General features: G+C 39.7%; 2 protein-coding genes across 2 annotated transcripts; one reads left to right on the top strand and one right to left on the bottom strand.

Annotated features, from left to right (window-relative positions):
• Positions 1 to 17,944: 17,944 nt before the first annotated feature.
• BRD7 (bromodomain containing 7) lies at positions 17,945 to 31,431 on the top strand. Its single transcript, XM_042876930.1, has 17 exons — positions 17,945 to 18,049; positions 18,313 to 18,521; positions 19,585 to 19,714; positions 20,087 to 20,144; positions 21,358 to 21,502; positions 22,283 to 22,393; positions 22,737 to 22,918; positions 23,792 to 23,915; positions 24,512 to 24,587; positions 25,389 to 25,496; positions 26,025 to 26,157; positions 26,909 to 27,020; positions 28,151 to 28,201; positions 29,152 to 29,263; positions 29,425 to 29,568; positions 30,227 to 30,370; positions 31,218 to 31,431. The coding sequence occupies exons 1-17, from the start codon at positions 18,001 to 18,003 to the stop codon at positions 31,280 to 31,282; spliced, it is 1,953 nt and encodes a 650-aa protein (XP_042732864.1). The 5' UTR covers positions 17,945 to 18,000; the 3' UTR covers positions 31,283 to 31,431.
• A 1,431-nt stretch (positions 31,432 to 32,862) lies between these two features.
• Positions 32,863 to 82,462, bottom strand: ADCY7 (adenylate cyclase 7). The gene is made up of 28 exons (XM_042876929.1): positions 82,342 to 82,462; positions 72,707 to 72,858; positions 62,101 to 62,636; positions 61,127 to 61,327; positions 59,014 to 59,175; positions 58,104 to 58,253; positions 55,674 to 55,822; positions 55,260 to 55,371; positions 53,617 to 53,744; positions 53,214 to 53,372; positions 49,621 to 49,753; positions 48,253 to 48,438; positions 47,358 to 47,401; positions 46,887 to 46,967; positions 45,782 to 45,854; positions 44,875 to 44,972; positions 44,073 to 44,157; positions 42,766 to 42,903; positions 41,665 to 41,751; positions 41,074 to 41,112; positions 40,252 to 40,415; positions 39,350 to 39,431; positions 38,661 to 38,816; positions 37,841 to 37,987; positions 37,366 to 37,473; positions 36,512 to 36,626; positions 35,798 to 35,922; positions 32,863 to 35,673 (listed from the first exon to the last, which is right to left on the bottom strand). Exons 3-28 carry the CDS (start codon positions 62,269 to 62,271, stop codon positions 35,527 to 35,529), a joined length of 3,240 nt encoding a protein of 1,079 aa, XP_042732863.1. The 5' UTR covers positions 62,272 to 62,636; positions 72,707 to 72,858; positions 82,342 to 82,462; the 3' UTR covers positions 32,863 to 35,526.
• Positions 82,463 to 102,692: the final 20,230 nt, after the last annotated feature.

Genomic DNA, 102,692 nt, shown 5'->3' with positions numbered 1-102,692 from the left:
CCTCTGTTTTGACAGGGTAGAGCATATCACAAAGTATCTTGATCCCCACTTACTAGATTTACAGAGCAATGTCTTGGGTAAGCAATCACGATACACAGACATCTGTTATCTTTCTTATTCACCCAACTTCAGAGGGAAATATTATTATATGGTGAGATTTTCAAAGGTAAAAAGAGTGAAGTATTCAGCTGACACGGATTTTCAGTCAGCTGTCTAGCTGCCCTTTGCAGCTTCAGAAATTCTCCATTAACTATGATATTTTGCAAGCAATGAAACAGCCTCATCAGAGATGTGTGCCCATTTTGGCCAGCGTCAAAAAAAGATAACATTTATGAGAGGTTCAACAGTGAAATGTTAGGGTCAAGGACAAAGGTAAGAAAAGAAATAAAGGGATGACTGGTGATTTATCTTCAAAAGGAAATAAATATAGGCTAGTACGACAAAATTTTACAGCACTGTAGAATGTAACCCAGACACTGCTTTTTACCCTTTTCTTTAAACAAAACCATTGGCTCACCCAGTGAGATAAAAGCCAACACATCCACACCTGTCCATAGCTTTTCTAGGTAATTTTTCCACAATGCTGAATTGATCAACGTTAACTCTGGCAGTGAATAAATAAAACATGAAAACAAAGACAAAAATATTATTTCATGGAAACAGATATGCTATTATTTGTCCACAGTACTACCGAAAAAGAAAAAAAAAAAAAATTAGAATTTCAGCACTTCAATCTTCTGTGTGTATTGAAACCTTTCCACAAATCCTTACACCCTACAGATACATATTAAATGTGATCTGTGCAAACAGACTCAATGTTGCTTTAAAATGACTATTATGAAGATGTACAATCTACCAACACAAAGCAGAGTACAAACAAACCATGACAATATTTAGCTGACACGCTTGCAGGTGCTCAAGCTCCCCCTAAGCCCTGTGTTGTAATTAATGGCCCAGGCCAGCCCACTTGGGCATACCCACACCACGCTGCAGCAAAGTTCGTCTGTACCAACCATTACAAGAATAAATGACAATTGCATAACAGTGTGTTGTGCATTATCATATTTCTATAGCTACTACATGAGAGCTTTTAGCAGAATTCTAACAACTTAGAGATGCAAGTCTCTAGGTGCTTGTAGGGCAAACACATCTCCTAACTGTATGGCAGCCTGGGAAAAGGCATAAAGATCTCATCAGATTCATTTCATCTCATTCTTTTATGAAATGACGAGTTTGATCGATGAAGTTGGGAAGTATAGACATAATTAACTGCACTGCTGTAAGATCTTTGATGAATACCCACTCTACATTTAATTAAAATTTAGTGTGAAAAAAAAAAAAGCCAGGCAAACATTAATGAATTACAAAATGAATCATTAATAAGAAAAGAGGTCAATGGTGTTTCACTCTTTCAATGTTGACAAAGAAGAAAAATACATAAATATTGATCAAGTCTGCAGATACCATTTGGTGGAGAACTAAGCCATAGCACTAATAGGTTATCCATATCCAGCTGAAAAAGACGTTAAAAAAAGTCAAACGTGAGCTCCTCTGCAAACACATCTGGCTGGTCACACTTCCAGAGTGAAGTATCCTGGAAAACAGTCACTCTGTGAAGTGCTTTAGAGTTGTAGCAGGTAGCAGACAACTCAGATTCAGGGGCAGAAGGCCACAAGAACAACTGAAACACGTCTTCTGTTGCATAAGCAAGGAAGAATACTATCCCATTTGCTTTTCAGATCACTACTAGGGTACAGATCACGAGGATCTACTTTTCAAAAGGATTAAATACTGACAAACTTTTTTTTTTTTTTCCCCACCTCCACAGGACAGTTAAGTGTCCTTCATTAGAAACAAGTGAAAGAAAACTGCAAAAAAAGAGCAGTTACATGCTTAAAATCCTTGTGGAATGCTGCCTTTTTGTCCATTTCTTAAAAACAAAGAAACAAACATGCTTTTATAAGTAAGATTAATAAAATATTATTTAGGAATCATAACACTTCCTTTAATAAGAGGAAAACAAATGAATTGACTTATATTTCCCACTGCACAATGCAGAACAAAAGATGTTTGCTTGGAGGCCGCAGAACACCTGATATACACATCTATACTGAATAGTGGTTGGCAGGGTGATTACAACTAAATACAGATTTAGAGGGTTCCCTGTTGTCAGGCAGATTGTAGTTGAGAATTTTAGGATGCTTACAGTAGTTAATTAAAGAGAAGCACTGGGAGCATCCCAAGGCTATAAATTCCTCCCTCATACCTTGTGGGGTTCAGTGCTGGAACTTTCCATATGTCCGTTTTTAACTGGCATAAACTTGTTTTGACCTTAATCAGCATTTTAGACTACTGTTACATGGGGAGGAGAGGGAGAGAAAAGCAAGGGAGAGATCATTAATCAAAGAGGCTTGCTGCAAGATGCACGCAATGAGAAGGTTGGCACTCCTGATCTATCCACTGGTATGTCAAAAATGTCAAAACAAAGACAACACAACATTTTATAATCTAACTGTTCTACAAGAACATAAATTAACGTACATTTTACAATCAAACCAGCAAGAAATTGAAGAACAGGTTCATTGTATCTGCAGGTGTCAAGTATCATAAAACATATAAATTAACAAGTCTGTAGATTATTAAATGACAGTTGAGATGCCAGCTTTCCTTTTTTTATCATGGAAGATATTCCCAGGATCTGTGACATCTGTGGTGGCTAATCCCCCATAGAGAAACTGACATTAAAAGGAATTCACACTGTGGTAAAGCCATACACCATTACAATGTCAGCTATGGCTTCCCAAAGCTTTCCTGGATTCTAGGCTGTGGTGTGGATTATGAGTGAAAAATGACAAGGCTGGTTTCCTATGTGCATTGCAAACAGCAGCTCGTATGAATGTGTCTTTGAACGAATTTGCTGTGGTAAAGATTTCCAACCTATCTTTCACAAGAAAAAAATACATCCTACGCACCACTGTTCTCATCTGCTTTCCTGAATGCCCTGTTATTCTCAAGAAACTCTTTTTCCAACTACTACTTGCATCATTTTCAGCATATGAAGTAAGCACGAATTTGATAAACATGTAAAGATACCACTGTGCAGTATCCCTGCAAGCTCCCCAAACACTGCACAGTTGGCAAATGTGCAGGTTATTTCTCGGGGAAAGGCTCAGAATAAGGAATACACAAGCCTTCCCCCACACCATCTCGACCAAGGTAGTTAATAAGTACAGTCTTGTTCCTGTTCTAAGTCCTCTATGCACACCTTCCATCCCTGACCTCAGAAAGGTTCCTGAATTCATGTTCCAAACTTGATCCCTCTGACCAGGAACGTAGGAACTTCTGGCTTCCTCTGACAAAACCCTCCAAATTAACAGATGATTTTTCATTCAGCTTCTGATCAGGACAGTATCATTATCTTTTTCCTTCTGCTTTTGGGTTGCAAACTTTACATTTCAGCAGGACATCATCACTCTGACGTTACCAGGTCCTTGCTGCACTGTAAGCCTTCCAACACAAACTAGCTCAAAGACTGAAGGCTCATGTCATCGAAGAACTCCATCATTCTCCCAGAAATACAACCTATACAATCAATGTAGATCAAATGATTTTCCACTACTTACATGGCCAAAGAGAACAAATAAAAAAAAACAACTAACAGATGACTTTAAAAAAGACCTTTGTTTCAAAGTGCAGCTTCTTCACTGTAAGCAGCTGCCTACTTATAAGTGGCTGGGCCAGTGGTGGCAAAAAAGCAGCTGTAAGGAACAGTGGAAGAGGAGGCAAATACTCTGTACCAAACTGCATCTGGAAAGAACAGAAATGCTACAGAACCCAGCTGAATTTGTAGTCAGCATTTGACAGGAAAAAAAAAAAACAACAAAAAAAAAACCAAACATTTCAAAAAGAAAAGTATTTCTGCACCATTACTTTTAGAAGCAAAACTCAGAGACAGAACCTTCAAACGTCTTGGACAAGGAATCATCATGCTCAGGATTATTTACAACCCAAGACTAACTCTTCATGGCAGTAACTCTATACACACACAAAAACATCCCAAATACATCATTTCTAAAGTGTTAATCAAACTTTCCATGAGCCTTGAAACACAGCATTCTTTCATCCAAAATAGCATCCTCAAAGTAACACTACATATTTTTGCTTTGCTGCTATGACGAGAATGGCAATTACTGACTACACGCAGTTCCCACTTATTTAGGCAAAATTACTCTTTTTTTAAAAAAAGAGTATTTTATGCTAGCTTATATGATAGTGAAGATATAAATGGGAACCACTGCTGCACCATATTTACCTTCCATTGTAAATTAAATCACTTACTATGTCTATGGTGTACACCTTGATTGCAACACCGTGCTATAATTATATATATATTCACATCTCACTAGACTTCCATCCTTTAGCCCTATATGCCAAATAATCTCTATGAGTGCTTCCCCATGGACCATACAACATCTAGGAAAAAAAAGCATAATTAATTAGCACTGGAGAGAGAGAAGAAACTTCAACAAGAAGCCTTAAATAATTAAATAATTAAAATTAAGATTCAAGTTAAATCAGAAGAATCACATTAAAGAGAGATTGACATATGTCATTATAAAAATAATATAAACAATGTAAATAAAGTGCTGATACATTTTTCTCCCTGGAGTCATCTAAGAAAGGAAACAGCTACCTGGTGCTAAACGCTCTAACACCACCACAACTAGGGCCTGCACCTAGCACCCTTTTTGTAGTATTATTTCTGTGAGAGCCACAGGAAAAGGCTGCTATGGCAGCAGCCTATCCTCTAGCACCACCACGTCAACTGCATTCTGTCCCACAACCCTGGTTGCTGTGAGATACAATGAAAGTACTCCAGGCTTCTCGTGATTACCAGATCTGCTGAGAACAGCAACAGTCACAGTGAGCTGGTGGTCACTGAAAGTACCTGCCCTACTGCACACCAATGCTGCAGCAGCTCTGCACAGTGCAACGGCTTCTATCAGAGCTCTGCTGGATTTCACAGGTTCAAATCCTTAAAAAGTAAAGGAATTTTCTTATACACAATATGTCAGCTCTTAGTGTTCTATTTAGTTTTAATCCAGTCACATCATAAATCACATAAGCATGAATTACGAGCAAATAAAACTGTGAGACGGAAAGTTTTCCTAAATTTTAAAAGCTTTAATTTCTTAACGGGATTTGATGTACATTACATTTTGAGTCACTGAAAATATGATTAGGTAAAAATATAGAAAAATATTCTGGGCCATAACTTCACCAAATATAAAAAGCTGTAGCTGCATTATGGTTTTTATTTAGATAGCAAGCTATTTTGGGTAAGGACGAATGAAACCCTGACCTCTACAGCAGCACAGTCAGAGTACACGTCAGACAATGTTGTAATTTGCTATATTCTAATGCTAATCAAAACCAAAAATAAGGTTAACAAAATGCATCTTAAAAGCAGCATCAATTGTCACACAAATGCAAAATCCACCAGCCTGTCAATATCAGTCTCAAAATCACTAAGCATGAGAAACTCTTCCTTCAAAACAGTGGTGGGTTTTCTCTGCATGATTAATAACGGCCATAGATCCATAGATTCTCCCTACTGTTAAGCAAATGCATGTCTGATTATGGAACTAAGATGCTGAAATATGGAACTTCAGTTCCACATAGAAGCCGCAGTTCCTATAATCAGTATCTGAAGTCATATCAGATATCCTTTCAATAGTGTAAAAACCTCAGTTCTATGCAATATTATTGGAAAAATCAGTGCTGACCTAAATGCTGAATAATGTGCTCAAAGAAAATGAGTGAAGAGGTGGCACAGCAGTAACATTCCAAGTGGCAGGTGCTGCACACAAAAGTACTAATGCTGCCTTCTCATAGTAAGGTGCGTGCAAGAAGCATGCATTCAAGCTCTTCAAAGGCTTAAAGGCTAAAATGTCACGCTGACAACAGGGTAGCTCCCCGGGAACGGGAGTCTGATCTACAGGTAATCTTATAAACTGCTCCAGGCCAGGAGGTAGAGCAGCCACGTGCCATTAAGAGAACAGCTTAAATTCCATTTTGTCATGGTAAAAGCTGGACGAGGAAGCCACCATTTTCAACACAGTCCTGCAAGCCTGGTTTGATGTTCTAGAGGCTGGGACAGGTGGACTGAGGTTTTCCCTCACGTCTGAATGCTAAAATCAGCCTAGAGATTTTTGGTGGAGTCACATGCAACTTAAAAGTGAACACTAAAAACAGCTTGAGGCAGCCAGAGGCAAAAAATAAAATAAAATTAGGCAGCAGGAAAGTCAAGGACACAGGAAGAAAGGCACGGTAATACAGCCCTGAGAGAAAACTGGGAGAGAAAGCAAGAGCAACTACACCTTCCAAAACAAAAGATTAGGAACTATAAGCCAGGAAATTTTTTTGCTGCCATTTAATTCCAACCATTGCTAAGACTACACATATTCTCTGCAAATATGGAGCTGCTCTTACGTCTCCTTACATAAAAAAATCTACCCTTAACAGAAACAACCTGTAAAACGCTGAGTAGCAAGAAATAAAGCTCTTATGCTGTTAATATCCTGCATGTATGAAATACCAGTTGTCATCAAGAATACTGAGTGTAGTAGCCACTCCCAGAGAAACAGACCCATCTAAAACATTCAGCAAGTGGTTTGGTGATTAGAAACATCTATCTATATTTGGCTAAAAATAAACAGGGAAGAAAGAACATGACCAGATTTGCTATAGATGCCAGAACTTCAAACATCTCTGTTTTGGAGGACATTCTTCATAAGCACCCACACAGGCAGCCAACAACCTACATGATTTAATACACTGAGGTGATTTATCATAAAAGAGCAGTGGGATTTATCATTGCACCTGTAGTAGAGGTGGCACACAACTCATACCAAGAGGTCACTTCAGTGTTTTCCTTCAAGATTATTTTATTCTGAAGGTATAAAACGCTCACTCTAGTAACTCAGAAATTTTAGGGACAACACACTACCACAAACATCCCTTCTGTGGTCTTACATCACACAGAGCCCTAAGCAATGGCTGCGTAAGAAGAATCCCAGTTTAGTGGACAGTTTTACAGCCTCTGTATTGTACAATGGTTGAGGTATACGGAACTGCTTTTGTAATCCACAGCATTACCTTGCAGCACCATCTTGTATTTAGTTACACTGTGCATGTCTTCCATATTACTAAGGAACCAGACTGCCTTGATCAAACAGTCAAGATTCCCTACTTCCAGTTATTCTGAGCAGTAGAGTAGCTCCTATATAACAAGCACGCTTCCGCCAAAAAGATAATCAGTGGGACTAACCTGAGAAGTAAGGCTGACATTATTCAAAAGTATTAACTAGAATATATGCATAAATTAAAAAGAAACCCAACAACCCAGAGGTCCAGTGCAGTTGCTAACATTTTTCCCTTTCACGTGTTCTCTAGAGGGGGAATCAAAACTGAACTGCAACCAGGAAACCAACATAATAGCATGAACTGAAGTTTCTTTCATCTAAAATGACCCAAAACGCCCTCCTGAAAAGAAAAAAAAAACTTGTCTTCCCACACTGCTGCTAAATCTCTGTGTTAGAAATCCTTGCAAATCTAATGCGCTGAAGAAATGTGATGAAAATGAAATTAATGTACTTTTGTACATTTGAGGATTTGGAAGAATCCCCTTTCTTTTGAACATATAAAATGAAAAGATCCACAACACCCAGAAGGCTGTGAATAATTATTTTTACTAACAGGACTGCCAGAAATTTTTAAACACTTACTAAGCACAAGATTTCAAGATAAAAAAAATTAACTTTTAAGTTTTTTTTCCCCAGATTCCTTTCCTCAACAGACTTCACATAAAGAACTTATTTCAATTTTCCCCTCTATTAAAAATAAATGACATTAATAAAGCCAAAGAGGAGGCATTTCTATTCATCTAAACTCTGTGAGGAAGCATATTTATGCAGATAGATGTGGTAGCAAACACTACGAATCACTCAGAAGTGAGGCTGCAGCTCTTCAGTTTTGGCCTTCTTGTGAAGTAAACAATATGCTTGATTCTGCTCTGACTTACTGATTGCAGAGGTGTCATTCAACAGCATCTTTTCACAGCTGCTTCAAGATACACATTCCTCTTATTGCTTGTGTATTTTCAGTAGCTGAAGTTCTGCGCTAGTCACTGTAAAATGAAGGCTATAGAACAAAATTCAGAATTATTTAAAATGAAAGTCAAATTCTTATCTTGTTTTTACTGAAGTAATCCTACAGTAACTCGATTTCAAGAGTAAAACTGAGCTTTGAATAAATCTGAGCTAAAATATTCCTAAGCTGTGCTAACAAACTGTAATGTTTGTTTGTTTTGTGGGTTAAACTAACTAAACTCTAATCTCCTAAACTCTTAGGAGGAGATAGCATTAACTGTTTGTGAAATACAGGGCTCTTGTTAAGAAACAGTAGTCCTGCCTATTTTACTCTACTCTCTGGTTAGCAAATATTATTATCAATACTTGCACTATAGAACATATCAATGTTGGCTGCGAAATCCCCATCTGCCAAGCTTGACATAGGAATACAAGTACTTTTAACCTCTGTAAATCCAGATCTTGGTTCAGTAGCCAAGGCAGTCAGTCATGTTACAAAAGCAGGAGAACATCCTGGCTGCAAAGTGCCCTGAACACTGCATTCACAAAATAAGCTTTTTCAGCATGAGGAAAAAGATGTAATCCCTATGGTCAATGTGTATTGCAATCTCCTTCTAATAAAAAGAGGCTTGAAATCTATCAACAGGGACTACGAGAAGTTTGACTTTATTTAAAGACTCACACATTTAACTGAAAAGGTTATTACTTAATTAACTGCCTGCTGGCTAAGTGAAGTCATCACACTTACACCCTTACTCCCCAGTTCAGCTGACACGAGCACACAGTAGCCCAGTTAAGCCATATGCTTCTTTCTTTGATAATAAATTCAAAGGCACCAGATATCTAGCTGGCTTATGGAGGAAAATGCACTGAACTCTGACAGCATTATTACTGCCAAAGTGTTAAAGCAAAAAGAGTTGACTGTGGCCAAGAAAAAGCTATGGAACTCCTTTGCAATAATGTGAATTATACCTGAAGGCCATTCAAGTCAATTAATCACCTGTGTAAACTTGTAATCTCCAAAAATATTAGCACTATCATCTAGTTTACATTGGATAAACAAATGCTCTGCTTTTTCTTTTTTAACTCAGATTGTGAAATAATGGTAGAGTTACATAGCTATAATGAAGGTTTGAAATAGCTGGGGGAGACTGCTAAGTAAGCCATTGTATGAGAGCAATCTGTATTCCTGTGAAATGCTGTAACGCTACAGTGATACTAACAGGAGCATGAGAGGAAAACAGCTTCCCTTCAGAGAAAGCTTTTTGCTTTGTGTTATCTTCAGCCTTAATAATTATGCAGACTCACTTTATGCATTAGACCTTTTCTCACAAAATAATGCTTATTTTAATCACTGCAGTAGAATACGCCGTGCCACTTGCAGGCAGGTAGGGAGGTGTTCAGGCACTGTTGAGTCAGACATCAGCAAGCAGCTGTACAACATCATGTTACTTTTAAAGATAAGAACCGTGCAGAATCTTTAGATACCCAAAGAACAGGAGAAATATGATTTATGTATCTAGCATTTTTTCCTGTAGCTCTTCTGAACACAGTATTTTCCTAACTGGGAAATGTTAGTAAAAGTAGAAAATAATTTTAAAAAATACTTGCAGAAGAAAGATATTCTCCTTTACATCCTTCAGCTTTCAGTGAGTATTATCATTACCCAGAAGTTGTTTCTTCATGGTTATTGTTAGAAACGCGCACAAGTTTTTCAAGATCATGTGTCGAGCAGCAATCAAAAATAAATTATACTCAGCAAGGGATGACAGAAAACAACTGCTTTCTGTTCCTTTTTGGTCCTCAGTCCAGCTTAGCAATACATCTCCAGAGAATTTAATTTCAGTTTTTGCCATATTGCTTATTGCTGTACTAGCATTATTCCCATCCCAGGTCTTACAACATGAATTATGTCAGAGTAATAATGAATCAAATCAAAACACAGAGTGACAGTGTTTACCTTATGTGAACATGCTATGGGACTGAAATTAGACTTGCTAAAATGCACATGCATAAAACTCACTTCATTTAGATACATAACGGCCTACCATTTGTAGTCTTAAAAATATGTATGCATGCATTACCAATGAATTATAGCTCAGCACAAAGTGAAACAATGTTGGACCTGTTAAAAGTTCTCCATCCAAAAAGACTTTTTTTCACATGCTGTGGGAATACATTTTATATCATTATTTAAGCCTTAATGTTGTTTTTTAGTCTTATCACTTCTCATCAAACTTGGCTTTCTGATCTTTGCACAACTGTAACAGAACTTGACAATTCCCAGTTACCTGCAGTTCTTCCCCCTGCTTGCTGTATGCTCACTGATGTGCTTAGCAATGCCCATTCTTCCTAAGCAATTTCTACTTAAATACTTCCTATTTTTCCTCTTTCCTCACTGCATAAAGTTTGCGAAACCAAATCATTTATAAGCATATTATCTGTCAAATTTCAGTGCTTGTTCTGCAAAGATGTATTCACATCATTATGGTTGCTCAGGTGAGCTTTAAATTGAGCCACATAGAACTGAGATCCCAGCACTTCTTAACAACCACAGCGAGGCTGCTAAGAATTGGATCATCATGCAGGCTGCTGATGAAACCACTCATGTTATTGTCTCTTTTTTTTTTTTTTTTTTCCTTCCTCCTATTAAAAAAGGCCTATGAATGGCCCTGAAATAATAAAAATTATATTGCACTTCAGTTAAAAATCCCCCAAGTAATTATTTCAATCTCAGTGTTTTTGATGTTAAAATCTTTAATTATTTTTCACACCCAGAATAGATTCCAAGTGTTGTCTAATGCAGGTACAGACCAAAAAAGAAAAGTATTTCAGTAAGAATTACAATAAAATATTTATTTTAATTTAATCAAAAAATAAGCAACCTGATTGGTAATTAAAATATTAAGCCTAAGAAAAACTCTGTAGGACTTATTTTATCCCATAATTGCTCTAGGTAATTTTTGTTTGTGTCAGTAAGAACAACAATCCCCATGTGTTAAGTAAGAAATCTGTAGGCTGATCAAATAAACTACTGTATCTTTAAAAGGCCATCAGACTTGTAGAGAAAACACTCATCAGTAGTTTGAAAAGCATGTTATGCTACATTTGCATTTGATAAGGTAACAATTTACATTTATGCAGCACCTATTATTCCAAAGCAATTTACCACTCATAGTCTGAGATTATCACTTCATCTCCAGAGAAATTTGGCAGCTACAAAGTGTTACTCTATAATATAAAGCAAGAATTCTGGCAGGTAGCAATAAATATAAGGTTTCAGTCGAATAAGCATGACTTATATTTATCCCTACAATGAAATCAAGTAGAATTTCAAATTATTTTTCTGAAGCTGCATTGTCTTTTTGTATGTAGCATCCACTGGCAAAACCAGGAATAGTTTCTACAGAAAGCAGAAGAATATTTGCAACATACTCTCCAATAAACCTTCCCAACAAGAACTCTGAAGTGCCATCTACTGTGTGCTTAAAACTTCTTCCTGTGCTGCTTCCTGTGCGTACGTTTGGCTTAAGAATACTCAGGAATTGTTCCAGTTTGGGAGCTACATTTAGAAATATCTCCAGCTTTCACACAACTGAATAAAGATATTTCAATAAGGACAAGATTTAAGAGAAAAAAAAATAGAAACATCAATCATTCAAAATGCCACAATTTCCACAAGAGAAACTGTATGATCTTAAAACAAATGTAAGTTGTACGCTTTCATTTTCTGTTAATTTTATCTCTGGAATACATATTTCCAAGCTTTACTTTGCATCAAGAAAGATGAGAGAGTGCTAAAACCAAAGCAAAACAAAACCCTGAAGGCTAGAAGTTACGTGACTCAATGTACTATGGGTTTGGGGGCCATCTTGCTGTAAGGTTCAGCACAATTTTCCAAGACAGAGAAGCTTGGCATGAAGGTAGCTCTAAATGAAATTCATGTACTCTATATGGGAAAAAAAAAAAAAAAAAAGGTCATATTAGCCACATGAGGACAGAAAAAATCCGTTTTGGATTGAGGCAGATGGAGCCACCTGTCATAAGACAACAGAATAAAAACAACACAAAAAAACATGAGTTTAAAATTTAAATTACAGTGGATCATTCCATTCTCAGTACGGAAGACAACGTCCTTCAGAGAAATCAGGGTATAACATCAGGAAACAACCACACCACCACGCATCCTCCCAGTTGCCTAATGCAGGTCTATGTAAAGTTCTGTAACTCTGGCAGGCAGTTTTTGGAATTAGCAGTCTCCTTTGGAGGCATGGAAAGAACAGAAGAGAAAGAAGGGCTTACGGAAAGGTACACAAAAAGTCCATTCCAGTTCCAAGATCACAATCTGGTATTTCTCCCAGGCCTACATGCTGTAATTCAGTTAACTTTCTACCAGAGTGGGGAAGAAGGAACTGGCTGCAGTGAGGGGCTGATCTCTAAAGCTCATTGCAGCAGTCGGCTCAATCGCTGGGGTGACTGATTTCGTTTAATAGGAGATACAATAATCCTATGAGAAGCACCCTTATTGTTGTTTTCATGGTTTAAATTAACAGAAAGAATAAACACAACATTGATTGTGATCAGATGACAAAATTAGGAGAAGTACTTCAAGCAGCAACACGAATACCCTGTGGGAATAAATCATAAACATGTACATCCACCTGTATCTCCGAGCGAATCCTTCATGCGGGCTGACAAGGCCGTTTTGAATTGATCACATCCAGTTCTTGTCAGACAATCATGCACAAACACTTGGCATAACAACCTTAATAAGCAATGACAAGGAATTTGTGTCTATCCAAACAGAGCACATCTGAGCAGTTACATGATAAAACCCTTTAACTCCTTCCCCCGCTCTCTGGACCAAATTCTTTATTTAGTTTTTTAAAGGCGATTTTTACAAAAACGGATCATTTACTGGTCATTCACTGCAGTCCTTTTGGCAAACTCTCTCCATAAAAGAGCAGCGTAATAAGAAGCATAAAAAGGGAGTAGTGGAATCACGTTCCTCTCAGCAACTGCATCCATATTCCTTCCCATATCACATCACACTAATTATTGTTAAAGAATTTGGAATAACTAAAATTTGTACAGCGATCCAGTGCATCAGCCTAGTCAGAAAACATCTCTCCTGGTTTTCATTTCATTTCAGCCATTCTCAACTTCCAATCCCAGCCTAACTTCTTAAAAGGATCTGCAGCCTACTGCATGGAACAGATTGAGATATGTGTGTACATATATGTGTATATTATTATTTTAAGGAATTTAAACACAGCAAAAGTTAGGGAGCATTAATAGCGATGACTACTTCACATTCCCACTTCACTGCCTATACCAAAAATTTTAAGTAAAAACTTAGGAAAATAATGAAGCCTTAAATATTTATGAAGTTGTAAAACCAAGGGAAACAGAAGCATTTAATGAAAGAAACATCCATGTCTTGTTACAGAACATCATAACAGCCTAGTGAAAATGCAAAAAGAGCCATCAGCTGTTCCAAGAGCCATATTCAGAGAACAGAGAAACGCCTTGAAAGAAGTGGCTCATTTCTGCTCAAGGTTGCAGAGCACTGCACCTCTCTGTACCAGTGTGCCTGTGTTTCAGTGCTGTCGCTGCTGCAGGTGGGTGTGCTTGCAGTCACACTGTGCACACTGTTGGCACCCCTTAGCCCTGCTCTCACCACAGCTTGCCGTTTGAGGTATCTCCCCAAGCAGTCCCATGGCACAGCTTCTCCCCAGCTTCTGTCACACACAAAACACAGAGCTGAAGAGAAGCTGCTGCACCTGTGAGAGATGCCCAGCCCGCAGCAGATGAAAACCAAGGCTTTTACTGGGAGACATACACCATGGGGGCTGCAGATGTGGTCATCTCCATTTTTCAATTTTAGCTTTTCCACTGTGAACCTTTTCAGGATTCCTGAACTAGGAAGCAGAACACCAGTAAGTTGAATGCAGGCACCTTCAGAGGAAGCTGAGCTAAAACCACAACTGACCCTAGCAAATGTACTTACTAGGCTTGCAATTAAAGGTCTTAAAAAGTGACTGCTCATAGTAATACCACGTACTGGGTTTAATCAGATAACCACTACTGCTTTAATAAGCAAATAAACGTGTCTATGTGTACATTCCACTAACTTTGACATGACTGGTTCATTTTCCTTTGCATATTACACCACCATGTGGCCTAATGCTCTTCATATTTTCTTCTATTTACCATGTTTCCTCTAGAGATACCAGTACAGAAAACAAAATAAAATTAAAAAGCTGAATCGCTACGTAACATAAATGAACTAACCAGAGCATTACCTGAGAGATCCTGCTAGATACTTGTAGCAATTTTTCTCCTATTATGGCTTATAAGTTCAAATTTAATACAAGTGTAAATTTGATTATCATTTTTCCCCCTCAGCATCAACTTAAAACTTATTAGAAAGAGGATCATCTTCACCTTTGTCTGGGTAACACATGTGCCTCTGCCAGTGACACCTCTGCTCCCTAAGTAAACTACCTGCTGCAACTGCTGAGGCAGCCTCCAGTTACACCTAGTTTGCTATTCAGGCTTCTCTGTATTTTTGCTCCAAATCCTTTGAAATCCATATGACCAGGGAGCAGTGGAGATGAGGGATACACGTTCCACTCACCCCCATTCATGAAGGAAGCCAGGTTGATCTAGTTGAATCCTGTTTAATTTTCCCAACCAATGCAGCAATGCCAGCCAACAACTAAGGTCATAAATGTTTAAATTTCATGCAATCTCATGCACATCTAGCAAACATTTTGCTATTTAGGTTCCAAGTTATGCAACAAGGTATTCTTCCAGGTGCATAAAATCACTTAAAAAGAAATGTATTAAAAGAAGTCCCCAGAGGAGTTGGGCAAGATCACAGGGAGAATACTTAGAAAACAGACTTTTGCAAATACTTTTGCAGAAGTCCAACAGCATGATCAGTACACAGCTCTGTGGAAAATAGGTAACCTTCCCTAATTACAAATGAATAAGAACCTCGTTGTAATGATTATTACAGCCTTAAGAATCCTGGCTAGAAAGATATTTGCTTGTTACTGTGAGTAAATGACTTGGGATTACTTTTCATAGAAACGAGTGTTCTTTCTTTGCTATTCAGCCATAACAATTTGAAACAGCAGAGCAGCACATTCAGGAAGCATTACAAACACCAGACATTCAGAATGTACACTGCATGCCAAACTAGGTCCAAATCGTAATGCCTAGAATATATGTACTAGAACTATGTCACAGAACTATGAAATAGAATCCAATAGATGAATTCTTCAGTTAGAGAATTGGATTTCCAAACAAATCATCAGACTTTAAATTTAGACTATTTGAATATTTGACTTCTAAGATTCTAGGGAATCCTCCAAGTCTTTGTCCAGAATAATAGTATATAATAAGTTTTGTTTTAATTGAAGTTTAAAGTTACAGGTAAGTACACAACTCCAGAAGATGTGAATTTGGCAAAACGTTAAACAGTGTTAGACTTGCAGTAAGTCTGAAAGAATATTTCATCTTCTGAAGTTTGTAGCTCTGTTCACATTGACTGCTCTTCTGTGAAGGCACCAGACACTCATTGTACCAGCAAGGCATTAGCTATCTTGAGTCAACTTTGGAAACTACCAGTTTGTTTGTTTGTTCTTTTTTGCTGAGTGAAGGTGTACTTTGGAAACAATGTGATTCGTTGTTGAGAAGTACCATCTCATTTGAAAACCTATTGCTAGAAAATAGGAGGCCACATTATATCTTTCTCCTTTATGGCAACATAACAAACTACTACTGAAATACTTAAATGTTCCAAGTCGCATCCAGCCTCTGTGCTGATTTAAAGGACATTCAGTACTTCTATCTTTGTCCTTTGCACCACTGTGTCCCCCTGAAATTGCAAGGGCTTCCCCTGATCAGGGCTGGGAAGACATCATGTATTGGAAGAGGATGCAGGGATTTTTAGCCTTCCTCTGGTCCTACAGGTAAGAGCAGAGCCAGCTGAGTAGGCAGAAATACGTATACACTCAGTTCTTAAGGAAGTGACAAAGCCCAACAGCAATACTTGAACAATGCACAGAAAAGCAGAATCTTTTCTTTACAAGCTTCTGACAGTTGAGCTGTACTTTGAAGGGCTACATTCGTATTTTTGAAGGGAAAGAAACACATATCTTTCAAACAGAAAGACAAGCTAGAGCAAAGGAGAGCATGGTGTAAATGGTGTATATTCTAGGAACAAGTGCCTCTACTACCAGTTAAAACAATGTATCTTTCTCTGATCCAGGAGATGCTACTGAATGAGACACCTGGAAAAGGCAGCTGTCAGTGCTGGCACTATCTCACCTTACTCCTGAGCATATAGCTCTTTCAAATATGGTTAGATTCAGAGTAAGATTAGTCAGTAAATTTCAGAAAAGAAATTGAACAAATAGTTTTGCCATACACACTTAAAAGAAAAAAGCTTAGAAAGTCTGCCAGTCTTCTTGTGGGAACAGAGGATATAGCAACTTTTTTTCATTATATAAAACATGTCCTTTAAACATTTACATTGTAGTTTCTACATGTGGCCACGTCCCAGGCAAAAGCCCTCTGCATCTCACCAAAGCACGCTTAAGAGCATTCGCTGCACGTGTGATGAGAGTACTAGAGGACCCAGATGTAAATTAGAAAAACAACTGTGTGTGTTACAGCTGAATTTCAAACTACTGGAATGAGATTAAGCAGGAGAGCTGCGGTTTGTTCCAGAGCACCCCAAGCCCTGGGAGCACCGCACCAAACGGCAGCAGAGCTCACCAGGAGAGCACACAGCATCACATCTCATCGCGTTCCCAGCCACGGACCATGGACACGTTCCTCAAATCTTAAAAATCAGCTTTATGAAGATATATAGATATGTGTTCCTAATTAACATCTAATTGTTACTTTCTTTGGCTATAGAATATCACAAGCGTTTCAACAAATCCAGGGAGTACTCACAGCATCATTGGGTGGGATTAAAACTACAGCTCGTCCTGAGATGGATGCAATCCCTTCCTGCACTCAGCTCCACATGGCGGCGTTTCACGAGGCCTCACAGAGCCGGGCCGGGCAGAAACAGCAGCTGGGGCAGCGCTGCCGAAACAGTAACGACCGCTAACTTTAAGAGAGCTCCCAGGAGGCCTTCATTTATACCTAAAGCGCAGTTATTTGTAAGTTGCGACGGACAACACAGATGCATTCCCCGTGAACGTGCAACTGAGGAGCAAAGCGCTGCCCCGCCGCTGTGAGGCGCTGCAGGGAACCCCGTCCCGCTGCTGGCTCCGCAGGGGGGATTTGCAGGAGCAGCAGAGCTGAATCCCGCCGTCTGCCTGGAGTGGTGCGGTATCCCAGAGACAGGAGGGACGGCACCGGGCGGACACGGCCAGCGGAGCGGGCGGTGGCTCCGGGCAGGATTTGCAGCCCGCGTTTGAGCGCGGCGGGATGTGGAGAGGCGCTGTGAGGAGAGGCGCGCGCGCGAGGCGTGCTGTGAGGAAAGGCGCTGTGAAGAGAAGCGCGCCCACGCGACCGTGAACAGAAGGGAGGGCAATGGAGGCTGAGACGGCTCTGCAGAAGCAGCACCGCCGCGGCACGAGGCCGGGCAGGCAGAGCGGCCCGTAACAAACACCGCCCGACCACGCGGCACGGCCCTGCCGCTCGGCTGCCACCACCCGCTTCTACGCCTGCGCCAGCGCCAGGATTTGCAGGAGCACCGCCGAGCCGCCGGGGGGCGCTGCAGGGCCGCGGCTCCCCGCGCCGCCGCTCGTGCCGGGTGCGCGCGGCGCCGCTGCTCGGCGGGGCCGGTATCCGCCCCGGCAGCGCGGTCTGTCGGGCCGCCATGGGGAAGAAACACAAGAAGCACAAGTCGGACAAGCACCCCTACGAGGGTGGGTGGGGAAGGGGGTCGCGAAGCGGGCGCCGAGCCTCGGGCCTGCCGGCCGGGCCCAGCTCAAAGGCAGAGGGAAGCCGGGGCCGGGCGGAGAGCCGCGGCCGGGCCTGGGCACCCGCGGCCGGGCGGGGAGGGGAGAAACGGCGTGGGAAGGGCCGGGGTTACGGGTCTGCGGGGCGGGGGCGGCGGAGGGACGGCCGGGGTGCGGGGGGAACGCGTTGTCCGCGCCGCTCGACGCCTCGTTTCTCTGCTGCGTTAAAGAGTACGTAGAGAAGCCGCTGAAGCTGGTGCTGAAAGTTGGAGGGAACGAAGTTGCCGAACTGTCCACTGGAAGCGCGGGGCTTGATTCCAGTCTGTATGAGGACAAATCCGAGCATGAAAAGCACAAGGACAGAAAAAGGAAAAAGAGAAAGAAGGGAGAAAAACAAGTTCCTGGAGAAGAGAAGGAGAAAAGAAAGAGAAAAGTTAAGGTATGCATTCGTGCTTTTGTATATTAGCAAAAAAAAAAAAAAACAACACCGCCACAGAAAAATACCTTCAACTTTGCCTGCCCATATTACCAGACAGAGAGCAGGTATGCCTGCCTGTAACTTGTGTCCTTAATCAGAGAATGGTTTTGGTTGGAAGGGACCTTAAAGATCATTTAGTTCCAACCCCTCACCGCCCTCTGAGTGAATACTCTTTTCCTAACATCTCTCCTAAATCTTCCCTCTCTTAGTTTAAAACCATTCCCTCCCCTTATCTTGTCACTATCAGACCGTGTAAAAAGTCGGTTCCCCTCCTGCTTGTTAGCTCCTTTCAAGTACTGGAAGGCTACAATGCGATCTTCCTGGAGCCTTATCTAAGCTAAACAAGGGCAGCTCCCTCAGCCTTTCTTCACAGGAGATGTGCTCCAGCCCTCTGATTGCCTTCTAACCCTGCAGTGTGTTCAGACTCTGTGTGTTGGTTTTGCCAATTCCTTTGTTTCAGATTTTCTAGAAAAAGGTGTGAAAACTCATCTCGAATACTGGCTAGTGTAAACATACAGAAAGTTAAAAGCAGAAATAAATGCTGTGTCTAAATAAATCGATTTATATCAAATAGAATTAAGACATCACTGGTTCTTAATTAAGAAGAAAATGTAATTCCCTTCTTTATCTGATCTGTATTTATAACACATTTCTGTGAAGGAAATGGTTACAATCTCATTTTAAACTTTCTACCTCTCTCTTACTAATTTTTGTATAAACTTCAAAATCATCCCAGAGGTATCACTGGAGGCAATTCTCTGTGTGGAGGCATTCCTGTCATGCTCTAAAGCTGTCTGTCATGTTTAAAAAATAAACACTCAATGATAGATTGCATTGTATGCTGAATTTTTGCATTGACCAGTAGATGGAGACAGTACATAAAAAATGCAGGGTGGTGTGCTTTTTTTGTGGTTTGTTTTGTTTTCATTGTGCAAGGTTGTTTTGAAAAATCTGGAGTGTTACGTGCAGTCATAACGCTGGTTTTACAGGTCCTGAGGTTTTATAGCAATTTTTCTCCTTCTAGGAGGATAAAAGGAAACGCGATCGAGAACACCCAGACAGTGAGGGAGAGCAGGAACTGAAATGTCAGACCCCTGTCAGATTGGAATTATCACCAGAGAAACCATTAACGAGTACTTTATCAAAACAGGAAGGTAGAAAAAAAAATCTTTAGTGAATTCTTATTTTCTTCTACTGGCTTCCTTTTTATTTTTGTTTGTTAACAAATATCTTGATATTTTTTGTCATCCCCATGTTCTTCTCCAGTTCCTAAAAGTATTGAAACTGTTGCCATATATTTGTTTTGAAAAAGTAGTATCTACTGCCCCTGTCAGTATGTGCAGAATGTTGAGGCCAATGAGAAAAGTATATCTACGTATCCTGTTTTTTACCACTGTATTTGTTTACGCTGAATTCTCAAGTAAGATCAGTTTTGTGTGGTTGATGACTAATATCTTGGAAGTTCAGTATCACTTGCAGTCAGTTCCATTTCATATCCTTCCTATCCACAATTCTTTTTGGTCTAGAGGTGGAGCAGACACCGCTTCAGGAAGCTCTGAATCAACTCATGAGACAGCTACAAAGGTAAGTGTCCATGCTACAGGCTTTCAGAGCTGCAAAATGAATTTAATGTACATTAAGGGAAAAGGCCTATAGAAAGTTTAGTTCAAATACTACTGGATAAAACATATCGTATTACTGGAAAGTTAGGTATATTTTCTATATAAGAACTTTTTTTCCCTGTGAGATTGGAATAAAGTTACCAAAACTGTAATTTCGTTTCTTTACCTTGAGTTCTCCAATTTTTACTATAAAAAGGAAGTATGTGCTTCATAAATGTAGATCATGTCTTATTAACCAAATATATTTTGACTAAAATAATCAGATTTGCAGAAGCAGTTCCTTCAAGCAAGCTCTGGTTCAAGGTATTCCTTCTTAAAGTCAAGAATTAGTGTACGTCTTACAGAGGTTGAAAGACCTTTGTCTTACTTTACCAGATCAAGCTCAAAATGTTGTTTGGGAGGCATCTGCTTGATAGCAGATTGGGAAACTGACAGCATACTATCAAAATGTTTGTCTACACACACTTTGCAGCTAGGAGTGGAAATCCATACTAAGCCACAGGAAAAGGCCTGAAACAGCAGTGGTTTCACCAGCATGTAGTAACAGTGAGGAATTCAGCCACATTGGCGTGGGAGGCCAGTCTGAAACTACAGGAGAAAGGGAAAAAGAAAATAAAAATCAACAGTTCTGGAAGAGAAATTCACACCAAGTTATCAATCTAGCTTTATCCCAAGGAGAGAATATCAGGGAATGTTTAATTTTAAATAAGCTGTTAAAGTTGTGTAAACTGAAAATGAACATAACTCTGAATACATGTTCTATTGTAGCTTTTATTCCCTTCCATTAATTTCAGAGTAAGCAAGCTAGTTAATGAATGACAAGTATGCATTCTTATCACATTAATTCCCTTTGTTTTATGTTGACCTAACTTTAACTTAAAAAAATGTGAAGAGAAAAACCTCAAAAGCATGTTATTTGTATTTTTCTTTTTAATCTTCTTGGGGATAGTTACCAAAATGTAGAACTAACTTCTATGATATTTTTGTAGCACTTTTCTGGTATCAGGGTTTGCTTTTCAGCCTTCAGAAGTGAAAGACTGCTGACAAAAGCCATTTCTGGCTTCATGTTTTTGATTCTTTTTCAACTTAGTCTGTTCCTTTCTATTTAACTCTGAGCTCAATATGTTTTTTGTTATAAAGTTGAAACATAAAAATGTCCTTTCATATCTTAACAGAAAGGATCCAAGTTCTTTCTTTTCATTTCCTGTGACTGATTTTATTGCCCCTGGCTACTCCATGATCATTAAAAATCCAATGGATTTTAGTACTATGAAAGAGAAGATCAAGAACAATGGGTACCAGTCCATAGAAGAATTAAAGGTAATTCTATGAATTTCTCTGTGACTACAGAGATGGATTGTGTGCAGTGTACTTGAGCTCTACAATTTTAGGATAATATGAAGTTGCCAAAAAGAACCAGTACTTGTGCCTGAGGAAATGTTTCTTACTGACTTATTTGTGAGCAGCTAAGCTGTGGAAGAGAAGAGGAAGCATACCTCTGGTTTGTAAATATGTATTTCAAGATGACACAGATGTCTTCATTTCTTATGCAGGATGTATATCTGCTTGTCCGTCAGTGTGTCAGTTCAGATCTTTACTTGAATGAAAACGTTAGCATTTGTAGCAGACCTCCCCGAAAAACAAGGAGTTGGGTTAATTTGCCTGTCAGTTACTTCATCATTGGCATCCTGTCACCTCAGTGCTAGCTGCTCAGCTTATCTAGGGATGTAGAACCACAAGTAGCAAAGGCCAGACTAGCTCAGTCCTGTTCACAGCAGGCACTTAACCCTGTGCTGTAGTGTCTGGTGGATCAAAGGCCCTGAAAGTACTGTGTGTGCAGTGGTTGGGGGGGGGAATTGGGGTCATGCTTTCAACTACTACTTTGTAAAACAGTGACTGAAGATGCTTATATGTTCTTGTGCATTTTTATGCAGTAAAGGGATATAGGCAAGGAAACTGGCCTATTATTAGACATCATAAGGTCACTGGTTTTTCTTTGAAGTTCTTTTTCGCTAAAGCTCTAGATGCACCATTTGCAACAAGGATTATAATACAGCATACTGTAAAACTTTAACTTTCATTCCAAAATCGTTTGTACAGGATAACTTCAAATTGATGTGTACTAATGCAATGACATACAACAAACCAGACACCATTTACTACAAAGCTGCAAAAAAACTGCTGCACTCAGGGATGAAGATACTTAGCCAGGTAATAAATGATTACAAAACAAAATATTGAAGAAAAAAGAAAAAAGCTGCTTTGACAGAGTTGTATCACAGAATTGTAGGGTTTGGAAGGGATCACTGAGTCCAACCCCCCTAAAGCAGGCTCCCTGCAGCATGCTGCACAGGTAGGCATCAAGATGGGTCTTGAATATCTCCAGAGGAGGAGATATTACCAGATAATGTATTTGCATTTAATATTTGATTTTTCTAAATTGCCTTTATACTTGCAAGCGTAAGAAAGAACTAAAGTTAAATTGTTCTTTGTGGTTAAGTTACGAAAAGATTAATGTAAGCAGGAAACAGAAGGATTCTATTGTGTTTTTTAGGAGAGGATTCAGAGCCTGAAACAAAGTATAGAATTCATGGCTGATCTGCAGAAGACGAGGAAACAGAAGGACAAGGTAGAACTGCAGCTAAGTGGAGATGAAAGTGGTTCTGGAAAAGACAAAGGAGAACCTGTGGATGGCGATACCAAAGCTTTCAAAACACCCAACAAGGAACACAAAAAGTGAAGTATTGTCTCATTCATGTTTAGAAGATGCACCCCTTTAATGCCACTGAAATAAGCTGACTTACTGGGGACTTGGAGGTGTGGTTTTCTTTGGTACTGGGTACACTCTAACAGTCCTTCATCTCAAGGGAATAACATTTATGTAAAGTCAAAATACCAAAAAAAGTATGTTTGGAAGTCTTTTATATGATATCATCATGTTTCATGGGGATAATCTTTTACTGCTCAACAACTATTTCAGTTATTTTCTGTTATTATTACCAGTTATTGTTAGTTTTAGTGTCTGTTTCATGTAAATAGTACTGTTTTGAAGAAAACTTGCAAACATGATCTTTTAAGTATCTCCTCACAAATAACTCTTCAGCCAATTTCAAGTTCCAATTACTATTTTTTTGCATAATACTTACAAATGTGTAGCTACGGAATATTTACTTTCTAATTAAATTTTAATGCCTAGAAACATTCCTTTCTAATGTTCAGAAAAACTAGGGACTTCGTTTTCCTAGTTTTGAAAGTATAAGTACTAAAATACAGAGTATGAAACATTTAATTTTTACCAAAAACATCCTTGTTTGTTTTGTCAGAGCAATGATATAAATTTTGACATGCCAAATTGTATGGTTGAACTAAGCTAAACAGATACTTTTACAATAACTATCATAAAAAAAATGCATTCATGGGTTTAAGACTCTGTCCCATTTTTTCCTTCTTTATTAAATAGTCCTATTAAATGCATCTTTTTTTTTAATTGGGGGGAAGCTGTCTACAAAAGCAGTTTGCAAAAAGAAATTATCCACTGCCCTGTTCTTGATACTTAGCCATTTGTGTCTGTTACAGCTATTAACTAAGATATATTGGTTTTATTCATAGGAAGGACAAAGATCTACTTGAAGACAAATTAAGAATCAATAGCTTGGAAAGGGAACAAGAGCAGATTGATCGTATTGTTAGAGAATCTGGAGGAAAGTTAACAAGACGACTTGCAAACAGCCAGGTAAATCACTTTTTCCTGAACTGGGCTTAGGTAGCATCACTGAATCTCAAGGCATGCTCTTACTGCAGTTTATATCATTTTACACACGACTGGTAGTGTCAGTGTAAAGGCAGGAGGCAGGAAGAGTGTCAGTCGAATGCATGCTGAATGTCATCAGCAGAGCAAGTTCATCTTACATTTTCAGAATTCTTAGATAAAGTAATAGAGGAGGATGAATGCTAGGGATTTCAAGAAAAAAAGTCCTGTGTTTGAAGCAGCCACATATCTGAGCAAAGGAGAAGGAATCCAGTTTGGTAACACTGGGCCCGTTTCTACCAAGTATGAGTTACATATCTTATTAATTATCTTCTATAGAAATGTTATTATTTATTGTAACTTCTTTATCCCTTGTGCCTGGATCAGTAACTGTTATCCAGTGAAAGGCTTTTTTACCAAAAAAAAAAAAAAAGAAGAAAAAGCAGTATTCACTTCTAAGTCTGACTGATCTTTCCAAATCCATTTTAATTTCTATGGATAAGACAACTTTCATTAGCTGTTTCTATGAATTTAAGGACTGTGAATTTTGTCAGGTGACATAAATTGTAATTTTATTTCAGTGTGCGTTTGAAAGAAGAAAGCCAGATGGCACAACAACTCTGGGTCTTCTTAACCCAGTTGATCTTACTGCAGGAGGTAGGTTTGCACAGTTCAGGTAACCAAAGAGTTCTGCAGCTTTTTTTCCTGCTGGTGTAGATGGGCAAATGCCTGTAGTTCTTAATAGTCTGATAATCTGAATTTAAAAAGCTGCAGCTGGTGGAGGCAATTGGGGCTGCATTGAGGAGCAGCAAGAGGGAACCATCAGTGGCCAATCCTCTTCCATTTTGCATGAGTTGTTTGTGGGAGATGCAACAGAGCTTTTGCCATGAGAGAAGGAACTACCAGCCATGTTAGGGTACACTTAATTCCTGGACTCTCTATAAGTCAGGATCAAGTACAGAGTGCAGTCTGTTGACCCAGAGGATCACAGACTCCCAGAACTGGGAATTGTCCGAGTTCCAAATGATTTTGTCTCATCACTGCCATCTTTGTGGTGTCACTAGCTAGAATGCAGGTGCTCAATCATTTAACTGTCACCTTACTGCAGAATTGAGCTGACTGTCTACATGAGACAGAAACTATTCTGAAAACCTCTCAATTCCTCTTATTTATACAGTAGGAAACCTCAGCAAGACAGTGCAGCTTTTGTTAGGGGAGGCAGGAAGGAAGAAAACATAAACAGTGTTATGTTACTTAACCAGTGCATTATCGTGGGTTTGAATTCATATTTAAAACTACATGTAGTCTTTAATATGAAGCAATTGAAGAACAATGCTCTGAGTTATAGCCAGAAATTTCAGACTAAACAGGATGCAAATATTAAATAAGCTTGGACGTCTTCTTGTGTCACTTAACAGTGCCTTATTAGTCTTGTATTTTGATTGTATGCTATTGCAGAACCAGGTTACTGCCCTGTAAAGCTGGGTATGACAGCAGGAAGACTTCAGTCAGGAGTTAATACATTACAAGGGTTCAAAGAAGATAAAAGAAACAAGGTTACTCCAGGCAAGTGCTGATTGATTGATTTATTTTTGAAACACTATAAATCCTCCTTGTTATATAAACAAAATATGTTGATCTCATTACTAGTATTCAGTTTGCATGTGTTTATGACACATCTGAAGAGCACATCACAAAATCTAGCTTAATTTACACATACAAAAGGGGAAGCATATTCAATAGAAGATTGATCTAGAATGAGAAGAGAAACAATACCAGAGAGATGCAGGGGTTTCTGCTGGCTTCGAAGGAGCATAGTGGGAAACCTGAGAACTGGTTATGCCCAGACTGAATTTTCATATTGGGTTAAGGCATACAATACTGTTAATAGAACATTATAAATAAATATGCACTTAAAATATGCATTATTAAAAATTTTTGCAGGGTGGAAAGATGGTATTCTATGAATATTTGTTTTCTTTTTAAGAAATAACATTCTTAGTTTCTTCTGGGGGATTATTTGACAACCTCATCTCACGTTTACCTAATATGTGCATACCAGAGGTAATAATTAGTACTGTTGTTATTCATTAGTGACATACTTGAACTACGGACCCTACAGTTCGTATGCTCCGACATATGATTCTACATTTGCCAACATCAGCAAAGAAGATTCTGACTTAATCTATTCAACCTATGGGGAGGACTCTAATCAGGGATCATTCAGGTAATCAGACAGCTAGAGCATGCATTACAGTGGTCATGTATGGAAACAACATGCAACTTGCTGCAGTATGGACTGTGCCTGTGCTGCTGAATGATGTCACTGTGTCCCATGTCTTACAGCTACTGCTTTTTTGTTAAGAAACGTCTAATCCCTAATGTTAAGTGTCTGCGTGTAATGCAATGGAAAGCACAGCAGTGACAGCAGGGTAGCAAAGTCCTAGGCTGTACTAAGTGAGGACTTGCTCAAATACAGCAGCTGTGGGCACAGAAACAAAGAAAAGAATCTGCTTACCTTCAGAAGGCCTCAGGTATACAGAGAGATGCCCTCACCTCCACTGCCAACACTTAAATGAGGTCTAGGAAGGGGTGGATCCTGGCTTCACCCCTTCCAGTCACACAGGAACATTGCATGCACCTGAGCTCCTGGGTTGGCCCTGCTTCCCAACAGGTGCTCAATCACTGCTTCAGGTAGTGACTTAGAACTTCTGCTATACTGTAGAAGTTTGCTTTCAGTTTAATGCAGTTGCCTGAAGATGCAGATTTTTGTTTTTCACTTCTTGAATCTGAATGTTTTCCTAGGCTACAACAGCTCTAGGCAATACAAAAAAAAGGCAAGCCAGTTAAATTAAATTCTTTGCTACTTTTTGTGTTTCCCATGCTGTAGGCATTGGTTACCCTTTACCTAACAAAACTTTTTTCTCTTGAATACAGAATACAGAAGTAGTTGTCTTAACTATCTTTTGATCTTCTAGTATTCATGAATTTTTGATGAAGTCGCAAGATTATCCTTTCTTAATGGCTGATAGCTTGCTTGATGTTCTAACTAAAGGAGGACATTCAAGATCTCTCAGAGAACTAGAAACGGTAAGGGGGAACTTGTGAGTTTTCTAGTTGTTACTCCTGGTGCACAAGCTACACAGCTAGAAAATGATGACACTGATCCTAGCGAGGGGCTCCCTTTTTAATGGTGAAATTTGAAAGTGAAGACACCTGTCTCCAGCAAATAGGTTTTCTAGAAAGATATTATGATAGTTTGTTAATTAGAGAAATGTGAAAATCAAATATTGTACATGGAGTCAGAGTCTCATAGCCTTTGTCCAGCTGTTCTATTTGTGCCTATTACAGTTAGTAAGAAAACAGCAGTGCTCAGCTTAGAGACAAGGTGATCACCGTTCTTTGTTTGTTTGTTTCCATGAGAAGTTTGCTAGCACCACTGCTTATTTTAAGAGAATATTAACTAATTTTTCCCATTAGTTAGTGCAGTGCTTTTAAACTCAAATATGTGCTATGGAAGAATAGTAAAAAACTTGTGAGACTTCAGTATCCACGTGTGCCAAACGAGACTGGAATCAAAGGGACTGATTTGATGAGCAAGATATGGGACCGAATTCGTATATCATTGATCAGTTGTGTCTCTCCAGAAAGTAGTTACCCCTAACTACTGCTTTAGCTTACTCTGACTTGAGTGGACATTCCGGTAATAAACAAATAATAGGTTTTTAGTAATGATTTGTACGTAAGTGAAACTAATTCTGGGAACAGCTCACAGAGCAAAGATCAGAGCCCCAGCCCCCAGTTCAGACCTTTGCTTTACATTACAAGTTTATCACTTCTGTTGTACTCAGTTGTGCCATTGGCTTACAGGGTTCGACCACTGTTGTTGCAAATATTAAGAGAAATGCAGTTATGTGTTGAAACAATATATTTCAGCCTGATTGTCATGCTGCTTTTTTTTCCCTTTTTCCCCCTTGAGGTGATATCACTGGGGAAAGACATGTAGATATTTGCAAAGAGTAGTAAAATGTGTACTTTAATGTATTTTGGTAAATATTGATATCTGAAAAAAGCTGTTTAAAAACAGCTGCTTTGTAACTTGGTTTTACAGAGCTTGCATCATTTACCTCAGATTAAAACCACCACATTGTAAGGTTCACTTTGACCTTAAGGAAAAGATTAGTTTTAATGCCTGCTTTAAAAATCCTTTCTGTATTCAGCCCCTAGAGGAAGATGAAGGGCCCCATGAAAGAAGTGATGCATTAAAAGAGGTAAGGGTAAAATTTTTGTATCTGTAAGCTGCTCCAAGAAACGTGTGTCTAACACCTCACTTATCCCAACAGCCAGAACCCCTGCAGCTTGCAAAGCAGTGCTGAAACTTCGCATGTAAATGTGCTCTGTGTCACTTCTGACAAATGCATGGAGTCATAGAATTGCTCAGGCTGGAAACGACCTTAAAGATCATTGAGTCTAACCACAACCTAGCCATACTATCCTAACTAATGAACCTCTGCTGAATCAGGGGGCATCTGGAGCACAAGAATATTCCAAAAGTCAGTCTTACGTAAATTTGACTTTGTCAAGAAAACTAGAAAAAAAGGCATATATATTTGTGATTGCTTGACCACACACTTGATCTGGGTGGAAGCTGTAGTTTTACCATTCCCTCTAAAAACCTGATTTAACATAAGGTTGTAATAAGTGTGAAAGACAGTGATACACAGCTCCCTTTGGGATAGTTTCTTAAGGAGCTTGTGTCCCTGTAGGCATGCAGTGTAGCATTACAATCATTTCACCCAACAAATTTTGTTCAGAGAGAAAGTGCAGTAGTACAGGGAAAGAGCTGAAGCCTTCATCTCCTGTCAGTTCCCCATTGGTTTTAACTTTTATTGTCAGATTGTTCATCAACTCAGTCTTAGGTGAGCTCATGTTTATAGTCCAATTGTTTTTGCTGCTGTTAGTTTACCACAACGTTTGTGCAGCCCCACTGTATTTGGCAGGTGCCAATTCCTTCCTGTCTATGAAACATAATAATGGGCTGAGTAGCTAGAGAGCAATGAATGTTTCATATGTTTCATAGGGTATCAGGACTGCTTTTTTTTTTTTTTTTTGGAGCAGACTAATTTTAATTAACTTAGCATTCTGATTTACCCAAAACAACTTTGCTGTTTTGAGGTTGATTTAAATATTATCTATCTGAATTATTACTTGCTCTTTTTAGATTATGGAAATTGATATCGCTGCAAGATTGGATTCTGCTAATAATGACAGACTAACAGCCCTAAAAGCTGTTACAAACTTTGGCATGCCTATGGAAGAGTTTGATTCTGAGGGTAAGTTAGCACAGTACTTGCAATTTTGATACGTGTCTTTAACTTCTGATGAAAGGTAGTTGATGTTCTCAATCTCTCTGCACAGTCAGCCTTAGTACATTTTATATCATAAAGTAAAGGTACCCTCTTTACTTAGTCAGGGACTCTTCTTCTATAAACAGAGGCTGAAATCTTCCAGAGGAAACTTGATGAAACAACAAAGCTTCTGAGAGAACTTCAGGATGCTCAAAATGAACGACTAAGTACAAAACCACCCCCTAATATGATTTGTCTTCTGGGTCCGTCTTACAGAGAGATGCACTTGGGTAAGATAATGCTTCTTCTGCTCAATCTTGCATAATTGATGAAGTCCTGACTTATATTAAAGCAGAGGTGTAACAGAGTGGAATCTGTGTCCAGTTTGATGTAGTATGTGAATTTATATTTCATTTTTTGTATGGAAAGCCAAATGAAGGTTTTAAACAATAAGTACAAGGTAACTGAGCTATCTTAAAGTTTATTTCAGTGCCATGGGGCAGATGATAGCCAAGCACCTCTAACTTCACGATTTTTCCAGTGTCTCTGAACAGATGTTTTGTACATTTTACCAAGTTTTTATTGTAAGGATAGTTTTATTCCAGGTTTGGTCTATTTTTATTATGGCAATTCACAGCAATCATTAATTTAATTATCTGAGCAAAGCTCCCTGCCTCATTGGTTTGTTATACAGGTAACGGAAGCCTTCCATGTTAGGACTATGCAGAGAGGGTGTCAGTTCTGCAAGTAAAACTAAATTGTGCAGTGTCAACTGCAGTGTACATGATCTGAAGGAGCCAGCTCACTGAGAAAAGATAAAATGCTTCAGTGTTGGTCCAATTGCATTTGTGTATTTAAACACTGGTTATAAGATGAAAGACTCGTGTCAGCAGTTTTGTGTGTGTTTGTATATGCAGCTTACAAGTACATCCACTTCTCCTTTTTTAGCGGAGAGAGTAACCAATAATCTGAAGGAACTGGCACAACAAGTGACTCCAGGTGACATTGTTAGTACGTATGGAATCCGGAAAGCAATGGGAATTTCAATTCCTTTACCTGATACAGAAGATAGTGGGGTAGATTTGACAGATGGTGAGTATCCAAAACTGTTGGGTAGCATCTAAAACAAAACCACAATCTGCAAATCATTAGAATGGCTTGTGGTACAACTTAGTTATTCTCCACTTTTAAAAATCTCAGTTCAAAATTAATCTTTTGGATATGTGGAACTTTGGTTCAACTACTCAGAATAGTTATTTTATATATTTGCCAAATTTTAAAGCTTGGCACTCCATTAAATTCTAGTTTTTGCATTTAGAGTGAAGTTACAAGAGAAGAGTTAAAATTACTCACTTGCTGAAATGAGGACATCTTGCTCCCTTTTTGCTTACTTTGGCCAGCTGTAGTGCTTTTCTAGTTGACAGCATCAGCTTCGTTTATCTAGCAAGAACCACTGATTGTGCTGGATTAGGAGTCTGGGCAGTGGAAAATGAGTGCCAGAATCAGATCTCCCCCTTGTGGCAGTGGCTTAATAGGTCATGTAAACTATGAAAACACACCTAGAATTTGTTTGCACTCAGTTTATAAGGCAGGTAAGAATTCTGTTTCAAGAAAGATAACTCACACAATGAATTTACCCAAGGTGTGGCTTATAAAAGGTTTTAGTTAAGTTATTTAGTAAGAACCAGATTGCTTCAATGAAACTGAGAAATCTTTACAATTACTGAGCAATGTAGTTTTCATAGCAGTGTACTGCAAGAGAGGCCACATAACAAACACAACTGAAAAAAGACTCGTGGACAAACAGAACACACACTGTTAACTCAGGACTGTCTACACAAATAGCGAGTGTCTGAGAAGTACTGTGCTGTCTGTGCTCTTCTGTCACTGAAAAGTGGTAAATGTGCTAACTGACCTGGTGTCTGTTGTGAACTTTCAGAGTTTCAAGAACCCAAAAAGACTGTCACCATCACTGAAAACGAATGTGGTCCAGTTACAGTCTGAAGTGTCAGTTAAGTTTACAGGTGTTTGTTTGATTCTATTTAAGAACCAGATAAACGTCCACTGGTGCATTCACTGGGCATGTGTATATTGTGTGTTAAAGAAACTACTTTTGTTTATTAAATTTTGGAACTGATGATTTTTGAAATTGAGTTGTTTGTATTAGAATTTCTTCTGCTTCAAAAATGCACTTACTATTCATTTGCCATTCTTTATTATTTATAGGACTTCTGCTGCATTTAAATTCTCTTTCCATTATTGTGTGTCTGGAAAAGTCAGAGCGTATGTGAAAACGAGCCTGTATAGCGTGCAAAGACTCAGCCACAAATTTCCAAATGTGATACATACACTGTGTAGCTGAATCTGACTGAGACAATAATTAGTGTCTGAATGTGAAAGACTCCCTTTTCAAAATAATTCTGCAACAGGCAATGTTGGGTATTTTTGATTGTTGTTACCCTACAACATTTACTCACGTTAAGATTCCGTGTTACTTTAGACTTTACAGCAGTGATACGCAGTAGTTCATCTCCATCTGATGAACAGTTTATAACATGTGAAGTGGCATGAAGCTGAAATGAAGAGCTAACTTAAAGGTAAAGCAGAATAACAAATTCCACTTAATCTCCAGCCTTATGTCCAACATAATCTTCATAATTCCTTTCCTCTTCTTCCTCCACTATAAAAAGGAGCTGCAGAGGTGCTTGTCTGCTTTCTTGTTTGTTTGTTTTTTTTTAAAGTTACACAATTCTTAAAATTCATTCCTAAAAAGGTTGAACTGTCACCCTGAATACTTCCCCAGTAATTTCAGGTGTCGCAGACTGTTTTTAGTTTACTAATAAAATAATCACTGGGGTTTTCTTCCACAGCAGTGGCTAATTGTAGCTGATTACCATGATGTTCTCAAGGGAGTGAGTTTTCCATTAATATTTATATTTAAACTTATTTTCGTGCTACAAGAGAAGACAAGATGTAAAGCAACAGTTCCAGCCAAATCATTGTTGGCTCAGTTTTTAGGATCTAATTTCCCATCACCTACCTCACATACCTATCAGATAATGCAGTAGGAGGCCACAGGTGGCAGAAAACAGCACTGAAATTATACTTCAGCTGTTGAATGCAAGTCTCTCAGTATGTATGTGTGAGAATTCACTTGTGTGAATTCTCTTAAATATATGTATGAAATTCACTTTGCAACTAAAAAAAGTTTACTAATTCTATAGGGGGTATAAGAAATACAGCTCCTGTTCATGGGTATCACAGAATTGCAGGGGTTGGGAGCAACCTCAAGGGAGCATAGAGTCCAACCCCCTGCTAAAGCAGGCTCCCTACAGCAGGTCGCACAAGGAGGCAAGCAGCCAGGTCCTGAGTATCTCCAGAGAAGGAGACTCCACCACCTCTCTGGGCAGCCTGTTCCAGTGCTCCACTACCCTTACCGTAAAGAAGTTCTTCCACATCTCTTTATGGGACTTCCTATCTTCAAGTTCTAGGCCACTGCTCCTTGTCCTATCACTACACAGAACTGAGAAGAGCCTGGGCTCATCCATTTGCTTCCCTTCATAATAACTGCAAAAACAAACAAGTTTCAGGAAGTTGTTTATTTAATAATAAAAACAAAAGTTTGTTCTTTAAAATAGATTGTTAATTCAAAACATTATGAGCTCTTCAGATTAGATACAGTGTCATTTTCATAGTTCAAAAAACAATAACGCTGTGAAGATTTTCTAATAAGATCACTTTCTCAGTTTTAAGTTCACAGTTCTCTTAAGATCAATGAACAGTTGTCTCTTAAATTGAACTTTTTTGTAGTTGAGTAGTTTTCCTAGTATAGTATACAATTTCTTGTTAGGAATGGATTTGCATACTATAGAAGTTAGTCATCTTCAGCTATGAACCCCTGTTTCTTTACATAAATCTGTTACCCAAACTAAAATTCAGTGAGCAGGACACAATGTCCTTTTAAACAAAAGAAAAAAAACTTACTAGTTCCAGTTCAAAAGCAACAGGTTTCTATAGGTTAAGGTATGCCCAAGCAAGTCACTAGCCTGACAGGCAATACAGTGTAAACAAAAGCATTTCAAAATGCTGTTAGTGACAGCCAGTATTTTTCCATAGATGACTTACATCTAAATTCTACTAGTGCTGTGAACTTTAGAGCCAGCTCTAGCTATAGGCATGATGCATTTTTCAAAATATATTAACAAGGCAAATAGCCACTTCACCTAACTACCATACGACATGAAAGACTGCTGAGTCTTTCACACATGCATGGTCCTCATAACACAATAAATAAATATCTCAAAACAAATGCCTTGTAGAGCATCTGGTATTACAAACACACATCGTACAAGAGTAGCAAAAGCTCTTTGAGAGTTTATTCTATTACAACACTGACCTGATACTGAGAAGACACCGAGTATGAAGTTTCCATCCTCAGCAGAGTCCATACATGAGCCTGACAACCTCAAACTAAGGTTTTCTAGCCTGCTGTTTCCTGTTGGAGAATTACTACAAACATAGTTTTGACCTACCAATGTGACAGACTGTAAGTACAGTTTTTAAAATCCACAGTATTTAGATTTGTTTCTGCCTTGAAACAGTCACTCCATTTCCTAAAGAAATTACACAGTAATTAGAAAGTGGCAGTAATGTATGACTGCTTGTTAAAATCTTTTCCAGTATAATTTGGTATGAACCCCTCAAATTAGTAGATGCTGCTTTGTTTGTAAAAGAGTAAGGCTTAACAAAGCAGATGTTGCATTTATTAATCACTGTGCTGTTTAGTCAAACTCCATGGGGTTCTAAGGGATAAGGGGAGAACGCATCCTTAGTTAATACATATATTTAGCCAGAAGACCTCATCATTAGAAAAAAAGGTCATCTCCACCAGCAGAAAATAGATTGACTGTAAGCAGGTAAAGGCTAATTTAGATTTTTGCTTGAACTATTAACACCTTAAAAACTTTACAAACCAACTTACAGCAAGCCAGTTTCTGTGATCACCTTACCAATGCACTAGGCCTACTTTTCAGCATTGAGGCTCTGCTCAAGCATTTCCATTATGAACATGTTTTTCCACATATCCTGCTGTAATCTTCAAAACCAAATTGTTTCATAAACTGCACTGCCTTTAAAAGGAATGTAAATCAGCAAGAAGCCAATCAAGTTGAAGAAACAAAATAGAAAAAAATTAAAAAAGGCAAACTCATCTCAGCTGCAGCTCTGTTTATAGAGTATCTGCTACTGTTTCTAATACTATTTCATTAGATCTGTTTTTCAGTTTCCAAATAATTCAAAACAGATTATTTTCTTCTACAAAAACATTCAAGAATGCAGTCAGTATGCAGAATTCCAGCTGGACGTCAGTGCTAGAAGCTGGTAACAGAGTCTGTCTAACCAAGCATTCAGCAGAAACTGCACTAGGTATATTTTTTTGAAATTTCAAGCCAGATTTTTAAAGACCATTCTCCTGTATGACTGTAAAATACATGCATGCAGGTGTTAAATACAGAGGCGCATAAACACAAGGGGCAACATATATAATGTAAACACCCCGAACTAGATGAAAGATTTCTGGACAGCTGCTGGTTAGGAAAACACTTGCATAATACATGATACTGCAGTGGAGGAGGAGAAGATAATGAAGAAGTCATCCAAATCTGTGCAATTACTTTTTTTTTTCCACCTCAAAGGCGCTCAGCTCGGAGCTTACTTGTATTTCTCTTTCCATTATTCTGCTGTCTTCTGCCATGAAGTTTGTTGAGCATTAATAGCAGGATGTGCGGCGCCTGGAGAATCATTTCAATACGTCTGTGACAAATGCAATACTGTGTGCTATGTGACAAAAAATGAAGCAGTGGAATATTTTAACAGGAAAGGAGCTCAGCAGTGCATCCACATAGTTTGTTACTGGAGCTATTAGACTCTCACAGTGCAAGTAAAGAAAGGAACCAACAGAGAATGCTTCACGGCAATTCCAGGTAAATCCTGAAATCCTTTCAGGAAAAGGCAGTCTTTCTCAGACTGGTGGTTTGCTAGGAACTTTTCAGAGCTTCTTTCGAAGATTAAAAAAAACTGAAAAAAATAAACACCAAAAACACACACATTCTCCTATCTTTCGATGCAGAAGAACTATGAATACTATCTGTGTATTTTTAGAATAGTCTCCTTCACATAAGGAGGGAAGTTCTAAGTCTTCACAGAAGGGAGGCAGTTCAAAGCCTACTTGCATTAACTTTGTCTTAGCCTCAGTTCAGTCCAATACCTTGGAATTTGGCTGTCTCGGTGCAAACAAAGTAAGTCCTCAGTTCTCCCTTTCCTTTGACGTTAATGAGTCCCCTACATTCACACGAATATCCCAGGTCCTGTAGTATTCTACTCGTTTCTTCTGTGACCTTTTATGTGAAAAGAATTAGAAAACTCTTTGAAATAGTACAGATTATTCAAAGAAGAAAAAAAAAATCCATAACCAATTAGAAATAATTTCTTAGAATTTCCAAAGCTTGTACATTTATTTACCTGGATTTTTCCAAGCTCCCCTGTACTCTCCATCCTGCTGGCAACATTAACGGTGTTACCCCAGATATCATACTGAGGCTTCCGGGCACCAATTACACCAGCAATCACAGGACCATGATTTATCCCTTTATAAATAAAAGCAGATATCTTTACTGAAGCAGAAAATTACTTGATATCTACCTTCATTATTAGATATAAATTGTCAGTCTAAAGGAAAGACAATAACAGAAAACTGCACCACACTGACTGTCTAGCAGTATTACCACTGACGTAGCACTGAGTGGTACTTGGGCTTGGGAGATGTGAAATTACTTACTGTATAATGGAAAGTCCAAGGGCTAGGGTAGAGCTCACGCCAAAGCAAAACTTCTCGTTTTAATATATAGAAAAAAACACTTGCATAATGCTAACACTGACTTTATTTAATTACAGGCTATCTCCCTCTTCACCTGCATCTGTAGTTTTCTCCAAACCGATCCAAGCTGAAGTCCTCCTGTTGCTCCTTCCAGTGATTAGAAAAAGGCACTCCTTCATTAGCTTGGCATATTAAAAAAGCTAGACTAGACAACACTACTTGCAACTGTGCAGCATTTTATAAGCACCTAAATACTGCACTCAGAGTTAAGTATGTAGTGTTATGGAACGCTCCATTTGCCTAAATACTTCATTTTTAATTTTTATGAAGATGAAAAGTTGGTGCTCTTGACAACTTACCAATACGTAATCGGAAGTTGTTGAAGGAATGTCGGTTGATGCCATCCAGTTTACTCATCAAGGCAATTCCATATTCCACCATAATCCCAATGTGTGCATGTTGTCTCTCCTTATCCTACACAGTTTGTGACATGTGTTAATGATCAAATAACAACACAGAAGGTTGGATTTAGGCTACTATTCCAAAACAGTACCATTAGTGTATAAAGTGCGTAAGGATAGGGCCACGGAATAAAAGGGCATAGTTCAACAGGTATTCAAAATTGATTCAATTCAACTGGCATGGCTAGTTATAATCAATTTACCTATCTCCTTTTGAATTCCACATTTAATGTACATGCTTTATATGCACATAACAGCTACCTGCATCCTAATGTCCTGTGTAATCCCACTATGGTGAAAGTGAGCCTGCATACAGAAAAAACTGCTCTTAATTCTTGTTGTAGAATGTTTCAGATTCAGATCTAACGCAGCACTAGAAGAGTCTCGTTTTGTACAGGTTCTCAGGTATCATAAAAAGCTTCCTGTGACATTCTGAGATGGCTATTTCTCTGGCAGCAATTCTTTTACTTCCTTATCATTAGAGCTACTGTTATGCCTCTAGAAATGTTAAACTACAGTAATCAGAGAGAAAATATGTAAGAAATATAGTGGGGTTACATTCTTAATGCTCGCTTCGAAAATCGTAAATGTGAGACAATATGCTTTCGTGACCTTTTCCCACGTTTCAGAAGGTCACTCTTGATAATTTCCTTTTTCCGTGACATTTTCTTCTGTTGCTTTGAAATGCACATGCAGGCATGGTAGCCTCATAAAACACAGAACACTGCAGGTTGATTTCAGAGAAAACTCACCTGGTTGTTCTCTTGGCCCGGTGTGACACTGAGGCCAGCTGCTGCCATGTAAGTGCTTCCAATTGTTTTTATTTTTTCAACACCACTGAATTTAGGTTTTAACAAGAGCTGTTAAGGTAAAGAAAATAGAGACTTTAATAGCCTATTTCAGTCTGCAATGAACATCTCCAGGAACACTATCACCACACGAGCATTAGATGTAAGAAAGCACTGAGTATTCAATTCGCTGTCTTGCTCTAAGAGTTCATATAATAAAAGTAGTGAAATTCACAACTTTCAAGCCATATTATTAATGAATTAGGTGATCCCATGATCCCATCAGATGGAATAAATTTTATTTCCAAGATTGCAAGGCTGAACTCAAAGTATTAGTTCAGACTAAAGGTGTTATTTCTCCCTCTGCTGCTCACAAATCCAGCGAAGCTTTTTACAGTAAGTATGTAATCCAGCCCCCTTTAGCCAAAACCTTAATTACCTCATCAAAATCAGCAATGATTTCATTCAACAGTCGCAAGCATTCCAGACCTTCTTTATTGACATCACACTCAGTATAAAACACCTTAAAATCTGGCACTGATGCAAACATGACACAGACACAGTCATAAGATTGATGGTACCAGTCCTACAGGAGAAGAATATAATCACAGACTGTCAGCAGTTGATCTCCACCACAGGTATTCACAACCACGGTTATTGTTTGCAGTGGGTAAATCAAATTACAGTTTTCCTATAAGCTGCAGTACTTTACAATGGGTGTGTCCAATTTCAAGAGAAAAGTTAACAAAGTTGATTTGCCTACAATCTACTTATCTCCAATTCTAATCTGTTCTAGACCATGCCTGTTTTCTCCCACTCAGCATGGCTATAAAATCAGCAATATTTATTCTGATAACATGCTGGCAAAATCAGAAGGATGTCTTTGAAAAATCATTAATGATCAACTTTTCTCACAGGGTTTGTTAGCACAGAGATACTAGTTGTTGCTGGACTAACTTGGTTAGAAAGAAATCCTGTTTTCTCCAGTAAAATATGGTCTTTAGAAAGCAGTAAATCAGCGTTATTTGGCAAACTCAAACTGTGTCCCAAAGCTAGGTGACCAATTCTGAAAACAGATTTCAGGGACTGACACTAAAATTTGCATTTTTTGAGCTCTCCTGGATAGCAGATTAAATTACAAAGGGACACAAGCAAGATGGAAAATAATGCAGAACCTTGTAGTTTTCTGTGTGCTTGTTAGCCTGATGTTCTGTGCCAAAGACATCCAATTTACTGTCATTTGTAGAGAGAAAACCTACCTCATTTCGCTTTTCACCAATGAAATAGGCAGCGACGTGTGCTGGAAGTACATTTTCCAGTAACAGCCTGTTGACATTCTCCATTGTTTCAAACTGCTCATGTTCTTTTTTAAACTTATTCTTCCACAGACAATCCAGTCGACAGTAATAGTCAATCTGCACAAGAATACAACATGATAAATTAAATAAATACATATAACAACTTGCTGAAACATACATGAGTCCAATTATTCCGACAGTGTGGAGGCAATAACATTTCTTTAAAACCTTCTGAACCTAAACAGTTACAAACAGTGTGCTTCAAAAATGAAGGTAGAAAAATAAGAGGCAGTCACTATGAATAAATGCCATTCAGGTAGCATCAGGTGTATTAAAAAAAGATATTTTTTTAATTGTGTGATTGTTTTTACCTTTAATTGCTACCTTGATTTAGGATAATTACATATAAATATAGACGGATCCAAAGTGAAGGAAGTTCAGAAAGTTATGACTAATATAAATGCTATTGAAAAGAGTAAAAATGTTCCTGCCTTTTAACAGTAATTTTTTTTTTTTTTGCATTATCTACAGTTAACTACAAGAGAAGAATTTATATATATCTATATATACCCACATATACATTTACATTTTATTTAAATTAACTGGCTGCAAGTAAAGGACAAATAACCTATTGCTTTTTCAGTACATACCTGCTTTGCAAGTAACATTAGGGTTATGTAGAACAGAACCAGATATATATTAATCATTACTCTTGGCTCTTCAATGAAAAGCCTGTAAACAGGAAAGCAATACAAAACCCTCTGTATTAATCCCATACGATTAAGAGTTGCTCTGGGGGTAGGGAGGGCAACAGAAGGCATACACACATATAGATCAGCAATGTCATTTTTGCCAATAGCTGTCTGGTTGTGTCATTATCTGATAGTGAAGAAAGATTCCCACTCACAGCGGTACATGAACTCTTCACACAACAACAAAACAGTACTGAAACTTCATTAATTGTTGCAATGAGGTATTGCCCATACTGTCCTACAGAAAACACAGCCAACAAGGCCTTCACATTCAACAACAAAACCTTCTTATTTGTAGAAAGGAAGCTGATAACAAATAAGAACCAGAATTACTAAAAAGTCAGCCATTAAATTACTCTGTGGAAATCCGAGAGGCATTTATATTTTTTAGTAAAATCAGTTCCTCGTTACACTTTGAATTTTCAACAATGTATCAAACTAAATTCTCATGATATGATTAGTCTGGGATTCAAGGCTAAATTAAGAGCTCATTTAGGCTTTTTTAAACTGTACAGAGAGCCCACAGTTGGTCTCTGCAAAATCAATTTATTCTAATCATCAAGTATGGGAATATGCTGAAAATTTGAGAAAGAGACCTGCAAATGAACAGTAAAAGTTCTCCACGTGTTTTTTATAGTTTCTTCAATTAGATCAGGGTATTTCTGTGTCACTGGGGTTAAACTTAACAAAAAGCTTTATAATGTCTGACTGATGCAATTTTGCTATCTTAATGTTATAGCTATTATATCAACATCTCCTTTAATAGAACATTATTGTTAATAAGAAATTTTCTACCACACCTGGTAACGTTGACAGAGACACTCGTGTTTCTATATGGAAGGGTATTAAAAATGATGAGGTATACAGTTACAGCAATGGACAGGAGGAGAACTTTGAGTTCGAAGCTCATTTGAAGGAATACTGAGCAAGCAATGAACCCCAAAATGCAGCAATAAGCATAATACTGGAAAAGAAGAATTTAAATGCAGTTGCATTATTCAGACTTTATGCTGCATAAGGCTTTCAAACATAGCAAATGCTCTAAGCTCATGACCATCTAAATTTAAATAAAAGAAACTATAATCACCAAATACAATTAAACCTTTATTCTTAATTGAACTACAGTGCAGAATGTAACACTTCTCCTAGCTACTACTTTTTTAATTTGTCGGAGACAAACCTTTAAACAAAAAGCATCATATGCCAATATGTGCAGCATCAGATTAAAACTGAAGAGTATTGAAAATGCATCTTCTGAAGACTATGAATTACTTATTATGAGTTCAGGAATAACTTAAAGCAGCTTTAAAGTCAACAAACTGGCTCCAAGGCAGAAACTCCAGACTTCTCGTCCTATTTTCACAGTGCTCCCTTTGTAACCTTAAGCTGATCCTACATTCTCATATCTCTCTTTTTCAAATGCCCCCCACCCAAAAAAATTGCAAAGCCACACTTCCTTCATTACAGCAGCAGCAACTGAAACACCTGGTTTCATGAAGAACTTTGTTGCTGCTAAGCACCTAGAAAAGCTGTTTTTTAGAGCAACAAAGCCTGACAGTCCTCAAAAATAAATACAGTATTCAAAGACCTGGGCTTTAAAATAAAAAGTATTTACTACTTACAGTTTCTTCAACGAAGTATTCAGTTGTGTTTTCAAATGACTGATTTACAAACATGCAAGAACAGAAAATTACAAAATTAGATGAGTATAATCTGCATTAAATGTGTGTAACTTATCTGTCCTTAAGGCATCAATCAAAGGGTCCTCACACTGGCTCAAAAACACATTCTTCATGTAAAGGAGGGGCCAGGTGACAAAGGAGCATCCCACAGACTTGAATGATCTCTAAATAGAGTGTTCTGAAGTTAAAGAACTAAAAATATTAAATCCCTAGAAATGATACTTTAGTTACCGAGTGCTGCATTTAACTGTCCCTGACACAAATGCTAGGGAACAGCTTCCGAAAGTGCAGAGTAACCAAAGCAAGCTAAGCCTTTGGGTTAATGCACTACTGATGGAGCCTTCAGAAAATCCCTAGAAGATGCAGAGTTGAGTCACAGTTAATTACAGAAAACACTTCAAGAATTGCCTTGCGGAAGTAATAATCTTTGAGTTCAGTGACTTAATTCTATTTTTATAAAAACATGAAAGTGTATAAAAATACTGCATCCATTTATACTATACACACCATCCAAGCCTTATTTCTTTTTACCTGAGAAATGAAGACATAGGTCGCATTGGCAGTGCCATTCAAGCCATTTGATCCAGTAAAGTTTGCAGCACTGTTCCTTTCAGTAGTCTCATTTATTAGCAAAAAAAAAAAAAAAAAAAAAAAAGACAAAACCATAGAAATCAGTTGGCAGGTAGTAATTTATTTTAAATGTCTTCTCTCCACATACAGTGAATCCTTATCTGCTTGCCCTTTCAGCGCTACTGCAATGTAAGTGTTAAAGTTTCATGATGCCCCTTAAATGCAAGAATGTTAAAATGGCCAAGTGTTTACCTTTTGTTCATTTATTTGGAGGTGAAGCTTCACATTACAGCTAAGCTAATCCAGCAGCTAACTGGCACAGTAAGACTGGTGAGTGGGACACAGCTGCTGTTCCTGTTCTCTTCTGGGCTGTCTGGCGGTGTTCACATGACACTGCTGTGAGTCAGTTCAAGGACCTGAGCCAGCAGAAACACAGCCCTACAAAAGCTGCAGAACAGCTTTCAGTACAAACTCCCCACAGAATCAGGAGACTGATAAACTGAGAACGTGGAATAGGAAATATGTCACTTTTAGTAGTTAGCTACCAGAGAGGTTTAACTGTTAACTTGATGTACATAATGCTTGTTAACAACAACAACAAAAAATGGCATGGTCTTGAGCATAAGGTAACACCAGAGAGTGGTTTTTCAGATGTGTGTAGCCCAGGTGGAATACAATACACAACTAAGGTTAAACATGGATTCTGTTTGCATCTAGTCTAGCATTAATGACTGACAATGTCTGTGTTCTACCCAATACAGGCACTTAAACTTACATTAAAAACCAGAAGACATCTTGGTGATGATAGTCATAATCTATGGTAATTATAAATGCCATCTTGGAAACAAGAAAAGGTGATGTAAAAGAGATCTCAGAATTTTAGTTTTAGTGGGATTTTTTTCCTTTGAATTGTTTTATTTCGCATGGCACATTATCCACGTGCAAGTCAACTCAGGTGGGAATTGGACACCGGGAGAAAAGCAAGAGCTAAACCCTTCATGAAAAGAACACAGAACGCTGCTCAAAGTATGGTCACAGAATAAAGACAATGCAATTACTTACCAAGTTAAAAATGGCTATAATCAACAAGGCACCTATGGTGATGAATGCTAAAGGAAGCCTAAGTAAAGGCATTGTTTCCACTTTTTCTGAGATAATGCAAAGACGGCGTAGGAAAGGCCACCTTTCTGAGCAGCACTTCTGGTTAAAAAAAAAAAGTTTCAATAAGATGGATAACATAAGGGAAGAAATATCTGTAAATCTGAAAATGCTTTGTGTGTGCAAGAGAGAGAAAAGACCCTTTTGTTGAAATCCTAATTTACAACTCTGAATCCAGAAATTCAGATTCAATGCCTACTACTTTGGATTCCATGCTTGAAAAGCGAGAAAATGCTTTCTCATTCCAAAGAATCACAGAATCACAAGGTTGGAAACGACCTGCAAGATCATCTAGTCCAAAGATACTGGGTGATTACATTTTTTTGACTTTCTGCTATAAAGATACAAAGTTGGGATCTGATTGAAGGGGCTTGAGAAGTTTTAGAAAAATATAATGACATCCTGCACTGCATTTTTTATTCAGTTACAGAGTTTTTCTTGGAACTACATTTGCAGGTGTCTAAACCAAAACCAGTCGGTTCCTTTGCCATCCTAATACCCTCCACGTGCTGTTGCAGAGAAAAACCATGTAATAGAGCTTATGATTTTAAGAGACTGCAAACATTGTTCAAGGGTGCTGCTACCAAACATTCCCAGTGTAAAACTCAAGCCTGATTGTAATATTAGAACTCTTCTTTTTCTTTTCTCTTTCTTTTCTTTTTTTTTACATATGTAGAAACTACCTGCATACCTATACACACATACCTCTCTACATAGACATATACACCATATACACACATAAAATCCACCTACCTGTATAAAAACTGTATGTATGTAAAAGCCATGCATGCTATCTAACTGTATCTAACAAGATATTCATATGTTTATAATTTTCTTAGGGCTTTACAAATTATTATGAAAACTAATTCAAACTTTGTTTTGCTTTTAATATTGTTTCCACTATAGAAACCTCAGGATTTACAGCCAAAATTACTATTAATGACACAGAAATGAACATAAATAAGAAAACAGCCCTGTCACACAAGTGTTAGTAACTTCCTCCTCCCTCCTAGCCATCTATTTTGGTACTCAAATTATTCTGAATTACAGTAATAATTTTCAAACACGACAATCCATTTCAGGCAGTAAAATCTTCTGGCAACCTGAGGTCCTACACTCCTGCAGCTCCTATGGAAACTAGCAGCTTACCCCATCATCCTGAAAGACAGACTGAACTGCCAAATCACATCTGTCCACATTTTCATACGTACCATACATTTCTCAGCAAAGCACACAAACAAAATAAGTACAATGATGATTCCAACGATGCCAAAGGAAATTCCTAGTTTTGCAGTTCTAAAGAGAAGAGAAAGCATTTAAACAAACCAGCGCTAAATGAAAATGTCATTCAGACTGCACTTCAGACTAATGTTTCCTAACACTGTTTCTTAAATTTTGAATAGGCTTTTTTTTCCCCTGCTGTTGGCCCTGGATAACCATCAAATTGCTCAAGTTACTGTTGCTGTGTTGTACAAATACAACTAAATTATCCTATTCCCTCACCGAGGGCCTGAGCTATTACCCTTATGCATAAATCACATGGAAATTGCACTCCAACAGCCGTGAAGAAAACAACTGTGCTATAAACTTCAGAAACATCAAACATCTGCTTTCTTGGAAGTATGCGAAGAAACTGGAAGCTCTTTTCTTGCAGCTCTACAGAAAAAAGGAGCACTGAGCACCTTTTTACCAGCCATTCTTCTATTCCGCACTCAGTCAACGTTTTTACAGCCAGCTGTTACAAAACAGTAATCCTCAATCCCCAGATCATCTCCCTGTGTACACTAAAGAGTCATACAGGTTATTTAAGAAATATCTATGTTTTATTTTCATAGTGATATCTGGGCTCATTTCCCAACAACACAAACGCACCCTTTTATGGAGGGTTAAATTACACCCAAGAGGGGCACCCCTCAGGAACCCCAAAGGACTTCAAAAAGTTTCATGCATGTGAGTTTCAACTTGAGCTATTGGCTAATTTGAATTTGAAGTTATTAAAATACTGGCACTTACTTGGGCATTACAAACACTTGTATCAGAAAAATACAGAGGAACACAAAACTTGCACACGCAAAGTAACTCTTCAGTTTCAGAATGGTAATGGTGCGATACTGAAACACAGATTTTAATAAATCAGATTATTATAAAGAACATTACCTTGTTTAAAATGCTATACCGTTTTTGTGATTACATATATATAGAAGTTTACACTGCACTATTCAAAACATACGTAGAACTAAAAAACAACAAAGGAAAGTCACCTGAACATTTGCAACATACACCAGCCCAGAGCAAAGGATAATTTTTAGCCTAGAGGAAAATCCAGCGCCAATTATGTAAATTAGAACTTCACAGATTTGTGTGATCAAAATCCTTACAAAAAAAGGACATACATGGAAGTAGATCCAGTGTATAGACACGTGTGTGTAGACATACATACATGTGTGTGTTTTTACAAATACCCACACACTACATATTGGTTCATTATATATATGTGCTCCAGCAACTATGCACACGCATCACAGCACAGCAAATTTAGGAACCTAACAATAATGGTATTATAGTTGCAATGCAACAACCATGGAAAGTAATTTTATTATGGATGCAGTATTTATATTTTTTAAATTCTCATTACTTTTGAAAGTTGTTCATATGGTAAAACCATCCTAACTCCTACTGACTCCTTATGGCAAGAATTTAACCACAGATTAGAAACACTTTCCAGAACACGGATTGTCAAGGAAGAGTGGCCAACTTAAACGAATCATGAGACCCACTTTCCATTAGGTACCAAAAACCTCTCTGGGTTTGCACTCATCTCCAGAATCCAGTTCAAGAACGAAAACACGGTTTTAAGTATACTGTTATGCTGCTCTGAACCAGAAATCAGACCAAAAACTATTATTTTGCTCTTACCAACCTCTTTTTCAAGACCAGGTTCTGCAAATATCAGTGAAAATCCACAGAAGTCATCAGATTTGCCACACCATGGGCTGCATGCACAGAGATACACATGTTACAGAATGTACAGAACAGCCCAGGAAGGATGCAAAAGCACTGTACTTATACAGGGTGATGGTGCTGCAGATGTATACACATTTGACTGCTCTGAAAAGTCTTTATAATTCATAGGGTGACCCATGAACTGCTAAGTTTTTAGGTTGTTGACAGGCAGATCCAGAACTTGCACTAACGGCAGACTTTGCCATTTATGTGCAAAACATAACCCCAGACCTTTTTTGCAGTTTAAAAATAGTCACATAGGACAGCAAGTGTTAGAGATGGCTGACAGCCTCCAAACTCTGCCCTTAAGTATTACCAACAGCATCACCTACTAGGAATAGTAGGAAGAACAGTGTTAATGTCCTTGCCGTAATTTAGATGAAAGATTTTCTTCTTGAATTCACTGGTTCACATTTGATAGGAAATCTAACTCTGTATTTTAAAACAAAACAAAAAAAAAAAAAAAAACCCAAGGAAAAGACAACGTTGCCCACTCTTGTCTGTTTTTAAATGCAACAATAGAATATGGACCTACAAAAATCATCAAATCCAAATGCCTACTAATGCCAAACGCACCATCTGCTACTGACTGACCATTTACAGTGAACTAATCTGACATTAAATCAACTTTATTAATACCCCAAAACCACATTTTGGCTTTATACATAGGCTTTGGTCAGGACTGCACCCCATATCTTCATATTTCTTATTTTAATAAACAGAATACAAGTATTAACTTCCTGTCCCTGCACTGCAACTCAACTCATTGCTTTGGACAGTCCTAAAGCGATAACTCTGTTATTTCACAGTGCCATACCACATAGAACAGCTAGACTAGCCGTTGGCTTGCTCAAAGAATGAAAATAACAAGATTATTACTGAAAACTAAAGCAAAAAGGAAATTCAATTTAAACAAAAAATTGCAAGACAAATACCTGGTAGCACTTTTGAGAAGTAAGTTTTGCATCTGGAGTTAAAATCGAGAAAAAAAAAAGATGACAGAAAATAAAAGCTTTGCATACTTAGTTGAACTGAGTCCTTCAATGGTTGACATCATTTCATCATAAATATCTTCCTCTATTCTTCCCTTCTGAGAGGAATTTCTGTGAACAATATGAAGTCCATGTCACAAATGCTATTCAGAAACCAGTAATCTCTTAATCCTCTCTATCCAAACTACACAGTGGAATTATCACACACATTGTTTATCTTAACTAAAAAGCTTTTTGACAAGTACAGGTATCCTAAATCACATTAAAATAACATCTGGCTACTTTCAAAACTGAAGGAAGATGGGTTGGGGAGAAAGCCTTTGGAGAGTGCCAACTATAACAAACATGAATTTAGATGCCTTTTAAAAGTCCAGAGGCCTAGCTGAACATTTTTATTGTGGAAACAGCATACACGCTGATTAATCAGCCGAAAGATCACATACCTATAGTAGGCAGAACAGAGAATCACATATCAAGAAAAAAAAACCAAACTCAACAAACCTGTCAGAAGTCCTCTGGCGCCCAGTGGAACACAGAGGTATTTCCTAAATCACGTAAGGAATAAAGAACAAGTTACACACTCAACAATGTGAACAACTATTGAGAATGAACTATTGAGAGGAAGTAAAAAAACAGTTTTATTGACAAACATTCAAAAAACATTCTCAAACATAAAGGCCTATCAAAACCAACATTTCCCAGCAACATTTTCTGCTTTAACAAGTGGGTGTTTTCTGTCCTTTCTGTAAAAATTATTAGAAAATAATTTAACAAGTAATTTCTCTGATTTTTCTCCATACACTGAAATAACTAAGATGAGCAGAGACAAGTAAACAGGAAACTACTTGCACAAACCTGAATGGAATGATACTTCATTTTTAAAATTGCCACTGCCATCTCTAGGCCTCTGTTGGGCCTTGGAAGCACACCTGAGAGGTGTGCATCTCCTCCTTTCAGCTTCCAGTAATGGCAGATCATAGGAAAAATGAGTTTTCTTAAATTATTTACTGACAAAAGCCTACTATAGATGGAGGGACGATTTATTTTCCATAACATTTCAAGTAAATCATGAATGCATCTAGAAGCTAGAAAAGAAATAATTTGTCCTAAAACCACACATATTGAGTACAACCCAGAATGGAGAAATGCCAGAAGAAAAGATAGTTTCAATGTTTTTCTTTGAAGGTTTACTACAAGTATGATATGCTAGACTTAAGGGGAGTGTGAATATTGTTCTGACTGAAGTAGTTGTTGCACAGATACCTGCTCAGATCTGTACACATATTTAAAGTAACGGCAGGAATCCACCCACAAAAAATACATCAGATTTCAAGTTTCAAACCACAGACACAAGTAGTTCATAATTTTAAGATGACATAAACACTTCAAACTTCACCTTTCTTTGCCTTCCTTGTGAAGTCGAAGAGTCACTGCTCACACTTTCTCTGTGGTTTAGGTGGGCAAAGGGCCTGGCTGCTCCCCAGGACTCTAAATAACGTGTCATCCGAACAGATGCCCGCATCTTCAGCCCATCATTCACTCTTGTTTTAGGAAGATGATTATTTGATATGCGCTGTTTGGACTAACAGAAAAACACAGTAACTTAGAAAACAGGTAATGATACAAATTACAAGCAAACAAAGCTCAGTGTAGTTGAGTAACAGGAAACTAACCTAGCCACTTATTAGGACTTGACATTCATCAGCAAAGTCGGCCAACCTCGATTCCTTTCTCTCATTTAATTAATTTCAGTTGTAGTAAATCATGACATAATGAATTTGCTTGAGCTGCCTTTACAAGCCTTCACTTGTAAAACAACTTCCAAGCTTCCTGGTTTGAGAGTGATGATACCAGAGATCCTGGGACTATAGGTACAATTGCCATGCAATCAGCACAACAGCAGGAATATAAGATTCCCAATTTCTGAGCTAGAGCATATCAAAACAATAGTCAGCAAAAAGATGACAGACTCCCTCTTAGATTATATCCTTATACAACAGGTAAACAGGCAGTGCTCATGCAGCAGTTCCTCTGTGGGTCTAAAAGGAAGATTAAACTACAGAATAAATGGATGCATCACTGACTGGCTACTTGCTACCATCTCATGGGTATCTCCATGTGAGCAGAGACCACTTCAATGGAACTAGATCTTCAATCTGTGGACTGGGCATGCAGTGGGGAAGGTTGTTTCAGTGTTGTGTACAGAAAACATACAAGGAAGATGAGTTTGAGCTCTTGATAATTAAAAGTGGCTCTACACTGTCTCTCCCTGTAAAGATCCTGAAGGAAAGGAGTTCACCGTTTCTGTTTTTCCTTTTGAAGTGCTTTACTTGCCAGCCGCAAGCCAATCCAAACTAGTAATGCTTGAGGCGTTACTCATCCCGAAATGGGTAACAGTTTCTAACCTCATAGCTTGAAAGGAAGGTGAGTCTTGCATATAAAACAGCATGGAGAAGCTACTGGAAGCTGCTGGAAGCTACTTCACAGAGAACATTGTATCTGGAAGTGGCTACACAGCATGGGTGTTCTCTCATGACTTCATATCACCTTTTGATTTGAATTTGTAAGCCACATGCTTCAAGCAAACACATGGTCGAATATAAATGCTGACTGTATGAACCACGTATGAGGTTTTAGACACAGAACTGAAGGATGTGCTTTCAGATCTGCAGTCCCAACTCTAAATTATTCAGATGACTCACCCCACAGACACCTCTAATTAAAATGTATGAATTTAGATATGTGTTTAAAAACATGCACATACCCTTGGATCAACCACCAAGTAGGTTTTGATATTCATGGATTCAAGGTAAGGATCTCTAAGGTGTCCATTTCCTTCTTCTACTTCATAAGCCTTGCCCAAGTGATTTAGCGTTGCTTCAGTGATGTGTACACGACTGAGAATGGAAGAAAGAAAAAGACAACCAAGCATTTAGAGAAAGGTCATACTAAGCATTTCATTTACATTTCAATGGCTACTGCTACATTTCTGCTTTTCAGCCACCACGTGCTTTGGCAGCGAACTCCAAAATCCTGCCAGTACTTAAAACTGCATTTGCAATCCATCACCGCAGTCCTTTGTCGTACATCTTTCATACAAAGTATCCCAAAAAACACTTCCCAGAATGAGATAGCATCAGTACAAGATTAAAAAGAAATAAGCGCAGCAAGAGAAAGAGGGAGATAGGAGAAAAAACATCATTACCGAAGATCTGATGACTGAGAAAACAGACACACAGGCAGGTTGCTGCGGATAGTAAGAGCTGCACGGAAAGCTCACATAAAACGCACAAAGGAGGACAGTCTTGGGCTGGAAATGCACGAGGAGTGACAAAGAAAATATGGAAAAAAATTGGAAAAGGTTTTTGTCAACAAGGAGGGTAAGTCTTGAAGTCTGCCTTTTCTGACAGAAACAGCTAGATTATAACACAGCAACATGTCTAATGGGAGCAGCTGGCACTTGTGTCCACTCATGCTTTCCCCTTGGATGTTACTTAGTTCAGCGTCCTGAATCACATATTTCCATGGAAATGATGAGTTACACTCTTCCACACAACACCTCTCAATGAGAGACCTCGTATCTTGAGATATGAGAGGCCTCATCTATATACATAAGTGTGTATATATACACATAATTTTGTTATATTTTTTCTAGTTGCCATCATCCCACAACTTTCTCATTTTTCCTTGGCACAGAGGGGTTAACCACTGCACCATCATCCTTACAAGCTATCAGCACAGAGCTGGTAACAGCACACGTCTAGAATGGAAACTGACAGCACCTGTCTAACTGCAGAAAAAAGGGGGTGATGGTCCAGTCCAGCTCAACTTTCTTAACCTGAATAGGATATGTGAAGATAAAGCAGCCAAGAGCTGAAGACCCACGGGCTGTGGCTTCCCACAGAAGAGCAAAAAATCCCACAATTCTTTTGGAACTAGAAGGTAAGAGGTTTTTGCTTATGGGCAATTTTCTAAAAAGACTATGTTTGGGGATTTTTTTTTCCAATGGATTAAGTGGTTTTGAAATACAGGCAAGTATTTGGATCTGAAATCTTACAGCCAGCTTCTGATTGCCACTTCTCCCCCCTCACAGGAGCTGAGGCATACTGAGTGATGTCTGTATTAACTCAGCATTTAAAACACACACTTTCCTGTCTTTTTCTACTTACCTCATCTGTTCAGTATCCACTTTTGTTATGGATCCTCTCTCCTCTTTCCAAATCACACACTGTCATAACACATTTCAGATCTTACTGTAAACTTCTTTCTATTTGACATATTATGCTGACAACTTCCAACAGTTACTAATGCTTTACTGGATTCCATGATCAACACATAACAAAAGCTGCTAAAGCTGCCTCTCAAGGCAAGCTTTGACATGCACTAAGGCACCTCTATCAAAGCAGAATACCTAAAACACCACATTCTCACTTCCCTATGCTAATATGCCTGAGCATGTATTTCAGTGTTTCAGGCACATCTATGTTAGAGAAATGGTCATAAATGTGGTTTTAATCTAGGTGCTGTGCTTGTTGTTTTACCAATATATTATTATGTTATTACAAATGTAAATAAATTTTAGACTATGAAAGAAGAACAAGGATACTCAGTCAAAAGGAATAAATTACTCATAAAATGAGCAGTTTCTCTGCATCTTTTCAAAAGTCTTCAGAATTTCTTCACTCAAAGGCCCAACACACTTATACTTCCTATTTTAAATAAAAGCCTCACACTGCTCCCAGTGACAAAACTTCTGCTGACTTCCAAAGGAGAACTAGCTAGGATTGGAAACTATGGAGAACCCCAGACAGATTATTTTTCCACAGTAGAAACTACACAACAAGTAGAAATCCCACCTCCCTGGGAGGCTCAGTCTTCCAGGAACAGAAGAACTCCTGTGGCCAGTTTTAACACATGGAAAGTGAGTGCTACAGAAAGTATTGTGTGTTACATTTTGGAATCAGCAAGCAAACCTAAAATAACTTTTATTTCTATCAGAGAATCAAACATTTGCATGACAAACGCGTTGGAATAATCAGTTTTTAAGGTTCGGCAATAGTCCTAAATGTGATATTTGTATGGTGTTCATGTCATATTCAGAATTGTGTTGTTTGCTTTGCCAAGAAAAGAAACTTCGCAACTCTGTATTTTTGTTTAACCATGCAGAATTGCTTTGAAACACTCAGCCTGGATGATATTGCAACCATTAAGTTCCAATTAGTCTGCTTTCTGTTACCAAAGAAAGAAAAGAATGTGATATTCATATCCTCCTACTTTGCAGGACTTACCTAAAATACAAATAAGAAGACACTCTACAATGACAGTGATATTGAGCAGAAAAAAAATAAGAGTAATCAGAATCTCAATGCTTCATAGTTTTCAATGGAAAATATAGACCTCTCAGAATGCCATTCCATTAATAAGTATTAATTTGCAAATACCAAGAACTTGCAAAATTACAGCATTGTTTGGGAAAGGAAAAAACAAAACTTTCAATATGGTCAATTCTGTGTAAACCACTGAAAGACAGGAAAAAAAAAAAAACCTGCCAAATTTTAATCCCCAAGGTTCAACTTAAAAAACAACTGTATTATCCTCATTTAGGAAAGTAAGCAGTGCTAGCATTTAAAAAAAAAAACAACCATTTATAATTGTCCTTTTCAGTGAGTACCTTCAAAAGCACAGAAAAAATCTGAGGCTCAAGCCAAACACCCTGCTCTGCTGAGTGACACAAAGCAAGTCATGCTACATTTTGCCCCAGCTCATCCATCCAGGCCTACTCATTCTCCTTCCCATTCTGCCCGTGCCAAATACAGCTCAGAGAGAGTACACAACAGCCAACAGCTCTAAATTCTTCTTCCTTGGACGCTCCTACACTCCTCTCCAGGGTTTATTTTAATTTCTGAGAGTTCAGGGTCGTGAAGTGTTTGAACATAGATCTAATATAAATCAAGTGACAAAGGAACCAACTGATATATCAGCAGAAACACTGGCCGCTGTAAATATGCAGCTTTTCTTTGTCAACCTAAATTCTGTTTCTATTCTTACAAATTACTATTATCCTTGTACCCAACACAGGTCAAGCCGACACAATAATGCAGCACTAAAGCCACACAACTTTCTCAAATGAAGGAGAGGTCAAGAAGTAGTCACTGTTCTAATAATATAGTTTTATAGCTCATCAAAAAATAACAACCAGAAAACATTAGCTTTTTACTGCTCAGGTAAGTACACATTTGTCCCATTTTATTCACACCATTGTATTGATTTGTGTCACGGAACAGTTACAAATTCCACAAGCCACGACTATGAGAAAGGTGATGACAGTGAGCCAGCAGTGAGAGTGGAGGACCTCACCCAGGTACGCCTGCAGACTCCATACGGTTGGCTAAGGAAACATCGTGAGACCAGACGTCGTACTGCCACTTGCGGAGGCCGATCACACCACACAGCACGTTCCCAGAATGAATGCCAACTCTCATGTTGATATCCACACCTGTAGCTTCTCTCACCTGCCTGTAGAAGAGAGGAGTTAGAGCATAATTTAGATTTCTGTCCTTCTCTCTTCCTTCTGGAGATCTATTAAGGTTTAGTCTCATTATATGCTCAGTGCAAAGGCAAGAGACAAACTTACGACCTGATGTGTAACTATCAAACTAGAGGCAATAAATCACATTTGACAATGACAACACTAACAATAACTTGATTCAATACCTTTATAGGGTCTATACAATTAAAAAGTCTTTTGTGTTATGCTTACTTTATTGCTTCACACATGTCCAGTCCCATTTTAACACAGTTTCTGGCATGGACCGGCAAGGACACAGGTAGTCCTGAGACACAGTAGTAACAATCTCCCAGGATTTTTATTCTCATGCATTCGTTCTCCTGAAAAATAATGATTAACATATTTAATGGGAAAAAACAAACAAACAAAGAAAAGAAAAACCTGCAAGGAGACTAATGACACCAAAACTAGGACTTCTCTACGTCATTGTGACAAAGTAAGGTTGTATTCAATCCTGTTTGAAGCAAAACCTACTTCTCATTCTCTGCATTCAAATGACTTAAGGGTAACAGAAATTACTACTTCAAGTGTTTCTGAAATCCAATCTTAATAATTTCTGAATTAATTCTTGGAACTGTTTGCAACTGAAAAAAACTATCAATGGAATTACAGCAGTGAAAAAAACTTTCAAAGAATTTATCATTCGGAGGATGAAACTTAACTATCTTTTATTCATCTTTTTTATTCAGGTGATAATAAATTAATCACTTTGTTCACCTTTTCATCAGATTTTTAGGGCAGTGTCATAAAACCTTCACAGAATCTAGGGAGAAGTTAGGAATTAGGATTCCTAACCTGGTATATCTGCATACAAAAATTTTATTTTTAAATTTAATGGAAGAGGAAGTTGGTACACAGCAGAGTTTGCTGTCACTTAACATCAAAGCAGTTTGGCAGCAGAAAACTCCCAAACTGTGCAACAGAAGACGATTGCCTGTTGTTGGCTGAAGAGAGAAAAGAAGACCTCATCATATTGTCTTTTGTTAAGATAGTACTGACAAATTTTAGCTACAAAGTTTACAAGCAGGCCAGGCTGTGAAGGTTTTGACTGACAAGGGGAGATGTCATAATCAGGGACAGCTGCCACTCCAGCTGCAAAACCATCCCTGCTGGGGAACAGCCAAGCAGTATTTCCACCAACTAAAAAATACTATCATTTGCAACAAATCAGTGTCAAGTGATCAAACTAAGCTGTTCTTGTCACTTCAAGCCTCAAAAGGATGTCTGTTATTCTCCAACATTTGAAGCCACCCAGTAGATTCTGAGTAAACCAGCTCACACAGCCCTGAGCTTCTCCATTTTGGAGATCAGTGGGTAACCTTATGTTAGAGCTGGTAGACTTCAGTATCCAGCTCAGTTTCCAGGTTAGCTTTTATTAGGCAGTTTGGAGCCTACAACATCCTTACATAATAGAAAAGATGACAGAACAAAAACAGAGAATAAAAAAAATAAAGAAATACAAAACACCACAAGAATCTCTTCTTATAGCCCAACAAGAGAGCTGGAAGACCTTGTCTCACAAAATGCAAGTGCTTTTTAAACCAGGCCATTTGCAGAAAGTAGTGAAAAATTCAGATGTATCACTCAAAATCCCAACTCTTTTATATTCTTATACCCAAGGAGCAGTTGCAAACAGTGACCAAGTATCTCTCACCCCAGCTCCTACTGTAGCAAAAAAGCAGCTAGGATGGCATGACTTACTTTTGTGCATTCTTAATTCCTGCTTTGATACCATACAGTAAGTAGGGCCCTCTTATTTTCCAGTACTTTGAAGTTCTAACAACTGAATTTTAACTAAATTAAATCCCTGCTGCACAACAAACTGCAACACGTACCTTTGCAATCTGATCAAACTTTCCAAAAAGTTCATTCAGCATCACTACTAGTTCCTTAGGAGAGCAGTCACTGGCAAGGCGAGTAAATCCTACAATGTCTGCATAGAGAATACTAGACAAGAACAAAAGGAAAACAAAAAAAACAGATGAAATACAAAGATGTGTCTATTCCACAGTCAGTTACACATTAAAATACACTTAATAGAAAGCACCTCAGCCTTAGGAAAACAACTCCTGAAAACAGGGCGAAGTATCTTGACTCATTACGAGTCTGGGTGACGTTATCTTTCATGGACAGGAAAGGAGCTCACTTCACCCTGAAAGTCTGTCTCTGATTTTCAGTACCACTGAACAACATGTGCTAAGAAATTAGCAGCTTATATTAATACAAATACCTCTAGTATTTCAACTTACCTAACATTTTCATGCCTTTTAACGTATAGAATGTGGAAGTTGTTGTCATGCATTTGCCTATTATCATTAGTTTCCTTTAGTCGCTCTATGATTGCCAGCTTCATTTCCATAGATATATGAGCTGGCAGTATGGATAAAAGCAAATTTTCCTAAAAGGGGGGGAAAAAAATGAAGGATGTAAAACTCTTCATATACTAATTTTGAAGCCGCAGGATTTAGTGACCACAAAAAGCAATTTAGGAGATAAAACCTCTTTATTCAATCACCCTTTGAGGAATGAATGTCACATTGTCCAGAAAAAAACTGTTCCATTTCAGTTCTCAAAAACACTGATTTTACAACTGAGTAAGGGTTGCATTTTATTTTCTTCCTTGTGACCCAGATGCCACATAACTCTAACTATGAAACAGAGTAAAGAAAATCAATATTACTACAATTTCTAGATAAAATAAAACCGCCCGCGGCCCCCCCCAAAGCCAATCTCAGGATTACATGAGCATTTTCTGATAAACTTTAGATAAAAGCTTAGTTTCTGTAACTAGTAATCTATGCAGTATTAAAAACTCACAAACAGAGCAAACCAGCAACTGATGCCACCGAAATAAAACTTTTCTGAGCTGTGTGAGAATGAATCTTTTCATAAACCACTTACATTACTTGCATATTCAGTGCATTATCTGTTACGCTGGCTTTGTCTTAAAAGCCTGTTCTTCAAAAGAAGACAGCATGAATCTGCCAGGCAGAAGAGGAATACAAAGGAAGAGTACTTTTAATCCAGGAAGGGCTCTGCTGCTCCATAGCAGGGTCACCACAGAAAGGGAAACACCGCATGGAGCAGCTACGAGCAGGAACTTCTGATGACACTGCCAGCAAAGCCAGACGATTGTGTAACTGAGTAAAACTCTGTCCCTTCTGCCTAAAGTTTGTCTCCCTTTCCCAAGAAACCATGCAGCAGTCCACAGACGGGAAGAAGCTGCCAGGATTGCTTAACCAGCACTTGCCACCAAAATAAATTCCTTGGGATCACAGTGGGAAGAAGGAACTCATCAAGCACTTGGCTAAATGAGCCCCAGACAGCAGTCTGGCTTGAGACTGCCTCCCAGAAATAGAACAGCTTCCTTTCTCTCCTCCAGCAATTTACTAATAGGAGAGCAAACTTTGGGGAATAACTCAAATGAAAACAGAGCCCCACTGCATGTCATGGGGCCATGTGATGCTTGCTGACATGTTACACAGCTTTCAAGGAAGTGATGATGAACCCCAACCTGCAGTTCTTGTATTATCTTCATAGGGAAAAAATGGGTGGCAAAAAGATAATTGTCTGGCAAATTGCAAACACAGCTGAAAAGTAAACTGTCCATAGACTTCAGCTCATCTTCACTTCAAACAAACAACCATAAAACATATGTGCAAGTTACCACATCACCCAAGGATGTTTTAGAAGCACAGTGCTTCTGTAAGCTGCTTAAATACTTTGCTGGCTGTTGCACAGGGAACAGCTTTCTGCCAGGGTTTTCATGCAGGTTTGTCATCTCACAAGATTAGCATCAGAGGCATTCTTTTCAATTCTGTCATGTCAGTCACTCCTCAGCCCCTTCCTTTTATCTGGGAACTTGTGGGCAGAGAACTCAGCTCACATCAGCCTTCAAGAGCTGCTGTTCCTAACCCTGCTCACACCAGGATAAAAGGAAGGCATGCTACTTTCAGCTTTGATACTTCCTTACAGTCCTTCCTCAGTAGGAGATTAAAGTTCCTTGCTTACTCCTTAAATATCCCTGGAGTTCAGAGATGTAAATGTTATCATACTCCGAACTGTAATGTATTATATGATTTTTTCATAGAATTACAGAATGGCCTGGGTTGAAAAGGACCATAATGATAATCTAATTTCAATCCCCCTGCTATGTGCAGGGTCACCAGCCACTAGACCAGTCTGCCCAGAGCCACATCCAGCCTGGATTTTTTTTTCCACTTAAGTTTCAATTTTCTCCTAGCAAAACAGTTTCTGAGACAAGAAAATAAAAGAACAAACAATACTGCAGAATTTCAAAGAAAATTCATAACAAAGGGAAGCACAAAACTGCTGAAATTACCCCAAAGTATTTGTCAGGACATTAAGGACATGTTCTTTTGGGTTAGGCCAGCCCCATCAACCTTTTGTGCTAGGAAATACAAGTTAGCTGAAATAACTGGCAGTAACATCCTTGCAACAAATACTGTGATTTTCATACAGACAAACTGCATGGAACAGCTTCCTCCTTTCAACTTCCCTCTTTTGTTACTAACGGCACAACTTTTATTTTTCATGCGAGGTGGGTATTATGAAGATCTGCCCAAGCCCTTCTACGAACATTAATCACAAACCTTATAAAATTGCACCAATTTTAGAAATGCAAACAAGCAATTCATAGCAAGAACCACTTCACTCACTTGTTGCCTCTTTTCAATCTTCAGTTTCATTCGGACCTGAATGCACTTTAACGTGTATCTATACAAATCCCACGAAGCAACCTGCATCTGGCGTTTGTGAAATGCACCCATCAAATTACCACAAAGGAAAACGACAGCATTGGCAAGTACCTGCACAAGAAAAATATTCACCTACTGCAGAACAGTCATCGATACTTCACCAGTATGCTTACTAGCTCCTTAAAAGTAATTGATCCCAGGCATCATTCCCCTTTCCCTTACCCTGTTACACACCAAGTGACAACATGTCCATTGGCCAGGATGTACCTGGACAACAGAAGCTAACTCACACAGTAAGGGCACTCAGGTGGGAACATACAGCAGTACAACGAAACAACTCTGCTGTACCACTTAGCACTTTTATTTGCAGACACCAGTGATTGACTCTCAAAACCATGCATCAGCATGCTGTGTGAAGTCTGACAAATATCTGCATTGAAAGAGCAAGGTGCTGCTGTGAACACACCCTGTAAGTAAGGGATAGGAACACCAAAAGGTTCTGTAGCACTCCCAGGCCCTCCTGACTCCCTGGGGCAGCAGTGGCCCTTTTGATCCACCCAGCAGGCAGTGTCAGATGAAGATAGAACCCATCTGAACATCACAGATTGGGAAGAAAGATTGTGACAAACTTTGTCTTACACTGAGTAACAGTTAAGAAATTCTGCTTCTTCCCTTACATTAGAAAATCAAAATGTATTATAAATGAAAGTAAATAATTTTTTATTGAAGGCATGCAAAACAGACATGGGCTCGTGATCCAAATTCTTGAACTTTGTGGAAGTTTGGAACCTAATCTAACCAGGATAGTTATGCCAATATCAAATGGTAATATGACTAGGTTATTTAATGACTTAAAGTAGCTTTTCCTTACCTGAAACAGAATGGATCTTTTATCTGCATAAGAATCCTTGGATAACACACTTAGAACGATAATATGGGAGAGAGCAGAAAGAACACTAATTATGATTGCATCTCTCATCCCAAAGGGTAGCATGGTATACACTGTGAAGATTATGAACAGAAAAAATGGCACCTAGTTAAAGGGGAAAAAAAAACCAAAACAGTTAATCACACACACATTATTGTGTGCTTAACAAAACTCACTAAAGAAGGAAAGCAGCAGCATTCTTCTCATTTTGAAGTTGAACAATGAAATACTGACATTTCTAAAGCAGAGTTAAAAACATAAGGAAAGAAGTAGCCCCAAAAGCTTCCAGGGAATTAATAGATAAAGATTCAAAGACAAAATGATTAACACAATGCATCACTTAATTTTTCCAGTTGTCCTTGCCCTTCACTCTTAGCTCATCCATTACAGCTGAAGATGCACTTTATCTATCAAGAACAGTGCACTGCAAGGGTAGCAAAGTTGAACAGAATGGGATTTCTCACCCTCTCCAAGTTAGTATTTTAATCTTAAAAGTACCACATTACTTGTTTATTTACTCCATATCTGATAAAATCAAAAGCCCAAATAATAGTTCTCAATCTGACACAAGAGAATAATCACTATTGCCACTGACTATGTATTTAACAGAAGAGATTTTACAAAATGCACTATGTTCTGCTACACAGCTATGGATAAAAAGGAACGTCTACAGAAGTTACATCCATATTTATAGATCTGTTATAGCCAATAGTTTCCACATACGTGCAAAGTAACAATGTCAATCAGAATATATGGCAGTGTCTCTCGCTCAGCTCTTTCTCCCCACTGCAACTCAACTCATGCTGTTCCAGACAGCAGCTTCCTCCAAGGAAGTTTCAAGGCCCAGACTACAGTGAAATGCTTATCAGCACAGATCTCTTTGCTTGAGACAGAACGTAACAAGCGAGCAAACAAATAAAAGGTTTCATCCAACAGGAGTAACCTTTTAAACGTTCATCTTTACTATTTCATTTGCACCAAAACTTCCTCCTCCTTACAACCCTCATCAGACCGTTCTGAATGCTGTGCAATATTTTTATAAGCCCAGACAAGCAGAGGTTACACTTCATTTAAACAGTAGCCTTAATCTGTGATAAATTAAGAACTTGCAGTAAAACTTTTGAATTCTCCTATTTGCTTCTGCTTTCTAATCTATAGTTGCCTTCTATTTTTGGCTTTAGATCACCTTTATTACCAAGTGACAATGACACAAGACACTGTGTTGCAGCACTGAAAGCAACAGAACCAAATCTTGCTTAATTACATGTTTGTATCTATAATTAAGAACTCGATTTTGGTTTTGTTTTGATTTTTTTTTCTTATGGTGATATCTCCTTTCTTAAATAAAAAATACTGAATACTGTAAATACTGGTGCTGGATCCAGGCTATAATACAATCAGATATGGGTTGTTTAACTCATAATTTATATCTTTCTTTATCTGAAATAAAGAGGGGAAAGGGAAGAGTCAGTAAAACAAGATAAAAACTCATTTTTATTTTATTGAAAACCCTTCTGTTTATACTATGAGAATTTAGGAGGAGTTTCCTACAGATTATGGTATTCTTGGCATCACAAAATCTCCCGTCTTCTGATCAGATACCAAGTAATGAACTTGAACCGCACCCAGCTATGCCAGGACGTGTCATTAATTCTTATTGTTCACCTCTGCCATGATGTGAAAACATGCTTTCTAAGGCACACCCAGTTCCAGGGTCCTTTACACATTTCTTGAACACCACTTCGTCACACAGAAATCGATCAAAGCTAATTTTTTAATGCAAAATTCTCTTAGAAGTGAACTTGTAAAGATTTTTAACCTGTTTACACAGAAGTAAAATTACAACTGAAAAGACGCAGTTCCTAAATAGAAGTGTGCAATTATCCAACCTTCTTAGCTGAACAAAAACTGACCAGAATGAATTAATCCAGGAAAGCACACTAAATCTCAGTTTTAGGCTGCTATAATGTTCAGAAAAAATAAAGTGCACAAGCAGATTCACACACAGCGACCACAGGTTTTATGGTAAATACTTGAATAATTGGGAAATACATACCTGTTCCCATGCTGAAAAATAATCTCCTCGTTCAAGAAGAGGAATGTAACCTATCGTTAAGAAGCAAATCCAAATTGTAACTCCAAATAAGGTTAGCCATCTCCGAAATAAGGATTCGATACATAAAAGTAAGTACATGACTGAAAATATGACAAGAACAGCACATACTGCAATAATGAAGGCAAGATGAATACGTGCTTCCTGAAAAAGCAAAAGAAAGCATTATGTTTGCTCCAACTTTCTCCTTTAGAAAAAAAAAACTGGAAAATTCATTTGTACTCTCCTGGAAACAGATCAGAACTCGGGTTAGCGTACTTTAAAAGCTAAGCAGTCTGGCTGCAGCAGCACTAACACTTTCCGGCATTGATACATTCAGAGATAATACACAGTACTGAAGATATCCAGTCCACCCAGCTTCAGCTTCACCATTTTCATTTCCCAAACTAATCTTTTTGTTGTTGTCTTTTAAGATAAGTTATAATCCTGATAAATGCATTTACGGAGTTCAAGCTTTGCTAAAGGTGGTGTAGCAGCTCTTTTCCAAGTTTTACAAAGGATGACTTGCAACACATATGAATATTGTTGCTACTCTCCTTTTTTAAAGGAATAAAAGCTGAACAGTTTACAAGTACAATTGGTATGATTAAATCTCTTTAGCAATTAACCTAAAGCAATTAACTCTTTCCACATGCAGCACTGCATTTGCAAAGCAGTGTTAGAAGGCAATAAAAGACTGTAACAGCTTCCTCATCACTCTTACAACATTATCTTCAGATCAGCTACTCTTTTTTTAACTGCTGTCAACTGAGAACACTTGAAGAACATGAGAATTTTTATTTTAGTTTCTTTTTCTTTTTTTTTTGTTTTAAACAGAATTATAATATGCTACACAACCACAACTTTCTTTAAGCTGCATCTTTCCTCTGCATACAGTATCCCTGCACTTTGCTGAATGAATACTGATCAATACTCACATCTTTGACAAAAAAGATAATAATTAGTGTGGTCCAGAAGATGATTGCAATGAAGAGCAGCAGTAGCAGGAGTGGAAGCTGCTGGCTCGTGTAACGGTACTTCTCATAGAGAGGGTCTGTGATCCTGCAGTCATCGCTTTCACTGAAGAAGTATTTACCCCTCGCTGGCATTTTATCCCAGCCTGGCTGCTATTTCTCTCAGCCGGCAGTGCACACACAAGGACACAGCTGAAACTCCTTCTTCACAGAGAATGCTTGACTTGTTACTGTCGCCTCTGCAATCCGCAGCCACACTGAGTAACACGGGCTCTTGAATTTGACTTCTCATGAGCATGAACTTCAGATTTCCAGTGCTTCCAAAAGCAAGACAGTTAGTCTTCCCAAAACCAGGAGTCTCACGCATGAATCTCTAAATCAATGCATATTGGTGCTGCTAGGATCTTTTTTATGGCTTTTTTTTCCCCCTGCTTTTTTTCCAATTATTATTTTGCAGGACTTCTTGCAGCAAGCGTGAATTTTGCTTCCTGGGATGAACTCTGCAGAGAGAAGATACAATTAAAGTAATTGACTTCAGTTGAGCGGACACGGCGTTCTCCAAGAAAAGTGAAAAGCACCTCCTTTCACACTGTTTTGATTAAAAGGAAGGAAAATGAGAAAATGATACAATTCTGTTCAAGCCAAAACTCACTCTACTATATTAAAAAAAAGATACTTAGCTTCAAGCTGCACATATTGCATTTATCTCCAGTTAATAGTGTTTCTGCGGCTATCGGTGTGCTCTATTAGCAATGAACATTAAGGAACAAACTGTATTGTTAATTGCTAATGACCAATGCTTTCCAAATAGATTCACGAATATAACTTGTTCCGTGCCAAATGACTTGCAGCAAAGCAAAAGAATGGGGGGATGGGACGGAGGGAAGCATGAAAAACAGGCTTTCAGGAGAAGTTTTATTAGAACTTGATAACAGGACGGCGGCTTCTTTGTCACTTGACTACCGTCACCATGGTGCCTATTTATGTGGGGAGAAAGAACCAGCTAAAAGGAAAGCCAAATTCTAGCCAGCAACTGTCAAAAGACAAAATGTTTAGCCATATGTGTTCACACTGCATTCACACTGCAGTCAGGAGTGGCATAAAGGAAAAAAGTTTCAGAAAGCATACTGAATGATTTAGCCTAAGTAAACACAGCCAAACACTAATATACCATCCTTTAACTAACAACCAAGAAGGAACAAATAGACATACCATACTGACACTGGACAAAGAAAAAAAACAGTGAACTTCTGCAGGAAAATGAAAAATTAACCTCTTGCTTACAGTATATCATAAATTTGCACTAATTATAAAAAGATAAAGAGTGTATTGCACTACTTTCACTGATCACAGAACCATGGAATTGTTTGGGCTGGAAAGGACCCTTAAGGGCCATCCAGTCCAACACCCCTGCAATGCACAGGGACACCCACAGCTCCAGGGGGTGAACTGAAGTTAGTAAGTTACGTTAGTTATGTAAGCTAAGTTAGTAAGTGACTTAATGCAGGTATTCAAAGCTGAAATAAAATGGAAGACATTCTTCAACACATCTTTCCCTTCTGCTTAATGGTACAACTGATATCTCACCTGAACTTGTTACTATTGAGCTCTCCTTCGTAATAAAATGGTCTCCCACAGCTCAACCGAAAAAATAATTCAGGCACATACATTATTGGCATATGCATCGTAATGCTCTTTTGCTGTGTGTGTGAATGCATCATAAAGATCATTGACAGCCAAAGGAAAGGAGATGCCAAGACAAAATTTAAGTGTTCACGTCATGCTCTAATATCACGTCATCCACATCACACAGGTGACTGCTAAAGTGCTTCACTCTAGCATCGGCCGGTTCCTTCTTCAGAAAAATGCATCAGAAGCTGCAATTTTCATCTGAATCAGCCTTTCAGTGGGAACAGTGATACACTGCTGACCGTGGGAAGGTTTCAGCCGTAACTCACTCCAAAGACAGAAAACTCACTACTCAGAAGACAAATTTCTTTAGTATAATTTCAGAAATCTGATTTTCATGATAGTAAATATTTTGAGATGCTTTTTTTCCCCCTCCAACTTGCAAAACCAAATCTGCTTTCTAAAATTAAGTATTAATTGCTATGCAGTCATACATTCACAATTACGAGGCACATACAATCCTGCCTTGGGCTGCTGACTCTGAAATCCAGGAAAAGCGAATTCACAGTTTTCATTCTGCAATTTATTCTTCTGACCACGTCTCTGAAAACACACCACCAGGGACAATCTATTCTACAGCTCAGTTGTCCAATTAGTTCTAACATCAGTTCAAAAGATGAAAAAGATGTTAAATATTAACTTGGAGCTCTCTCTGAATATTATTAAAGAGTTTTACAACATTCAAAGTCAGAGACAAGCCTTGTCAATGACTTAATTGCTTTTAATAATACAGAGAGTGCTAGCTTATCAATTCATTTATTCCTTCTCTGATACTCACTGCCATGTACGTAATTATGAACGAGGCCTGGGTCATAGCATTTTCTTCTCAAAAACTCTATTAAGTAAAAAAATCCCAGAGCAATACTTCACTGGTTTAACAGAAATCTGTAATGCACTACAAAAACTTGGAGATAATTCTAGACTTGATTCAATTTGCACGTCTCCACTGCCACTACCAGAACCCTGCTGAAAAAGAACCACACAGCAACTTCTGCTCCTCCACCACAAGTTAAGTACTTTGGAATGTCAAATTTCACAATACAAGACATCAGCTACTTGCAGCGGCAAAACTGTCAGCACTGTGTGGCTTGATCTAAAACACATAAATCATTACTGATATCAAGTTAAATTACTGGAAAGAATTAATTAAAAAACAAATCTTCTGTTCAAGAAACTAACAGACGTAGCTGGAAGTCCCCACTTTAGGTGCCTTTCCTCTGAATTCTTTCCAAAAGTCATCTTAAAGCACAGAAAAAAGACGAGAGAAAACCAAATTCTAAGAATTCTCTGTCTCACAGGTGACGACAGCACAACATCACCAATGGAAGGCACTCCTGTGTAAGTGTACATGAGCACTGCTCCTCACAGTATCACTTTTACTTTTTTAGGTCAGTTTCTTGGAGATTTGATGTTCTGACACCACAAGAGTGGCGTAACCCAGAAATGGCAACAGACCACAGAACCCAACAGCACTCCCAGAAGTACCAGCATCAAACACAGCACACCTAGCAGGGACCAGACCCAGAGCTCTGGCCATTGCCTTAACAAGAAAAAGCATCCTTACTTTGGAAGTCCTCTCCTGTATTCTGGAGAATTAGAAAGGAGTAGGAACAATCTGTCAACACAATTATTTTGTTACGTGTGTATAAGAAATAACCCAAATAGTATGGATTGGAAACTGCACTGAGAACTGACAAGAATGCCTACAAAAGAAATACACAACATTCAGCCAGATCCAGATGAGCTCCAGCCATCTGCATGGAAGTTAATGTGACAAAAACCTGCTCAAACAAAGCAAGAAAAACAAACAAGAAAACCAGCAAGATAAGACCCATGGCAGTAAGGTACCTTCCAGACCCTGAATCACAACCACTACAGCAGCCTTGTAAATCCATTCTGACTGAAGCCAACAGAAACAAAGCTGCATTTATATTCAGCAACAGAAACTTAGGTAAGTACTGGGCAGAATTTCTCTCTCTCTCTCTCTCGCACACACACACACACACACACACAGCCACCTCTGGCTCACCAGGGCAAAGATGACCATGTTTTCTGCAGATCTGATAATTTCTGAAGGCTCTATGCTTCCACTTAAAACAATTGCTAAACTCCCCAGTCTCCTACTGACAAAGCCATAGGATTTTGTTGTAACAGATTGTGGAAGCTACCATCTTCTGGAGCTCTTCTGTTGTCCAGCACTAGTGAGGCACTTTGTGCCAATACAAAACATTTTCTTAGGAATGAGCCTTGTCTCTGCAGTCTCCGAATAGGCACAACTGCGCTACAGAGCCAGGAGAGATCAAGCGCTTGAAACAGAACAAAAACAAAACAGGAACCCAGTATCATGGGCTAAACTCACAAGTAATATTAAGAAAAGTCAGAGAAAACTTCTTTTGCAGCTTGTTTAAGATAAGTGGCTACAAAAAAGCAAGTCTGATCACAAGGAAAACTAATCAGGGACCTTGCATAGCACAGACAAGATGGAGGTGATCAAACTCCTGTCCTCCCATGGCTGCAAGAGCTTACCCCACCTGCCATCTCCAGCCTTGTCCTGCACAGCAGCACCATTTCTCTAGGGTACAGACTCCCCCAGCCATTTGCTTGCAGATAAATTTTCACAACAGAGCTACTTACTAAACATAACATTTTCCCACCTTATTTTCCAAACAGGCTACTGCTGCTTTCTGAGTTGCATCAGTGCTTTCCATTCTAATAGCTGACAACCACCTAAATCATTTCATTTGCGCCCCAACTTTCATTCCAGGTGAGCATCTGTAACTACTGTAACTGTTCGGGAGATTTGATTTCTGCCTCCCAGTGATTTATTCAGCCCTGTATGTGCATTCTGCATCCAGTGCAGACAAACATGCACTGAACAGTGAGTAGAAATCAAGTCTTCTTTTTTTTTTCCTGGAAATGGGATCACATCAAAGTCCTGCATCTCATAAGCCATTTAAAGCTTCTAGCCCCCAAAGTTCAATTTCTCTGAAACAGTACCAAATGGGTAAATGCCATGAAGCTCAGAATTTTTCTAGATGCTTCTCAAAATATACTTAGATCAAAAGCTCAGTTTGAGCCTCTGTCCTGGTAATAACTGGGGGGTCTTGCCCTTGGGTCCCAGTTCTCTTCACAAGCAGGAGTTAATGATATCTGTTCAACAGCACTTTGTTTCACCTCTAGCAGTCTCTCCTGCTGCCTGGACAAACATCTTACCTTCAGAAAGCCCCTACTTCCCCCTGCTTGCTTAGGGCTGGTTTTCTACCTGCACCCATCTCCTGGCCATTCGCCCTGCATTTCCCATCTACTCCTCAAGGAAGTGGCAGAGGCTCAGCAGTTTTTCCCCATGATACACAGAAGCATTTGCATCAGCAACATTGCTCCAGACCTTTTCTATTCCCTTCTCTTTTTGTAACATGGTGCAGGTCACACATCAGCCCAGACTGATGGGATAACTTTGACAGCTTCCTTTCCAGCAGCTGCCTACAAGGATCACTGCCAGGGCAGGGCATGCAGGGAGACACAGGAGGAGATCTCAGTCATTGAGGGAGCACAGCACAGGGCCTCTCATCACTGAGGCTTTCCTCTTGAACTGTGGCACAAATAGCATTCTTCCTTGCTGACAACGCAAGGTAGAGCAACAGACAGAATGACATGCTATCTGATACAAAAATCAGACTGATAACAGAACAGCTCTTGGTATGGCACTCCTTTATCATCATGATTTACAGAGCACAAGCCATTTTCAGACAGCTTTACCTCAGACTGCAGAGGGGATCTGGCAAAGCTGCATCTTCTGCTCAGTCTCCCATTCACGACTGTGATGCGAATGGCCAGAAACTGCATCCTTTCTCCCTTTTCCTTATTATTCCTACAGCTGCTGACCAAGTTGATATCTTTCCAAGCAGGATCTGAGTGTGCAGCAGTTCTGCTTTCCATTTGGAAATTACCAATGCAGTCACAAACACATTCTCAGTAACTGCCTCAATAGTTTTAAAAGTACTTATTTTTCCACTTAGCCGTTCATTTGCCAAACATTCAAATCTTGCTGTTCACTAAAAAGCAGTCTCATCACTGAAACATTAAAGACAATCCCTAATAGCAAGAATCAAGTAAAATGATATCCACTGCTTGATTCCTCTCCATAACCACAACATAAAAGCAAGCAGAACCAGTTTTTCTATTTTTAACTACAGTATCAAAGAAAGATGATACACTTTTGATTTTCATTCCATCTTTTCTTTCACACAAATGTCAACAGTGTTTCTGAAATGACTACAGCAACTTCCGTGAGAAGAGTGATTGCTGACCATAATTACCCATTAGCAGATATTACAAGGGAACTGGGAATCTCTAAACACCAAACAGAATTATTGGAAGAGTACTGCTGGATGAGTTACGAATCTCAGACAAAAACAATCTAGAGTTCAGTGGGCCGCACAACTCATTTAGATTGGGAAACAAAGGTTTGCAATCCTTTTGGATTTTGAACACTTCATAGCAGTCACCACAGGAAATACCGTTCACATTACAGACGATTTCCTTTCAGAAGATAGTTCCAAGTGCTAGCCTGCAGCCCTTTTGGCCTCTTCTACTGCTAGAAGGACGTTAAAAGGAGAACTGATGTTTTTAATGACTTCTCTGCTACCTGCTTCATTCCGTGTGCAGGTAGGTCTCTTTACAAAGGTAAATCATTTTTACATTTTGCAGTTTCTCATGCAACATTCCACCTTTCTTATTTATGTTTAATTTGTGAAGAGATTCTTCTGGTATACAGAAAAAAATCTGATCTAGATTAACCTTCCACTCATCACTCAAAACTCAATTTAAATACAAAACAGTGTGGCAATTGGAAAAAATAAATCAGGAGGTAGATGTAGCCCCACCACACATCAAAATGGCCATTATTAATGAAACAGTACAAAGGTTAAACTGTGACATTAAATCAGGTAGACTATGCACTTTAACTTCGAGAGCTGTAATGACACTTGGGCTGAACATCCTGCAAAGAAAGAGTAAAACTTAAACTTTCTCTTTTCACATTCCTTTCTGAAAAGATTGCTTTTTCTTGTGCTGTTAATCCTACAACAGTCTTTAAAATCAGACCAAGATGAGCAGTAGTAATTTGAAAATGATTTTCCGGTCGCTAGCAGAAGGGGAAGGTGTGAAACATCAGAGGGTGTATTTTCCCTAACCTGAGTCATGCAGCTGGCTCAGAGTCCCAGGACGAGGTGGTCTCCCTCACAAGCCCCTCTCCTGAGGCGCACAGCCTCCCCTGGCACCTGGCTACTGCACTCACCTGCCTCCGGGCTGGGCTGGCCACTAAACAAAGCAGCAGTCAGCCTTGGTGGTCACACCTCTGTCACTGCACTGGAGCGTGTCAGCGAGCAAAGGTGGTTGCGGAGCTCGGAGCCAGCCTAGCATTTGGAAAGGCAGCAGGCAAACCACATGTAGGAGGGCTTGGGAACTGACTCACCCCTTCCCGTGGGTCTGCAGCCCAAGGAAAGGACACCGATAACATCACCTCTGGATCTGGGGTGGGGTGGTGGTGTTCGTGTCTAAATACCATGATGGTTACAGGATCTGCTTTGAGGATAAGATAAGCTGGTAAAGAAGGAAAAAGAATTCATACAGCCAGAGCAGCACAACTGAATTAGATGGGAGGGTTTACTACTGTTCCAAAATGGAACTGTGCAACGACAGTTCAATCAACAAATCTATTAGGCCTTATAATTAACTTTATTTCCATCTCAGCAGGAAAGAAAAAAGTGCTATTATAATGCTGATTTTCGTAAGCAGCCAACTCTAGGGTGTAAAACAACATATCACACCAGAAGGAACTCAGCTGTGCTTTGTATCTTCCAAAGTCCAAGGTGCATGATTGCTTCATGAGTCCCAGACACTCTGTCCTATCTTACTGATAGATTTTCTGACTTCACCTGGTTTAAAATTGAACTCGCAACTACAAAAGTCAATATCCCACTTACACTAGGTTCTCAATGATCTATTTAGAAGTTGTGTCTCTGAGCACCGTGTCCTCAGAAGTCTGGGTGAGTTTTCAACTTTATCAAAAGCAGCTTGAAGTTATTTGTAGTAATAAAACCAGCAATATTAAGCAGCTTATACAGCATTTGAGAGGAAAAAGAAAAAAAACACCAAAAAACCCAGCATATTTAAATCGAAGACTACAGGCAAAAATAGAGTGTACTATAGAAAGCCTCAACATTTCCCACTGAATATCCATAACTTTTAGAGAAATTGAACTCCCTGATATTTTCAGATTTATTTTTTTTTAATGAGTGTGGGGAGGAAATACATTATGCTAAGTAATACTGAGTCAATACTGAAATTAACACTAAAAAAAAAATAATCACTTTGAGAGGTATAGTCAGACTGACAAGAAATTCTTTCAGATGTCATCATTTAGGATACAGAATTATAAGCATATAGCAAACAGAAAAATGCTAAAGCTGACAAGCTATCCAAGCTCAGCTGAATTACATCTAGAATCTAATCTCCCTCATTTGTATAGCAATGTTTCAAATATCCCTCTGCTTTTCTGCCTCACTAAAGCAATCAAGTAGCACAGATTGCTGAGGTGACAGAGCCAGTGTAGACGGACGTAGCTTGACTCTTCTAATTACAGCTAGGAAAGCCAGGAGATGATAAAAAAATAAATAATCACAGTGACTGCAACAGACATCCCCCGTTACCCTTATCTTCTCCCCCTTCCCATCTCATTTAGTTATTTAGGGGGAGTGTTACAGTTCCAGATAAACGTGTGTTTCCCACCTCTAGGGTAAACAGTATATTTGCACAGAACAGGTGCAATCATAATATGGCAAGGGATAAGGGGCATGCTGTGGGCGGGAGGAAGATAAAACCTGTCCTGAGCAAGATAAGCAACCACTTGCTGTTTAGATTTAGGTTCAGTTCAACCAAAGACAGGGAAAAAGAAGCAGGCTCAAAGATGAAAACCTCTCTTCTCTCTCTATTTCCACATGCTGAGTAGAAATACAGACACAGCTGAGTCTGCACTGCTGCACTGAATCCAACCACCTTGCTTTCTCAGGCTTTTCATTCTTCCAGCATCTAGATTTTTGGAAGAGTGAACAACACAGACATTCATACAAAAAATATACCACTGAACAGTAGGTAACTAACCTGTAGGGCTGCTCAAAGCACAAATCAGCACTATTTTCATAACATACTCTGTCATCAAAAGCTATTACAGAACTAAGAATTTTCAAGGAATTGTTTCAAACATCATAACAAAAATTCAAGAGTAAGTAATAATACAAGAATCACATTGCTCATTTTTTCTGCCAAAGGCAATGATTGTTCTTCCCACCTGATCTTCCGCAGCATTCTTCAGGTTAGTATTCCTCCAGAAGCAAAGAGATCTGCAAGCAGCTTCACTTTGGAAATAAAGCTCAGCCTGAGGCTGAGGGATGTTCAGTGGAAAGGACACACAGTACGAATATTTTTATTATGGTATAAAATGCCCGTTAAGTTTCAGAAAGCAAAGCCTTCCCATCAAATGGGGGGCAGGAGACACTAAATCCCATCCTCCTTGTTTAATGACTACCACTTAAACAGTAAGTTCTATGGAGTATGTGTTTTTAAACATCTTACTTCTGTGCACCATTTATTATGTGGGGATTTTAAGAGCATCTTCAAATATCAACCATGCAATATTGGTTACACCACCACATCTGTGCTTAACAGCCAAAACCAAAACTAAAACTAACACTTGCAATGAGGAAATTCCCTCCCTTGGAGGGTAAGTGTGAAAGCACCACTATGGAGATGTGCCTATGCTTTGAACAGGAAGCACTCTTCCTGCAGTTGTACCCTACCTCAGGGCACAACAGCAGCCAAACAAGAACTGTTCTTGTAAGAAAGTTTTGAAAAAATACAATAATAGGTTTTAAAAAAGGGCCCTTTACAGATTCACTCTGAAAGAAACCACCACCAGTGGGGTGCAAACTTACAAACTCTTGGCTTTTTAGTCATACTTTAAGCAATGCAAGCTTCAGAATTGTTGTACAGGAGTCACACACATTTATCACGCAGGCTACATGCCACAGATGCCTGGGTAGATACTTTTGGATCTTTGAAAGAACAGAAGCAGAACAAAGCTCTCCATGTTGTACTGCCCCACACACAGCTTGCACACCTCATGAGAACTGTTTGCACTGTAAGCTTTGATTGTCTATCGAGATACTGTAATTGCTGAACACAAATCTGTGATCAGTATCATTCTTCTTCTTTCATCTCATCCTCCATCTTTTATTTTCAAAGCTTTGCTTGGCAGCCAACCCCACTGTTTTCCACACTAACAGGCTACTGGAAACCTACATCATGTGAAGCACTGACTCACTATGGGAAACACTGGTGTCTCAACAGGCAACAGCTGAAATGAAGCAGATGCTTAAAGTAAATGATTCTGGAGCAGCTTAACTCTTGAGATTCACTCATACTAAGTTCAGTTAGCTGGTATGAAAACAGAAATAGTTATTACCAGAAACTCGAGATAATTTGATAGTTGCAGTAAAACTTGAGAATATGACAAAAGTCACTTTCCTTTAAAAAAAAACAACCAAAGAAGAAAAAACACAGCTATGCAGTTACTGCCTTGGAGTAAGACAGTTCACAGAAGAACTTTCCAAAACAGCAAAGGACAAAGTCACTACCACAGAGGTTATCACATTGACGATCAACATCCCATCAATCCCCAGAGCTGGGTGTAGCCACTGAGAAAGCACTTCTCAGACTGCATCTCTAAGGCTGAGCTGTGCACAACAGGTTACTTGTGGGTGTTACTGTCCTGAATTTTACTAAGACTCCTGCTTAAAAACAAATACAATTGTTGTTTGCTTACCATTACAGGCCGCAGAATTCATCAGCAAATGTAGTATTTCTTCACTCTACTGTGGTTCCTTTGATCATTTTGAAATTTCGGCAGCAGAGTGAGTGCAGCCCTGTCAGGTACGATCCCTGACACCAAACCTTTGAGACGTCCCGCACACCAACCTGCAACAAGGCAGACAAGGGCATTCTGAGGATCACCATCAGCACTAAGAATTTTTCTATCTCTTACCCTCTTAGCTCATGGAAGAAAAATACTATTCAGTTTCCCCACTGACAATGAAACTTTGGCCTAGAAAAATCAATACAAGAAAAAATTAAATATTTAACTATACTGGGTCAAGCTGCAGAATGAAAGTAACTTGTCTGAAATAATGATAGATGGAAATGTCTGAGATGAAGGCAAAAGACTGATGAGAGGTACTGTCCTGGTGCTAACTGATCTCAGTGCTTTGCAAGTAATGACAGCAAATGGGAGTCTGCTAAAAATGAAAGAATGTTTTTCTTAACTGACAGCATTCTTCGTAATAAGAGCTGTATGTTTTTCCAATAACTTTTATTACATATGAGATGAAACATCAGCAGTTTCATTGAATAAAACAATGTATAATTCAAAATAGCATAACATTCAAAGATCAACTTTTACAAGTTCCTTCCTTGCACCCTGCAGCTTTGAATGAAGGCTTATCGCAGTACTGCTAGCATGGAAGTGAATACATTCTGACTCTGCCTACTGGCTTTGTCTTGAGGCACAAGAGCAGGGAAGCACACTCCTAAGATGCGATGAACTGAAAATTTTATCTCCAGATGAGCAGAAGACACATTTAGTAGAGGTTCACTTTGGAGACTGAATAGCAAATGGAACTGCCAAATAGTCTGGCATGAAATGACCATGAATGGAAAGCGTTTTATTGTAAAAAAGGATTCAAGTAAACCTGCAGTAATTTTCTGTTAAACTCTTGCTAGTACATACACACTAAAATCACCGCTCAAAATAGGCACTCAGTTTTTCCACTTGTCTTAATTTCTTCTGAACGTTTCTTGAAAGCAGACAGAACTCTACAAAATACTGCAGGACTCACAGATCAACACCAGTACTTCCTATTTCTTGTAGAAAAATTTGCAACGTTTTCCTCCTTCATAGTTATAATGGCTTCAAAACTATCTGCTATAACTGAAACACTTAAGATTTTTATCAACTCCAGAGACCTTCCACTATGCAAGACATGTATGATCAAAAAAAAAAAAAAAAAAAGCATAATGTCTTATTTTATCCAAGTTTAACCCAGCCCTCAAGGTCACTCAAATCTTACTGCATAACACTGCAGTTCTCTCAGAGATTAACAGCTCACACATCTACTTTTGTGGCAGCAATATGCCACATTTGCACACTTCATTTTGGAGACTTCACAAGATCGGGTCATATAGCACCAATCACCTTCTCTCCAGTGGACAATTTCTGGATCTATAAATTTTTGTCAAGGATGACAAAGTACTGTCCTCTTCAAATAAAACAGTATTGTACCTCAAAGGCTTAAGCACAGTGTTATCAAAAAGCACTTATCTTCATTAGCCTAAAATAAGAAAGGATAACAATATACGTGTTAGAATGTTTGTATTCAGAGACACCTCTGTCCACGTGAACACACACACATCTGGACACAATTCTACTCAGCATCAAAGCCTCTGGAAGCATTTCTGTCACAATGGGCCACGTGTCCAGTACAGACATAAGAACGAGGACAAGTTGTAATCAAATCACATTACTTTCTGCACAGCAGCTAGCTTCAGCAAGCCACACCAACGGACATCAATTCATAAAAGTCAGGTGGAAACTGCAAAAGATTCTTAAGAGAAAGGTCAAGACCTTGACAAAGGCTGCTGACAGCCTTGGATCTAAAACAGAAAGGAAAAAAAATAAAAAAGGTAAACAACATCTCACAGAGTTGATCTATCAAGGGAGCTAGAAATCCACCGAGCACATGTATGCACATGTGTACACATAGATAAAAATAAGACTTTAACCTCTGTATGCCTTAATAGAGGTACATGTTCAACCTGGAATGCCCAAGCTAGTTTCCACTCACGCCCCAATATTTCTCTAGCATTAAGGATGACTCCCTGGTCATCAGCAGACAGACGCCTCGTGCTTCTTACAAATGGGTCAGTGCTGTCCAGGGATAGAGCCAGGCAGCTGCTTACTGGCACTCAGGTGGGACAGGGAGGGAAACACCTGACAGCTGAGGTGTTCCAGAATTGCATAACGCCTTTCAGAAAAACACACTGTGATGCTGTTTTGAAACCATCCAGAAAGAACACTGGTCAGAGATTCTGGAAGAGGAGAGAAAGAATTGAGCACTGATGTTTTCAGTATTTGTGAAGGGGCTTCATTCCTGTAATTTGTATTTGCAATGTATCTGATTAGCTAGTAGAGGGTTACATTAAGGACTATGCCAAATTCCCAAAATTTCACTGAATTCAGTTTTATTTTATTTCTTAAAAATGTTCCAGAAAATACGACTTTCCCCAAAGCCTCTGACAAAGGCTTATATGTAAGACTGACTTCACTGGCACCAAGCTGCTCATCTGGAAGCAGTGTCAGGACCAGGACCTGAAGGCAGCAAGTCTCATGGCAAACACCAGCACTGAAAACAGAGACAGCAAGCAAGAGAACAGATGTAGAAGACATCTACAAAGAGGAAAAAAGGTTATTCTGTTTTTGTAGCTGAAGCCTGTCAGCACGCAGCACTCTGCTGACAAGCAGCAAGTTTCAGGAAGTGATACGCAGGCTGAGTACTTTGAGCCTTTTCTTGATCAGAAAGACAGACAAACTTCCCTGCGCTCAGTGCTAACCACAGGCACCTACTGCCCTAAGAATGGGCACAGGCTGTCTTCCTTCTGACCGAGGCACATTTTAGCGGCTCCACCAAGCGCACTGCACCTTGCTGCTCTGACAGCAGCTCCTTTTCACACCTACCAATTTGCTGCTTATGTCCTGTTGAGCTGGTGGATCAATGGTGCACCTGCAGCACAGATCCGTTTTGATTTTGGTTTGGTTGTTTTCTTCTTTTTTCTATTGCTTTTGTTGTTGTTATTTTTTAAAAGTTTTTTCAAGCTAAAACTGTTACAGGGTGAAAAACCTGCAGCCGAGCTGTAATACCAATAACGACATCTCTTCTCTTTACTCTTCAGCAAAACCTTTTGTCTACTACTTCAATTTTCTTACAATGTTTTCCTTTGCTTTAGGTTTTTAGTATGAAGAAATCTGTTGTATGAAGAAGACAGAGATGAAAACAGTTGTCAGCCAATTTTGGAGAGAGTTCATTAACTTCAAGAAACAACAAATGTGACTTAACAGAAGCTCCAAGGAGAGGGACGGATTAGTTTTGCGTTACAAAATCCCAGACTTATCGTACTTTACCCAAAGGCAACACCTCCACAGAGTACAGACCTCCCAGTTACTTTCGTTTCCCCGGTTTTACTGAAGACATCTGCTCATTCATCACTCAGCAGCACAACTAACCTGTAGAAATTCACATTTCACTGTGGTTACAGAAATCATACAGAAAGTCTGAAAGTAGCAGTTCAGATTCATTTTTCTTCTACAAAGCACTCCCCTTCATGTCTTTCTCTTGGTCCAGTTATGAGATATACATCCAACTTTTGATCAGTGGCTTCTTTAATTTAATATTAATACAATCCATTACTGGGTTTGGATACTGTTTTGTAAAAAGTGTTCCCAATCTCCTTACTCAGACATTCTTACTGGTTCATTTGACGCCTCCACAAACTTCTGTAAAGAAGCACTGCAAGGTTTTTGGTTATCTATTTGGTTTGTTTATTAACTTCAATGAGTCTCAAGAATTTACCCTGGCAGTAGGTGTAACAGAAGTGGTGCTCCAGCCCTACCTTGAATGCTCATCCTACATCTGTACGGTTGTGGAAATACCTTAATTCAGATCAAATTAATCACAATCATATTGAGAACGAGAAAATTTTAAAGCAAATCTCTCATACCACCTTCGAACCGAAATACTGAGATTCGCTTGAAGTCCTTTTAGGCAAAATATAGTGACAGAGTGTTTAGCAGGGCCAGGTTTGGAATTCTTTTTTACCAAATCTACAACAAAATGCATGTTATTGGAATACGTACACAAAAGATTTCTTTCAGGAAATATGTAACTTGGGTTACTAAAATGTCACACTATACTTCAGTGTCTTAAAAGGCAGACACCATTTTGTAACGCTGCTAAAGTTATCACCTGCAGAAACTAGAGTCCATAATTAAGAACTCCCCAATATATTTCAGAAATCCTTAAAATACAATTCATATTCTCTTTTTTAAAAAAATAAACAAGCATAAATGAAGTAAACTAAAATTAATACATAGACTAAGATATTTCCTCCTACTTTACAGTTTAGCAGGAAAAAATCTCTTCCTTGTTATCCTAAATAGCAGTCTAAAGAAAGATAAATTGAGCTGATGCTTGGCTTTCAGCTTACTTTAATCAGCGACATATAAGGCAGCTTATTGGAGAAATGAAATAAATGCTTAGGAACAAAAGTCAGAACAAAACAGCATTAGATAAAACTGGGACTACTTCCTCTCCAGTACTACCTTCAAAATTACATTGAAAACCACAAGAAAAGCCAAAAGTGTATCGATTCCTCCCATAAAACAAATTTTAAACTTTCTAAACAACAGCAGAGCAGAGCATTGTGACTGCACTAGTTGCAGCTCCTGGTCAATCTGCAGTTCCCTCCTTCATTTCACCTCTTCTTACACTGGAACTCTGTGGCTACCAACATCTTACAGATGTCCCTCTGGATATGCCTGGAAAACAGGACTTCTATGCAAGGACTGATTCCTGCTCTCTGGGGAGTAATATTTCATTAACACAGGAACTATTTCCTGAAAGCAGGAAGTTTGAAGTAATAAGACACATGCAGAGCCCATCCCAGAAGTACTGCGAGGTCTCCAAGATTTTTTGCTACGATCTTTATTGCTCCAGCAGTTTTAAAGGTTTCGTAGCACTGCTGGAGTGCTTTTGAATTTCAGCAACTAGAGTTCTCAATCTGGTGCAAGAATGTAAGTAATTAAGAACTTAGCAACATTTAAACTATTTCTCATCTAGAATTGCAATTTTTTATAAGTAAAGGCAAGGATAGAAACACCATTACTACAGGCAGCTGCAAAGCACACATGACTCCTGCAAGATCTCACAGCTCTCCAGCATCAATGGCAGCTCTTTGCCAGAACCCAGCATGGCTCCAACACACGCTGTCCTTCTGTCAGCACGTTCCTACTGGCGCTCGTTGTACCTTGGCAGGGCTCATAGCAACAGGGCTGCACCAGCACAGACAAGATGTGGATGTACACCACAACTAGCCCCAGTGAAAAGCACTGCAGATCTGAGAGCTGTGGGATCTACTAGAAGAGACAGAAAATATGCCACGCTGATAATACAGTGATGCACTTCCACTAGTCATCCAGAACCAGGTCAGAGAGCATAATGAAATAAAAAGGGACAGAAATGACAATTTAGGAAGTAACCAAATCAAAATTGAGAAAAGGAAAATTTTTTTAATGAAAATATAACTATACAATGTAACTAAACTCCATAAAATCCCAAGTTTCTCTCTTATTGCTGGTGGAAGAAATACGTGGTTTTGGCTTTTTTCTTTTTCCTCTCCAAGTATATTACATCAAAAAAACTCTGACTAAAAATGGATTTCAGCAGTAGCTCCATGATCTGACCAAATGGTAGCATCCTAAAAGATAATCCATGATCCAAATTAGAAACACCAGGGGAAAGCAAGCAGCCATACATAGGAAAAGCATGAAAACCATGAAGTTCCTCAGAAGCAAACCTGGGAAGAAAACCTAAGCTTCACAGCTTGCTGGCAAGATCTTACCTGGTAAATCAGGGAGGTCCCATGGAAGCATAAAACACCCATTTAATTAGTGCCACGGCCATTTCCCTACTTTTCAAAATTCTGACTGCTTTTAACTATCACTTAAAGTGTCCGCTACAGTTTAAGAGCAGGCCTGAAATCCGAACATTGCCAAAAACCCAATATATTATTTTAACAACCACATCCTGTGGTTAAAACATAATAAATTGCAGAGGCATTTCTCCTGCCTGCAATCCCTTCTTTCCATCCTGTGCACATACAAATTCTCAAAGCCATCTGAAGCTCTCAGCCTATGAATGACAAGGATGGCCGCTGTGGTTAAAGCAAAGAGCTTTAACCCATTTTCCAACTTTCAGCCCTCCCAAGATCTCCCGCTGGCTGGCTCTGAGTGAGGCGTGCTCCCTTTTGTCTCTCAAAGGGGCCGAACTAATACCAGCACCCATCCACAAAGGTGCTGACAAAATAAATGAATACTTGAGACATTTTAAGAGTACAGCAGTCCAAAGCTTGTACGACACAAACCATTTTGGACTATAACAACGCAATACAGTAAACATCAACTTTTGCAATTAAACTTTTTGCTTAACTTTAATCTTATACTTGCAGAAATTAGCCCTGAAGGAGAAAGTCTGTTTGGCCGTGGCAGGAAGCACAATGCCAGGCTTTAAATATCACATAAAAATAATTAAGTTATTGCATCATATTATTATACTTATTTTTGAATATAAAATTAAATAAGAATGCATGTTAAGGATAACTGAATGCCAGTCATTCCGCTCCCAGCAATAGTCACGGCAGTTACAGAAACAGAGTCAATCAGCGCTGCAAATTCAGTTATGAAAGCGGGAAAAAGTCCTTCATTTATGGTTTAATCATCTGAGAATTAAAGGTGGCTTTTTCAATATACCTGAACAACAGCAAGGCAGAGCAGCAGATAAAATCATAGGGCTTCTTGCATCCCTTTCTCATATTTGTAACCCAACTACTACATTTTTTAATGTAGGGTTCAACCTGATTGGTAGATTATTGCCATTATTTCATTACTTCCAAAGTATAAGTTTCTGCTCAAGTAAATGAACCCTAATATAAGAGGCCAATGGCCTACCAGTGAAACGACAGGTACTGCTGCCAGGGATGTACTCAAATCCAAACAGCTGCTATGACAAGTTGGCAAGTTCACATTAATGAATCAACTCCCGCCCAACTCGCCTCCTTCCCTTTCTGGTTTAAATTAGTTTAGTGAACAGAACTCTAGAGAACTTCTGCTGCTCATTTTTAACAACTACACCCGTGGATCTGGCTCCAGCTCTGGGACAGGGGCTTTGCTGGTAACAGTTGTTCAAAAGAGCTTCCCCTTCTCTCCCTCCCCACTGCTTGCTCCTACCTTGTCACCACGCGACACTGCTGTTTCGTTATGAGCATGCAACTATTTCTAGGCCCACACTCAGCAAATTCAGCTCAAAAATAACCTACTGGCGCCTCTCGGTTCTCGTTCCTTTTCCCCTAATAAGCCCAGCAGCACAGCAACACAGCGCAGCCAGGGCAGATGCTGCGGCTGGCAGCAGGGCGAAGGCAGGAAGGAGCTGTGCCCCCTGCATGCCCTGAGCCCAGAGAGATGCTAGGGAAGGTTCAGTGATGGGAAAGGTCACCTGCTTGGGGAAAACAGGCCGCTCATGTTAGCAAGTAGCCAGGACAGTCTCTATTTTAATGCTTGCCACAGTGACTGCCAGTTCAGTTACAGCCAGTCCATACTCCCAGGGAAATACTCAAGAATCTAAGAAAGGGGAACCAATAAGTACACACAAGAGTAGCCTCCCCCCAGCCAGGCTGGCTTACCCCACTGAAATGAAGGCAATGCGAGGCGTGTTCCCCGAGCAGGGCGGAGGGCTGCGGTTGCACCACTTGGATGGAGCTGAGCAGCGGCACCGGTCTGGGCAGCAGCTCTCCTTCCTGTGAGTCAGTGCTGAGCCAGACGCTGCCCTGCAGCCATCCCCGCAGCTCTGTGCCGGCAGAAGCCAGGACTCTGCACGGGCTGCAGAGCAGGATCCACGCTTTTGCTTACTAGAAAAAGATCTGTTATTTTATTTTTCAGAAAGAGCAAGAATATATTGCTAATACTTTGGGCAAGTTCCAGCAGCCAAATTACCGTTAATGCCCAGAGCGCATTCTGCTTTTGCGAGGGGCCTCCCAGAGGAGCACCTAACACCTCCTGTACTCTTGTTAGCATCAGCGTTTTGCAGGCAGAAAAAGCCAGAAGAAAAGCGGACTTGCTAGGATCACCCTATCAACACCAACTGCATCTGCTGGCTGCCAGGTTTGTGCTTCCACCGCTTAATCATGCTGAGTGCCACCTAAAAAACAGTAACTTCACATGGGAAAAAATCCATTCTTCCATCTTAGACTGTCACATGGTAAGACACACACCACAAGTACCTGTGTGTAAGTGCACGTCGGGGGAGGACTAAATGAAGAAGTTTCACAATCAAAAGAAGAAGCTTCAGCTCATGCTTTTAATAAGAGAGTTCTTAGTGCAAACAGAGAAACATCAATTCTGTTGTGACTATTTTTATGTAAATACATTTTATATGCTTTACACATTTTTACACACCTACGCAAATCACAGAACCAAGTCGTCCTGCATTTCATTTCCAGTTTAGAAAGACATACTATTTCCCAATGAGAAAGAAAAAAAAAGGCACAAACATGTACACGTTTTGTATTTCTAACGCAACGCTCTCAAACGTTTTCATGTCCAAAAGTTGCTTTTACTCTAACAACTTCCTTCAGATATTTCTGTTGACACTTAATTAAGCCATTTAACGGTCTCTGACAAACTTTCAACAGGGAATACCATGATGCTTGAAAAAAGAAAGTGTCTCAAAGGCAAAAATTTAACAAATGAAGCAGAAATGCAATAGCCTGTGCGACGTGACAAACCCTGTATTCATACCTAACACGTAGCCTGCTTCATTCAGGAGCCAGCAGCCAAACATCTGAGGGTAAGAAAAAACACAAACCATATGCAACCCTTCAGTGACCTAAACCACGCACAGAACAGGCACATCTACATTTTTAGCTACTCTACACACAGCCATAGAAATGCTGTAACATTTAGTTAAACCACAGCAGGTTTGTAACAAAGGTACCAACAGTACAACGTCCCTTTGGGAAATGAATTGTGCAGGGTCACTTAAAGGTACTGAGCACAAATTAAGAGCAGTAGAAGAATAAGTTCTTATATTGAGATAATGCTATGGACAATGAACAAAGAAACTAACATTCACTGAACTCCCCACCCAAAACACTGATTTATGAAATCCTGAGTTCTTAGACAGGATGACGCACAAAAGTAAAAAAAAATAAAATAAAAATATAACAGCTGCAATCAACCATGCCAAGACGAGGAGATGTTTTGCATGCACTGTGAGCACTAGATGTCTGCATTATCAACATCATGGGTGAAAATAAACCTGTACCGTGAGCATAAAGCCAGAATGTAAGTAACCTAAAATAAACAAATATTAAGAGTTACAGAAAATGGTATTCACAACAGGAAATGCATTAACTAATACAACAATTATTTCAAGTTTTGTTTGACTTTAAGCTTCCCCAAAGGTTTCCTCTTGGCTGAGATGATGACTGGAAGCTAGCACAAAAATGCATGGAGAAACGTGTCATTTAAATAAAAGGCAACAATGCTGAATTAAGTACCAGTCTGCACGCAGTCCCCACCTTCCTTCCTGCAGTCTGCAGAGGGGAGGCCAGAGAGCTCTGCCCCAGAGCACAAGCAGATGGGGCCAGAGGTCTGGGCTCCCCACTGCTCCCAGGGATCAGCCACTCCTGCTCCGAGCAAACAAACGTCTCTCCCAGTTCATCCTTTTATGATCCCACAGAAGCCATTAACAGATCAGCCTAAGAGACAGCAAATATTTGGTGAATCTTCAGGAGCATCAAGGAACTCACTGACTGCATGGTAAATCTATACGAACGAATCCCCAAAGAGAAACGTGCTCACTCTGACTCAAATGAAACAAAAGAAACACCAGCATCTCATCAATAAAAAAACCAGAGGTTTGTTTCAATACTCCTGCTTTTAAGGTCCTTACAGCTAGTTCTTGTTCAGAAATTATTCACTTGCACATAAGAGGAAAAACAAGATAACAGCCCCAACACAACACCGTCTCACACGCTACCGAAACCCAGCATGTAACCTTGCTCATATATTCCTTCATTTAGTGTGCTTGAAATCTAGAATGAGTAGAGAAACATACACAAAAGTGTAAGTCACAGGCCCAATTAAAGTGCACAGAAGTTTGCAGCCTTCTCCATTAAGGCAGGAAGGAAGTTATAAGAATGATTTAGCCTCCTGGCTGACAAGCTTACAGCTTTATCAGAATATTTATGCTAGCTGACATTTTTAGTATAACACTACATCACAAAACTGTGTGTTTTAATCAGAGCTTTCAGCACTTGCCCACAGAGAGAAATTAAACTTATGTCAAGAACAGGTGAAAATTCAGAAAGCATGAGAAAGAGAAGCTGTACAGCATTAAAACGCTTTTGAAAAAAATTAGAGGGAAAAACAAACCCACTCAGTATCAGAAGTTATGGGGGTTCGTAACGTATAAAATCTCCCCTAACAACTGCCAATGTACAAACTATCTCCTCCTGTAAATGAAGCCAGAACAAACTGTCTCACGTGTGCCTTACATAGGATGGCAATGCACACAGGAGGCATTATGGCTCGTTCCTCAGCAACTTTCTCTGCAGTCATCCTCCCAGGTTTTCATGCGGACCAGTTACCTCCCCAGGCAGGGGCTAAGAACTACCAGGACCAAAATTACTTTGCTATGCCCCAACATGTCAGCAGACATACAGACTGCCTGACTGTGCACCATTCTGGAGAGGGAGAGAAAACACAGATTCAAAATACAGCTCCGCTGCACAAATTCCTTTGATTACGCATGATCTGACATCTACATTCTGAATGTCAATTGGATATTTCTAGTTCTTTGTAGGTAACATCCCTGTTCAAGACCCAGAGCCCAGTTAGGAGGATGGACTGTATTGCAACGTACTGAGGAAGGAGTGGTGCTCAGCCTCCACACTTGAACAAGGCATCATTAAAAGACCATCCGCAATTACCTGGGCTGTTCCCTAACAGAACAGGTGGTTAGTGCCCATAAAAACCAGTTTTTCAGGTCTGAACTCAAATTGCATGGTAACCACGCAACAGACCACCCAGGGGTTTGTGCCCAACAGAGGGCCAGGCAGCAGCTGAGGGAATGGTGAGAGAATCCAAGCTTGCCTGGATCCTTCTGCCAGGTAGAGATAGGCCTGTAGCAAGTGTGAAGCACAGAGATGCGAGCCCAGGAGAGCATCAGTCAGACCCCAGGAAACATGTCAAAAAAGGGAGGCTCAAAGAACAGCATGCAAAATTGTTCATTTTGCACTGACTGGAAATCTTCAGCATCACCTAAAAGCTTTCTTCAGAACGTGGTGCACAGTTAGCTGGTGTCTGTGACTGTCAGCTACCCCAGGCATCCAGGAGCCCAGTGGTACTGGTGGTACTGTGCCTCCAGAGCAATTTACTTGAAATGGCTACACAGTCAGTGCTGGTTTTAAGGCCCAAGCCAGCTGTTCCAAGGCTCAGGCCCAGTGAGCAAGCCTGCAGAGGCACTACACCAAGCAGCTCTGAAGCCCCAAAGTGCTCAATGCACTCATGTATGGGGGCACAGCACTACTGACTGCTGCCTTGCAGAGAGGGCCTCTCTGCCTACAACCTGCAGTCAGCCTGTTTCCACAAATGAGAGCCACAGTCAAAGGAATCATTCCTCTTCTACCCTCAGCCACCTTTTCCCGCTCTCGAAACCCCTCTGTTTCTAGTGAGAATGTTTTCACAGCGTGTAAGAACAGAAACACACCATCCTTTTTCCAACTATTCCAACTGCACACAGCGTTACTTAGCACAGCTTTCAGCACGCTGAATACACAGTGTGCCGGAGAAGTGCTGCCTCACTCCCTGGCTTGGTTTCAATGAGAAAATAAATTAACCAGCTTATGCATCCACACTTTCTGCAGCCAGCACTCCTCACAGACTTACCATCAAGTAGCATGATATTTTTTTTGGCAAGTGCTTCTTAAAACGCTGGTTATCCATCTGTAAATGCACAAGATCAAAGAATGATGCCCGGGACACCTGTACACAGAGATGAGAAGCCATCCAGAAAGACAAACAAGCACAGCAGCTTTTTGATTCTGTGTTCTCCAGGAATGACATTTTAGTTAGCTTTCTTCATGTGTAAGTTTTTTTCAGCAGCAGAGATAACTAAGAAAAGCTTAACCATCACTGGCAAGGGAACCATACCTCAGTGAAGTACAGCAGAATGCATTTCTGACAGCCTGGATGAATGTAGGGCAAAAATTGATTCAACATTTAAAACAAGTACTTAAGCCACTATGGTAAACCAGTTGAGCTACAACTACACCCAAATTCCCTGTCTAGACATGTTTTATCAACAGTTACAGAACACACACACAGTCAATATAACAAAGTGAACAGCTTGATTCTAAATCTGTCCAAAATCTAGAGGGGAAAAAAAAGCCAAAAAACACAACAAGACAATTATTTCATTCTTTCAATACATTATTCATGAATCCCAATTTAATCACCACTGTCCAGTAAGGCTGTTAGCTAACTGGTCTGCACCTGGCCAGAAGCAAGGCAGCAGCCCCCAGTTCTGCTCCCACTGACAAGTGATGTCACCAAAGCTCTATGGCTCAGTGAGCTCCCAGCACGCAGGCAATCAACACCTCAGCTCCTGGGGTTGAACAACCCTGCCTGTGTGAGACCTTGCATATTTGTGGTGCTGTAAGAACCATGTCCAATTAGATTTACATGGTAACTGTGCTGCTTTTTTTTCCTATTTTTTTTTGAAAGCATTGCATATTATTTATAGTTACAAAACTAAATTCTCACTTTCTCAGATCAGTTCCTGGTTTTGTCTGCCTCTGCAGTGCTGTGATGCATCTCCTGCCTTCTTCTACGGTGCAGCATCATGAGAGAGAAGGGAGGGGGGGATTATAACTGCTGTGTAGCATTCGTTTGCTAATTGTAATCCAAAAGCAGAGAATACAAAATCATAAACAGGACACTCCTTAGGAACTTACAAAAAAAAAAAACCCTGTAGATTTTTAAGAAGTAACTGAGTGAAGTATTCTCACATTCATTTCCCATTGCACAAGGAAAGCAGAGGAGCACAAATCTCTCTATTGCAGTACTGCAGTGGGGCTAACAATTCCACCAGCAGTATGGCACACAAAACACAGCCCTGGTTGCTCCAGCAGCCTGCAGCTTTAGGATGCAGCCCAACAACAACGGCCCCTGCCCGTCTCCTTAAGTCCAACAACGCTGCCTTCCCACTTCCTCTATCTTGCTTGTTCTGTTCCTTTGGAGGAAAAAGTTCCCACTTATAATTAAAAATTAAAAAAAAAAAAAAAAAAACTGCTTATCCTATAGAAACTGCCGCTTTGGCCAGAGTTCCAGAACCAGCTCAGGAAACAGGCAGAGCTGCCCTGTCCCACCGACAGACATGGGATCACACCATGAACCCACCCAGGGTTCAATTTACTCCCTTGTTCCTCTTCAGACACAGGAGAATATTTTCCAAAAATACACTTTACAAAGCCATCAACAGTCATTTGCACATAACCAGCACACAGAAAGCAATCTGACATTTCCAGGACATTCCCAAAAGAAGCTGCTGGACATATGTAAAGCACTCGCTGAGAAAGAATTCTTAAACTCATGAGCAGCAAATGAACATCCATAGCAGAGCAAAATGGGGCCCCCAAAAGCCAAACCTCAATCAGCTCCTGAGCTCAGAACAGCAGCCATGGGCAGGGCAGCAGATGTTCTTCCCACCCCACACGTGAGGAAACACACTGCAATGCTGATGCTCCCTTCAGGCTTCTTACTGAAATACATCGGCCAGCAACCTATGAGTTATAAATGGACAGGAGTATTCTTTACCTGTATTCCTCTTCTAATGAAGTGCACAGGGCACGCACACATGAGTGTATGTACCACATACAGGGTGAGTAAGTAAAGATCACAATTGATTCATTGCTTTTATCTGCAATAAGGGCTTTCAGAGGGTTTTCACCTCAAACCCAGATTAATCCTGATCAAAGCGCGCTCATAATGACAACACACAATTTCTCTTCTCTACGATTTATTTTAGTTTACTGCAGTAAAAGTGTACCTCACAAACACGGCTGTGCTCCTCACACACCACTTCCCCCATCCCACCCAGTGCTGCGGTGCCGGCCACCCTCCAGCAGCAGCCCAGCAGGGGGGAAGTGAGAAAGTGTTGAGAGCTGTGCCCCAGCTTCCTTTCAAATGAGGAAATTGAAATTGAAAACCCATTCTGCTACTGGAACTTGGGGTTTTTTTGACTCAGCCCCAGAAGTTCAGAGGAAACAACGGAGAACCAGCTACAGACAAGAAGCCCAAGGAGGAAGTTTGTTCTCCCCCAGTGTGTCCCCATTTCCCTTCAGCACGGCTCCAGCAGCAGGTCCTACCTGAAAGTAATGTAACAGATGGACCAGGGCTGACACGAGCCAGGTGCTAAGAACACCTGGCATTTAAAATGATCCCTTTACTGCCCATTGCCATTTATTTCAGCTGCCCATGAGTAAATCCCAGTGACCTCAGACTGCTCCCAACCCAGCTCTGATGGCTGCTTCCACCACGCTTGCTACCCAGCCCAGCAGCATCTGCACGCTCCATTTGGCTTACACGGGCAGAACAGCGCCTGAATGAAAGTCAGACACTGCTAGTGCTTTGCTCAGCAACTGGTTCTGAGAAAGACATTTTAAAAAGAATGCCCTAATACTAAAAAATTGTATTCCATAGAAATAAAAAAGATATCACAAATTAGACATTATGCACCTAATGACTAAAATCCAGGATAAATTACAAACTAAGACCTTCTTACTGAAATATTTTCTTCAATTCACTGGAGCGCTGATGTTATTGGTCATAACAAAACTCCTCCCAGAGAGAAAAGTAACAAGTTGCAAGGAGTCACATGTAGGCTATTTCAACATTTATCTGCCTATAAAAGACTAACGCTCCCTCCTTCCCCAATATAAAGTACGCACTGTAAGACCTTAGGACTTAATCAAAGTCCTTTAAACACATTTTAATATTGATTACAGTACAAGAGGACACTCGTGGTCAACTACAAGGCAATGTTATCAAAAGGGAATTTATGACTATACTCGCTGGGAATCTCAGAAAGACATGTTTCCTTAACTGTGGGATGAACAACAGCACCCAGGCTGAGCAGTACTGGCTCACGCATCACGGAGAGCAGAGGACGACACAGAGCCCCGTGATGGAAGCAGACTGAAGGCAGGACACGAGGAAGGCAGCTGGGAACACCTCACACAGCTGAAGCCCTGCACGCTGCCGGCACTGAGCTCACACCCAGGCAGACATCAGGCAGCACGCAGGCACTACAGAGTGAGGCTGCCACAAACAGCCACATCCAGAGACACCTGTCACCTTCCTCTTATGTACACCTCAGTTATAGCCTTGGAAGTCTTTGTTATTTCTGTACTAACTACAGCATGTTACTTAATCACTTAGCTCTAAGTCAAAAAACAGAAGCTAAACACACCCTGCTTGTTCCTTCTGTCTAATTACAGGCCAGAAGCTGTGCTAATGCTGAGATGAGGATTGCAGAACAGCTGCTAATGCATAGTGCCATGAGCTGCAAGGAGGCTCTTCAGAAAAGCAGCAGCATTGCAGCCCTGAGCCAACTTTGACGTGGCTTTGTCTCTAAACCACAGACAGACTGGAGCTGCTGAACTCACACTGTGCCATAAAGAGCAAAACAGCAGCCTGGCTGTCACAGAACACCAGCTTGAGTTGCATAGAACATTACTGAAATCAGGCTACACAAATCACGTTCCTATTTGAAAGACACATCTTACTAAAAATCCGTGTAATAACTACAAGCTGCTGAGCTAAAGCAATGCCTCCATTAGAGAAGGAACGGCAACCCCACATTCCTCTTCAACATTACCCTTTCATCTGTCTCTGCAGAACCTGGAGGAAATGAATTCACCTTTTGAGTCTTATCTTCTTAACTCTGAAGAGATGAGGCTCAGCTAGAGTAGGAGCCCACAGATGATGTGCAGTGAGTATCACAGCATAAAGTACTCGCCCTGCTGTCTGTTGTGTGTATTAAGCAAAGAAAAACACATGCAGAATGAAAGATGAAATGCACTGCAGACCACCACGGCAGCAGCTGGCGCTGTGGGACAGAGCCGGGAGCCTCCTTGGGGCGAATGAAGGAAGGCAGGGCAGGGTATAAAGCAAAGGGCAAAAACAGCAGAAGTTTCTTCAAATGATTGGCAAATCTCTCTGGAGATAACGATGAAATACTTTTTATCATGAAACGTTTTATACCATTTTTATTAAAGGTGTTTTTTTTTTTTCCAAGTGAAGATGGCTCTTTAAAAGACAGGAGGAAATCCCGAATTCCTATTTTACACTTTGAGAGCAGAAGGCCTTTTGTCAGCACTGCACACAAGGCACGTACCTCGTGGCCTAAGGCAGAAGCTGCACTTCCTCATGTTGATGCAGGACGATCTGCCTGCAGAACGGTTACAAACTACTTCACGCTGTAACATCCTGTCAGGTTAGCAAATCATCATCTTGAAAGTTCGCAGATACTCACTTAATAGAAGATGTGCTGAGCAGAGCTCAGCCTGCGAAAGAACAGCCCTCCAGATGGTGCCTACCAGCAGACAGCCCTCTGCAGCACAGACACCTCCAGTCCCACCTCCCACACGGCCTTCATCTCCAGGTCACTTAGTGTAAACAAACGGTCCTGGATTGATAAACATACGTATATTTCCCATAGAAGTCCCAAAAGACGATCTGAACAGAAGCCCTGCTCAGTGCTACATTTCATTCCCCTAATACAGCAACCAAACCCTCCCAAGCCATCAGGCAGCCGGGTGCTTTTCCAAACAGATAAACACAGCTCTATCACAGACATTCAGACTGAGGGAGGAATCTCCGGGTGAAGTGCGTCACCCTATGCTTTAAAGCCTTTACAACAGATTAAAAGTGATCGTTTCCATAAATTCTGCTACGTTAAGTCAAGGGCTTATTCCAACAAACACATCAGTAAGATTTCAATTTACACTTTTCATTTTTTGGTAATTCCACAAGGAACACCGTCTTTCCTCCTCCTGATCCCAGAGCCACTGGCAATTACACAGACACCCACATTAACAGAAGGCTGCGTTCATCTGTCTCTAGGCTAACACCTCAGCTAATTAGCTCTCCACCAGCACCTGCTCTTTCACTTAGCACAAACCACGAGGTAAGGATGCACATACATTAGGGAATGAAGTGCCTTCCCTGCTTACTCTTAATGGTGTTGACATTAGCTTCATTAAGAAAAAAATTAAGAAGCTTAATGGCTGCTTTACAAGAACCCCCAATGTCCCTAACTGCTGTAAGTAATGGCTTCTGGAAGCACAAATAACGTCCTTTAATGGCCATTAGAAACCAGTATTGCCCTCTTGCTTCCAGGCTGGTTCTTCTCATTCTTATTTTCCATTCTACATCTCTGGATAGAGGGAAATGTCAACGCATGATGACTTTGTCAACCACTGCAATTCAGAATACTTAATTCCAAAGCACTTATTTCACACAAGTATACCCTGTGCACACAGGTCTTACCACAGACCTGCCACACATCGTCCTCCTGCCCACAGGGGACCTTTTAAAAGCTTCCGGATCAGGATTTCAACATCTGGAAGATGGGATATCTTTGTAACAAACAAAAACCCACAAGCACTACAGCGTTTATTTATTTCACACCTATCACTAAGCATTAAACCTTCCCCAAAACTCTCTCTTTCTCCCCTGGAATTCTGCTTGCTTAATAATAATAAAACATTTCACAGCCTGTTTCTTCATTTAAATAAATAGAAAAGATTGCAGCATCCTCAGTTACAGCACAAAGCAGCAAAACCATTGGTGCATGTCCCACTCTGTAGGAACGTTCATACCCCTGTGTCCAGCAGAGGACATTTTATTTCCTACAATAAATCACAACAGCCTCAGAATCCAAACCATTTGCATGGACTCCCCCTAATATTTGCACAGCGCTTAGCACAACCGTGGTCTTGGTCCATGACCAAGCGTGTAAGGCAGAGAGCAATACAAATAAAGAGCTGCACACTGACAGGAGAGAAGTGGGCTTCTATGCTGAGCCAAATGCAAACACTACACTGTGCGTTTACTTTTAGTATTCAAAAATGGTTTCAAGTGGCTTCATCAGATTTCAACACTTCTGCACACCACAAAGCAGCCTCACCTCAGCAGCCTCTAAAAGGGCCCTGGGTCCCTGCTAACACCAGCAGAATAGATGACTCTTCTCACTGACATGCTTTACCCACCTCCAGCAAACGTAATGAGACCAAATGGTAGTGGACATCACATCATACATACGGAGATGTCTGAATCCCTCAGTTAAGCATGCTCACTTAGTGCAGTAATGCTGTTAAGCTTCCTACCAAGAGCAGAGCTGAATGATACACGCCGCTTCTGCAGCACAAAAAGACATGAGCCAACCCGCCTCACACATTTCAGTCTTCTCTGGAGATTTAAGCACTAAGGCTGCTCCAAAAGAAATACCTCCTATTTTATTGTGTTGGCCCACAATGGCAGAAGCAAATGTCGGTGGTATGGCAGCAGAGGTTGTACCTTCCCACCAGGCACAATTACAGTTTGTTGCCACACAACAGAAAGCAGCAGAGGGGCAGTCTGATAAAATGATGTCTGACATGGAAGTGAAGATGAAGGAAAGGTGTATCACTGGAATCCTACATGCAGAAAAAAAGGCATCCCTTAATATCAGCATTTGCTGAATGCTTATGGAGACCAAGCAGTGGATGTGAGTACAGCAAGGCAGTAGGTGGTGCATTTCAGCAGCGCCAATAGTGACAGTGGGGCACCTCTGCTGCTGCAGAGCAAACGGTCACAACTGCGTTGAAAAATAGTGTTCTGTTGCTGAGAATTCGCTCTACCAAACAATAGTACTGGTCTTTGTAACTATTGAAGTTTCTTTAAAAGAAAAAAAGAATATGAGGCATTACTTTTGGAGCAACCTACATACTTCTTTCCCTAAAGTAAAACTCGAATAGACTGAAAAAGTACGCAATCGGGGACCCGGGATCCTCCAGCAGGACGAGCCGCTCTCGGTCTCGCTCCGGGCCGCTGTGCAGGCACAAAGCGCGGCGCTCAGCGCAGCTCAGCTCTCGGCTCAGCTCTCGGCTCAGGGCTCCGCACGCCGAGCCGACCCAGCGAAAGCAGCACGGGCCTGACACCGCGCCGGCTGCCCGCACGAGGCACTCGGCGCAGCACGGCTCGCTATTACTTTCCGCAAGTTCTGCTCTTTCAGCCTTTCTCTTCCTTCGTTACTGGAACCGCCCAGACCCTATGGGGACCACGGTAAGTCGCTGGGTGCCATCCCGCGCACGGCGCGCCGCTCCGGCAGCGTTCCGGCGCGAGCCGCAGCGATGAAGCGGAGCGGATCGGGGCTCCCCCCGGCCGAGCGCGCCCCGGCTTCCCTTACCCTGCAGGCAGAGGTTCCCCAGGGCCGGGCAGACGGCGATCGCGGCGGCAGGGCGCCCTCACCTCGGGGCCCCTCACCTCCGGGGCGCGGCCGCTCTCGGCCCCGCCCGCCCGACCCCCGCCGCCGAGAAGGGAAGGGACGCCCGGCCCAGCGCTCACCTGCGGCGGCCGGAAGAGAAGCGGTAGTGGTGGACGGCGGGTCGGTACCGGGCGCTGCTGCTCCCTCCTCCTCCTCCTCCTGCCGTCTCCGAGGTGTCCGCGGGAGGCTCCGTGCGCGCGGGGCGTTGTGCGTCGTGCCCTTCCCGCCTCCTGGCGGCGGCGCGAGGAGCTGTGAGGCGGCGCGCGGGCTCCGCTCAGCCTTCGGCCCGGCGGGCTGTCAGCGCAGGCAGCCCCGCCGTCTGCCAGAGCCCCGCAGCCGCGCCGCCGTCACACGGCTCGGTGCGGCCATTGAAGGCTACGGGTGTCGCGTGGGCAGCGCTCGCTCCATCCTTCTCCTCAGGCCGGAGCCCCGCGCTCGGCTCGCCACGCGGGGAGCAGCGCTTCGCACGCACCGCAAGCGCTCCGGTCGCCTCTCACGCTCCCGTTCGGATATTGCAAATGGGAAGCGTTTCGTGAGACTGCCGACCGGGAGCGCTCTGTGGGATGGGGAATTCAAACCTAGTTCTATCAGTTCGTAGCATCGCAGAACCGCTCGAGGTGGAAGGGAAACTTTAAAGGCCGCGCAGGCCAGGATCGGGAGAGGGAGAAAAAGATCCTCTAGCAAAACACGTGTTAGAAAGAATTCCTCTTCAATGAAAGCTGAAGTAGATAACTGGATTAAAAAACCTGCAGGAAATGGAAAATGCATCGCTCTGAGATCATCAGTGGACTTATTTCAGAACAGCTGGACTTCATCACAAGTTTGTGGACCTCCCAAGCACACCAGTTCCTTCAGATCAGCTCCGTATACCCACAACCATTTGCTGTCCCACATGAAGATATAAAATTCTGCATGATTCAGTACTACTGATGCTGTAACTTTTTAACAGCAGCAGTTCCAGAACACCAGAAGTGCTATATGAGAACTGCTATGAAGATTAAACTGGATAACTACAACTCATTTCTAGCAAAATGGATGTAAACGCAAAAAAAGCGAAGTATAGACTTTAAGATACAATCCATTGGCTCCCACACATGCTACACACAGCACACACTTCCCCTTGTCTTTTCCTGCAGCACTGCAGCTTCCTTGCAAGCAGCTCTGCCTGGGCACCAGCCTGCAATTAATCATTTGTCTGTTGGCACCTTCAGACCCAAATAAATGACCTGCGTGCATGTGAGAGCTGTACATATGTACAGCTGTACAGTGTGATACTGTGAACTGTGTTATTCATGATTTTCAAGCACTTGTTTAGAGAAGTCCTACAAAAGGGGGAAAAAAAAAAAACCTCTTAAAAATGCAGGTATTGTACATCTAGGACCAGAGCACTAAACATGCATCTAAACCTTCCAGACTGAATCACAAATCTAGATTTATGATAGGTTATAGTTATTCAATTAAAATAAAATGCAACACATTAGCTGATGAGATCTAGCATGACAAAATTCAAACTCTTTTCCAATTTTCTATTTGAATTAGTTGTTGATGTGTTGTTTCTACCAAATCCACTTCCAGCACTGTTTGCAAATTGAGTTACAGAGCATTGCAGAGGTTTGCTTTGTACAATAAGGATGTATGCTTCAGTGTAGATTGCAATTGTAATTCTAATGGGGGGGTGCCTTAATTCTTAAGTCATTGTGGGTTGAATCTGCCTACAGGATATTTTCTTGCACTATTCATAGTAGAAAGAGGGGTAAATTGGGTCCCAATAAGTAACTTTTAAATAATTTTATTTGCAAAGACTTTCAACACTGAGGCGTTCCGTGGCTCCCATAAATGAGTCAGGTAGTGCTCAAGGGACAGTTGCTGAGCAGATGGCATTTAGGAAAGCGCGCTTTATCATGCTGCCTTTTGCAGCTAACCAAAGAAAAAGCAACCAAGACAGTCTTAACTTCATTTAGAGAGCAAGACGAATAGCTCAGGTAAATTTTGTGCTATTTCCTGTAAATCTGTGAGTTCAAAGATGTCTAATAATACCACAGTCCTGAAGCGGTTGGCACTACATGCTTAGGAGGAAAGGAAAGGGAAATTATTTTGAGCTGTTACATTGATATCATCCTCATTTTTGAGACAGTATTAGAATGGATTGCTGAAGACCATTACGTTTATGATGTTAAATGCAAAAATACTGCATCAGCTACAATAAAAAGAAGGTAGAATTTCACTACTGTTATGTAGCTTGCATTCCTGGGCTATTGGATCAATTTAAGGAACTTTTGGGAATAATTTGCTGCTTTTCTCTAAAACATAAAATCTACAGGAGTTACATGCATCTCTAGGCAAATGAAAAGCTGCTCAGGTTTCTTGTCACAGCTGTGATTTGTTTTAAAATTCTCGGTCTAACTGACTTGGAACCAAGGTCACATTTTCTACTGTTCTGTATTTTGTGAAAGTCAGTGGGACTTGGTTCTATAAAAGCAGCTTCTCCAAAGAAAACTTGAAAACCAACACAAACTCACAGCAATGTGAAACCATTGAAGAGGTCAGGATGGTTGTCAGTGGACCAAAAGAAGCACTACTGTAACAAAGGGGCTAATAAGCCAGCTTCTAAAGGAAATGAAGCACTTTGCAGTCCAAGTCTCACCACTCGATTTCTCCAGCTTTGCAGCCTTGGCTGCGAGGTTTGTTGACTTCTTAAGTCAATTAAGAAACAGAGAAGTATTTCCACTTCCTTTCTCTCTCATGCTTCTTTCTGCAGAGCAAGAATGTGCATCGTGCCCTAAAATCAGTGCTTGGCCAACGGCTAAAACCTTCCAGCTGTGCTCGTGGGTGTGATCAGGACTGCACCAAGAGCCACAGGTCAGACCCGTTTTACAGTGCTTCTGTATATTGAAGTTGGTCTATATTAAAATGTAACATTTTCTTCTAGAAATTGAATTGTTCACAACAATGCTGAGTGACAGCAGACCCAGTCTGTGCTTGCTGAAAAAACTATCGTGATGACCTTATTGAGGGGTCACTCCTCCTTAACTGCTAAGTTACACAAGGGAAGAAAGTAAATAAAAGGACATTTCTCTGTTTGGTACTGCAACGCTGCAGGTGGGGCTTCTAATAAAACTGACGATGTTATTGATTTAAGGAAAACAGCAAAGGTTAAATCATTTTATCATTGACTGTGAAAATAGCTAACTGCTCTCAGTTTGCACTTCCAGTGTCTCCACATTAGCAGCCACAAGGACATATTGGAAATCAAACAGAAAACTTTGGGTAAATTACTAAGGGCCAAACAGACCATGTGTATTATCAGGGAAAATTGCTTTTGCATGAGTTGTCCTAGAACAGGAAGTTGGTAGAGAGTCCACTGGAAAATATGGTTTTACTTAAAAAAAAAAGCCTGTTTTGAAACAATTGAAAAACGAAAGCGTGGGCAAAATCATCTGGTTAAATCAACATAGCCCCATTACATGGAGTTTTAAGGAAATAACTGACTTCTTGAACACTAGATTTAGGTGGTGATTGTGATTTTAATAGACAATACTCCTCCCCTTTATCCTTTATACTGAGAAAAACCTGTGCTTTGCTGCAAGTATTTGGCATTTTCAAGCATTTTAATATCATGATTATCTCAAAGCTGAGAGGGACTAAGATGATAGATGCTTCAGTTTTTTGTTATTTTGAAATCACAGAGTTCTGCTGTATCAAAAACTATGACTGTGTTGAAAATGGATTACATAAATTCTTAATTGATGCCAACTGGCAGCTGGAATGGACGATGGCTGAGGTTTCCTGTACAGGCCAGATGTGTCACAGAACTAGAGGAAGTGTGTAAAAATTGAAATATCGAGGAGGACGTGAAACAAGAAAGGGAAGAACTTCCTATGTGAGATCAGGAAAGTAAACATCAATTCTAATTTATGGCCTTTTACTGATGCACCAGCTCATCAAAATTGTTAACTGCAGTTTTCCTATTAACTACACTAACTACCAACTAGTACTTCCTTACTAAGCCACATTAGGATATTCAGACTCTCCCAGAGGTACAGACACAGTACCTCATCACACAGCCCAAGTACTCTGTTTTTCATGGGATTTTTGCCTGTTGATACCTGCAGAAAGAGAATTGGCATTATTTAATGAACTGCTGTTTTCTATTGTTGTTCTATTGTTATTCTATTGACCAGCACCCTCTGTACCAATGAAAGTCTGAATTCCTTCCCTTTTATGTTAATTCTTCAGCTTCCAGGTTCCTAACTTCAGTGTTTGCCAACGTACTCTGAGAAGTTTGTTCTGGTTTTGATAAAGCATCACGTGACTTTCCTCTCAAGAATGGAGAAATCCTTAATTGCTAGGTGCATTTAAATAAAGCTCTTTGTCTAGGAAGGCAGGTCCGGTGAGCGGAGCCACCCATGGCAGTCCCTGCATACACAGGGAGATGCCAGGCCAAGCACAGCCCCTGCTGCAGCAGCTCCTCTCTCAGGGGCCGGCAGCTCCTGCCCATTGGCTTCTGAACCCTGCTGATACTGTCTAAACTTTTTTTTTTTTTCCTCCAAGCACCACAGTTTGATTTTTTCATCCATACCCGTAGCTCTGGGATGTGGGATGTATGAGGAATGGAGGTGAAACTCAGCAGTACCAGAGAAATTCCTACTACCTTAAGTTCCTAGCACCTATGTACAAACATTATAAAGCAGAAACCTTTGAACTACCTTTCTTAGATGGAGTATGTTGCTTAGACACTGCACAGAAGTCATTCAGCAGGTGGCACACACTGCAGCTCTGACGTGGTTGAGGTTTTCAGGAATTGGACTGCTTTATTTTGTCACCTTTAGGGATACAAGTTAACATCATAACATATGTTTAGTAAGACACATTTTGGTATAAGTAAAATTTTTTCTATAAGTAAAAAATATTTTCTATATTACATTACTTTATAAATTATTCCCTTGCACTGTTAAAAATTTTGAAAAGGCAAACAAGCTAGCAATGAAGGAAGAAAGTAAGAAACATTTCCACCTGCTGCTGGATCAGCCATTGATTTTTCTGAGGATGGTTTTCTCATAGTTACTGATTAGCAGACAACCACAAATTAGTCTGATTCAAAATCTACTGCAATGAAGAAAAATATGAAACAAGCACCTCAAACTTCACCGTGCCTTATTTGCTGTGAAAATGACAGCAGTCCTGTTTGGAAAGGCCATAGGACAAGGGAAATACAAACAGTAACCACTACATGGTACTTCACATAAACTACAATATCATTGTAAATAAAGAAACAGAAATATATATATATTCACACTCTCAGGTGAAACAACCTGTTGTGTACAGACCAGTGAAGCAGATTTGTTTTTTAAGGTGGGAACATTACATTCAGAGAAGCTAATCTTCCTTTCAAATATTCCTTTCAAAACTCTATCAATCTTCACCTCAATTCCTGCCTCTCTGTAGAGGGCTGGACAGGGTCTGATAAATACCACGTTCACTACCAAGACTTTGCACCACAAAACTGAAGGCTGGCTTAACAATAAAAATATTAAAAAAAAAAAGGATTATAAGACTCAAGTTAGCAAGTTTTTGTTTATTTTTTTTTTTTTAAAGCAACCAAGGATTAAAACGGCATCTTTTAAAAGCCACCTAGCAGGAGAAAGCAGAAGCAAGACAAATTAGAATCAGCCTGATTGCTAATAAATGCCTTTGTAGCTGTTTATAGCTGCTGGGGAGCATAGGAATCTAACAGACTTCAGTGGTGAGATTTACTGCTCAGCTCATTCAGTACCTGGTAAGGAATGCTCAAGCAAACTGACTCACCGGAAGCCTTGTGGTGTCTCATCGTTTTCATCTTGGAAGGCAAAAAGATGGCATTCCTCTATAAGACTTTTACGTGGAGTATCTCCAAGATTTCTTCTATTCATTTTCTCTTGGTGTTCTCTTGCTTATTTGCATACACAAACGACTTTCAGGATCCCATCCATTTTTACCAACTCATTTGCAGAAAACAAAATGTATGTTTTTTCTTTCTCTTGCCCCGCTTCATACTCACATTCACCACTGGTTGGTGCGTAGGAGAACAAACAAATGGGAAGAAGCAATTATTTGAAGTAGTTACTGCAATGGAAGAATTGTATGAACTGTACCCCAACCGTGTCTGTGGTTGAGAAGTCTAATAAAGGCACCACACTTCTGGTAGAAATTAATAAAACGGCCATGGTCACTAGATAATAAGAGTTAACATCAAAACTATTGAAAATTAACTTGTCTAAATTTTTGTGTGACCTAAAACGTAGATTAAATTAATCTAGCACTATCATACTAAAATGCACAAGTAACTGGTTTTGGGCTACTTTATTCCTTTTTCAAGTAGATGCTCAAATTTTGGGCTTGTCAACCTAATAAGGCTATCTAACTTTTAATTCTTCTATTCCCTCTATTACTCAGAACAGCATTCCATTAAGTAACTCGGAGAGGATTCTATGTGTTGGATCATTTCTCTGGGGTCATCTCAAACATCCTAATCACCAACCTTTGAAGATCAGTAATTAGGCTCAGAACAAACTATTACTGGAAAAAGACCATTAACTTTAACAAAAGGAGCTCTGCAAGTGTGACAGATTTTAGGACCACGAAGTAAGGAAGCTGCTTTCAACTTACAGGTGAAGCCAGGAATAGCTGTCTATCAGAAGTACTGGTCAATAGCTCATGGATGTAGAGACAAGACACACTAGCACTTTGGTCACTGCAACTGGAAAACATTTCTGAGAAGCTATTTAACAAGCTCACGGAAGCACTACAGATTAGAAAACAAAGCTCTCATATGTTTTCCCTTTCAGGAGAGAGAAACACTTGCAAGACATAGCAGATTTGATTCTAGAAAATTGCATTTCTAAGCAAAAGAATCAAGTTGTAGGAACCAGCAGTGTAAGTAGTCACTAGTTTTTTCACTTTAACACTGGCTGGAATAATTAAATGTATTTTTTGTTGCAGCCCCTGAATGGGGCATTCCCCTTTCTAAAGTAATTGCATAGTTTGTTTGTTTGTTTTGCTTTGGAGTCACATGGTAACATCTCACATGAGTTTTAGCACCCACCAGATGTCAAGATGCTGACCTCTTTAACTTGATGTCCGTTTTCATGATAAGACCATTGTCTAACCACTTGCTCACATTACATTTAGGAAGCACACAAGATGACTCCAGACATGAAATGGAAACTTTCCATTTTTTAAGTACATTTAAAAGGAAAGTTTGCCACCAATTGGAAAGCTTTTTATTTTCAAAAGATTAACAAGATTATTTTCCTACAACTTCAAGACTGAAAATCCAAATTGTAAATTCTGAGAATCCTGCAAGGAACGTGGAGATAAAGAGTAAAGAGAAAAGAGAATCACGTCATGAGTCACAAACAAAGCTTGACTTACATTTCAGCTTCTTTTTTTGCCACACTGTAAAAGGATGGCTGTAAAAAAAAATAATAACTACACAGCTTTTTAAGAATAAAAACAATCTGAGCTACCTTTTAAAAATGCGAACAAACAACAACCAAACCACCAATCCGATGTCCCAACAGGAGGATGTGCAAGCATTTCAGCATCTCTAGGTGTTTTAGAAGGCCTGCGTTATCAAACTGACACAGCAAGGAAGAATTCAATACGTAAATACGTATATATCTTCCTACTGATTTATGCAAGGAATTGCATAATTATGTTATAATTAGTTAATAGAATTAAGAGCATAAACTCATAAAAATCAGCCATGCTTCAGGATTTATGCTAACAAAGTTTCCACCGAAGGCAACTGCCATTAACTTCTGTGTACATCCACAATGCCCTGCTCAGAATGCAAGGTTTGGACAACTCCAAACGGAACACAAGATTGGACAAGTTGCCTACATTCAGAACGGAGGGAAATTAAAGAAAGGTCATAGTAAAAAAAAACCTGTATACACGTATATCCTTACAACTTGTTCTCAGAATATTCTGCTTCAGCTCTCTTAAAGCGAAAAGCTGCAGGGCAGGCCCACCTCTGCAAAAGGTAGAGGTGCCCAGCAACCAGCGGGTGAAGCACCCAGACACTACAAAACCTTAAAGAGCTTTGAACACTCTGTTCTTTTCAGTACTGTGAAGGGAAAAACAGGGTGAGTGCCAAGAATGGTGATAAACTGCAGTAGTTAGATTAAACATTTATTTTTCATATATTCACAAAATCTTCACAAAAGTATTGAAACTCAAAAAGGAATTAGACTTGAGTCAAATACAGAGATGAAATGTACAAGACAAATGAGCAGGCAAACTAAAAGGTCTTGAAAGTATTTTACTTCAGATTGAAAAATGAACAGTTCAACTGTTCTGTTTAAATAAAGATTTGCAAGATATACAGTATTTTATGAATACAATGCTGGTCATTTGAGGCAATGTAAAATACCTCAATTCTTCCTTCATGCTTTTTTTTTTTTTTTTTTTTTTTTTTTTTTCTTTTAGAAAGATACTGTTTACCAAAAAGAAACTTGAGCAGTCCAGGAAAAGCTATTTTCCATTAAATTTATGAAAACCATAAATTGAGGCAAACCTAAGATTCCCAATGGAATCAAGATTATCTTCCCGCTACCACCACCTTAAAATTATCACATGCTTATTGGAACACTAATATCTGCACCCTAAGAGTACATTTGCTTTCAACAATGAGGGTGATTCTTTTAAAAACACTTCAGTGTGGTAAATACAGATCTTTGCAGGTACTTAGTTTTGGAACAGTTTTGCTAATAGCAGCTAACAATACTGGATTAATATAATTTATAAATAATTGTTCCCTAAGCGGTGAACATAAGTCTACACATTCACAATAATCTAAAACAAAATAAATACTGTGATTATGCATAATGTGGAATAACTTTTACTAGTTTCTATGAATAAAAGCTCAACGTCCTGTGGATAAAATTATCTGATCAAATTAAAATATGAATCTCTTTTTTAAATATTGTCAAATTAACATCACTTAAGCTTAGTGTTTGAGTAACTGTTAGGACTTTCCATACTTTTGGAATATATATATGTATTCTTTCCTTTTTGAAGTAAAACACTTTAACATTGAAAATGTTTATTCCTTTAAGTGATGACATCAGTTCTGGTCTTATTTGTGCTTTTTTTTTTTAACTTTAAAAATCATTGCACTCATTAGTGCCCATCAAAGGTCAGGTTGGTCTGTAGAATCCACAACTGTATACGTACTAAAAAAAGAAAAGCTAACACTACTTTTTATAAAAGCAACATCTCCAGAACAGCTGCATTAAATACAGCCACGTACGCCGGGTACAAACTTTCTCTTAAAAGAAACGTGTGAAAGTAAATGCCACTCAACATTTTAGCACTGAAGTGTCCCAGCCCCTTTTCCAAGCGATACCTGCAGTTACGCTCTGATGGGCGCTCGTGGCATGGAGCTCACTGCAGCGAGGCTGACGTGACTGAACCAGACAAATGCGCAGTTTGAATTTAGTGATCATTACTTCAACGAAGAGATGCTATGAGATATGAAAGGTTTGGGTTTTTAAGGCAATACAAAATATATTTCATCATTTGATTTTTTTTTTTTTAATAATAATTAAGTGTAAATACAAAAATGCCTTAGAGGGGAGTGAGAAAAAATACTTTAATTGTAAAATTTACTTAAAGCTTCAACAGTTATCATCTCCTACAGGAGTTAGCAAAAATATAAAAGACAAAAAAACAGACCTAGAATGGGGAGGGAAGGCACAAACAAAGAGGCATGGGATCCAAGCAGCCCAGGAATGCAAACGGCCTGTAGCAAACCGAGTTGTTTTGGTTTTGCTTTTTTAAACTAAGGGGGAAAAAAAAAAAAAGGAAAAAAAAAAAAAGAATCACCAACACCAACCAACCAGCCCTCCCCAAAGTGGCTTACATCAAAAAAAAGAGAAAAGAAAAAAAAGAGGGAGGGAGGACCACTAAGGGGAGGAAGAGAAGGGTGCAACTATAAAACCCCACTGCCCTGAAATGATGGCACTCTAGAAAACAAGATGAAAGTTACTTCTCCGAGATGACAAGCTCAGTGTCTACACAAAGTACAGCTACACTTATACAAATGAAATGTTTCATTTGTCACCATAAAACTTTCTTCCAGAGGAACAGCTTTTGCAGATCAAATGTTCTATTAAACCTTAATGCCAAGAAAAGAAATTCTGAGCAATATAACTAGTAATGTCTCTTTATATGGATGTTAAGATGACAATTCAGATTATTTTCCAAACTAATCCTGAGAAAAATTTATGTTTACAATTTAAACAGTAATGTTATGTAAAAAGTATTAACAAATCCACTATTACAAATGTCAGTTTT

The sequence above is a fragment of the Lagopus leucura genome, unplaced genomic scaffold, assembly GCF_019238085.1.
Source record: "Lagopus leucura isolate 7727_CA_CO unplaced genomic scaffold, USGS_WTPT01 Super-Scaffold_100017, whole genome shotgun sequence".
Taxonomy (NCBI): domain Eukaryota; kingdom Metazoa; phylum Chordata; class Aves; order Galliformes; family Phasianidae; genus Lagopus; species Lagopus leucura.
This window is presented reverse-complemented; position numbering and strand designations above follow the sequence as displayed.

Bases quoted from the DNA above. Each gene is read 5' to 3' on its own strand.
- ADCY7 (XM_042876929.1), bottom strand. From the start codon at position 62,271: ATGCCAGCGAGGGGTAAATACTTCTTCAGTGAAAGCGATGACTGCAGG. The intron at 55,823-58,103 runs GTGAGTGAAGTG...CCCCCCTTTTAG, and splicing joins AGATTGAAAAGAGGCAACAA to GAAAATTTGCTTTTATCCAT. The intron at 41,752-42,765 runs GTAAGTAATTGC...CTAATAAATGAG, and splicing joins TTATAGCCATTTTTAACTTG to ACTACTGAAAGGAACAGTGC.
- BRD7 (XM_042876930.1), top strand. From the start codon at position 18,001: ATGGGGAAGAAACACAAGAAGCACAAGTCGGACAAGCACCCCTACGAG. The intron at 22,394-22,736 runs GTAATAAATGAT...TGTGTTTTTTAG, and splicing joins GGATGAAGATACTTAGCCAG to GAGAGGATTCAGAGCCTGAA. The intron at 26,158-26,908 runs GTAATCAGACAG...TTGATCTTCTAG, and splicing joins TCTAATCAGGGATCATTCAG to TATTCATGAATTTTTGATGA.